This window comes from Heloderma suspectum, chromosome 1 (genome assembly GCF_057233095.1).
Source record: "Heloderma suspectum isolate Gila_16-S chromosome 1, 16-S_ref, whole genome shotgun sequence".
NCBI classification, from domain to species: Eukaryota; Metazoa; Chordata; class Lepidosauria; order Squamata; family Helodermatidae; genus Heloderma; species Heloderma suspectum.
This window is the reverse complement of record NC_139458.1, coordinates 121,362,183-121,474,932: the sequence shown is the minus strand read 5'-3', so window position 1 is coordinate 121,474,932 and position 112,750 is coordinate 121,362,183. Positions and strand designations below refer to the sequence as shown.

Below are 112,750 nucleotides of genomic sequence, written 5' to 3'. Positions count from 1 at the left end.
CTCTGCATTGTTTGGAGTTGTACTTTTTTCTGTCTAAACATGCATAGGATTGCACCCTGAATGTGTTAAGCAAGGACTATTTCTCTGCAACTGCAACTTGTGGACTACAACTCCCATCAGCCCTAACTGTTGGCCATGGTGGCTGAGGCTGATGGGAGTTGTAGTCCAAGTATATCTGGAGGGCTACCAGTTCCCCAGCCCTGCACTAGAGAATTATGATGCTCTGGATACCCAAGGAACAAATATGGAACATAGGAAGTTACCTTTTGCCAGTTCAGATGATTAGTCCATCAAGCCCAGAGTTGTCTACTCTGACTCACAGTGGTTCTCCAGGGCCTCAGGAAGCAGGACTTTCCCATCACCTACTGCCTGATCCTTTGTAACTGGAGATGCCCTGGAAAAAAATGGTTTCTGGGCTCCCCCTTGCTGATCTGGGCATGAAGTCCTTTTAAAGAATGCATGTAACCAAGCAATATGGTCAGGCTCTTTCATGTAATGAGGGTGCAACCCTTGAAATACTTAGAAAGGACACATTACATATAAGTATTTATTCTACAGTAGACAGCTATAAGGCAAAAAGTAGCAAAACACAGGCTTAATTAAGTGGAAGCCTTTCTTCACTGTTTGGCTTGAATAGTGGGGCTCGAGATTGGAAGTAATTTCTGAAAGCCCTGTGTTAAGAGTCCAAGACTTCAAAGAGTCCAAGATGGCACTGGCTGCATGGTTTCTAGACCACCGCAACTTGTTGCAACCCCAGCCAAGTGATGAGTTCCTTATGCAGGCACTGCAAGCAGAATGAACTGCTGGTGCCATAGTTTAAAAGAGAAAAACTTCACATTTAGGGGGAAAGCAACTATCCACTCCTTGTGACATGAACCAAGAATATCGTACATGTTCAGTGAGAAAGCTATCCCTAGGCTGTACTGTTTTTCTAGACTGCAGGTGAAAGCTCACCTGAATGCTCCTCCATCAAAACATTGCCTCACATAGAAAACTAGATACCAGGTTTCTAGCCTAGTCTGTCCCCTGTCATGCTAGTTTTCTGTGTCAGGGGTTTTATTTTTTAAATTATTTTTATGGAGTATCATTTCAATCATGTACTGCCCAGACACTGGATTACCACCATAGTTAGAGCTAGGCCTCAGAGACTGGCCAGAAGCAGGCCTTGAGGACAGCCAATCAGTGAACCTAGTATAAGAGTGGCTTCTCACTGTCCATGCTAATTCAAATTAATGGTTCCAGCAGGGGGAGGAGGGGGAGGATGATGATGATTATTACATTTCTATATTGCCCCATAGCTGAAGCTCTCTGGGCAGTTTTCAAAAATGATAAACTGTTAAAAATACAGCATGCAAAATTCAAAAACGATTTACATAAAAATACACAAAGAGACAGTATACACAGAAACGACATACAGGGTGTTTCAAAAAGATGGACCAGATTAGAAATTGTTATATCTCTGCAACCACGAACCACCCATGAATGAAACTTTTACCACTTGAAAGGGTGGGGCATAGAGTTTCAAATGATTACCGCTAGATGCCTCTCTCAGCGCACAAACAGCCCCTAGCCTCAGTCATTCGCAAGATGGTGACCCCGCAACACAAGGCGTTTTGCGTTCTGTAGTTCAGCAAGACTGAATCCGCAATCGCGGTGCAGCGTGCGTTTCAACGGCGTTTTGGCATTGAGCCGCCAATGCTACAGAGCATTCGTCGTTGGTACTGACAATTTGAGGAAACAGGCTGTTTATGTAAGGGGAAGAGCACAGGGCGACCACGCACTTCAGAGGGTTTGACACTTTGAGAGGCGTTTGGGACAAATTCAACTATCGTCTCGATATTGTCCGTACAGCAGGTGGAGGGCACATAAAGCATTTAGAAAATGGTTAGTAAAACTTGATAACTCAGTAAACCATTTATAACTTTTGGTGTAATTGTAACATGTTGCCATCGTGAAATATACTGCTTTGAAATTGGGTCCTTCATTTTGAAACACCGTGTATATCTAAAATCAACTTTGAAAAATATATCCTAGCCAGGAACTGCACATTTCCCTTATTACGTTTCATGTAAGAATTATTAACCAGGCATCATAAAGAGAGCAGGGAGAAAGAGAAGAGACCAGCATTGTTGCCTGGATGACAGTGGGAAAACCCCACATACCCAGTAAGACAACTAGCTTGGCTGACTCTCAAGGTGACGTTTTGCCCTTTCTAAAAACAGCATAAGAGATCACATTTTGCTGCCTGAAGGAAAGGACCAGCTCTCTTCCCTCTCCCCATTCCACATGCAGAAGTCGACTTCACTGGCAGCTGAGTCTTACTTCCCCACTGGCGATAGCGGAGCGTCGGGGGCGCAGGGCAGGCCAAGCGGCATCCACAGCTCGGTCCTCTCACGTAAGCGCTGCGGTGTAGGAGTGCCAGCATGCCTCATGCAAGGAGCGCACGGGGCTGGCTGTCCCTCTCCGTGCTCGCTTGGGGGACTTTCCTGACAGCACAGCCAGAGGTGCTGGGAGAATGCAACAAACAAGCAGCACTGCAGCTGGCTCACAAGAATGGGGGAGAGAGGGCGCGTCCTCCGCCCTGCTTCCACTGCTGGAGGTGGCTGCCTCTGTCTGATGCAGAGGTGTAGAACCTCAGGAGCCTGGGCCAAATCCGGCCTGTCTGGTGGCCCAGGCTGGGCTTCTGGGGTTCCCGAGATGGCACCAGTCCCTTTCCCCCCAACCACCAATCATCGGGTAGTTTCCTGTTTTTCCCTATTCTAAAAAGTTGAAACGCCTCTTCTGAGGCTGAGTTACTGGCAGGAAGAGCTAGAAGCTACAATATGCTGGGGTTTGGTTAGGGGGTGGTGGTTGTATTTTGGCTCTGCCCCTTTTACCTTCCGCCCCACCCACCACTGGAATGCCCCCCCCTTTCTCTGAAAACGAAGGTAGCCTTCAGGCTGGAAGAGGCTCAGCACGCCTGGACCAATGGAAGGGCCAGCCCTGCCACTCTGCTGCTACCCCTGTTTAGAGAAAGCAGGTCTGGGAGAGACCGTGGCCTACATTTTTAGAAATTAATGTTAGAAAAAAGGAGACTCCATAACCATTGGCGTCTCAAGTTACGTAAGAGCCCGAGTGGCGGGAAAATATAGGCGGAGCAAAAAGGGAATCATACTGACGCACTCATGTCTAACGGCTTGGTAAGCTGATAGTGACTGTTTATTGGATATTAACTTAGTGAGCCGATGTACTAACTGTTTCATTGGTTACTGGTGAGAACAATAGAAGCGATATGATATAAAGGGCTTTTGCACACGTGTCTCGGGGTCCAGACTGCTCTGCACCCGTTTTGCAAAACGTTCAATAAAATAGTGTTGGATCCACTGCTGCCTGCCTGGCATTCTTTTCTTCTAAACCGAAAGCAAGGACTTTTTATCTAACAATTTGGTGCCGTGACTCGGATCCTGCTTCGGGGCGTGTCCCCTTCGCGCTGAGCCGAGGGGCCGCGGAGGAGAAGTGGCCACAGGCGGTTGTTTTATACTGCCTTCTCCTCATGACGGTGGCGGCAGAAGTGCCTGGGGACCAACGCCAGAGGAAGAGGGAGACGTGATCACTCCTTTTAGGCACCGGCAGTGGATCAATAAAGCAGCTGGACGCAGCTGCGGGCGGGACAGAAGAGGCTTTTGGGGTAAGTGAAACAGCTTACATTAGGGGATAAACGCGGGACGGTGGTGTGTTTGTGATTGTGTGAGACGCCTACGGGCGAAGCGAGTGAGGAGCCCCGATCTGCATTTCCTTACCCCGGAGACGGGCTAGGTCAGAGGAGGGCGAAGCGCAAGAATTGCTGACTGAAATTCCCACCGTCATGGGCGGGTCCCAATCTAAGTCTGCGAAGAAGTCCCATATGCCCTTGGAGTGTTGTTTGCGCAATTGGTCACATTTTAAGCAGGATTATGGAACTAAGATGACAAAGGATCGTCTTGTCTTTTTTTGCACCTGGGAATGGCCAATATTAGAACCCAAATGGCCACCCGAGGGGTCTTTTGACCCAACCTTGGTATCTGATGTGTGAACAATAGTAGCACAGAGGGGAAGTTGGGACCAGTTCCCTTATATTGATTCGTGGGCAACTTGTGTGCCCCTTGGCGGCAGGCCTGCTCCGTGGGTTGTTAAATGCATGTCCCTTGCCCTTCCCATGGTGGTCAAAAGGAAACCACCAAAAGAAGGACCACCCAGGGTCGTGGCCACGGCACCGGAGGACCTACTGCTTCCTCCTCCCTACGGGACAGCTGTCGCAGGGCGCTCGTTGCAACCACCACCCTCTCCTGAGGGGCCCGCCCAGCGGTTAGATGCCCCCGAGAAGGACCCCTCTCATGAAATAGTACCGGAGGACCCCACCCCTCTAGTTGAACGCCAGGACACTCTCCAAGATCGTCTATATTCCCTAGAGGAAAGATTGGAGGTCCTACAGAGAGAGGCAAAAGGGGGACCTAACTACAACCTGCGAAAGGACCCCCAACCACCGGTGAAGTTCACCTTCCCCATCAGAGAAGTCCCCGACCCTACCGCCCAACATCCTCAAGGGACGATGTTTGTTTATGTCCCATTCACAACATCTGATTTGTATAATTGGAAACAATTTAACCCCTCCTTTGAAGAGGATCCCGGGCCACTCCTGTCCCTGATGGAGAATGTGAGGCTTACTCACAACCCCACATGGGACGATACACAAATGCTATTGAACACCTGTTTTCTCAGCCAAAAGCCAACCATCCTTGCGGGGGCACGAGCCAAGTATAGGGAGGAAAATCCCCAAGCAACTAAGGAGGAGACGGTGGAGGTTCTGCCCACAGGGCGACCCAATTGGGGGGTGGCCACAGCGGCACATAGACGCTTACATGCTGACTATTTTCGACTCATTTTAGCAGGCATGAAGCAAGCCACGAGAAGGGCCCCCAATTTGCAAAAAGTCCTGACTCTAAAGCAAGACAAAAACGAACCTCCTGCTGTGTTCCTCCAAAGGCTGAGGGAAGCCTTCGCTAAATATACTGACATTGACTTGAATGATCCAAATAATTTAAGGATCCTCACGACTCAGTTCGTGGGAAATAGCTGCCAGGACATCAGAAAGAAGTTGCAAACAGTTGAAGGAGGGTTGGCAGCTGACTTAGGAGTTTTAGTTGAAGTAGCTCAAAAGGTTTATGAGAGGCGAGAAGAAGAAGAAGGAAAAGAAAAAGACAAGAGGCAGGCCAAGCTCCTTGCTGCGGTTCTTAAACCTGACAAGGAGGGAGCTAGGAAGGGGAGGAAAGGGGGAAGGAAAGGATCTCCCCTGGGGAAAGATCAATGTGCCTTTTGTAAGAAAATGGGGCACTGGAAGCGTGACTGTGAGGCTTTGAAGCAGAAGGAGAGAGGGGAAAATACGGGAGAAGCGCAGAGAGTTCTGTATGAACAGGAAAGAGATTAGGACAGACCGGGGCCCGGCCCCCTCTTAGCCGTCTCTGAGGCAAGACGGGACCCCATGGTCAAAATAAAGGTTGGGGGCCGCTCCTACAAAGCCCTTGTGGACACAGGGGCCGCCCTGTCCGTCCTCCCCCTCAGTGAGCCCCCAACGGGAGGTGGGGGGTTCACCACCATAATGGGGGTCGAGGGAAGGGCAACCCAAGTGCCCCTCTCTCGTCCCCTGTTCACCAAGGTTGGGAAAACACACCTAGAACATGCATTTGTCTGTACCCCCTCCTGTCCGGTGGCATTGCTAGGGAGGGACTTATTGACTAAACTCCAAATTGAGATTGCTTTTACTCCTGACGGAAGGATGGAGATACGGCTCCCTAAACAGCAGAGTAGTAACTACCAAATGGCCCTTTTGAAGGTTGCAGAAGAATCCACCCCAGAGGCCACCGAGGACTGGAGCTTAATAGAAAATAGAGTCAACCCTCTAGCTTGGGCCGGGATTGGAGGGGCCTCTCGTGCCAAGTCGGCAGCACCATACAAAATTCCCCTCAAGGAGGGAGCAAGGCCTGTTCATGTGAAACAGTATCCCCTTTCCCACCAAGGAAAGGAGGGCCTACAACCAGTACTAACAAAGCTCCGAGAAGAAGGCCGGGTCATTGAGATAATGTCCCCCTATAACACGCCCATCATCGCTGTGCCAAAAAGGGGAGGGGGGGGCCAGGGCTTTCGCTTAGTGCAAGACCTCCGGCTCATTAATCAGCAGATCGAGGCCCCCCCATCCTGTGGTCCCCAACCCACACACCCTCCTTGTAGGAATTCCGGAAGAGCACGCCTGGTTCACTGTCATAGACCTAAAAGACGCCTTTTTCAGCATCCCCCTCCACCCTGATTCAAGGCCTTTGTTCGCCTTTGAATGGGAAAGCCCAGGGGGGGGGTGTCAAAAGTTCAATTAGCATGGACAGTCATCCCTCAGGGGCTGAATCTCTCACCGGTGGTCTTTGGCCAGCAGCTTCAAAAGGATCTCGAACCCTGGGTCCAGCAGCACTCAGAGGTGCATCTCCTCCAGTACTGTGACGACCTCCTGATTTCAGCCAAGGCCAAGAATGCGTGCCTGAGTGGGACGGTTTCCCTCCTCAACTATCTAGCAGGGGGGGGGGGTATAAAGTGTCAAAAGAAAAAGTACAGTTGGCCCAACCAACTGTAAAATTCCTAGGCTACCACATAACTAAGGGGACTCGGAGCCTAGGGCAAGAAAGAGTTGAAGTCATCCGTGACACTCCTGTCCCTAAGTCCCCCCGCGAATTGAGGGCCTACCTGGGGTTGACCGGATTCTGCCGACTATGGATAGCAAACTATGGGGAGACAGCGCGGCCGCTGTATGAGGCGCTGCAGAAAGATAGACTGGATAAATGGAAATGGACTAAGGAAATGAATAAGTCTTTTCTCAGTCTTAAAGCTGCTCTTGTGTCACCACCTGCTCTAGCCATACCAAATCCCAGCCGGCCATTTAGACTTTATGTGCATGAAAATAAGGGCATAGCTTCGGGAGTGCTTTGCCAGCGAAAAGGGCCCTCTTGGAGACCAGTGGGATATTACTCCAAGGTCCTAGATGTCGTAGCGCGAGGATGGCCAAGTTGCCTGAGGGCAGTAGCGGCAACGGCTCTGGTTTGCGCTGAAGCGGAGAAACTGACAATGGGAGGACCCATTGAAATTTGGGTGCCGCATGGAGTGCCACAAATTTTGGGATCAGGAGGAGGAAGCAAATTTCTCAACCCAGCCCGGCATTCCCGATATGAAATAGGTTTACTAACAAACGAAAACCTCACTTTTAAGGCTTGCTCCAGCTTTAATATCGCCACACTACTGCCAACATTACTGGGCACAAACGGATCAGGACTCCCAGATCATGACTGCCTTGAAGTATTAGACCTGGACACCAAAGGCCGACCGGACCTTGAGGATGAACCAATAGAGGGAGCCAGAGATCTGTTTGTAGATGGATCTAGCTATATGCTGGATGGAAGGCGCTACACAGGCGCGGCTGTCGTTACTCTAGAGGAGAGTGTGCGTGAGGAAAGGCTGCCTCCTCATTTCTCCGCCCAATCCGCTGAACTGGTAGCCCTGACAAGAGCCCTGCAAGCCAGCAAGGGAAAGCGAGTAAATATTTATACCGATAGCAAAAATGCCTTCGCCGTTGTGCATGCTCATGGGCAACTGTGGAAAGAGAGGGGATTCCTTACAGCAAACGGATCTCCAGTGGCTAATGGCGGCCTAATAGTGGATCTTCTGGATGCCCTCCAGCTACCCTCACAAGTAGCTGTTGTCCACGTCCGAGCCCATGGGAAAGAAAAAGAGGAAAAATGGAGACAGGGAAACCAGAAGGCAGATGAGGCCGCAAAAAGAGCAGCCAGAGAGGGAATCCAAGGAACATTCCTCATTCTACCCAAGAGAAAAGAGCGCCCCACATACTCCCCTGCTGAGTTACGGATGGCACAAGAACACGGAATAAGTCCCTGCGATGACGGATGGATCCAGATGACAGATGGAAGACTGCTTCTTCCACAGACCCTGCAGAGGGTTGTTCTAGAGCAAGTTCACCATTCTCTTGGACACCCTGGAGCATCAGCCATGATCGACTATTGCAAGAGGCTGTTTGTCTCCCCTGGCTTAACTGTATGCGCCCACCGACTAGCCGCAACCTGTGAAGTCTGCCAGAAAACCAACCCTCCCAGGGCACCCCCTCCTCCAAAAGGAGGGCGACCATGGGCCTACTATCCTTTCCAGAGGGCGCAGATTGATTTTGCTGAGATGCCACCATGTAGGGGTTACAGGTATTTGCTTGTAATAGTATGTCAAATGACAGGGTGGGTAGAGGCGTTTCCATGTAGGAACTGCCAAGCTAAAACTGTTGTTGCTAAATTGTTACAGGAGGTGGTGCCCCGGTTCTCCCTGCCCGAAGTTATAGAGTCCGATCAGGGCTCACATTTCACCTCAGTTATTACACGGGGGCTGGCACAAGCTCTGGGAGTAGAGTGGCATTTACATTGCCCCTGGAGGCCCCAGGCAAGTGGACAGGTTGAAAGAATCAATCGGAGCCTCAAGGAGACTTTAACCAAACTCCAACGAGGGGTGAAGCTCACTTGGGTTGAGGCTCTGCCAATAGCTTTAACGAAGCTTCGAAGGATGCCAAGAAAGGACATAACATTGTCCCCCTTTGAACTGATGTTTGGGTTCCCGCCTCGGGTACACTGCGGAAGGAGGGAGGAAGTCAAGTGGGAGGTGGGTGATCAGATGCTAAGGGATCAGTTGACTTCTCTACAGTCTGTTCTTTCACAGCTACGAGCTTATTCCGTTCCGTTTCAGAGACTGCCGTTAGATGCACCTATCCATCTCTTCCAGACGGGAGACGAGGTGTTGCTGAAAAAGTGGAATAAAGAAGCTTTAAAGGAAGGGTGGGAGGGGCCTTATTTGGTGGGACCAACCAGCCACTCGTGTGTAAAGCTTGTGGGTTCTAGTAAATGGACACACTGCAGCCGGATAAAGCCATTTAAGCGACCCTCGCTTCCTTCTGTCACTTGGAAAGAACAGGAGGACACAGGCAACGGTCCTTTGCTCCCTGGCACCCCTCTGGAAGCTGCCAAGGACACAGGCGAAGAAGCCATCCAGGAGCCACAATCGCCTGTAATATACAAGTCACAACATCTGGGAAAAGCTCGGGTTCGAATTACAAAAAACTTGTAATATGAAGCAAGTATTGTGGGTGGTGTTGGTAATGTTGGTTAAAGAAATATTAACGTGGATGGTGATACCTCAAGGACTTGGGCTTGACAGCTTTAAGATAAAACCCCGAAATGTCACACCAACACCCCTCAGACCACTTCTGGTACAGATCCCTGAGAAAGAGAGGCGTCCCTGGAGAACCAGGTTAGGGATCCCAATAACAGAGGAAACTGATAATGTGTGGTTAGAGTGGATAAAGTATACAGCCAAGTCTTTAAATAAGTCTGACTGTTTTGTTTGTGCCACAGGGAGATCTGTGGCAAAGGTGCTGCCCTTTCCACTGGGATGGGACACTCCTTCCCTCCTCACCTGCGTGATCCGTTTGTTCCAACACCCTGATGCATGGGGAGAGGAGGAATGCCAAACCCTCAATAAATTATACCCCCCACTCAAATCAAAGGATCGTGTCAGACCTTCCACAGTCTTCCTGCAAAGAAGAAACCATACCGGATGCATACACCGAAACCTTGCAGACACAGAGGGGCGTATAGGGAACCTGACGAGTAAAGTAAGATGTGTTAATTCCACCCGCTTTAGGAATAATTCCCTTTCATTCCCACGAGCTGATCTCTGGTGGTATTGTGGTGGCCTAGAGTTGTATGAGGTATTGCCCTCCAATTGGTCCGGAGCTTGTGGGTTAGTTCAGTTGGCAGTCCCCTTTTCAATTGCATATCATCCAGCAGAGAAGACTGGCCAACCCCGGCAGAAACGATCAGTAACCCCTTTTGATGATCAAATATATATTGACTCCATAGGAGTACCAAGGGGAGTGCCAGATGAGTTCAAAGGAAGAAATCAAATTTCTGCAGGATTTGAATCTACCCTGTTTTGGTGGGTGACCATTAACAAAAATGTAGATTGGATCAATTACGTTTATTATAATCAGCAGAGGTTTATAAACTATACTCGAGATGCTGTAAAAGGATTGGCTGAGCAGCTAGATGCCACCAGCCAAATGGCTTGGGAAAATCGGCGTGTTCTTGATATGATGTTAGCAGAAAAAGGAGGGGTTTGTGTCATGCTAGGTGGACGGTGTTGCACCTTCATCCCTAACAACACTGCCCCAGATGGCACGGTAACAAGGGCTTTGCAGGGTCTCACCGCCTTGTCTGAAGAATTAGCCGAGAATTCAGGGATTAACAACCCCGTGACTGACTGGTTGGAGAGATGGTTTGGAAAATGGAAACACCTAGCAGCCTCAATCCTTATTTCGCTTGTAGTGATGATAGGAGTTTTAGTGTTATTTGGTTGTTGCATTATCCCCTGCGCTAGAGGCTTATCCCAGCGGTTAATTGAAACCGCTCTGTCAAAACAGATGCTCTTGCTTTCTTGTGCTGATAAAGAAACTCCGTTTTAAATGCTTTAAGACGTGAATAAAGACTTAAAGGAGGGAATTGTTAGAAAAAAGGAGACTCCATAACCATTGGCGTCTCAAGTTACGTAAGAGCCCGAGTGGCGGGAAAATATAGGCGGAGCAAAAAGGGAATCATACTGACGCACTCATGACTAACGGCTTGGTAAGCTGATAGTGACTGTTTATTGGATATTAACTTAGTGAGCCGATGTACTAACTGTTTCATTGGTTACTGGTGAGAACAATAGAAGCGACATGATATAAAGGGCTTTTGCACACGTGTCTCGGGGTCCAGACTGCTCTGCACCCGTTTTGCAAAACGTTCAATAAAATAGTGTTGGATCCACTGCTGCCTGCCTGGCATTCTTTTCTTCTAAACCGAAAGCAAGGACTTTTTATCTAACATTAACAATTGCCAGTCAAGCTAGACAGTACTGATATATTAGATGGTCTGCCTGTACAAGGCGCTTTATATGCATGTGGGACAATGAGTGATGTAAAACTGGTGGGGCTGCTCCCTCTCCAGATCAGTGCAAATGTCCTTGCACAGTACAACTGGACCCCCCCCCGCCGCCTTCTGGCAGAAGTTGAGTCAGGCTGTAGCCCACCCCATCAAGCCTGCCTGATCCTCTGCATTCTGGAGACAGAGCACAGAATCCTGAGACAGGGCAGCCAAAATGCAGCTACCCCCTCCGCTGTCACCTCCTCCTCAGACTCTGTGCAGAGATCCCAGCTACAACATCCAGTCAGCCTTTTCCCTGCTCCTATTCCCCCTGCCACCACCAACCTGCCCTTTGAAACATCTTGCCTGATGGAGAAATCTGGAGACCGTAAAGGCTTGCACACTTTTTGCAATCTTTGCGTTGACCTGATAAAGATATTACAGTGTATGGGTTTTCTTATGGCCAACATGGCTGCCTTTGTTTGGTTGGGTTTTTTTTTCTAATGGTGCAAAGTGGACTCACCCTTATTGGTGGCATCTTCTGATGCTCTGATGGTAATGTATATTGAAGAGTAGGCAGTGATGAGCTAAGCATTCATCTCTACAGAGGCATATAACAATGGCAACATAATGCAGATGCCCCCAGATGCCCCCCCCCCAGACATACTATTGCTTTGCCTTGGGTACCTCCTTGTGTCTGGCTCAAAGTAATGGCTTATTAGCAGTGTTTGCTTATGTTGAAGTGGCCTCTCCGCTTAAGCAGGGAGCTGATCATGACATTAATGGGTGGGAAAGCATCAAGGGAGAAAATTACATTAAAGAGTTACCCAGACTGTTCTGAAAAAGGCAGTAATTGGAGCTACTGCAGAAGCAGCCTCATGGAGTAGCAGTGGCTATCAGCCATGAAAGAAAGGGCTCAGATTTGAAAAGTCTGAGAAGATTTATGAGCTGATTTGGGAATGGATACAAAATAAATCAAAAGTATGAGTGATTTGTCATCTCCCTGGCATTATTCCTTTGGCTGTCCTTCTATCAAACTTCATCAAGCTGCAAAAGGATTCTCCTCAGATTCTGAAGTAGTTTCCTGCTGAAATTCAGAAAAGGAAAAACAGCCCCACTGAAGCCAGTTGCCAGTGTGTCCAAGTGCCATAATTTGGGGCTGACTGGCAAAATGCTGAATGCCAGAACGTATTGAGCAAAAGTTACCAGAATAGCTTACTTATCGTATGCTAGAGCCCACAAATGTGCATTCAGGAGCCAGACTGTTAAGCTGACCTCCCCCAGCACATAATTTGAGAAGGGTTAAGAATTTGCAGCTAGTACAGAATGCTGCAGCCAGACTGCTGTCAGAAGCCCATGGAATGGATCCTGTTACCTTTTCCTTTTCTGTGAAGCCTTTGGCACAGCCTCCTAGTTCCCATGCCCTACTGAACTTTAGGTTTTAACTAAATCTAAGCACATGTAACTGAAAAGATCACCTATCGCATACTTTTTGTTTACCTGGATCTCCTCTTTCCTCCCCCTCCTCTGTTGTTTCCCTTTTCAAATTTTAGATTGTTAGTTCCTCGGGGCAGGGACCTGTTCTTTTATAGGCTATAGGGCAACCCGGATAGTGTTGGCTCATTTGTTTCTGAGCGCAGTTCAAAACATGGCTGATGACCTTGAAGCCCTGCATGGTTTTGGACCAGCCAGGGTATCTAAAGGACCACCTTCGGACACATTAGCTTCCCTGCCCATTGAGATCATTGGTGGACTCTGCTTTCTGTCCTACCACCATCAGAGAGGCAAGTGGTGGTGACAGGAGACAGGGTCCTTTTCATAGCTGCATGTAGCTTGTGGAACTCCTCCCCAGGTAATCGATCCCCTTTCATCAGGCAGCACGTAAAATCAAAACTAGGATAAGCCATTCACAGTACTCAGATGCAATCCCATAACAATACTAAGCACCTTCTGAGGCTTTGCTCATTCTTGTGTTCTGTTTCCACCTTAACTAAAGTGCAATTTCGATGCTCTTTGAAAACTGCTTTTTTAATGGAGCCCTTGGTTTTGTAGCAGCCATATCGGGGGCCAGACTAAGTAGCCTCATGCAGTCTCATGCTTCATGTTCTTGCTGAGCTCTTGCTCTCTGAAATATATGTTTGTAAGCTGACGAGACACAGGAATTTCTTATGTCAACAAAGGCTAAGGTCATAGTGATATGTATATCATGTTCTCTGCTGTTCTCTGCTTATCATGGCTACCCTGTAACCCATTTCTTGTATTATAAACAATGGTGCTAGGAGAAGAAATGTTGAGGACTGCAACCCCACACGGGAGGGAGAGCCTCCGTTTCCTATGTGTCACAATATCTATAAAAACAATGTGCTGATGTAAATCGGGGCTTTTGGCTCTTTGGAAGTGATTCCAGCCTTAAGCCCACGCGTTAAATAAAGAAGAACTCTTTTTCCTTCACTCCGTGGTCTCTCTGACTCTGAGTTCTGCAACATAAATGGTGCCGTGACTCGGATTGTGGCAGGCGCTGAGACAGAGAGGTGGCAGTTGCCTGCTCTTAATCGCCGCACCGGGAGGGAGGGCTCAGCGCACGCCTCCCTTTCTTGGCGCCACCGACCTTTTTGTCGGGTGAATGGGAGAAAGCCTGTGCCGGGACCGCCCAAACGGCAGCGAGCAGCAAGAGAACCTTGGGAAGCGGAGGAAGGAACTTGAGCCCTGCCCATACTGCAGCTGCAATTGAGTTGAAACCCACATTGGAAGCCTTCAGGAGAAAGGCAAGTATATGGAATGAAAAGAGGGCCCCGCCTTTAGGAGAAAGGCCACTGGGCGGAAAAAAAGAGGGCCACACCTTATGAAGAAGGCCAGTGTTAAAGAGGGCCCCACCTTTACGAAAAAGGCCACTGGGCAGAAAAAAAGAGGGCCCCGCCTTATGAAGAAGGTCAGTGTTAGTATACGTATACAAAAGGTGACCCACCCGATTGGGGGTGGAGGGGGGACTTGATCACTCCCCGGAGCAGGCACTAATACTCAGCAAGGCGCTGAGGAAACTGCTTCGCTCTAGTAGAAAAGTGGGAAAGTGGGTGGCAGGGACATATGAATGAAGTGGTGAAATTGATGATTGTGTGAGTGGCAACTGCGGTTTCTGTTGCATACCGTTGACCGTCCGGGTGCCCAGGCCAGTAGCAAAGTGCGTGGTGTAAAAATTCCTCTTGTGCCGGGGTCAGTGAGACCCCTTACTCGCTGACCAATCCCCTTCCCTCTTTGTGTCCGTCTTCATCTTAAGTGGGGGGCTATGGGAGGTGGGGGAAGCAAGACTTGCACCCCCTTGAGATGTATGTTAAAAAAAAAAAAGGAAAAAGATTTTTTTAAAAAGAATTCAGAATAGAGAGGAAACAGCAAAAAGCTCAAGGTCGAGCTGAGAGAAAAAAAAGAACAAGATCTGAGGCTGTTAATTAGAGAAATGTTGCAGGACAGCCTGGCTTTTAACGAAGCGTGGGAGTGTGAGGCTGAAGAAGTAGCCGTTAGCCTAGTGCGCTGGGAGGGGGGGCAGGAGAATTGCCCACAACGTTCTGAGTTGTGCAACATCATCACCTCGCCTAATTGAGATGAAATCCCTAAGAAATAGAAACTGAAAATGAAGACCCAGAAGATGAAGGCGCAAAATAGAGAATAAAGGTGAAGAATCAGCCCCCAGGGCACAGGCTAGACCCCTCTTCGAGTAGAAAGTGTGCCATAAGACTGTCCCAAGGCAGAATAAAGCAGAAAGACCACGATGAAGATCTCTGTCGAGGTAGCCGTGTTCAGCTTTGAACTGTCCTAGAATTTCATAGAGCCTGTAGACCATCAGCTATATGATTTCTGAAGTGCGTAACCGTTAAGCTTTTGCCGTGGGATTCCCTGCTACGAAGAAATCTCACTAATTTAAGTGTCCAGTGTTAGACTGCCTGAGTGTGTGTGCTGAAGAGACCGAGAAACCAAACAGCATGTTCCTGGCCAAGCCAAAATCACGCTACTACCATGCATGCTCCTGGAAGCTGCAATAAACTGTGTAAGCTGGGAGACCCAACCTGATTAAGAAGAAAAGAAGATATTGGAGTAACTGTCTTAAAAAACAGTGAAATCTGTGTAGCTGGCTAGCTGACGCTGTCAGTAATGTTACAACTTTAAATTAAGGCTGTTTTCCTGTTTGAGACCCCAGCGAAGAAAGCTGACCCGAGTTATTTGTTGCCCGTGCCAAAGCAAAGATTTGGCTGCCCTGTACCTCATCATGTCCTGTTTTAAGCTTGGGATTTACAAATACAAACAAACTGTGAAGCTTGCCTTTGAAGTCCTGCAAATCACCCCACCGCCTCCCCGAAGAAGATTAATGGCTGCCTGAAAAATGCAAGTATAAGGCGATGCCCATCACCCCCCAGCGTCCTGAGTTTCGGCACTTTGCTTTTGTGTACCAAGTTGAAGGGGAAGAGAAGAAAAGAGGGTGTGTGTGTGTGTGTGTGTGTGTGTGTGTATGTGATATTGTAAATCCCTGGCTAGCTTGTCTAGTGATAGATAGCCCTGAGAGCCCCCCCCCCTTTTCACAGTGCTGTGAGGCTTTCCATAAACTTGAACTCTCATTGCTGTAGACTGTGTGTCTGTGTTGTAGTCAGCTCAGTGCACAACAAGCTAAGTTTGATCTATGACTTTTAGATTTCCTTCTGCTAGAACTCATGCAGCATAGAGTTGCAGATGCAAAAATGGTGACCTAGAACTCTTTGCGTGTGTGAATATGCCCATCCCTTGATTTTAATGAGCCCTGAGCATGCAGCCAGAAGAGCAGTATAATTGCTGGATCTGCTCCATCATGCCTTACCATGCAAAAAGTGTTTTCCATTCATTGTGTTAAATTGCAAAAAAAGTTTGTTGTGTATATTTTATGATTTCTTAGATATCATAAAATATATGTGATATTTGCAGATTAGTGTTAGTTGCAACTCCAAATGATACTGAGTGTGGTTCCCAATGGATGACAAGAGAAAAGACAAAGACAAGTAGAGAAAGACAGAGACAAGTAGAAAAGACAGAGAAATAGAGAAAGTAGCAGACAGATAGAGAAGGGGGGGGAGAAGAAAGAGGAGGCAAAAGGCAAAGAGAAAAAAACATTTGTAAAGAAGACACGTGGCCATAGTTGCCCCCAGGGTGAATTAAAAGCAGCTGATTATGCCTAGAGCTTATTACCTGGGGGTAAAGTAGCCACAATAATGTAATAGTTCTTTAAGATAAAAAAAATGTAACTAGAAGGAGAAGAAGAGCCTATCCCAAATGTGTGTCATTGGGACTAGTGTAAGGCAGAAAGGTTTAAGTAAGTGAGTTTAACTTGAAAAAGACACATGAAGAGACAAGGCTGGTGCATGGAGCAGAAAGTTTTATATAAAAAGTTTGAAACATGATCTGCAATACAGGCAGATCAGCAAGAAAAAGAAAGCAAAAAAGAGAGATTTCTCTTCCCATACTAATGAGTGAAAGTGTTATCAAGCACTTTGCCTGGGAAGCGAAGTTTGTTTACAGGAAGCTGTGCCTGAGAACCAAACACTTCTAGCCTATGCTAAAAATGCTTGCTAGTGTTGTGCTGCCTCATGGGTAACATGTATGGTATAAAACCCATTTAGCCCAATAGCTCGTGGTTCAGAGAAGCTCTCTGATCCAACCATTAGGTACGCCTGTGTGCTGTAAGTTACCCAATAAAGTCTCCTTGTAAGTAACCCCCCCCCCCCGCTGGAAGCCCAAAACACAAGCGGGGCTAGAGCGCCTCACCCAGTATCAAACCCTGCTGTTAGAAGCCATGAAGGCAGGTATGAAGAAGTCAGTTAATATGACCAAGGTGTCTAAAGTGCTGCAAGGTGCCACCGAGGACCCAGAGCGTACTTGGAGCGTCTTTTAGATGCCTATCGCCAGTATACCCCCCTCGACCCAGAGGCCCAAAAAGACGTGGACAAGAAAATAGAAGAAGACCCAGCAGAGGCAGAGGCACAGTGTGCCCAGTGTGGACAAGATGGACATTGGTGGCATGAATGCCCAAATAAAATAAATCAAATACACAAAGGAGAAAACCAAAAGAGCCAGAACGGGCGAGAAAAAAGACAGCTTGAGAGGGGCCGTGACACTGACTGTGAGAGGCCGTGACATTGACTTCATGATTGACACTAGAGCGGCATCAAGAGCAAGCAAACGTTAGCCTTAAACAAGAAGTCCAAACACTGGGCAAAGTTCTTCAAGCCCAGCATCGCTTTGTCTTAGAAAATAAGCCCCAATTCCCATCACAGAAGTTCATCCTTTCCAACCAAGAGATGAAGTTAAAAAGTAGAAAAATGACCCTTTGACTCCCAGATGGAGTGGGCCAAAAACTGTTATACTTTCCACCCCCGCAGCTATGAAAGTAGCTGGAGTTAAACCCTGGATACATTAGACACGAGTCAAGAGAGCGAGAGGGGGGGAATGGACTGTGAACAGAAATCCTGAAAATCCTTTAAAAATTATTCTGAAAAAGCAGTAAGAAGACTCAAGCTAGACCTTACTGTGGGCACACCAGGAGAATGTCCACCCTGCGTACGGTCAGACCTGCAACTGGGGAAAATTGAAAAAAGGGACTAGACCCTACTGCAGCTAGCCAGGTGAATAGCTGCCCAGCGTACGGTCAGATCCCAAAGAAGATCAAATATGCATGTTGTAGTGTTAGTGGTGCTGCATTATAGTTCCTTAATAAGGTGTGAAAAAGGGGGGTCCAGGTATTAAAGGCGATCCTTAAGTTTGGAATGATGTTGGTTTGTTCCATTACTTATGGGCCCCCAACGATGGGTGTGTGTGTATGCCACTGGCTGTCCTTCCTGAATGGTTAGTGCCCCACTTTTGTCAAACCCCTTGAATTACAGCTGAAAGTCTTGACTTCGCTCTCATCTGGGTGTGTTTCCTTTCAACTTCAATGTGGTGGTGTACAGAGGCCAACTGCCAAAACAGTTATCCTTGTTCCAATATTTCTGGCCCTGACTGTATGTGACCTGTGTGCCTGCTCAAGTCTGCTGCCCAGCTGCAAAAGGTTGATGGGCAATAGTTCTTACAATCCTTTATCTTTGTACCAGACTTGGACTGGAGAGCCCCTCAAGACAGAGGATAGTACTCTGGCAGCCCTTCTGATCGAGATCTGTCCTCTGTAGAAGAGGACACATGGCCCCCATCTAGCTCCATTTTGTTTGCTCTGACTGGGAGCAGCTCTGCAGGTCTTGGGCAGAGAGAGATATGAGCATTCTGAATGAGAAGCACCGTGGGGTGCAGGCCTCCTTTCTTTCTGTGGATCTGATGCAGTACACCAAATCTGCTATGTAAGGGTGTCTTTTCACCTTGATTTACACTCAGCTTGTTTATTTGTAAAGAAACCAAATATTACAAAATTGCCCTAAATCTCCAGGTTTCCATTGCCCAAAGGAAACCAAAGCCAGCTACGGCTGCCCATGAAAGTCTTCACTGCTTGGGGAAGCGGAGCTCACATAATGGTAGAGTGGACTTACACAGGGTGCATTAGTGGAAATGGCCTGAAAGCAGCAGCTATAAATGAACCTATACTTCTTCAGCCAGTACTGTGTGTGCTCATTTATATCAAAATATGGGAACACTTTTATGAGGCTCTTCTCCCCCCACCCCAGTTTTTGTTTAAAGAAGAGACACTACAATGTAACAAACAAACTTATAAGTTGGGTGTGGTTCAATCAATGCATGCATTATATTTAGAAGGTGTTTAGCAAAAACTAGGGATGTACGAAACACTTACCTGGTTTCGTCCAGGGACGTCCGCGGTGGGGGGGAGGTGCTCTGTCCTTCCCCCTGAAATCCTCAATGGGGGGGGAGGCGATCCGTCCCCCCCCCTGGAATCCTGCCTGGCTGGCTCCGCTCTGCGGCCAGGCCGCAGAGCCGCTGGCCAGGCCAACCCGCAGCGGGGCCTCCAGCCGCTGCCGGGCTGGTGCAGACGCAAATGGCGTCCTGAGTAGGGGACGCCATTTGCGTCTGCACCAGCCCGGCAGCAGCTGGAGCCACCACTGCCACCGCCGGAGCTGCAGCCAGGTAGGCTCCGTTTCGCGGGGTGGTGGGGCGGGTTGCTCCGTTCCGCCACAGATTCTGGGGGGCCGAATTCACTGGAATTCGGCCCCCCTGGGATCCGTGGCGGAATTCTCTAACATCCCTAGCAAAAACTCTGCATGTCCTGCATATGGAAGGATGCGTAAAGCTGAATTCAGACATTCACATTTAACTGTAGTAGGACAAATACAGACTCAAATGATATTGCATCAGAACTGTCCCTAATGTAAAATTTGGGAGGGCAGAATACAAAAGAAAGGGCAAGTCAGTCACGCTGAATAGCTTTTTATCAAGATAGAGCCCCCAGTCAGCATGTGAATAGTCTTCTTAAATTTTGCTGTTCTGTTTCCTACAAAATCTCTGGTCCCCAGAGATTAACACATCCCAGCACCATAGCCCAGAAGAGTGGCTGTGATAGTCTGCTCTAACAAGGTGGTGGGGAGAGACAAGGGATCTTGCTGGAGGGGGACAGTGTGTGTGTGTGTGTGTGTGTGTGTGTGTGTGCGCCTGCCTCATAATAGGACATTCTCCTCTTTTACTGCAATCTCAGGGAATGTATTTGATTTCCTAATGACATCAGTGGAGGCAAAGAAAACAGAAGGAGTCAGATGAGGTATATGTGTGGTGGCAAACAGCTGTTTCTACCAAAAAGAAAGATTCCATGTCAGGGCCAGGCAGACATGGGCCTAGACATTTTCTCAGGAAGCACCTTAGGTCCCCATTACAGCATACATACTACAGCACATTTCCACAGGCAGTACGTAATATGGAAAGAAACCCTTTGTTACCCTGGTGGGATGCTGGAGAAGAGATCGCTCTTGCCAGAGGTCTGAACTGATCACTTTCAGATCGCTTTTTGACATTAGGTGGAAGGGTGCAAGTTGCCCTACACTCATAGTAAAATGAGATTCTAGAATGGGCTACATCACTTGAGATTGCAAGTGGGGCACTTTTTTAAAAAAGTGCTCCCCAGAGTTAAAAAGCAGAAAACCAGCATTGGAAGCAAATCCAAAATACTAAAAACATTTTACTATATTATTTATTTCAACTTTTTAATACTACCTCTCATCCTTTTTAGGATTTCAGGGCAGTGTACCATCAAAAATACAATAAAAATAAACATAGTCCATAAAGTTAACTTAAAATTAAAAGGAAAGGGTTGCAATGGTGGGGCTAAGTGGGCTTCAAGGAAGGATGGTCCATAGGTGGGGTACCACCACTGCAAAAGCCCTCTCTTTTATTGTTGAATACCATACCTCTGCTCAAGGAGGAACCTGAAGAAGGGTTTCAGCAAAAGATCTCAAGTCATGGGCAAGTTGCTATGGGAAGAGGCACTACTTCAGGTATTGGGTCTCAAGCTGTTTCAGGCTTTACCTTGAATTGAACCTGGAAGCAAACAGGCAGCCAGTGGAGTTCTTTCAAATTCATGTTATACACATAAACCTGGCCATACCAGTCAACGTTCTGCTGAAGCATCCAAGCCATTGTCAACGGCAGCCTCACATATGAGGCATTGCACTGATCCAACATCACAGGCCTACTTATATATCATAGTTATGCTGGCCCACTTTAAGGGTTCTCAACATTAAAACATTTTGAGTTGCAAGTAGACATCAGTTTAATTTAAAAAGTGATAATGCAACGGTCTTCTTCCTGGTCTGTCCTGTCCTGACCAAGGAGCTTTTTGTTCCAAAACATGTTGGGTTCATTAATTAGCAAAAAATCCATTGACACCCTTGAGAATACGTTCTCCTATGCTTTCTGTCCTCTTCCGTTGCTCCTCTTTGGGGGTTGGACTCGATGGCCTTGTAGGCCCCTTCCAACCCTACTATTCTATGATTCTTCTGTTTTGTTTTGTTTTGTTTTCTGCACCAGTGAGCATATTGTTTTAAAGAATTATGCTGTATTCTCAGGTGCTGTTCAAAAGTCTCAGCACATGTGCAACAACAGTAAAGAAAACCATCTCTTTGACAGTGTATGCTGGCGTGACTCCTGTTGGCTAATGGTTTCATTTCTCTCTGCTTTTTTTTAATTTCAAAAAGCATCACCTCCTTGGAACAAATGAATTTGTTTCCATGATAGGAGGAGATTCTGCTTTCCTATTTAGGGTTGTGGGACAGATGACTTTACAGCAGCACAACAGAAAGGCACAGGCTGTTGCAATATTTCATAACTATGTGGAGATAGCATTTGGATACATGAATCTGTGCAAAGCACCAGTGCTTTGCCCAACATGAGTAGCACATTTTGAAAGATGCCTACAAATATTCAATTCAGAAAGAGAGAAGCCAGAGTAGAAATGTAAGAGGTATTGGCCACCACCAAGATAAAATGCTCCATCTCCTCTGGATCTTAAGAGATGCTGGGTTCACAGAGGTAAAGGCACTCCCTAAAGTATGCCAGGTCCGGCTACATATAATTTTATATGTCAAAGCCACCATCATCTGAACTTGGAAGCCAATTCAATTGCCACAGCATTGGTTGACTATACTCTTTCTTCTCTACCCCAACAAGTGGCAGGCAGTAGCATTGTGTAGCAGCTGAATCTTCCAAACAGTATTCAAGGGCTGCCTGTGTAGAACACATTGCAATAGTCCCTCTGAGTCAATATCGAGGCATAGATGGTCACCAGACCACCACAATCCAGAAAAGATCTATGAATCAGATGACGTTTTGTATACTCCTTGCCAGTGCCATCACCTGACCCTTCAACAGAAGCAGCGCTCAGGAACACCCCCAGGTGCTGCACATGCTTCACTAAGAAATCCATCTCCCCTAGTTTAAGGAAAACAACTGAAACCCATGCTGTTCAGTCACAGCGCATTTGCTCTCATCTATGCAACCATAGCTGCCAGCCACTGAGGACAAAGGCTATAGCTCCTGTATCAAATACAAAAAAGCAAACACCCACTTTCAGAGTTGGGCATCAGCAGCATATTGATCAGAAACCAGACTCCAAGCCTCTGGCTGGATAGTCCCAGTGGATTCATGCAAGTAGACAAATCTAGAGAACACAGACTAATGGATATTAGCTGACAGCTAAAAAGAAACTTCATGTTCAGAGGCAGTATACCTCAAAGTACCAAGAGCTAAGATCAAAACAGGAGAGGACCCTTAATATTATGCCCTACTCATTTCTCTTTTATATTTTTAAAAATATACATATATGAATTCATATATATCCATAGCAATGAATACATATCAAATCCATATATACTGTATATATGAAAATACAGCTTTCTAGCAATTATACATAGGCTTCAACAAAAGCAGACCAGATATCCAAATAAGTATCCATTTGAAGGTGGTGTCTCTATGCCAATTCAAAAATTGAAAGCATTGTAAGGTCCTCAATCCTTTTTATTTATTTACTCATTCATTCCATTCCATTCCATTCCAATACCGCCCAATAGCAAAAGCTGTCTGGGCAGTTCACAAAAATTAAAACCAACAAGCACACAGTAAAACAATATAAAATATAAAAACATTAAAACCACAATATAACAATACAACCAGAATAAAACCAGCGTAAAACCTAGCAGCAATGCAAAGATTTAAAATACGGATTTAAAACACCAAAGCTAAAAGTCTAGAAAGCTAAAATGCCTGGGAAAATAAAAAGGTCTTCACCTGGCGCCAGAAGAAATACACTGTAGGTGCCAGGCGAACCTCACTAGGGAGTTCATTCCACAGCCAGGGTGCCACAGCAGAAAAGGCCCTCCTCCTAGCAGCCACTCGCCTCAATTCCTTTGGCAGGGGCTCACGGAGAAGGGCCACTGAGGATGATCTTATGGTCTGGGCAGGCACATATAGGAGGATGCAATCCTTCAGATAACCTGGCTCCAAGCCGTTTAGGGCTTTGAATGTTAATACTAGCACTTTGAATTGGGCCCGGAAATGGACTGGCAGCCAGTGTAGCTGGAAAAGTAGTGACGTAATATGAACTCGTTGGCCAGTCACTGTTAACAATCTTGCTGCCCTATTTTGGGCCAGCTGAAGTTTCCAGACCATTTTCAAAGGCAGTCCCATGTATAACACATTGCAGTAATCCAGACAAGAAGTTATCAGAGCATGGATAACTGTAGCTAGGCTATCTCTGTCCAGATAAGGGCATAGTTGATATACCAGCCTAAGCAAATAAACAGTGCTCCATGCCACTGAGTTCATCTGTGCCTCAAGTGACAGTTCTGGGTCCAAGAGCACCCCCAAACTACGAACCTGATCCTTTAGGGGGAGTGCAACCCCTTCCAAAACAGGTTGAATATCACCTAGCTGGGCAGACGAGCCACCCACTAACAGTACCTCCATCTTGTCTGGATTGAGTTTCAGTTTATTGGCCCTCATCCAGGCCATTACCGTGCCCAGGCACTGATTCAGAACAGCCACTGCCTCACCTGGTTTTGATGAGAAAGAGAGGTAGAGCTGGGTGTCATCTGCATATTGATGGCACCTCAGCCCACACCTCTGGATTACCTCCCCCAATGGTTTCAGGTAGATGTTAAACAGCATAGGGGATAAAATAGAGCCCTGTGGAACCCCATGGCATAATTGCCATGGCACAGAATAATCCCCCACCACCGCCTTCTGGAATTGGCCATCCAAGTAAGAGTGGAACCACTGCAGTGCAGTGCTTCCGACTCCCAACCCAGACATCCTATCCAGAAGGATTCCATGGTTGATGGTATCAAAAGCCGCTGAGAGGTCCAGGAGAATCAACAGGGTCGCACTCCCCCTGTACCTCTCCTGCCAAAGGTCATCCCACAGGGTGACCAAGGTAGTTTCCATTCCAAAACCAGGCCTGAAGCCAGATTGAAATGGATCTAGATAATCTGTTTCATTCAAGAGTGTCTGAAGCTGTCCTGCAACCACCCGCTCAAGCATCTTGCCCAGGAAGGGGATGTTGGCCACTGGCCTATAACTGTTAACATCCTCCAGGTCCAGGCTAGGCTTTTTCAGGAGTGGTCTGATTACTGCCTCTTTTAAAGAGGTCAGCACCACTCCCTCTCTCAAGGAGGAATTTACAACCTCCTGGACCCAGCCCCTTCTTGTTTGATGTAATAAGCCATGAAGGGCAAGGGTCAAGCACACAAGTGGTCCATTAGACTTGGCCAAGCACCTTGTCTGCATCCTCAGGCCTCAATAACTGAAATTCATCCAATAAAACTGGACCGGATGGTGCTCTGAATGCCTCTACCAATGGAACTGCGTTGATTGTGGTATCCAAGTCATGACGAATCTGAGCGACTTTATCTTCACAGTGCTGTGTGAACTTGTCACAGCGTGCAACCGAGGGTTCCAAAGTCTCTCTCCCTGGCCCAGAATGTAACAGGCCACAAACCACTCAGAAAAGCTGCGCTGGATGACACTGAGAAGATGCAATGCTGGTGGAAAAGAACTGTCTTTGCCACCCTCACCTCCTATTATGCAGCAGGCCTCACTGTCACAGAGTAGGCTCGATAATGAGCTCTAACCTGTGTTTGGTCAGACTCAGCAGGAGTTTTCCTCCACCTGTGTTCTAGCTGTCTCCCCTCTTGCTTCATTGCCCTCAGCTTGGGTGTATACCAAGGAGCTGGCTGGTCTCTGCTCAAGAGAGGGCGCTTGGGCACGACTGTGTCAACCGCCTGGGGCATCTCTGCATTCCACAGAGTGACCTGGGCTTCGATAGGAGCACCAGCCATACCAGCAGGAAAATCCCCCAGAGCCCTCTGGAATCCATCAGAATCCATTAGCCTTTGGGGTGGACCATTTTAATAGGTCCCCCACCCTTGCAGAGGGGAAAGGCTGCCAAGAGTCTAAACCTCAGCAGGAAGTGATCTGACCATGGCAAAGGGACAGATATTAACTCCTCCACTTTCAGAACACCATCCTCCTGCCCAGTCAAGAAAACCAGATCAAGTGTGTGTCCTTTTACATGTGTTGGGCCAACGACATGTTGGGACAGCCCCATGGTTGTCATGGCGCCCATGAAGTCCTTAGCCGCCCTGGATACAGCTGCCTCGGCATGGAAGTTGAGATCCCCCAGGACCATCATCCTAGGGGTCCTCAACACCAAGTGAGACCACTTCCGTCAGCCCAGGCAGGGAGTCTGATGGGTAGTGGGGTGGGCGGAATCCCTAATCTGTCCCAGGTACCCAACGCAAGATACAAACACTCAAGATCTGCACTTGAATGAGCAGGAAGCCTAAAAAGAGGGATTGAATTCCTATAGACCACGGCAACCCCCCATCCCTGACCCTCGAGTCAGTGTTGGTGCTGCACAGAGTACCCAGGAGAGCACAGCTGGGAGAGAGTAACCCCTCCCAGGTCTCAGTAATACCTACCAGGTCAGCCCCCTCATCCACAATCAAATCATGGAGGAAAAAAAAATTTTGGACCGACCTGGCATTCAGCAGCAGCACCAGACCTGAGGGCAAGCTGGTAAGGCTGCCAGGAACCATCAGGTTGAGGGAAGAACCAGAAGAGGGGATAACCATAGAGTGTCTAGCCCCTCTTCTCCTCAGCTGGCCTGCTGCATCATAGGAGGTGAGTGTTTATCTTTCCAGTGTTGTAACATCAGACTTTTAGCTGTCAAAAGGGTGTGGAGAATCCATTTATGCTGACCATTTGTTAATTTCTATGAAGCAGGTAAATAAAAATGTGTACATCAGCAAATATTAAAACTGTTCCAGTACAGAACTGATCTATGTAATAACCTCCTCCCCCAAAGAAGCAACTACTTGATATTGCCAAAACTTTTCTGAAATGGAATTTGGCCCTTGGGATGAGAAAGGTTCTATGCCCCTGCACTTTGACAACTAGTCTCAAACCAGATTGGCAACTATATTGGAAAGATGTGTCACCTATGAAATGCCTGGAGTTGCAACAGGACCAGATACACAATAGTTTTCCCAGTGAAAGGGAGAGTTGAGTCCAGGTGGTAATGATCAGGGTTGGCTCCTTCAGGTGCATGGCATTTTTAGATCAGATGCTAAAAAAAAAGTTTCCTCATGAGATGGTACTGTGACCATTGCAGTACCTGGGACAAAAGACCACTGAAAGCTACTATGGTCCTCCTGTGGATGAGGGACACAGCTCACAGACATAGCAATTAAACCAATGAAACAAGTGCTAACTCCATCCGCCAGTTTAACCACTGCCATCAAAAGGCAGTCTGCATGTCTCTCCCCCTGCCCCCATCTTAATTATACTTCCTAAAAATGTGTCTTTCACAAGACTTCCAGAAGGGAGAGTCTCTACATACACCATGACTTACCTACCTACATACCTGCATGACTTACACAAATTGGCCAAGAGTGCCTCAAAATTAATACAAATAAAGAGAACTGCATATTGCACTTAACACAGGGCTAGGGTAACTAGTGGGGTCTTGGATATGTTGGGTCCAGTGTTATAGCTAGGTGATTTAGACCCATAATGATCTTATGAGGCCCCGTGTAGATAGCGGTAGGCATCACTTCAGTTGTGAAGCACACATTTTTCTCCAGCCACATAAATTCCATGATTTACAGCCACTTATACCTTCCCAATATGTTTTTGAACATTGATTGCCAATCCTGATAAAACAAACAGAAAACTCTGAGCATGTACAGTATTGCATTTTTAAACTCACTTAAAATATAGCACTAGTACGGCTACAGCAATAAAAATGGTATTTACATCTGCTGCCCTGATGCGAAACACCTTGGGCAGTATCCCATTGCACCCTTGCATCAGTAGGAATAAATGCTTGCGCAATGGGAATTTTGCAGCTCTGCAGGCAAACTGAAATGAGCAGAAGTTCTGCTGGCTTGTACTGATCCAGAAATGAGCTTCTCCACTCCTTACCGGGGTTATTTTTAGAACAGCAAAATCCCTGTTGGTCGCTTCCACTGGCGCGAAAGGAACAGTGGGAACACAGCTGCAGCATATACTGCCCACTGCCTTGGAAATAAGCACCATTTTGTTACAGAAAAGGATAATTTAGTTTTCAAGTAAAACTAATAAAATGAGCACCTGTAGCCATGTGCATGCCCAGACCAACGGCCCCAACCACAGAACATTTTCAGAAAGGGTGCTGGTGAGTAGCTTCAGCCCCAGCATGCATACACACTGCCCCGGTGTGAAGACTGGGCCTGCTTGCTGCTGTCCCATCTGTCACTTTTTGGGTAGTCATTTGGAGGGCCCATGGGCTACAGAGCCACGGGCTTTGACCCCGAAGTCTGGCCCTAGCTGCAGCACTGGTTGGGACAATCATTTATGCTTCCATAGGCCAAAATTATAAGGTCTCAACAACTTCTGCCTGTCCCAGGTCAATTTCTGCAGCAACTGAAGCTTCAGAACATTGAATCAACCAGTAAATTCAAATCTGATCAAAAGGGATGCAGCCTTTGCAGGAAACGGAGGTGGTAAAAGGTAGATACTGGTGGAACCTAGGCTTCCAGGCACAGCCCCAGATTAATGAGAAGCCCATGAACCTGCAGGACAAAGGGAGGTGACACCCACTCCTCCTCAGGTAACAAGTCCTGCAGACCATAATGATTTCAGTGATATGGTTTCAGCTTCCCCCACACTGGATAAGCACCAGCAGGATAGCTTTAAAGTGCCTCAGAATGTACTTTTCTCATTTTAAATATCTGAAATGCTGCCATAACTATAAAGATGGTTAAAGATTTCCCCCCTGCCACAAGTATTTAATTAGCTCCTATGACTACCAATATACAGGTATTTATAGGTTTTTGCCTGAAGCAGTAACTAGAACTCTGAAAACTACAAGAAATATACTTGCATATACAACAGAAAGCTTTAGCATATTTGCACATTAATATTTGAATTATTATGGATTAGTGTATCAGAAACAAAGGGACTTCTGAAAAAATAAACAGATGTACAAACACCATCAATTTCCTGGTTCTTGACCTTGGGTGTTGGCTCTGAGTTAGAGAAAAGTCACAAAGTAGACACCCTATAGAATCAGAAAAGACTTGACTACAGAATTCAGGTTTTATTCTACAGCTTTTGATCAACGCCAGTGATACAAGCTATGAGTTTCCATTAAATACAAGTTCATCTTCAGATTCCAATGACTGTATGGGTTAATGAAAGACAATTCACAGTTAATGGTTAAGTCACTTATCAGTTTTGGACCATGCTTAAGTACTACTGGGTTCAGTGGAGGTGGGATGGCAAAGATAGGGAAGTGCAATCTAAAGAAGTGTGCATGATAATCACTATTGCCATCTTCTGGTAGGAGAGTCTCGGTTCTTGTTTGTCAAATAATTAAAAAATAACATCCAAAGTGCTTAGCTCTGTTTGGGAATATTTCTGCATCTACAGTTGTTCTTCAAAGCCTACTACATCTATGAAAATGTAAAATACCGGGAAGAAAACAAAGTATTTTGCCAAATGACCACCCAATTACCTGCCTGAATAACAGTTTTGATTAAACCCACCTTTAGAATTCACATCAGCTAATTATTGCTCAAATGTCAGTGCAAATGTATACTTTTGTGTGCCTCCACAGCTATGGGATCAACTAGAATGTGTCAACGCAGCCCTCAAGCCTGACCAAAGCATTTCTCAAACTGAGAATGCGTTGAATGAGTTTTAGTTTGCAGTCAAATACATGCTTTGTTGCAGAGGCTCAAAGATATATATGGGTTAAATCTATCACTGGTACAATGCCAACAAAGCCATCAGAATTCATTACACGTATTTGAGTAGCTTACCCCAAAATACAAGTAATCGCATGCTACCAGAGCCACATTTCAGCAAAATGGAATTCCAACAGCAGCATCAGTTTTATTATTCATGATTAATTCCAGCTCTTCACAAATCACTTCAATCTTCTGGGTCCAATAGCAGAAAAACATTTTTTCCTGTTTTGTAGCAGAATCATGTTGTAGCAGATAGCAACATGCAGCCTTTCTGAAAAGGCAAGCAGCATCAAGTTTAAAAATAATGCCTTAAATCTACTCCATAGTATTTCAGTATAGATACAGTGTTCTGCTTAAAAGTTCTGGTTGTTGCAAAATATCAAATCACTGAAACACACTGTGCGAGCAGGTACATACATACACACTCTCACACAAGGAGAAACTCTTCTGGTTCAAACTGGCAAGTGCTAGAGTGCATCAGCACTCAAGATGGGTTGCAATTCCCCATGCCAATACACTTTAAATCAGTAATACAATTCCAGTTCTCCTAATAATCCTTTCTGGGCGTGAACTCTTCTGAATAAAATATGAGGGAGTTGCTACATTTCAAATGAATTCCAACAACTGCCACTAAAAGCAATGGTTTATAGGGTAACAAACCTCTGGTTTATGAAATTTCAGTACATATCACACGTAATCTAAGCCATGTGCTTGGTCCTAGAATTGACTGTTAATGAGGAAGACATTAAGACAACAGAATATAAGGAGTCCGACTCCATGGACTATATAAAGCACGTCTTCTTTGTTTTAATAAGTCAAGTATTTAATACATGGCAGGTACATCTTAGGTAAGAGTGAATTGCCTCCTGTTTGGGCCAGAATGTGGTACAGACTCCAAATATACCTAAAGATATTGTATATTCACTCTTCAATGATTATCTAGTCGCCAAATGTAGCGCTAACAGTCACCAGGAGAGAACTGAGAAAAGCACATTTAGGATTGTTTTTTCTTAAAGGTATAAAAAGTTATTACTTCTGTAAGTTTCTTAAACTTACTTTAAAAATTAATTTCTCACCTCCAAACAAATGTCATACTTTAAAAAATTGCAAGTCGCACACACTCACACTCAAAGGAAAACATGCAAACAATGGCTACTAAATATCCTGCATAAAATTTTGCGCGCTCTCTGCCAAGTGTGTCTCCTTTGAACACCAAACTTTTCTCAGTGCGTTGGCTGTTGATTTGGAGGGTAACCTGGCAAAAGCATGTCTTCTAGCCTCTAAACGTTTTAGGAATTTGAGGCAAAACAGTATGTTATATTTAAAATGTTAAACCTGTTTCTAGAAGTACAAACAGAATTCAATAAAATGCCAGGATACAGTGAAGAAAGAAATGTTAAGTTCTACCCTGTGCGATACACTTTAAAAAACTAGACAAACAATCTTGGATTTTATTAATACACCCTTTTTAAAGTTTTTATTTCTGAAAGCAGCTCTTTATGAAAATCAAAAGCAGTTCCTGAGTAACTGCAGTAAACAGTGTCTTTTTATATATAGATTTTTTTTTTTTGCCACTTAGCTCTTCTGGTTTGGTTCCTTTTAACACCCTGGTTTTCAAGTTTGACCTCTGTTCCTTTCCAAAAAGTGTTCAAGTTCAGTTAGCATCCTTTTCAAGGAGCCACATGATGCTGACATTCTTTGCAATGTCTGTAAGATCTACACATTGGATAGTTGTGTTCCTACAGCTATTGCAAATTCTTCCCACTCAGAAATTTTGTCAATACTGGGTCTTCACGTTTTCTTCAGCATACGTCGGGACTGCCATGTGTGGAATTTATTGTAGGCTGTTTGTAGCATCTCTTCTATATGACTTATCAGCTGAAAGAGATATGCCTGTTACAACTAGCAAGAAAAAATCAATTACAAAATAGTAGTAAATACAGGCAATATGTAGCTAGCAAGTTAGAAGAGAATTTTAAAGAACTTGCACAAAACAGGAACACCTTTATTCTTATCTTGGACCAGAAGCACCTCTGATTGAGGGGTAATGGGCAGAATACCCGCCGCCCCGGAGAATCAGATGGTTGGAACCAGCTGCTTTTCCTCTAGTGGGAGCACTACCTGAGCAGAATTCTGCTCAGAATGTTCCTGCCAGTGGAAGGGGAGTGGAGAGGCAATCTTTGCCAATTCCCTCTTTGCTCTGCAGCCCCTAGCACCACCTCCCACAACTGTTACAGAGCAGACTTTCAGGGGGATAAGAGATTGCCAGGCTGGTGGGGGTGGTGGGAAATTGATGAAGATTGCCTCCTCCCTGGTTCTAGCAGCAGAAATACCCTGCTGAATCAGAAGCCTTTCTTGGACACAAAGAGCCCTTCTGTTTACGGAAGGAAAACCCTGGATCCAAGCCAGAGTTCACCCAGTGGTAAAACAGCAGTGGACACAATCATGACACAGCTTACAGGCGGGATAGTGACCACAAAAGGTCTTAAGGTAACATAATGTTACATCTCTGCTCTTACGAGTTCACTGAGATGTTGGAGCTGTCCATTCTATGATACGCTAGGAGGCCTGTGAGAAACAGGGAGATAAAGTTGTCCAGATCTCAAAGGACATTTTAAAAGACTGCTTGTTACAGAAAATGCTTCTATGACTCTAATGGTTTATTCTAGAAAATAAATTAAATAAAAGCCTCCAAATCTATAAAGTTAATAATACCTGATCTGTATACAGCCAAGAAGCTCCTTAATTTTGCCAATGGTTCTTTCTAACAATCAGCAAGACCATTTGAAAGATAAGTACCATATAGTATGCTACCCTTACACCGTTATTCTTAAGGTATGTAAGAGAATAGAGAGACTTTCCCCCTCTTACGTTTGTGCTTAAATACTGTCTTCGAATTTTATCTTGGAATGGGCAGAGTTTTGTAACTTGAAATCTTTCCAAATTACTCCTCATTTTCACAACCTGAGAAAGAGAGAGAAAACAGAAAATAACAAACTACTTAATGAAACTCTTTTGCTTTAAGGACTTAGTTTCTTCAAACTTCTAATAGCATAAGTTTAATCAGTTATTGTAAATACTGGATCTTCTGCTTGAGTGGGAAAACACACTACGCTGTTGCTCAGCATGTTAAAAAGGGGTTTAAAAGTTATTCTGTAAACTTCTACAGTGTGTTACTTCCACCTCTTAATTTTCAAGGTTCCTTTTAAAATCAAACTAGGCAATACAACATCTTTTGAAATTATCTGGAAAACTGGTGGATTAGAAGTCTATATCAGCCAGTCCCCTTCATGGATCACTGCCTTGTTGTGGCGAAGGGGCTTGCGTAACTCAGTGAAGCCATAAGCTATGCCGTGCAGGGCCACCCAAGACAGACAGGTCATGGCAGAGAGTTCTGACAAAATGTGGTCCACTGGAGAAGGAAATGGCAACCCACTCCAGTATTCTTGCCAAGAAAACCCCATGGAACATATCACAAGGCTAAAAGAGATGACGCCGGAGGATGAGCCCCTCAGGTCGGAAGGTGTCCAATATACTACTGAGGAACAGCAGAGGGAATTTCCAAGTAGCGCCAGAAAGAGTGAAGCGGCTGGGCCAAAGCCGAAAGGACACTCAGCTGTGGATGTGTCTGGCGGTGAAAAGAAAATCCGATGCTGTAAAGAACAATATTGTTTAGGAACCTGGAATGTCAGATCAATGAATCAAGGTAAGCTGGAGGTGGTCAAACATGAGATGGCAAGATTGAACATCGACATCTTGGGAATCGGCGAACTAAAATGGACAGGCATGGGCGAATTTAATTCAGGTGACCATCATATCTACTACTGTGGGCAAGAATCCCTTAGAAGAAATGGAGTAGCACTCATGGTCAACAAAAGGGTGGGAAAAGCAGTACTGGGGTACAATCTTAAAAACGATAGAATGATCTCAGTACGAATCCAAGGCAAACCATTCAACATCACAGTAATTCAAGTCTATGCCCCAACCACTGAGGCCGAAGAAGCTGAGGTTGATCGGTTCTATGAAGACCTACAACACCTTCTAGAACTAACACCCAAAAAAGATGTCCTCTTCATCATAGGGGATTGGAATGCTAAAGTAGGAAGTCAAGAAATCACCGGGATAACAGGCAGGCATGGCCTTGGTGTACAAAATGAAGCAGGACAAAAGCTAATAGAGTTTTGCCAAGAGAACACGCTGATCATAGCAAACACTCTTTTCCAACAGCACAAGAGACGACTCTACACATCGACATCACCAGATGGTCAATATCGAAATCATATTGATTACGTCCTTTGCAGCCAAAGATGGAGAAGCTCTATACAGTCAGTAAAAACAAGACCTGGAGCTGACTGTGGCTCAGATCATGAGCTTCTTGTTGCAAAATTTCAGCTTAAATTGAAGAACGTAGGGAAAACCACTAAACCATTCAGGTATGACATAAATCATATCCCTTATGAATATACAGTGGAGGTAAGGAATAGATTTAAGGGATTAGACCTGATAGACAGAGTGCCCGAGGAACTATGGACGGAGGTCCGTAACATTGTTCAGAAGGCAGCAACGGAATACATCCCAAAGAAAAAGAAATGCAAGAAAGCCAAGTGGCTGTCTGATGAGGCTTTACAAGTAACTGAGGAAAGAAGGGAAGCAAAAAGCAAGGGAGAAAGGGGAAGATATAACCAACTGAATGCAGAGTTCCAGAGAATTGCAAGGAGAGACAAGAAGGCCTTCTTAAATGAACAATGCAAAGAAATCGAGGAAAACAACAGAATGGGAAAGACTAGAGATCTCTTCAAGAAAACTGGAGATCTCAAGGGAACGTTTTGTGCAAAGACGGGCATGATAAAGGACAAAGAAGGCAGGGACCTAACAGAAGCAGATGAGATTCAGAAGAGGTGGGAAGAATACACAGAAGAACTATACAGGAAAGATCGGAATGTCCCTGATAGCCATGATAGTGCGGTCACTGAACTTGAGCCGGACATCCTCGAGAGTGAAGTCAAGTGGGCCTTAGGAAGCATTAGTAACAACAAAGCTAGTGGAGATGACAGTCTTCCAGCTGAGCGATTTAAAATCCTAAAAGATGATGCTGTTAAAGTGCTGCATTCAATATGCCAACAAATTTGGAACACTCAACAATGGCCACAAGACTGGAAAAGTCAGTTTACATTCCAATTCCAAAGAAGGGCAACGCCAAAGAGTGTTCAAACTACCGCACAATTGCGCTCATTTCACATGCCAGCAAGGTGATGCGCAAAATCCTACAAGCTAGGCTTCAGCAGTATGTGAACCGAGAACTACCAGAAGTACAAGCGGGGTTTCGAAGAGGCAGAGGAACTAGAGATCAAATCGCGAACATTCGCTGGATCATGGAGAAAGCAAAAGAATTCCAGAAAAACGTTTATTTCTGCTTCATTGACTACGCTAAAGCCTTTCATTGTGTGGATCCAACAAACTGTGGCAAATTCTTTAAGTGATGGGAATACCAGACTACCTTACCTGTCTCCTGAGAAACCTGTACGAGGGTCAAGAAGCAACAGTAAGAACCAGACATGGAACAACCGATTGGTTCAAAATTGGGAAAGGAGTACGACAAGGCTGCATATTGTCACCCTGCTTATTTAACTTATATGCAGAGTACATCATGAGAAACACCGGGTTGGATGAATCACAGGTCGGAATTAAGATTGCTGGGAGAATTATCAACAACCTCCGATATGCAGACGATACCACCCTAATGGCAGAAAGCAAAGAGGATCTAAAGAGCCTCTTGTTGAGGGTGAAAGAGGAGAGTGCAAAAGCTGGTTTGAAACTCAACATTAAAAAAACTAAGATCATGGCATCTGGCCCCATCACTTCCTGGCATATAGAAGGGGAAGAAATGGAAGCAGTGACAGATTTTACTTTCCTGGGCTCCAAGATCACCGCAGATGGTGACTGTAGCCATGAAATTAAAAGACGCTTGCTCCTTGGGAGGAAAGCTATGGCAAACCTAGACAGCATAGTAAGAAGCAGAGACATCACCTTGCCGACAAAGGTCCGTCTAATCAAAGCTATGGTTTTCCCAGTAGTAATGTATGGCTGTGAGAGTTGGACTATAAGGAAGGCTGAGCGCCGAAGAATTGATGCTTTCGAACTGTGGTGCTGGAGAAGACTCTTTCGAGTCCCCTGGACTGCAAGGAGGTCAAATCAGTCAATCCTAAAGGAAATCAACCCTGAGTGCTCATTGGAAGGACAGATACTGAAGCTCAAATATTTTGGCCACCTAATGCGAAGAGAAAACTCCCTGGAAAAGACCCTGATGCTGGGAAAGACTGAAGGCAAAAGGAGAAGGGGACGGCAGAGGATGAGATGGCTAGATAGTATCACCGATGCAATGAATATGAACTTGAGCACACTCCGGGAGAGAGCGCAGGACAGGAAGGCCTGGCATGCTATGGTCCATGGGGTCACGAAGAGTCGGACACGACTGAACGACTGAACAACAAACAACAATCAGCCAGTACTAGATTTACTGCAATAGAAAATGTCTTCCTTTTGGCTATTCTTCAAATAGCCATACGTATCAACAGGCTTTCCTTCTGCCCACTAGTAAGAGAAGGTTTGCATGTAACATGCCATTCACTATAGGGAGCATTTGTACCACTAGTCAACAGCTCTCAGTATATGAGGTTCAAACGTATTTCATTACAGAACAGAATGCTGCAGTGTTCATTATGACACTGATAAGCAAAGTCTTACTGCATATAATTCCTACCTTCTCCTCTAGAAATGGTGTGTTAACAGGAAAGCAGGACCAGAAGTGTCGTAACAGCTCCCCTACTGCCACATACAAGTGCTTCAGTTCAGCCTGAACATCATTTGGCACCATTTCTGCAATTGGAAAGAAATGAGGGTAAGTTACATTTATACTGGAATGTGCGGAATTGTGTGCACTCACAAAGGATGGTATTTGGCAATGGATGTGTTGTCTGCAACATAAGGTGGTTCGTTGCCATAGTTAACATGCTGCCCCAGAGCCCTAGAACAGCCCATGGGTTTTGGGTGGCTTTTTAACCAGGGGTTTGCACAACATGGCAAGCTGCACCAGTGAGGATAATTATGCAAATCCAACCCCCTGGCATGTAACCAGCACAAATGGCGGGGGAAATAAGGCATCGCAGTTTACTTCCCCCTTCACGATCATGCGAACTGGATCAATATAAAGGTATCAAAACTACCTCTAATTTTCTATTAATTAATTATTTTAATTTTTATACCTTTAACCAGCACCCCAGTTATGGAACAAACTCCCTAGAGAGATTTGCGATGTGCTTACATTGTATTCTTTCTGGTGCCATGTGAAGACCTTTTTATCTTCCCAGGCATTTTTAGCATTCCAGTTTTTTAGCTCTGCTGTCCTAAATCTGTTATTGTGTTTTAAATATCCGCACTGCTGCTTGGTTTACTCTGGTTGTATCTGTATTCTGTAGTTTTAGGGTGCAATCCTATGGGGATAGTCAGCCACCTCTGAACTCAGAGGCGGTCGACTACCCAATGCAGGGCGGATGGAGCACAGAGGGGATCCTCCCCTCTGTACTCCGGCCATTCTGCATTTTCAGCCGATTTTGGCTGTCTAGCCAGGGCATGTCAGAGCAGGGGTGGGTGGGGAGAGGAGAAAGCCGGACAGTGCATAGGAAACGTTGTAACAGCACTTCCGTGGTCTCCTCCTCTCCCCACCCCCAAGAATGCCCCCCTTTTGCCCGCTCTGTGCTGCTCTTACAAGTGCGGAGCCTGGGATGAACTGCGCTGCCTACGATGGGGCAGGGAGTCAGGTTTCTGGGAGCCAAAAAATCATATGACGCTGTCTAGTGGTTATAGGATTGCACCCTTAACCTACTATATTTTATATTGTATTTTTGTGGTTTTAATTTTGTGAACTGCCCAGAGAGCTTCGGCTATTGGGCAGTATAAAAATGAAATACATATATTCTTTTTATGATATCCTGCCTTTCTTCCATTTAAATATGGGGTTGCTTCAAACCCCTCATGCACAATCTGAGGTAGCACAATTGTTTGGATTAGCACGCACACTTAGAAATTTGAATTTGCTCCCAGTGCCATAGAGTAGGAGAGGGAAGGCCTGTCATTGTAATGCCCTAAGTGAACTGGTCAGAAGAACTACTCTCTCAAAATCTGGATTGTACAACTCGCATCTTAATTCTCTTCAACTCAATTATGGGAACCCACCTACAATGCTTACAGGGCCACATGGGACCATTTTGCATATTTGATAAGGCATGAGCGAGCAAGACACCAAGTACTTACGATTTATGGCTTGCTGTGTTCCACCCTGCATAAGTGCTCCTCCAGGTGACAAGGCTGTGATAGTACTACTTGCAGCACCACTTGAGAGAACCTTGAAAAACATAAGGTACTTTTCGGTCACTTTAATAGCAAAAACAAAACAAAATTTGAAGATGCAGCCTGAATCATAGGGGCTTAGATAAACATGTACAACAGCAATATGCCACGTTATTTTTGCTATATAGCACAAATCATTCCTTAGTGATCTGTAACACTGACAGCTCCTGTTAAACATCCAAGTGGATATTTAGCATAACTAGAGTCCTTGCAGCCATAAATATTATCAAGGCAGTGTACAATACAATCAAATTAAAACACATACACTACTTGTTGTTGTTGTTTATTCATTCAGTTGCTTCTGACTCTTCGTGACTTCATGGACCAGCCCACGCCAGAGCTTCCTGTCGGCCGTCGCCACCCCCAGCTCCCCCAAGGTCGAGTCCGTCACCTCCAGAATATCATCCATCCATCTGGCCCTTGGTCGGCCCCTCTTCCTTTTGCCTTCCACTTTCCCTAGCATCAGCATCTTCTCCAGGGTATCCTGTCTTCTCATGATGTGGCCAAAGTACTTCAGTTTTGCCTTTAAGATCCTTCCCTCAAGTGAGCAGTCTGGCTTTCTTTCCTGGAGTATGGACTGGTTTGATCTTCTTGCAGTCCAAGGCACTCTCAGAATTTTCCTCCAGCACCACAGTTCAAAAGCATCCATCTTCCTTCGCTCAGCCTTCCATATGGTCCAGCTCTCGCAGCCATAGGTTACTACGGGGAATACCATTGCTTTAACTATGCGGACCTTTGTTGTCAGTGTGATGTCTCTGCTCTTCACTATTTTATCAAGATTTGTCATTGCTGTCCTCCCAAGAAGTAAACGTCTTCTGATTTCCTGGCTGCAGTCAGCGTCTGCAGTAATCTTTGCGCCTAGAAAGACAAAGTCTGTCACTGCCTCCACGTTTTCTCCCTCTATTTGCCAGTGATCAATCAAGCTGGTTGCCATAATCTTGGGTTTTTTGAGGTTTAACTGCAACCCAGCTTTTGCCCTTTCTTCTTTCACCTTCATCATGAGGTTCCTCAGCTCCTCCTCGCTTTCAGCCATCAAAGTGGTATCATCTGCATTATCTGAGATTGTTAATGTTTTTTCCAGGGATTTTAACTCCAGCCTTGGATTCATCAAGCCCAGCATGTCGCATGATGTGCTCTGCGTACAGGTTGAATAGGTAGGGTGAGAGTATACAACCCTGCCGTACTCCTTTCCCAGTCTTAAACCAGTCCGTTGTTCCGTGGTCTGTTCTTACCGTTGCTACTGGGTCGTTATACAGATTCCTCAGGAGGCAGACAAGATGACTTGGTATCCCCATCCCACCAAGAACTTGCCACAATTCATTATGATCCACACAGTCAAAGGCTTTAGAATAGTCAATCAAACAGAAATAGATGTTTTTCTGAAACTCCCTGGCTTTCTCCATTATCCAGCGGATATTGGCAATTTGGTCTCTAGTTCCTCTGCCTTTTCGAAACCCAGCTTGTACATCTGGCAATTCTCATTACATGAATTGCTGGAGTCTACCTTGCAAGATCTTGAGCATTAGCTTACTGGCATGTGAAATAAGTGCCACTGTTCGATAGTTTGAACATTCTTTGGTACTTCCCTTTTTTGGTATGGGGATGCAAGTTGAATTTTCCAATCTGTTGGCCATTCTTGTGTTTTCCAAATTTGCTGGCATATGGCATGCATCACCTTGACAGCATCATCTTGCAAGATTTTAAACAGTTCAGCTGGGATACTGTCATCTCCTGCTGCCTTGTTATTAGCAATGCTTCTTAAGGCCCATTCAACCTCACTCTTCAGGATGTCTGGCTCTAGCTCACTGACCACACCGTCAAATCTATCCCCGGTATTATTATCCTTCCTATACAGATCTTCCGTATATTCTTGCCACCTTTTCTTGATCTCTTCTGCTTCTGTTAGGTCCTTGCCATCTTTGTTTTTGATCATACCCATGATCAACACATACACTACTAAAACAATTCAAATCTAACAAAATAAAACCAAAAACTAAATCCAAAATTAGCCTAATGAGAAATAGGATGAGCAAGCAAAGGATCAGAATAAGCCTGAAACAAAAACCCCAAACCACCAGCGAGTACAATTTGCTTACGCACAGTTTGCTTAAGTTTTCATTGCCTGCCTACCTGCTCAGCCTCTTGGGGGAACAGTGGGAGAGGGAGAAAAGTTCCAAAGATCAGGGGCCACCACCACAAAAAGCAAATGAAGGACCAGCAAAGTGCTACAAATTTTGTAATTCAGCAGTTGCAACCTAAATGAAGCAGCTAATTTTCATTGTGTGTATCCATATATCAAGTTGGTCCTTTATAGCTATGAGACTGCCTTCTCCATATGTCCCACCCCATTCTCTGTAACTGACTCAACTTAACCATGTCACTTACACCCTAAAGGCCACCTGACAAAGTTATACATGTATTTTCTGTGGATGTTCCACAACTTTGGACAGAGTTCTGAGTCTATCCTGGAAGCAATGAAATACCTTACTCTTTGAGCTGTTTGGGTTTACAGTGGAGGGCTGGGTTCACACTAACTATATTACATGATAGCACTAGCATTTCCAGGCAAGGCTGAGAAAGACTCTTGTCTGAAACTCTAGGGTCACTGTCAATTACTGTAGACAACAACGACCTAGACGGCCCAGGGGTCTGAGTTGGTATAAGGCAACTTTATTTTTTTCCATGGTAGCCCAAGTATATGAAAATTGCACATTCTTTTCCTATTTATCTCTGTCTCCTCTTCCCCTCCATTTGCTCTATATCAAATTTTACATTGTAATCTTCTTGGGGCAGCGACCTATTCAGTTGTCCTCTATGAAGTACCAAACATACTGATTGCACAAAAGATAAGCAGGAGGTTACACACAGGGCTGTCACAATTTGCAAGACTGCAGTGGTCTAAGCAGTGGCTGTTAGGATTATGCACATCATGAAAACTATTTTTGAAGTTAACATCCATGCTTAATATTCTATGCTTATTAAAAAGATAATTCTGGAACAATTTCACAATATGTAAAGGTGAAGGAATATACAATGCCTTCCACAAGAATATCCAAGTGAAAAGCATCAATATCATATCAAATCCTCAAAGTACATGGACACTCAAGACTCCTTTGAGTATTGTTGTTTTTAATGAAGCAAATACATTTATCCTACCTGAGTTAGTTTCGGTACATAGACTTCCATTTCTTCTCTAATACTATACAAAGAATTTATAATATCTTGGCTAGTTGCATATTGCTGTGACTGAATTGGTGTTGGACCATGGTAATACCTGTTGATCACAGAAGAGTTTATCATTAACATTCTGGGAATAAGAACCCAATTCTCGGGGTTTAAAGAATGCCTTTCAAGGTTTATGGTGGCACTTTTTGTTTTCTTAGAAGAGATGCATATTGGTTTCCAGAAACCACAAACAAAAATAACCCCCCTCCATTGCAAGACATCAGTGAAATTCATTAGAAATTATACATAGTAACCATACCATTTGTACTCCTCTCAAAAAGGAATGCTAGAGCTATTTAATCTTAAGTACAGAGGGTAATAACCAATGCTGCTGCTGGACCTCCACTGAGTATTTTGTGCCAGTGGGACCCAATGGGAAGCTAGTGTTTTCTAGAGCAAACCCAGAAATGAGCTGAAGTGCCCATTTCCAGAATGGGACAGGTCAGTGAAGTTCCCTTCCACTAGCTCTGCTGACCCCTCCCATTCTGGAAATGAGTGCTTCAACTCATTTCTAGTTGCTTTAGGAAACACTAACTTCCTGTTTTGCCAGCACTGGGTCCTGCTAGTGCATGGGCAGCATTGGATACTGCCGAGAGGACACATCCATTTTCACTAGGCCATATTTCAGCTTGAATACTATGACCCTGTTTCACAGACATATGTAGAGATACAGGCCCAAAATGTGTATACCCAGAATCTAGATTTATACTTGAATAGATGAGTCTATTCAAAGGACTACAAGCAGCAACTTTTCAGGCCCTCCAGCCTCTTGTGACACTTCCCACAAGCTCCTCTTGTATGTAGACAACTCCCTGGAGCAGCATCCAACACAGCATAAAGGACAGCCAATAAAAAAAGTCTGCATGTGGAAGTTGTCACCTAGTGGCAGTCATTCCACCAGACTGCTGAGCAGAGAAGGGAAGCAGGGCTATTCCATTGACTCTGCTGAGAGATCAGCTGCCTCTGGCTCTACCTCAACTGTCAATTAGTTGCAGCCATTCTATCAGGCTAGATGGTCCGTTTCTATTCCAGATGGTCATTATAAGAACTGTAACTTAAATAACTAGGTTTGTTAACCTGAGTCTGCTTTTTTCCTCCTCTCTCCCCATAACCTTTTTCTTTTGTGCTGTGCCTTTTACATAGTAAGCTTAATAATTTAATTTAAGCTGCTCTAGGAGCCTTTTTGACTGAAAAGCAGGTAAAAATGCTTTAAATGAAGCTCTTTAGTGTGTGTTCACATGGCTCTCTGGATTCTGGCCACAGTAATTAGCATTCAAGAAAATACCAAAACCCCCCCCACAAAAAATGGTAAAGTGATGAAATGTTACGTGGGTCAATGCAACCACTTAAAATCTATCCAATTATCTTAGCAAGTGAAAAAGATAAGAGTTGTATCCAAAGACTGTTAAGTGGAAGAAAAATAGTTGCTAGTGCTAATCTACAAATTCTTAGAGCATGCATAAGTTTGAACTATTACACTAGTTCTACAGCAGTTCTTGTGCTTTTGCTTACGCAAGCTCTTGAGCAAGCAGAAGAATATATTTGGATTTAGTTTCATTTTTCCTCAAAGAATGCTCCAATGCAAGTGTAAAAAGCCCTTCCAAGAGAGGAAGGAATTTTCTACATCCTGAAGGGCACTTTTGGATCCAACCTAAAGTTATTTCAGCTTCTCTTTCCCTCTCCCTTTCTCTGCATTGTGTCTGTTAAATTGTAAACCTGAAGGCAGGATCCTTATTTCTTTTTAGAAAATGCTTAGCTGAAGGCCCTGTATGTATAAGTATACTTCTTTAAACTGTTAAAGAATTTAAATGCCCCTGAGATGAACAGAAAAAGAGGCCAGTGGGGGAAACGGATTTTGCAAGCAAAACATTTTGGTATTGTTGTGATAGAAGAATCAAAGTATTTTATTTTTCCTATAGAACATACCTATCTGATTTCTTTAAGTTTAGTGCAATAGTTTTAATGCTGTTGTTTTTTTCTAAATCTTCATATTCAATGGACTCTTGCAGCTTTACCTGCAAGATAAGATGTAATTAGGGCTCTGTAAAGGAAGCAGAACTTGCATTCGCCAATAAGGGACAGAATGTGTATGCTGTTCCTTTTGAAGTAACACAGGCAGCCTTACCTTTTTTACTGGTGGCGGAAAGAAATCTGAATCCCTGGAGTTTCCATCCAAACTGCTGATCTCACTGTAAAGATCATTTTGTGCTTCTCTGAAAACCATGAGTTCGACACTATGTTAGCTTCTCTCAAACCATTCAACACAAGTTTAATTAGATCTGCACACTGGATGGAATTCAAGCCTCTCATCCCTGTGCACAAACAGAAAGAACTTCTGCATATGCACTAGCCTGGGGGGGGGGGAGGCAGGAGAAGATACATTTCCTTTTGCTTCTTAAGTCTCCAGGGATGCCATTCTGGAGGGCCCACTAAGCTTGGGAGGCTTTGCTGGGGGTGTCTGAAAAGCCCCTGTGCACACACTGAACACTATGCGCAGTGCTTTGGATCCTGACCATTGGAATGCAGGAAGAAAGCAATGGCAGAGATAACAAAAATAGTTAAATATGGTGCTGTGGCAAGGACATGAACTATGGGCCATTCCCTGGCACAACTCTACAATTAACTTCACAGCTCCCCTCCCACAAGCCTGCATTTCCCATGTAGGCTGCCGTAAATTACATGATGGAAGAAAGGTGGAATATAAATGTACTAAAATAAGCTTATGCTCTACCTTTGTTCCTGAACTGTATCATTTTGAGGTGCAAGAAGGGATTGTGTAATTAGATGGTCCCATATATAAGAGAGATTTGTGAAAGTAGAAATCTAGATCCTGGGAGAAGGAATCTAGTTTAACCTTCTCCCAGTCACACTCATTTTCAATGCGGAGGAATTTATTTTGGGGAAGGAGCATTCAATTATGCCAGGGGTACAGAATCTCAGATCAAATTGGGCCCTCCTGGGGTCCCAATCCAGCATTCCTGTGTTTCCCAGATGGCCACGGCCACTTCCCCATACTACCTATTGTATGGTGGTTTCCCAGATTTTGCAGTTTTTCCCCATTCTAAAAGCTTGAAATGCATCTCCTTAGGCTTGGTAACTGGCAGTCAGAGCTTCAAACTAAAATATGCTTGTATTTTTGGCCTTCAGCCATGCCCACCAATGGAATGTGGCACCTGACAGCTTCTCCAAAATGGAATTCAGCCCTCAGGTTGAAAGAGGTTCAACATCCCTGAATTATGCAGTCCTCCACCCACAATCTGTAATGTATAGTCTAGGACCAGTTTTACCATTTTGTAAGCTCTTTGTCGAGAGACCTTCTAAGATCAGGTTTAGTATTCAGTAAGGATGGGGAGCATCACTTTAAAGAGGGGAGCTGCATAAGTGATGCTGTAGTAATTGTACAGTGGAAAGGTTTTCTAAAGTTCTCTTATTTTTAAATTATTAATGTAAAGCTGGATTATTTGACAGTGTAGATGTGGCTAAATGCCAGTATTTTCTTATGAGAGATAAAGGACTGGAGGTGCTGTTTGTACCCTGTCATAGCAACGAAACAAACCATGGGCTACATTCAACACTGTGCAACTGGACTTCTGCCCATCCAGAACATGGGCAACCAGGACAACTTATTAAATGATCAGAAATGTTTTCAGATGATGGATCCTGCCTGCTTCATACCAAAAATGCTTTTGCAATCATATGACTTAGCAGGTTCCTTAGAGCCCTATAATTCTTATGTCTAATTTAAGATCTGGTCCATGATGAAACTTACTGTTTCCTGAGCCCAGCTGCAAGAACCATGGCACTGTGATGGTTAAAGCGTTTTATAATGGCAGCATTGCTACTCTCCTTTACTGATTTCGTAGAGTTGGAAGTGGAAGGTGCCAAGGCAACACCATAACCCTACAAAGGAAGCAATTGTGAAATGTTTGAACAATACCTTCTATTTCATGGGAGATGGAGAAGGATTTCAAGCCTGAATCACTGATGGATTATCTTTATGATGTGGTCTAGAGCAGGGGCTGTGACAAGTGCACTCAAGTCTCTTCTGGAGATTCATTTCTTTACACCTGACTGACCAGAACTGAAGCTATTTAAGTGGAGATATTTCAGCTGCACAATGTAACAGAATGGTTTATAGCAGCCTTCCCTGACCTGGTGCCCTCCTGATGTGTTGAACTACAATGGGCAATGGCATGCTGGCTGCAGATGATGGGCGTTGTGGCCCAACACATCAGGAGGGTGTGAGGTTGGGAAAGCCTGGTTTAAAGGATGACTACTGAGGAAATTAGATCCCAAACCTTCAACCTTACTCCTTCAGGTGTGCATAATTAAGCCAGGTTTTCTAAGCGAAGTATCATGTTATTAGTGTCCAAATCATGATTCCTCACTTGTAAGTACTCCTTAAATTTAGGAAATCGGTTTTCAGGCGAGAGAACTATCACCAATTTTCAATAAAATGAATGGGAAATGTGAAAACCACTAAATTTGCACACACCCAAAGCACCAGAATAAAACGAAAAGGTGGCGAGTGAAAAGGGGTAGCGATCAGAGCAGGAAGGGGGCCAGGACGAGGACACAAGATATCCTAGGCGCCTTTGCAGCAGAGCATATGTGCTGGAATTGGCTGGAGGACTGAGGTGGAGAGACAGGGAAAACAAGCCAATTGTCTGTCAGGTGTTCAGCGAACAACCAACCCACTGTAGCTTATTCGCAGGGTGGCTTAGCATGACATGTGAAACACACCCACCCCACTCTCTTAGCAGGTCACTGTTCTGTTAAGTGCTCCTAAATATGTGCTGTTGTGAAGAACATATTGTTCTTGGAGGACCAGACCAACACCCACTTTCCCCAGTATTCTTTGCAAGAAATGCAGCACTAGGAGGTTTACCCCAAATTCGCCAGTGGTCTACCAGTAGATTGTGATCCATACAGGTCCACAGTTTTTGACTGGCTTTAGCAGCCAAGCTAAGAACATCATGGTCGCTAGGACTTGGCCCTGACCCATGTTCTTGCACTGGACCTCCATGCAATATCCAGGACAATCCTACGTTAAAAACATTAAGAGCCCTGCTGGATCAGACAAAGGGTCCATCTGGTCCAGCATTCTGTTCACACAGTGGCCAACCAGCTGTCAACAGGAGACTCACGAGGAAGACATGAGTGCAACAGCACCCTCCTGCCCATGTTCCCCAGCAACTGGTGTACATAGGCATACTGCCTCTGATCATGGAGGATATAGCCATCAGCCATTGATAGCCTTCTCCTCCAGGAATCTGTATAACCCACTTTTAAAGCCACCCAAATTGGTGACCATCACCACATCCTGTGGTAGTGAATTCCATAGTTTAACTATGTGCTGTGTAAAAAGTACTTCCTTTTATCTGTTCTGAATCTCTCACCAATCATCTTCATGGGATGACACTGGGTTTTACTACTATGAGGGAGAAAAATGTCTCCCTATCCACATTCTCCACACCATGCATAATTTTGCACACCTCTATCCTGTCTCCCCTTACTTGCCTTTTCCCCGCTTCCCCAGCTTCAAGTTTGGAGCTGGAAAGGGTGGCAAGGGTTTGTCTGTTTGGCCCTGGGTTGCTACAGTGCCAAAGAATCTGCAGCTTCTCTCTCATCTTGGAACTGGGAAAGGGATGAAAATCATCATACAGCTGCAGGGATATTCCTCAGCCGCCACCTCTTGCAGCTCCAAGATTGGAAGGAATGCTGGGGCTTGTCACACTTGCCATGGGAAATGCGCTGCTGCCTTCTGGCAAGCTAAATTATGGAACTCTGGCAATATACATTCTGCTCACTATTACACAGTTTATAGTTTATACATTATACTATTATACATTTTATAGTTTTGAATCACCTGTACTTACTTCATCTAAGGATTTATCTTCCAAGGCTGTTAAATCTAATAAAGGATTTTTCACCCCTTGAGACACCATTGTTTTTAACCCTAGGAGAAGAAAAAAATCTCAAGTTTGCATTTGCAAATCTATATATCATATTGAAATAGGCCCTTCAAACTAACAGTAAAATCCTAAGCTTGGCAAGTAGGACAGAGCAGTCATAAAATCTACATAATATCAAACAACTGATTCTTAAGTCTCCATCAATGACCACTTTTCGAATGAGCTGTAAGAGTGTTGTGCCAGCGCTGAGGCTGCAATAGGCCTTGATGCCTTCCCACGAGCACCGTGTAAATGCCTCTATTACAGCAAGGGGTGATCTCAATACTATCAGGCTGCATGCAACATGTTGGAGCAAATGCTGGGTCTCACAGGCTCCGGAAGGCCCGCTGGCATCCTCCAAACAGTTTAAAAAACATTTTTAGGGCTTGTCACTGAAGGACTGGGTCAGGCAGCTCCAGCTGCCACCATCCACATTACTCTCAATGCCTCTGGGACCCACCCTCAATGTCAAAACTATAAGGTAAGAGAAACTGATAGTTACATATTGTTCCCAATAAATTAGAAATTTCACAGCAGTTCCTCTTAGGTATAATATTTAACAGGTGTGACATCTACATTTTATTTTGTTTTAAGCTTACAAATTAGTTTAGAAGCCCCAAAGTGCTACTGCCCAGAGGAGAAGAAATAATAACATACCCTTTTCGTCCATTTTGGCACATTCTGCAAAAAGGTCTTTTGAACCCGCGTTCAACCTATCCCTATGGAAATAGTGAGACTGGAAGAATCGTGTCCAGAATTCTTTCTCTGTCATATTGTGAGGAACATTTTCTGCGTATTTCACTTTTACTGTAAACATGACAGATATAAAAAGATAGATGCTATAGTGTAATTTCAAACTCAATATTTATTTAAAACATTTTTATACCACTCTGCATATCAGATTTACATAAAACAGATAAAAAGCACACAACATGTCAAGATACAATGAAAAACAATACTGAATAGGAATGAACTAGGGCTGGCCCGAGACATTTTGCTGCCTGAGGTGAAGGACAAAATGACACCCCATGGTTTGAATAGAAATGGGAGTGGTGCAGCAGTTGAATCTTACTTCAACATTGGCAACAGGACAGTGTCCTGAACTGCAACCAAGGGCAGCAGGCTGACTTAAGGGGGACAGGGCAGACCATGTGGCACACACAGTTCTGTCCTACAACACCTTGATGCCGCTCACTCACTGCTCTGTCTGACACCTGCTTGCTACTCACTCAAACTCCAATGTAGTGGTGGCATTAGCATGCATCATTTCAGCAGAGTAATGCATGCATACATGCGATGCCTGCTGGAGTGCGATGCCTGCTGGAGTGCGTGGCCTGGGTTGCCTCTACCTGCTCACTTCATTAAGTACTTTTCCAGTGGTGCTTTCTGTTGGGATAAGGCAACTAGCTAAGACAACCAGCAATAAGTAAGCAGTCCTGGCAGGACACTTGATCAGGAGAATGGGAACTGAACCCTCCCTCCCCTGCAAAACCTGCTGCCTCAGGTTGCCGAAATGGTAGGGCCAGCACTGGAATGAACGTAAGATCATTCAACAGCTTCTAACAGTCCATTAGCAGGACACACCAACAGGAGCTTTGTTCAGAACTTGCCTGATCTCTGACCAGAGAAAGAAATAATTTCAGATTACTCTCTGTGCCACCCTGTATTCTCCATTCAACGTTGGCAAGCTGGTGACACAACTGCAAGGTTGCAAGATTGCAACTGCAAGGTTGCAATTGCAAGAATGCAATTGGTGGACCCCAGTCACCACCCGGGAACCACGAGATTGCACTGCTTATATGATATGTTTGAATGTGCAATTTAAATTGATACTGACCTTGTTTTATAGCTATTTATATAATATTAATTGTTTTGAGGGCTCCACGTATTCCTGGCTGGTGGGGTACACATTTCAAAACATGCAAGTAAAAAGGAATTGGGAATTAAACTGCCAACGTGTCATTAGAATGTATTCTCATGTTAACAGTGGAATAGCCTATAATACTCTCTAGCAATATTGATAAAAATAGTTGCCAAACACCCTTTTACAAGGCCACTTTTAATAGAAGGTGGAGTGCCAAATCTCACCCCTTCTTGTACCCCAAGGAAGTGACCTGAGCCCAAACCTCCCTCCTTCCCAGCTATTTCAGATGGCTAGGGTTTAAGGAGGAGTATGAGTGAACAAGAGATGGAGGAGCCCTCTTTCTATCCTCATTCATTGCCCTGGCTCCTCTAGAGACCCATTTTCCAACTGGAATTCTCCCCATGCACCACTCTGCCACCAACATGTTATCCTCTTGTCTTTCTGAGTCACTTCCAAGCTGGGAAATACAAGAGGTGGAAGAGGTAAAAGCATACAAGGAAGAGAATCCTCTTTTTTGTGCCCCACTAATTTATCTCCCCCTTCCTTTAGAGGTGAGGAAGAGGGGAATATAGCACAGAGACACACTATACCCTTCTGGCACCAAGATGGTTTGCAACCCTTAGCTTGGGAGCATGCATTTCACTTGTAAAACAATTCAGGCACAGTTGCCCAGGCCTCACACTGAGTAGTCTTGGACTAATAGCCCCAAAGAGCCACACATCCATAAGGAAAAATAATTATAGAGTAAATCACTGTGTTGGATCTAGATTTGCGCCCATCAGTGGGAGTGTTCCCTGAGTGGCACTCAGGACACACACCCCGCCCCCGGAGGAAAGGGAAAGGTGGCTTCTGCAGATTCCTCTCCCCACCAGGCGTGTGTGTCCTCTGAAAACCTGCTCCAGAGGGTTGGGGGTCCCTCCAAAGCAGATTTTCAAAGGGCACAAGCAGTTGCAGGGGAAAGGGGGAATTGGCAAACATTGCCCTCCTTCAGCCAGCAGGATCCCGCTGCTAGATCAAACTCCTTCTAGGGGTGGAAGGAACCCTTTCATTTGCAGATCACAAAACCTGGATCTAACCCATTATCATTTAATAGCCAGGGGACTAGATGTGTGACCAAAAACATCAACATGTGATGATTTAAAGGTCTAATGGAAGAGGAAAATACCTTCAAGCCAGTATTGAAAGTGCAGAGGAAAGTCAGAAGTGTATGGTTACCTGAGATGCTACAAATGTGTACATAAAATTCAGTATTAAGTTGGTTATTAACCTGCAGGATAAGTCCTAAATATAGATTCAATGATATCTGAAGTCAAATTATATCTCAGGCCATTGCATCCATCTGTTTGAGGTCGAACATCAGCCTGCAAGAATAAAAATATTATGAACATTTTAAAAAATGTTGTCTGGTCATTGTTACATGAAGCCAACAACCTATGCTGATACCATGGGCCAAAGTGGCCTGTATCATCCCTACAACATACCTAATCTGTATTAAGAAACACATCTTAAACATGTCAGTGCCTAAATGCAGAAGCCCTGGCCCTCATTACAGGTTGTAAGCATTGTGTGGGAGGGTGTACAGGTTCAAGGCTTCTTTCCACATTCCCACCATGTGGGTCACCACTAGATAATGGTGTTTTGATACTTCCGAGATTGCCACCTAAATTACTTTTCTGGGTTCTTCAAAATAAAATTACTTAATTTTATTTTGTGAAGCTCAAACATCACTGTTTTATCTTAAAAGTGTTTTCCCTTCTATTTTTCATTGGAACTAATCTTCTCATCTGGATTTTCCTGGATCAATCTTCCTCAGCTCTCATCTCAGCCCACATGAACCCATCTCCTTTGCTTGGGATAGATCATTTTCTTTTCCATCCCTCCTCCTTTTTCCTTAATCTTCAAGTTAAACTGCCATACAGCCAGGAATACAGTACAATTTAACTAGTCTGGACTGGTGGAAATTTCAGGAGAGATATATATGCTTTATTGGTAGTTGTTTGGTTATTTCTTTTAATTATTATTTTTGTGCAAATTGCTGCTATCTTTATATCCCCATTGCATTGTATTGTCCCTTAGATTAACTTGTTATTGTTTCTGTATTTACATTTCCACATTTTTTCCAGTCAATCAACACATGTATCTACTTTTTAATTTATACACTGCTGTCATATCCCATTACCGACTCTGCATGTTTTTATAATTTCTTATTAAATAAATATCTGGTCTTTTCTGGTTACAACCATTAGTTCATTGGAGCAAGCCAATTAGAACTGAAGTAAAACCTATTTTCAGGGGCCAAATCTATAGCTCAGCCCATGTAGCACCCAGTGCCTTCAAAGGTGCACACCTAAGTAGCGTAACTATGATTCTTTATTTACCCCATTGTAAATCATGCATTAGTATTCATTATTATGAAAGACATAGTATATGGAGCAATACAAGAATCATTCATTATCTTGCCCCAATCACGGTGAAACTAAGACATGAGGGGCAGAATCTAATGGGGTGGTTATGCCCCCGTCAATTCTCTTCTTCCCCACAAGTTCTGTCCATCTGAGTAAGTGCTGATATAGATTTGTAATTTTTTTACATTTGATTCTTTTGAAATTAGTCATGAGTTGCTTGAAACAAATGTTTCATATGGTATCTCCTGTTCTATGTGCGAAATAACTTTCCAAGTTTATTAGCTTTGTAAAAATTAGCAATTAACAAGATGAATGGTTAATTGAATCTAGAACTGAATTATACCCCCTTCTCTTGTGTAACAAAATGGCTAATAAAACCATGTATAATTTTTAAAAACCCAATAAAACAAAGTGACTACAAAATCAATACCGTAGTGGTTGTTCAGTTAAAATACTGGGGGTGAGGGAGTCAAATGCCTGAGAAAACAGGACAAACTTTAACAAGACACCAGGCCAATATGCCTTTAGAAGGACTTTCATAAACTGGGTGTCACCACAGAAAAGGCCCTGGATATTTCCCTAATCTATAGGCAAGGGACATAGAAAAGTGGCTTCAGAGAAGATCGTAACTGATGGTTACGTTTGTGCCAAAGGTGGAAGATCTTCAAATATCCTGGCCCAAGACCATTTAGGGCTTTAAAAGCGAACAGCAGCATTTTAAATTGAGCTTGGAAAAATTTGGGAGCCAGTGAAGAACCACAATGTATTTGCAGTGACCTGTCACTAGTGTGGCCACTGCATTCAGCTGATTTCTCAGATGTTCTTCAAGGGGAACCCCAACACATTAAGTAATCTAGTCTGGATGTTATCAGGGCATGGATAACTGTGGTCAGGTCATCTCTCACCAGGAAGGGATGCAACTGTTACACCAGCCAAAGCTGGTAAAGGACACCGCAAGCTACTAATGCCACAAGTATATGAGACAATACAAAATGCACCAAGAACCTCAAAAACCTATAGTAAGTACATTTCACTTATTAATGGAGGTGAATGACTTATTAGAATATATCATGACATATTAAAAGAAAAGTTAGACGTCTTTATCTGAATGCTTCTTCTTCTTCTTTTTTTTTTTTTTAAGGAATAGGCCATCTGATATTAGTATGGCATCTATCATAATAATGCCCTGGTTCATAAAAGCACTTTCTAGGTCCTGCAGTTCCACTACAAAAGAAAGGATCTCAGACAAGAGACAGATGGTAGAATAATTAGGGATTGCTATAGAAATGTCAATATAATCAAGGAGAGATTGGAAATTGTGGGAAGGAGCTTCTGAATGTCCAGAAATTTTGTGTGTGCTCCATGGCTCTTCCCAAATTTCTTGCTCCAGAAATATAAGGACTTTCTGGAGTGGCCTCCAAGGCAGTATGAGAAACTAGTTAAAGAGAGGTATTAGAAGGGCCTCATTATGCATGCAGAACTGCTTAGACATGTGCCTAGAACTCTTAGAATCCCAGCCACAGTTTTTTCAATTTGGTTAGAGAAAAACAGGCACCCACAGTTCAACATGTGTATTGTGAAAGTGTGCGTGAGTGTGTGGGCACACATGCACACAGGACAGTATGCACATGCTATTAGGCATGAAATATCTATTTCAATATAGCAGAATTCAGGAGAGAAACCAATTTTTGGTTTCACATAGCTCAATGAACATACCAGAAAAGCAGCAGAAATGCCCACATCCTGCTTATTAGATGTTGTAGTATTATCCATGGCATTCATGCATAAGCGGTTGGCCCAGAAGTCTTCAGCACTGATCACCTGACTCACAACAAGGTCTTTATAAAGCTGAAACAAAACAGGATCTTCTTGCAGCATTCTGGTAAGAAATTTTAAAAACAGTTTGAAATGTTAAAGTTATTGGACTCTAGGAACTAGAGTTTTTGTGCAAATTACAAGAAGTCAAGATTCTAGAACTACAGTATTTTGAGAGTCAAAGGAATTGTACAAGTGGTAACTTTTTTTAAAAATACGGGATTATATCCAATGGTGTCATCTGCTAGCACAAAGCTTTTATCGCCTACGGAAACCCCATTTTATCCTTGTGCAAGTGTCAAATTTAATACTTTGATTTCAGTTGCATAAGGTATTGTGCAACCCATTAGACCAGGTGTCGCTTGTACTAGTTGTGCTAGTTCTGATAGTGGCTGCACCACCACTGGGTGGAACAGTAACTTTTGTGATATTTGTGTTAGTGTAACATTGGACATAACCCAAAAAGTGTTCACACAACATCACCAGCCAGATTCAAGGCTGAGTGTGAGTTGTCGTTGAACCATGGGTTGTTGTGTTGTGTGAACCCTTAACCACAAACCCACAGTTCACAATCCAACAACAAACCATAGGTTCTGTTCGTGGGTTGCTCATGGTTAACAAACCATGGCTTGTTAGCACAGCTGTGTTCACACAACAGAACCACCCACAGTTCAACCCATACTTAACCTTGAGTGTGGGTTGTCATGTTGTGTGAACCCAGCCTATGTCTGAAAGAGTAGTCTTAAGAATGAAGGAAACTGCTAACTGTTGCCTCATATCATCCAGGAATCCTAAACATACAGCGCAATCCTAAGCACATCTACTCAGACCTATCTACTGTTGAGTTCAATGGGGCTTGCTCTCTAGCAAACACATTTAAGACTGCAGCCCCGGGTTCTGTAGAACTTAAATATCTGAAAGGATACATATATTGTGTTTCAGACCTATTGGTCTTTTCTCATCTTAACTAGCCACTAACTACAGTAAATTTAATGAATACACTGAGACAAATCCTGCATACTTTCACAAGGTAACTGCTTTCCACCACTTGAAATTCTGGGGCAGCTCTGTTTTTTTAACGAATGGTTAGAATGATTTAACATTCATTCAAAACTTAATTTGCTATGAAATATGTGATTTTTAAATGGCATGAATACATGTATTACAGTAGATGAAAGTTATCTAGAAGGAGGAGTATAATGGGCCTTCTGCTGCATTCAGATGTCACATTTCTGATCTTCCAAACCATAGTTTGGAGGATCAGGAACAAGCAATATTTATTTATTAATTATTTATTTTAAACATTTGTATCCTGCCCTATATCATTAAGATATCAGAGTGGTGAATAGATAAAAATATGCTCATATGTACTTCTTCCCCAACAAACTATGGTTCCATTAAACCAGGAAGTCATTTATTATGCCACTAATGGGAGGGGAAGAGGAAGTGAGCAAGCATACCATGGTTTCAAGGATTTGAAATATGGGGCTATATTCTTCAGCTCCACATAGAAGAAAATACATTCTCATTGTAATACTATACATGTCTACTTAGAAGTCCCAGAGTTCAATGGGACTTACTTCCAGGTTAGTAGGTATGGCATCAGTTTTATCATTTTCCATTGTTACCAAGCAACTTTTGAATATGCAAAGTACTGACCTTATAAGCTGCTAATTAAAATGACAGTTTTCTAAAAATAGATAGCTTGAGTGGAAGAGCCTCGTGTGGCGCAGAGTGGTAGGCGGCAGTACTGCAACCGAAACTCTCCCCACGACCTGAGTTCGATCCCAGCAGAAGCTGGGTCTCAGGTAGCTGTCTCAGGTAGCTGTCTCAGGTCATCTTAGCCTTCCATCCTTTCAAGGTCGGTAAATGAGTACCCAGCTTGCTGGGGGAAAGGTAGTCATGACTGGGGAAGGCAATGCCAAGCCACCCCGCTATAGTCTGCCATGAAAACGCCAGCGTAAGCGGCGTCCCTCTAGGGGTCAATAATGACCTGGTGCTTGCACAGGAGGAACCTTTCCTTTCTTGAGTGGAAGCACTGCAGAAGAATTTCACCTCATAGTTAATGTGATGCTGAAGCCCCAAATACTAAAGATGTGACATTATACCTTTTACTAAACCAATGAAACCTGGTTCAATAAAAGCTAGCGTACTCTATTTTATACCACTACAGAATCACTGGATAGCAATGTGTCTTCAACTACAGAGACAAGTTCCATCTGACAAGTCAGAGACAGATATGTCCTACTCCATTAGCATAGCATCTATGCACCTGGAAAGCACGCTAGGCTTCTGTTAAACTAGACACAGGAGCCACCAATGACCTAGCCATAATACCCCTGGCATTACTGTAGCACCACTCTAACAAATTACTAAGAATAGACTGCATTAGAATTGAAGATGTTATGGACATTCTTTTTAAATAGCTATCTTTACCTGTTTTTTTCCTCAAGTTCTTTATTAGCTTTCCTCTTGAATTTAGGTAACAGCTGCTGAAGAAGATCCTTTACTGCATCCCGCTCTCTCACTGCTGTACTTTCATTAGAGAAATGGAAGTTGGTTGTGTCTCCTGCATGCAGTACCAACTGAAGCTGAATCTTAGCTTTTCCTTCAGGACTGATTTTCTGACCTATATTTAAAGAACATAATTTACGTAACAGAAGTCCCCCCAAAATGACTGATTTGCAACAATAAAGGAACTGCCTTAAAACTGCTTCCTGCTTTTATTGCATTGTTTTATGACTTATATTGTAATAGCTTTTAATTTGTTGGAAGCCACACTAAGCACTTTGATTCCAATAAATAAATATGAAGATCAACAGTTCACATGACCAAAACCCTGAGGGACACTGGATGAATGGTTTTTCTTAGTACTCTATCCAAAATCCCTTTAAAGGACAGTCTGTGGATTATATTCTAGTCCCATATTCATATAAGGGATAGACTCTTATTATTGAGTTAAAGCTTGTCTTCATAGCTGTATGTCATTCCACTAATAATTCAGGAGTCCTATGGTATACTCCACAGTGACTGCCCACCTGCAGCCAGTCCTGCTGATTCTGTTCTGTAAGCACTGCCCACTACTTGCAGAATGGAGATTTGGCAGAAACTGTACTGGGCACCACCACAAAATGGCTGCCATGGGGGCATGGCAAAGGACAAGTAACCTGCCCGGAAGACTGAGGACAAAGCAGAGGTGGAGTCTAAGGTCCAACACACTAAAGCAGGGATTGGCAGAAAATACATCTCCAGAGGGTTTGGATTTCAACTCCCAACATTCCTGTCCACTGGCCATGCTGTCAGGGGCTTCTGGGAGATGAAGTCCAAAACATCTGGAGATTTACCTTCTGCTTACTCCTGCACTAATCAACTCCTTTAAACCAACAGTTCTCAGCACCAACAGAAACTGATCCCAGGTACCAGTAAGAAAATGTTCACTGAAAAAATGGGAGCAGTAGGGCACTTTGGTTGGCACCAAGGAAGGTTTCCAAGAGCACACTGGTGACTGTGGGCACCATATTGCCTATCCCTGAGCTAGACAGGTAAATTCTAAAAGTTTTAATTTTTGAACCTGACCTCCTTAAAATGGTTTGATTCCTCAAACATAATATATAGTGACCCAAAATATTATTTGACACTCCAATCTAATGTTCTCTCTATTCACAGCCATCTATAGACAATCCACTGTAAAATCCAATGGTGTATGTCTACCAGTGGAATAGACACTGTTGGTAGATCAGACTCCCCCCCCCGCCCCACTGCAGCCCCCCAGGAACCTCCACAATATGCTCCAGAGGGTTGGGGCAGAGCAGATCTGGGTCACGTGCAGGGGAGGTGCTGAGGCGAGTAGAGAAAGTGGAAATCCTACTGCGTAACACTGGATGTTGCCCAGTGTAAGCACAAACTTATGCATAAATGTAATTTAATATCTATATGAAGAGGTTGGGACTGGTCATCAGGAGATTTGGGTCAATGTGTCACCAGTATGCTGATGACACCCAGCTCTATTTCTCTGTGACATCTGAATTGGGAGAGGCTGTGCACATTCTGAACTGGTGCCTGGATGTAGTTATGGCTTGGACAAGGGCTAACAAACTGAAAATGAATCCTGATAAGACAGAGACCCTATGGGTTGTCAGTTCTTAGGTCTGGAAATTGGGCTGTTGCCTGCTCTGGATGGGGCTGTACTCCCCTCTGAAGGAGCAGATACATAGTTTGGGGGGAACTCCTGCATCTATCTTTATAACTGGAGGCCCAAGTGACCTTGGTGGCCCAGAGGGCCCATTACCAACTTCGGTTGGTACGCCAACTATGCCTGTTCCTCGATAGGGATAGCGTAGCCATGGTGATTCATGTACTGGTAACCTCACGATTAGACTACTGCAATGTGATCTATGCGGGGCTGCCCTTGTGCATGGTTCAGAAGCTGCAGCTAGTACAGAATGCAGTAGCTTGGGTGCTCACTGGGACACCCAAGTAAGCTCACATGACACTTGTGTTAAAACAACTGTACTAGCTGCCTATTAGCTACTGAACCACATATAAGGTTATGTTATTGTCATACAAAGCCCTGAACGACTTGGGACCAGGAAACCTACCAGACCACCTTCCCTTATACATACCCAGGCAATCACTAAGGTCGTCAGAGGAAGCCTTGCTGGTCATTCCAAAATTAACAGAATGTCTCCATGCAATATCTCGATGGCAGGCCTTCTCGATAGTGACGCACACCCTTAGGAAATCCCTCCCTCGTGAGTTCGGGAGGCAGAAAATGTGGTATCTTTCATTGTGGCCTCATGAAAACAAACTTGTTCACACAGGCTTTCCCTGGGTTGTAATTAAATTAATCATGCTGCTCCATTTTACTACTCCTTGTATTGCTTTTATTGTAATTTGAATTGTTTTAATGCTGTGTTTTTAATATTGTATTTTAAATGTGATTTTAAATTTCATATCTCAACCGCTTTGGGATTTTGTTATATTTAGCAGTATACACATATAATATATAAATAAAGGAGCTCAGAATTTAATAGGGTTTTAATTTCTTTCTTTGATTTGTACCATGCCTTTTGACCAAGAAAATGGCATTCAAAGCAGCTATGTTTCAATGCTCAATGAAAGTTGCATGATGAGATAAGTATTAGTCATTCACTGGAAAGAGCTTTTACTTACATTTTATATCTGCATACATATGGCTGATTGTGAACCGATCTTTGCCCTCAGGTGCCCAGGCTATTCTTTCAGCCATGAGATAAAGAGCCCCATCCTGTTTCTTTTGACGCACCTTCTTTACTATTAGTAACACTTCTTCAGATGATGTCGCCATTATGGCTATGGGATGCTGTATTAAAAAACAAACATATTTTTGTATTATTTGTTTTTTATAGTATTCAGACCTGCTTTATAAATTTAAAAGCTTTAACTGGAAATGTAATTTTCCTTGTGATACTTTCCACTGTTAAGTGGACAGAACTGGCTTGCCACAATGTATCTGGCAATATATTTAAGGAGACTAGGAGCCCATTGCTAAGTTACTAGTATTTTTTAAAATCATTTTAATGACTGTAAGTCAACCATTTAAATAAAAAGAGGCATAACCCTGGGACACCAGCATTGCCCAACTCCTCAGATTTTTATTTTGTCCACCCTTTTTTTTCTTTAGAACACTATCGAATTGAGAAAGCAGACACTACGTTAAAGAGCAAGACAAACATAACCCTTCTTGATATTGAAGTATTTCTTCTCCTGTATGATTTATATCTGAGAAATTCAAAGAAAAGAATGTTAGGAAACACCACTGATGTGCACTTAAACAGATTACATTTTACTGTTATTTGGATCCTGTTTTCTGAGTCATATAAATAATAAAAATAAATGTCTATCCTCCAGACATAAGATAGAAACTGCATTTTAAGATTCTGGATGCAAAAAAATGAGTGTAAGGCTTTCCTATTTTCATTCTCGGTGGAATTCTATACTAACTAAAATATGTATGGTCGCATCCTTCAAATGGGCTTTAAAGACCCATTTGTTTCTAATTTCCCTCTCTATTTCAACAGGTTTTAAAATATTTATTTTAACATTAGCCTGAGCTGCTATTGTTGATAATTATGACATCTGAACACAGCCAGTATTTACTCCATTCGCAAGGATTTTCCTAGGAACACCTTAAGGATGCTAAGCTTTCAGCAGCCAAGAAAGAGTTTTAAAAAAATACTCAAAGATATCTTTACTCAGTTTGATGCATTTAAAGCTATTACCACTGCTCAATAGTACTGTTTGTTTAAGTTCCATGAATATGAAAGTTATTTGCTGGATTTAACCAAATACTTTATTACAAGAGCTCCAACTCTTTTAATTCTAGGAGATGCCTACTGTAATTTTGGATGGCTGTTATGGCAGGATTTCTTATGAACTAAGACACTGAATCTGTTGTGATGGGATTGCAGAAATCTTCCACATTGCCACAGCGCTTGAAATACAAGGAAGAACTAAATCGTTGCCAAGTATACTTTCTGGAAGGGACCATTGGTCAAGCAGTGAGGCACTGCTTCAGGGGGAAGCACTGTTCCATGGGGGGGGTGTTGAGCTGTTCCACCTGCTCACCCCTCCACCTGGAGACTTTAAAAGCAAGGCTGTAGTTTGGGATGCTCTGCTTCATGGGGAGGTGCTGTTCTAACCAAGGCATTTTCCCTTCATCTGCTCTGCCCATCCCCCAGCCTAGGAAAACTTATAAGGAGCCCTAGATTATTCCAGCTCTACTCTGGCATTTTTGCTTTTGGATGTGTAGGAGATGTGTTCGGGCTGCAGGGTTTTTAGTTATTTTAGTTTTAAATAGCTGTTGTGATATTTCTGCTTTAAACTTGTATTTAGTGTATTGTTTGAATATTGTATTTGTATATTTTTGTGAGCCGCTTTGGGGGCTCTTTGGCCCAAAGGCGGCATAGAAATAAAGTATACCGTAACATATCAACAAAAATGTGAATGTTTGTTGGCTAAATGGATAGGGAAGTTTGGGGTGAAAATTGATTCCTTTGCATTTGTGGCTACAATGACACAGCAAGAATGTTTAGCTGTATGTGTGCCTGGCTTTTTAAAATGATCACTATTTTAATGTTTTGTGCTGTTGTCACTTCTGTTAAGTTTATATTCATATTTTTATTTTGTTATATTTTATCTTATTGTAACCTGCTTTGAAAGGGCATTTGGTAAACTGCTTTGAAAGGGCAAACAAAATGAATACAATATAAATAAATGTCTGCAAATATTTTGCTATAATCTACAATTTTATCTGATCTGAACGGTTTTAAAGACAATTAAATAGACTGACCGCAAGCAAAATCCAACTAGCAATTCATCTTCTTAACACTATATTTCTGCTATTGGCTAAAATGTTCTGAGATCTGCATCTGCCAAACTCGAGTAACAAAAAGGGTGTAGGGAAAGCAACATCCACTAATCTTTTAAAATTCATTTTAAAGAGAAGTCCTTGAGTAACACTTTTCCTTAATGAACGCTGATGTTAAAACTTGGCCATTTTGGTTGGTAGTTCCACTGCTTGGTTGGTAGTTCCACTGTACAGGCCACGTATGTATTCCAAACTACTTTGCAATGCGAATTGCAAATATATTGGGTCATATTCAATGGCTGTATGAACAGAAAGCTGCTAGGAACATAGGAAGCTGCCTTACACTGAGTCAGGCAATTGGTCCATCTAGCCCAGTATTGTCAACACTGACTGGGAATGTCTCTCAAGGGTTTCAGGCAGGTGTTTTTCCAGCCCTACTTGGAGAGGGCAGGGATTGAACTTGGGATCTTTTGCATACAAAGCATGTGCTCTACCACTGAGCTACAGCCCCCCCCCCCCCAACAACCAGTGTTGGGGTCAGTCTGCTCAGGCAACCAATATATCCCTTTACCTTGGACACACCCCAGAAACCTATCCCAAGGGTCTGGAGCCCTCCTGAATAGTGTGCACTGCACCACAGCACACCGCAATGGGAAGAAGGAATTACCCAAAATTGGACTAAGGGACTTTCTGTGAACTCCAATGGATATAGGCCACTGAATTTCACTAGATCTTGCATTTCCTACATACCAGCCTTCTAAAAGAAAAATGGACCAGCAGCTCTCCTCTTTGAACAGAGCTGATTAGCTAGTTAACTGCAGATTAGGATCTTCCCTGGGGCCGCAATTACAACAAGACGGCTGTAAAGAGTGGTAGCCCAATGCCAAATTCTGCCCTCCCACTCTGGAATGTGTAGTAAAATTTATACATGTCCTGGTGTCATCATAGCCTGCATTTCTCCATCTCTACCTCATATTATTGGCTGCTCCTGGTGGAGTGGGGGCATGGAAATACACAGCATAATGTCATAAAAACACAGGTAAATTTGATGACACATTATGTAAAGGTGGAGAACTTGACAAGGTGCTGCTGGTTTTAAAGATTGTTTTCTAAAGTCATACAGACATTGGACATTAGTGCCAACATAAATTACATTGGGAAAGACTGAAGGCAAAAGGAGAAGGGGACGGCAGAGGATGAGATGGCTAGATAGCATCACCGATGCAATGAATATGAACTTGAGCACGCTCCGGGAGAGAGCGCAGGACAGGAAGGCCTTGGGTGCTATGGTCCATGGGGTCACGAAGAGTCGGACACGACTGAACGACTGAACAACAACAACAAAGCAACCTCTAGCATAATGCCAATAGTGTTTATTGGCATGATGGATTTCCCTGGAAAACCCATCAAACCAGCAAACACTACAGGCATTGTGCTAGAGATCACTTACACTAGCACAATATAATTTATGTTAGCACTAGTGTTGAGTTGGATACTGGCCTTAGATGCAAGAACATGTGGGAGTAGACTGTTCCTGAAATAACTAGGCCCCAAGCCATTTAGGGCTTGAAAGGCTAGAATCAGCACTTTAAACTGAACCCAGAAACAAATAGGCAGCCAGTGCAGATGACATAATGTCAGAGTAATAAGCTTTAATCTTTGGGCCCCAGATAACAATCTGGCTATTATATTAAGGACCAACTGAAGTTTCCTGACTGACTTTAAAGGAAGTTCCACACAGAGATCACTGCAGATATTCATTCTGCAGTCTATAGCCAAACAACTCCAGAAGCAAATGCAGATAGAATGGTATAGTATCTGCAAAAGCCAGGGAAAGAGACCTCCAAATGGCAGATGAAAACCAGTAGTACAGAATGGAAAGACTACTTTTAATAGCTTTCAGGTTTTCCTTATCTTTTCTTAAACCAACTCTTCAACAAAAGCTTTTCCTAGGTCGTTTTGCCCAAGTTGAATATGCTACACGGATATCATTTTGTGTAGGATTTATGTTTGAGTTTTTTTCTTCTAGAATCCCACAGCCAAGTAACAACTAAACAAACCCAGACTCCAAAGACAGCACAAATTATGCTACCCTGTGAAGTAGTAATGTAACTTTGTTGTTTTATAAGATAAAATAGTCTTTAATATTTTATAACTAAAGAAAACAGTGAAATCAAAATATATACAAATGATAAATGTTGATATTAAACTATGTATATTAGTATTTTTCTTAGAATTTTAGAACCCCGTAAAGTCTCTGAAGATGTTGTTCTAAGCAGTTGCAATTTGAGTATGTAATGATACAGAACTAATACACTACGGGAGGGATCCTACTGGGATAGGCAGCCGCCTCCGAATTCGGAGGCGACCACCTCTCCAATGCAGGGCAGGAGAAACGCAGAGGGGATCACACGGGATGGTTCTCCAGGTTTTGAGAAACCATAGTTTGCCTGATCTGAACACAACAGCAAACTATGATTTGCTCAGACAAGGAAGGAAGGAATCAAAATGTGTGCAGGGAGGGAGAAGGACTGGAAACATTATGTCTGAACTGATCCAATGGAAACTGCAGGGACCCCTCCTTTACACTGTCACCTAGTGAAACAGACTGTGACCATATTTTAGCTTGTTTTGTACACAGAAGTGGTAACTTTGTAGGAAATTATTCCTAGATGACACAACCTCCAGAGGTTGGAGATATGAACTGAAATCATGCTTTGGTTAAGGATTCAAAAAGTTGCCTTGGGCAAGTTATTCTTGCCTAGCCTTCTTCTGCTAATCCATTGAAAGGTAAAAATGTATGCCAACCTAATTAAAAGGGAATGCTGAAATTGTAAGTAACAGTAAATCAGTAATTACCACATACTCAAAAGTTTGTATAGATGGGTAAATATACTGAATTCTATTTTACACAAGTCAGCATTGGGAATAGCAGGTTATAGCTATGACTTCACTCTGCTGTAAGCATTACGGAAATCAACAAAGTTTTGCAACTTCTCAATAAGCTTCATATGGAGTATTGGAAAGAGAGAAAAATGTTCAGTGGTGGAAGCAAAATCTGGATCCAATCCAATATCTACAACTGAGACTTAAAAGCCAATGCCTTCAGGCCAATTACTGTAATATTCTCATGTGTCCCTGTCACCATTTTAGTCTGTCTTGCTCCTTTGTTTCCTCAATTTTGCTATTCTACAAGGAAAGTTTCACAGGAACTCATGTTAGATGCATCATTGAATTAAAGCATTGGACAGGACCATTTGGGCAAATAAGTTTAGTTCTGTGTTGTGCCCTGAAGCAGATATCATTTGCCTCAAGACAAATGTATCAGCAATGCAACAGTCTCAGAGGAAAATATTTCTGAAATTTGCTTTTCACTGGTGTTTGCAGTTCATTAATAAAATAGTAAATAAACATTTTCTAGCTTAATTGAGGAAGAAACACTTTCCTCTATGCTATTTATATAGTAAGACTTTAGTGGAGATTTGTAAAAATCCACTTACCTATTTACCTCTGGCTAATATAAAACTACTTCCACGCAAGAAACTTTACAAAAAATGCTTTTAGGCTACAAACATCTAAAGCAGGGGTAGGTAACCTAAGCCCTCCAAATGTTTTGGACAACAACTCCTATAATCCCTGAACATTGACCATGCTGGCGGGGGCTTATGGGAATTGTAGTCCAATACATCTGGAGGGCCCCAGGTTGCCTACCCCTGATCTAACACTGATGTGTGGGCCAGTGGATTACAAACCTTTTTTGTAATATTTGAAAAGCTGCTTTAATGGTTACTCAAACACCACTGGGGTTCTAAAGTTAGGTGGGTGGTTACAAGAGAGAGCCTACTTGGTTGTGGCAGCCCGCTTATGGAATCTCCCCCCCCCCCCCTGGATCTGCCTGGTGCCCACACTACTTCCTTTTGGCACCAGGCAACTACATTCCTTTTCTCCTTGGCATTTTAGATTTAGATTTTACAGTTTTGATTTGTTTGTACAATACTGGAATAGCTACTTTAATACATTTTCTATATTTTCTGTGCTGATTGTTTTTATTGCATACTATTTTTTACTCTTTTATCATGTAATCCACCCAGATGATCATGGTGTCTCCCCTGCCAGGTGAGTATGTAATCCAATCAGAGAACTTTTGGTTATAGGCAAACTAAAAATATAATACATTTAAAATAAATATTCTTTATATCAAGGTGGAAGGTTTGCAAGACTGAAATGAATTATTCCCCAAGTGAAATACTGAAAAAAATCTGCTATTTCAATTCAAGTCTAATCTCCAGGCCTCTTGAGGGCTATTAAAAAAGAAAATTAAGTGCTCACTCCCCCCCCACATGTAAACTTGGAGGAGAAAGCATAAATTGACTTTTGCAGAGATTGCCATTTAGTTGACTAACACAGCAAAATGGAGAAATTCTAAAATAAACAAAACAATGTGCTACCCTGTGTTCCTGAGCTTCCATATCCATCCCCTAAAATATCCCTCCCCAGCCCACTAAACCTTTCCTCACATAATTGAGGGAATCCAACTGGAGAGCCTATCATATCCCAGTACTTCCTCTCAAGCAGCCCATTGAACATCCTCCCTGACAACGAGTGGCAAACAAAAACACTGACCTCTCCCTAGCCGAATATGCTTTAGGAGACAAGAGAAGGTTGTCATTTTAAGGAAATTTGGGAGAAAACGCACAAGTGTTTTTTTTATTAGTCACTTAGCTAGTATGCACCAAAGAATCTTGTAATACAGCCATTCAAGGAAAACTTTTTAAACTCAAAACACTGGCTCTGATTTTTTAAATTATCCTTTGTACTGTATAGCCAGAAAAGTAAAACACAAATGTATCTGTCACAATCTAAACAATAAGTCCATTCATACCAAAGACTATGCCTTCCACAGTTTCAGGGTCCTAGCCTCTGGAAGAAAACTTCAGCATTCCAAAATCCCACCACTACCATCTCTCACACCACCCTATCAGGTCATTAACCAATCATTTCCTTGTACTCATGCCACAATTTTAGGGCACAGGATTTTACATGTCTCTCAACAAAGGGCCAGAAAAAGGAGAAAGGAGGAAACAAACATGCTGGACAAGAAGCCTTTACTCCCTTGTAAAGATGCACAACAGTATTTCCTAGAACAGGAGGCAGGAGCCCAAGCGAGAAAAAAGAAAAGTAACACTCAAGATATACATAGAGAAAAAGGAAAGAGGCATGAAAGAAAAACGTGCTTCCTCATCTACATTCGTCCTGTATCTCCCGGGTGCCTGTGACACTCGTCCCGTCCAGTCTCATGGAGCACAGGGGTCTGAAATACTAGTCACGAGAAAGGAAAACCCAGGCCAGGATTCAAGACACTCTCCCCCTCGCTTCCCCACCCCAGCAGAAGCCAGCGAGGCGGGCCTCCAGCCCCGGAACCACTGAACCCAGTCACGCTCCCTACCGTGAGGGCAGCCCCGGAGGGCCTGGGCTGTTAGCACCAGCTCCTCCCGTTCCTGCCAGCAGACACAGAAGCGCTCGCTTCAAAGGAAGGAGGACACTGACGCCCAAACGCCACCTCGGTCACAGCGCGAAGAGTTCCCCGCCGCCGCCGCCTCCCCCAGGGCCATGGGGCGGCCAGGCAGCTCGGCGGAGAAGGACCACGTGACCGGAAACAACTATCTCACCCACGGCGGCAAGACTGCGTCACGTGACGGAAGAGGCCAATGCCGCCGCCATGACACTTACCCGCTCACGTGATGAAACCTGTCAGTCGCCACGGCCCTTTCCTCGTCACGTGAAGGCCCGTCTGCATCGCCGCCGCCATGAGCGTGTCCTGGGGGGAAAATGGGGGGAGGGTGACGATACAATAACAACAGGGCTGCTCCTGCCTCGTTCCTTACGAGCCTGCTCCCGGGTCCGGTGAAGCCGGGGACGTCGTTTCTTTCCCCCCCCCACCCGTTCTTCTTTGGGTACGTCAGACGGGCCCGGATCCGTTCTAGGTCATCGTCGGCGCCGCGCGGGGGGCTGGGGGGAGGGGGGTCTCGCCTGCGAAACGGTCCGAAGGAGGGGGGGAGCGCGCGCGCGCGCGCCCGCCCGCCACGTGACGCAAAGCGCGCGAGAAGGGGGCGGCTGCGAGGTGACGTGACGGCGTGTCAATCTCGCGCGCGGGCCTGAGCGCTGTCTTCTAAGGGCGCCGCGGAAAGCGCGAGGGGAGGCTGGCTGGCGGCAGAGTCACGCGCCGCCTGGGTGTGTTTGGGGGCGGGGCTGGGGCCAGTGGAGAGCGAGTCCGGCCGCTGCGGTGAGGACAGAGGTCCTGTGGAGGGCTGAGGCGAATGGGCCGTCGGCGAAGCCGCGCGAGTCGCAGAAGAGAGTGCCGCAAGGCTGCGGTCTGGCTAGGGTGTCTGAGCTGCCGCGTCTTTTCTTTCTTGTGGGGCGATTTAAGAACGGAGGGCCCAACAGCGGTCCCTAACCTATACCCCTCATTGCCTCAACCGTGGGTTGGAAGAGCTCCTCTCAGGATACTGCTGCTTCTGCTGGGCACTGATGTTGGGTATGCACAGAGACTATTTAAACTTACAGGCTTGCTTTTTGCACCTTGTTTGTGCGTAAGACTGAAGCTGTTTCCCACTTCCTCCTCCTGCTTATTTTACCTTATTTTGTTATTTATTATAGAAAGATGTTTTGCGGGGTTTTAATTACCCATTTCACCCGGGCTTTTAGACATCCCCAAATCATGCCATTAGCAGGTGGCCCTACAAAGTCTTCTAGCTGTGTCCGTGTAGTACAAGGCTGTCTTGAGCTTGGACCAAAGTGTGGTTTGGAATACAGAGTCCACGTACGTATCCATCGCATTGCTGGAGTAATCTTTTTGGGAGCGTGTGGTGATTCTGTCAGCTCTGTTATGTATACTTTTAAATGCAGGGTTTTGCCTTTTATCGGATACAACAGAGTGCTTTGGTCCAGATGTACTAGTAGAGACCCCTGTAGGAAATAGGCTCTTCATGCCAGAGATGTCTAATTTGGGGTGTAGATATATTCAAAACCCAGCTGCGCATTCAGCCTCCTCTTGTGCTTTTGAACTGCATAAGGAAGTGATAACTGTCAGTAAGGAACCGAAACCACATTTTTGTCTCTCTGTGAGTTGGATTTGGTTCATATGTGATTGCAAAGGTTCACAAATCTAATTTTTTTATTATGGCAAGATCTCCCACCTTCTCCTCAGCTTGGAGAAAAACAAAGGAATTGATCTGACCTTGTTGGGAAGCAGCAAGATACCTCTGTTTCTGAGACTTGGCATGACTGGGGGAGCAGAGCCCATCCCTATCTAGCTTGGAGCTTGGGAGAAATCTTTATTAAACTTACACTCTGCTTTTCCACATACTAAGTACCTAAGGGAGCAATCCTATGGGGATAGTTGGCCGCCACTGAACTCTGAGGTGACCGTCTATCCAATGCACCAATGTACCAATGCACGGCACGAGGAGTGTGGAGGGGATCATCTCATCTGCGTTCCAGCTGCCCTGCATTCATGGCTAGATGGCTGTTTTTGGTTGTCTACCCGTGGGACATTGGAGTGCAGGGTGGGGAGGCCGGACGACACATAGAAAGTGTTGTACTGGCACTTCCAAATGCCTCGTCCCAGGAATGTCCCTTCCCCACCGCTCCGCGCTACTCTGACGAGCGCAGAGATGATCCGTGCCGCCTATGAGGCGGTGGGAGAGGGGGTGGGGAGGTGGTTCTCCGGGAACAGACCAATCTTATGGCTGTCTAGTCGCTGTCTAGCAGCTATAGGATTGCGCCCTTAGGCCGTTAGCAAGATCAAAAGTGATATACAAATACAGCCAAAATAAATATCACAAGGAAGACAGAGATTTGCCCTTGCAGTTGTGCTGGGCCTTTGAGGTACTCAAAATCCAGTATGATGATACAGTCAAGACCTTATCTCTTGCAGAAGGATATAGATTGGTGGAAATGTGTGGGTCCCTGTGTTAAGGCATGAAGCTGAACTTCTTGCTTCTCAGTTCTTTATTCAACTCAAGATGCAAAAGCAACCTGAATAAGGAACTAGTCTGGATACCTTTTTTCTCCAGCAACATTTACGTTGGGGATATTTGTAGCTGTACTTGTAAGGAAGGAATATAAATGTGTCTCTTTTAGAAAATGAGCTGTTTTCACTTAAACAACTCAAGTAGCCCATCAAACTTGAAAATATTTCTGTGAACTAACAAGGCCTGTATTGAAAACCCACCAGAAACAATATTTGAATGATATATCATCAAAGAGAAAGCTGATCTATTTAAAATATACTGCTTTTCAACAAGAGGGACTACGGTGGCTTAGTGGTTAAGATGCTGAACTGCAGACTGGAAGGTTGGCAGATCAGCAGTTCGAGACTCGAGTGCTGCGTGACGCCCATCTTCAGTCCCAGCTTCTGCCAACCTAGCAGTTCGAAAGCAAGAAATTGCAAGTAGATAAATAAGTACCGCCTCGGCGGGAAAGGTAACAGCGTTCCGTGCACCTCGGTGTTCAGTCATGCCGGCCACATGACCACGGAAGCATCTTCGGACAGCGCTGGCTCTTCGGCTTAGAAACGGGGATGAGCACTGCACCCTAGAGTCGGACACGACTGCTTGGGGACACCTTTACCTTTACCTTTCAACAAGAAGTTCTCAAAGTAGTTTATATAGTAAAAGGTGGCTTACAAACATGTTATAATGTTGTTTACAGTGAGTGGGGGCAGGCTTTTATATGTAGGTTTTCCACCCTTGAATAAAGGAACAGACTGCTCACCCTACACCTGAAAGCACCCGTTCCCGCCCCCTGGCACGCACACACTCACATGACCAAATTTGGACTGGACTATTCTTGCTGCCATCCAGTTCGGATAGATGGCAGTTGGGATCCTCACAGGAGGGAGCTTGATGGAGTTGCCCTCCTCCCTCACTGATGTCAGTGGTGATTCTGCTTGTCTTAGTTTCAGCAAATAGTAACCCGTCTCCAGAAGCACCTGACCCCCAGATTACATCCTGGGGCAAAACCAATTATATTGTCTAGGCATGCAGGACAGGGCTGCCCCTGCTGTCACACTGTTCTTCTCTCAGACAGCTGATAGAACAAAAGGAGGCCTCCTGGATCCTTACCTGCATATAGGTGAGAGTATAGTTGACCTTTCATGGATATATTAGCAATGTTAGATCCTGTGTCTTAAAAGGAGAAATAAATGTTTAGGAAACCAAGTTTTAACTAAACAGTGAAGAAATCACATTTCACATTTCATTTTTATAGGTGGAGCTGGAAAATGAAGCAATAACCAACTTGTAGGAGACCATTATAGCTTTTATACCAATGACATCTGTGCCAATGATACCTGAATCTTACAGCCATGTACTGGCAGAGTTTGAATGCCTCAGTCCACTGCTTTCTGCTCTCAGGCTGGATTCTAGTCGTCTGAAGGTGTGTTTGAGTCATGGTTGGTATTATGATGCTGCTGTACTCCTAACAGCATTTATAAATGCCATATCTTTGTAATTCATGGCAGTTAACATGGAGCACATTGATCTAGGACAGCCTTCCCCAACCTGGTGCCCTCCAGATATTTTGGACCACATCTCCCAACATTCCTGACCATTGGCCACGCTGGCTGGGGCTGATGGGAGTAGAAATCCCAAACACCTGGTGGGCACCAGTTTGGTGAAAGCTCTTCCAGCAGATATTGCGTATTTAATACATTCCAAGGAAGAATCTGTAGTTTTAAGTCCATTAGTGTAAAATCTTACTAGCAGGTTTGTAGCTAAAGCAAGAGCTTCTAGCAAAGAAAACAGTTAAAAAGCAAAAGGAAAATAAGTGATTATGCATTGAGGATTTCAGGGGAGATCTTTACTGCAAACTTTTTATGTGATTATCTTATTTTTGAGGAAAGGATATTGTTTTTATCATGTTCTTTACAAGTGATTTAATAAAGTAGGAGGGAAAATGTGACAGTAGTACTGTTCTGAGTGGGGAATTAGGAGACTGTTTGCTATAGACTGTAACTGTAAGCATATCAGTAGTTTCTATTTATTAAATTTATATCCCACCTTTCCACCAAAAATAGCACTCAAGGCAGCTAAGAATAATAAAATACAGATTAAAAACAGAATCTTAATTAACAGGTAACATAAAAACAAATCAGTTAAAGTTAGTGAGACTGGCTTTTAAGTTTGAAGCACCAAACACACTTAACTTGATCAGTGAACTGGTTCAGACATAACAATAAACCATGGTTAGCATTACAAGAACATACCTCATGGAGCTTTTTGCTTGCATGCTGCACTCTCACCCCTCCAAGGAGTTCAGAAGCTTTTGTTTCTGATTTAGATTAACCACAGCTTTCTGTCTTATCTGGACTGGAACAAAGTGTGGTTAATCTTTGAAACATGTTTTTTATTCGCTCTATTTTAATTTTAAACAACCCAGGAATTGCCGCCATGATGTGTGAACCAGGTCTCTGTATAAAGAATGATTAAAACATAATAAATGAAGCTATTACAATGTGATAATAAAGGCCATGATGAAAAAATACATGAAATATAAACACTAATTGCATTAACTAATCAAGGCATAACAATAAGTAATAGTTGACAAATGGAATATTAGAAAACAATTATCAATAAAGGACATCTAGTCTTAAACAAGGATATCAAATGCTAAACCTTAACTTGGTTTTCTAATACACTCTCCATTCCAGGTAACTTGAGTGTTCTAAATTTGCAACTGTTTTAACTATTTAGCATTTTAGTATAAAATTCCGTACAATTAATAACTAATTTAATTAGCTCTTTTAGAAGTCATTTAAAACTCCCAACTACTCTACCTATGTATGTTTATCCTTAAGGTTGAGAGATTTTCAATAGCTACCACTCCAGTTGAGGGTTCAGGATTCTTAGATGGTTTCCAGGTAAAAGTTCCAAAAGGGGAAATAATCTCTTTTGCTATGATGTTGAAAAAAATATCCATTTGTATTGGAACGTTTTCTAATGCAAATTAGGTTCATTTGCATGGGGTCATTTGTTTAGGAAACAAATTGATTTGCAATGGAAAATGTTCTGATGCCCTAGGGCAGGGATGGGCAACTTGTCGCCCTCCAGAAGTCTTGGCCTACAACTCCCGTCATCCCTCACCTTTGGCTGTGCCAGCTAGAGTTCATGGGAGCCATAGGTCAAAGCATATGAAGGGCCACAAGTTGCCCACCCCTGACCTAGAGAGATCTGATTTAGCATCTTTATTTTACTTGTATTTAGTAAACACAGGCTTTTTGTCCCAGTACACCACAAGTATTTGACCTGAAGCACACTTCGAGCACAATCCTATACATATTTAGACAGAAAAAATCCTACAACTTCCACCTTCCCTTGTAAACATTTTTTCTGTCTAAACATGCATAGGATCTGTCTAAACATGCATAGGATCGTGCCCTGAATGTGATTTAAATGTTATATTATGTAGAAATTTGTACTGGAATACTTGTAAAAATTTAAAGACAATAGTATGTACTCTCTTTAAATTGTTTAAATGTAAGAAAAAAGCAAAGGTACTGAAAACCGTTGACACGCTCATTTTAGCAACTCAGGGAAATGTGCATGATATGCTGACAACCACTTATCTATTTCAACAGAACTGAACTCTCTTCCACTGAGGTTGTTGGGGTGCCTTCAGTTTTGCTGTCATTATTTATTAGTTCCATTTCACTCTGAGATGTATATGTATTTCAATGACATATATGCATTTTCTCATATACTTGCTAAGCTTGCCTAATTGCAATTGGTATACATTCATATTTATTCATGAACTTATGAAATGGAAATTTTTCTGTGGAAAAATAAAAAGCACTTGAAATTTTTCTGGAAAATTTTCTGCCCCACATTGCTGCTGCTGGGCTTCTTCAGCAGAAAACAAAAACATCCAAAGTTCTCTCTCCCTGTCTACAAATAGACAAATGGGGTATGAGAGCTGAGAGTGAAGAGCTGAAAATACAATGTCTTTGTTAAAAATTGCAATCATATAATATATATGTATATAAATAATCTGTTTTCAATTATTATTTTCGTCCAAATTAATATTTAAACTAGTTAACTTGAACTTATCTATTCCAGCTAAACATTTCAGCTCTATGTACTTTATTAGTCTCCAGTAGTATTTCCAGATGGAGGGCTCCTGGTGTTAACAAAGACAAGACATTGTACAGCTATTCCATCTCTTCTTGCTTAAGAGATTTTTTTTTCTGGTAAGAAAAAAAGACAAGCAGTGGGGAAATATAGGAGCTTTGCAAATTGAGGACAACATCATCTGGATCCCCTGTAAAATTCCATGAATGAGGCAGGTTGATTGCACAGTAAAAACTTTCTCTAGAAGCACTCTAGGCCAAAATATGGCTGCACTGGAGGAAGTGGCTTGTCCACTTAACACTAAACCATGGTTAAGCGCTGTAGGCGAACTTGATGATTTGTTTAAAATTGAGAGAGAATGCCATTTTGCTACTGTGCTAAGAATCTCATAGCAAGATGTTTTTGTCCATGTTCTCTTATAATGGCTTGGTAGTAAGAGTGAATAAGGTCTTCATCCCCTGCCGGTTTTTGTCTTCCTTGAAAGTGAAAGCAGTATCAACAATTGCAGTATTTTTATGCAACAACATACTGCCTTGTAACTATGTCCTTTTTTTCTTTTTAAGTGCACATGTGTAGCAGTTTCTCGAAAATGGTTGGCATTAGGTAGTTCAGGTGGAGGCCTAAACTTCATCCAGAAAGAGAGCTGGAAACAGAGGCTTTTTCTCACTCATAAGGTAAGATTGAAGGGAAACTTTCAGAAACCTCAGGCTAAGAACGAAATATAACTTGCAGAAGCTGAGAAACTGTACTTCATTAAAACATTCCAAAATGAATGAGTAAACTTTTCATTTTAAATATCTAATTCTATTCTGTTCAGGGCTATTCCTGTTACAATGCTCAATCTTTTCATCTGCTCTTTCAGTCATTAAATGGCTGAGAAAATTCTTTTAAAATGTGAATAGTAGCTAGTGCAGAAATCGGAACCAGAATTTTAACTCAAGACGCCAATGAGTTATCAAAAGTATGTTAAAAGAAGGGTTGGGGTGGACAGTCAATATGAAAAAATTTGTATAGCAGCTGGAGTCAGGCATGGTTGAGGCAGTGAATATTAACCTGACCAATTTGGCTACTTTGTGTCTTGGCAGGAAGGTGCCATTTTCCGCATTGCATTTTGCTTACACGATGAGGACTATGTTGCGGTAGCTACAAGGTAAGAACATTTTTTAGAATCTATTGTTCTTCAGCTATAGTACTGAGTTATTTTTAGCAGTGGGAAAGATTTCAGTATGCAGAGAAGGCAGTTCATACACATGATGAGAAAGAGAAAGTAATGTAAGCATTTAAGTACTAACCATTTTAATGTACACTTCATGCTTTTTCCTTTCCTTGCTCTTTTGTGTGCAAGGGCAGGATACTAGAAGCTTCCACTTACACCATCCAAACGCAGCAAGTTGTGACTTATGCAACTGCATTTTCAGATCCTGGTTTGGGGACAAATTGTGGTTTGCACAAGCCATCATTTGCTGCAGGGTGAATGCAACAGCAAACTTGTTTGCACCAAACTAGAAGTCGAATCTTGTTCTGAGAAACCATGATTTGTCAATAAGTTGGAACCAGGTCAGTGTCTCTTAAGCTGTACTCCAGGTTAAGAGATGCATTAAGTTGCTGATTTGAAATATAACTGTTCAGAGTTATCAATTTGCCACTTTTTCAAAAATATTTATAAATAGGTTCTATACTTTGTTAAATATATTGGGTTGGATCTAGAGCGTCCTTCCCCTGAATGAAAGGGCTCTTTCTCTTCTCAGGACTGCAGTGCAGCGGAGGCTCCTGCTGGGGGTGGGGGGTGGGAGGCAATTTTTGCTGATTTCCACCTGCAGCCCCCAGCACCACTTCCTCCCACACTGTTCTAGAGGGCCCCTCAACCCTCTGGAGCAGTGGGGTGGGGGCTGCAGGGGGAAGTGGTATCAGATCCCCTACCTCCAGTGGGAGCGTCTTCTGAATATAGTTCCACTCATGGGAACTCTGGATGCAAGCCATTAATGTTTGTGAGAAGCTATATGCATTGTTCTTTTTAAAGTGAGTTTTCTTACCCAAACTTAAAGCTTGGAATTGCTTCATTTTATTGTTAATGTTATGGTTTTTATTGTATACTTGAATGTTTTATCATATATTAGCTGTTCACCACCCTGAAATGTATTGGATGAAGGGTGGCATAAAATGTTAAAATATATAATAATCTAAACCTTCTTTTTACAGTCAAGGCCTTACTGTTGTCTGGGAATTGAATCAGGAACGTCGTGGGAAGCCAGAGAGGATTTATGTTTCTTCTGAGCACAAAGGAAGAAAAATAACAGCTCTTTGTTGGGATACTAGTGCACTTCGTGTTTTTGTTGGTGATCATGTGGGGAAAGTTTCTGCTATCAAGATTAATACATCCAAACAAGGAAAGGTAACATTTTTGAGAGAGATTTTGAACAAAAGAGCAGGCCCACACATTTCAGCTAGTCTCTGGTCACCCATATCCTGCCCCCTTCCTCAGCTCCAAGATCAGGAGGAGGTCTGGGGCTAGTTCATCAGTTGTGCTTCCAAGGAACTTTGAGGTGCGAAGTGAAGCACAACACGGACAAGTCCTAGCCACCCTCCTGAGCTTGGTGGGCATGGCCCTTCTGACGTTCTCCAAAGATACCTGAAGGACAGTGTGGTTCCTTTCCTCTCCTCAGCTTCAAGCTCAGGAAGAGGTCTACAGCTTATGTTTGCTAGAGTGAGGAGGGATGATTGCCATTGTGAGTGTGACTAGTACATAAGTGGACATTTTAACTGTGTGTGTATGTGGTTTTTGTTAGGCTTTATGTACGAACTCACAGTATGAAGCAGTTTGGAATTTAAAAAATAGGTTTGCATGTAGAACTTAGTACTGAGACCTGCTTGTTCTTTATATATGTGGTTAGATGTCTTGGCACTCCTGAGAATTCCACTTTCACTATAAGATCTGACAGAATTAGAATGTTTGCATTATGATATATATACTCTGTTGTAGAAAGAAAAAAAAATGACAAAATTCTAGAAGCTGCCCCACAGTGCATGTTTTTTTGTCTCCAAAGCATGTTTATGTTTAGGCATGTTTTTCCATTGATCCTTAGACATCGATGACAAGTGCAACTCCATCCATGCATTACAAAAATAACATGAATGCAGCCATAAAAAGATGAATTTTCTGTAGTGTATACAGTTCTTTGTGTTTTCAGTGCCAAGTAATCAATTTTGCAACTCTCTTTTTTTCATGAAAGGAGTGCTATCATTGCTGAAATAATCCAGTGTATATTTCTTCTGTTTTTTCCCTATAGGCCACTACTGCATTTGTGATGTTTCCTGTTCAGATTATAACCACTGTTGACTCTCGAGTGGTTCAGCTTGATTATTTAGATGGAAGGTTGCTTATCTCTTCTCTTACTCGCTCTTATTTATGTGACACCGAGAGGTAATTAATACACCATAAAATGTTTGTGGCATAAGTATAATTCCCTGTCAGTCACCCGCAAGACTACTTTTTAATGTTATTTTGCACCTAGAAATAAGTAGTAGTAATTTTGTTATACTTATCTTTGAAGATACAGTTAATTTAATTTTACCTATTATGCTTTTCAGTGATCAGATCCTTCAAAGTTCCTTCCAACATTTTAAAATAGAATTTTTAGTACTACTTGCATCTCCCCCCCCCCCCCGCATTACTTAGGCTTCACAAAAGTGTGATTTTCCTGAGCCCCCATTCATATCTTGTAACTGTCCCTCTCAAGGCTTTTAAATCTTTGTTTTTGCTCTTTGCTTATTTTATTCAATAAATGTTAAAATATTTTTTCCTAAATGTTAAATGTTTTTGGTTAAATAGGGAAAAGTTTTGGAAAATTGGCAATAAAGAAAGAGATGGTGAATATGGGGCTTGTTTCTTCCCAGTTGGAAAGAGTTGTGGGAGCCAGCAGTCACTGATATATTGTGCGCGTCCTGGTTCACGGATGTGGGAGGTAAACTCTGAAGGAGAGGTACTAAGTACACATCAGTTCAAACAGCTCCTATCAACACCACCTCTCCCTGTTATTACTTTAAGGTATTGGTTGTGATAGTAAATCATTGGATCTAACTTTCATTTTGGTTGTGGTTCCTACAGTGATGGTGGGAATGTCTTTTTGGGCTGGATATATATGTAGGTGAGATCATGGGGGTGGACAAAAGGAATTTGGGCTGATGACACTGAGAATTTTCCTGGATTTCTCCACTTATTCCCATTGAGTGTGGTGTTATACTTTTGGGGAGTGGGGGAGAGATCCATAAGAGATGGTGGTGGAAGAGCATATGACTGAATCTGTGCTAAGGAGCCCAGAATCTCAGTCCTTGTGAAAGCCTAGAGCTTGGTGACTGTGGCCCATTTCATGTTTTGCAAGTAGCAAAGCTACTACTTTGTGAGCACCCATCCAACAGTTAGTTCCTTATGACAAATGCCGCATGTATGGTTTGGGCTGCTTTTGATTATGTGGGCATCCTTTTACACAAGTGACTGCACAAACATGGATTGGGTTCCTGAGATTTTTGTTATTTGGGGATTTTAAAGCTCAAGCTGGCATTGGCCTCTCTAAACAAGTAGATGGCACCAACTATGGAGGATGCTTGCAACATTTATTTATAGAGTTTCCCAGGAGATAGATAGTTAGTTTCAGGGAAAGTTGCAGTACTTACACCAGGGGTGGTCAACTTGTGGCCCTCTAGATGTTTTGGCCTGCAACTCCTATAAGACTTAGCCAGTATAGCCAATGGTGAGGGTTCATGGGAGTTGTAGACCAAAACGTCTGGAGGGCCACACAATGCCCACCCTTGCTCTGGGCCAAGCACATGTAAAAGGCTCAGCAAAAGAGTTCTTCTAAATTAAAGCTATACAAAACTTTGTTTTAAACATTTGGTACAGCTCATTCTTGTGATTTTAACATTTTGCATTTTTAACAAATACTGAAGTCGTGTTTCATTCAGATCAGGCTAATGTGTAAAAAATGTTTCTTTTTAAAGGGAGGATCCAGAGTATAACAGTTCTGGCTGCTCCCCTCAGTCTTTGGCTTTCCCTAGGCTGCTTTATTTAAGGTAAATACAAAACAGTTCATTAATTGTTTTAGCTGCAGAACTGCAACAATGCAGATACAGATCAGTAGCTAAATATAATTGACAAGTTATTGATTCATGTTAAATTATCTCCTTCACAACTTGTTATTAATGATTACCTTTATATTCCACCCATTCTCCAAGGAGCTCAAGGTAGCATATATGTTTCTGTCCCCTCTGTTTTCTCCTCCCAAAAACCTTTGAGGTAACTTCAGCTTAGTGGTACTGGGCCAAAATCACCTAGTAAGCTTAGTAAGAGTTGTGATTTGCACCCAGGTCTTCTAGTCTTCAGTTAGTCCAGCTTTTTCACCACCACATGATGTTGACAATCAATTACATCATGTAAACAACTTCTGTTTTTCTGCAGTTTTATAGGAATTGCAGAAAATTGTCCTCCTTTGTTTGTAATAAACATATTCTTGCCTTGGCAACAAGTGTTGTTATATGAGGGCAAACTAACCTATAACGTGGTAAGTCCTTCACTGCCTCTCATAAGGAGCTGGTTCTCATATTACACCTTTTACAGTACAATTCTGTGCGTGTTTACTTGGAAGTAAGAGGGTACAGAATAACAGCCCTAATGTATGACCATGACTATTATTAGTTAGCCTCATTCTGCGTGGAAACCTGAAGAAGGGGGAGATCTTCCTCCCATCAGCCATTTCTAAAGGAAGCCAAGGCTTCCTCTCCAGAATGGCAAGTATCCCCATTTTGTTTGAACACTTAAAGTGAAGGGACAGTTTTGGTGATAACAAATACTCACATCTTCTTTCTGCCCCATCTTTTTCTTTACAGTGATCACTGTGTAATGACATGGACAGAAAGAGGCATTTTTATTTTCATCCCCCAAAATGTCCAGGTTTTGCTCTGGAGTGAAGTGAAAGGTAAATTGTATATTGCGTAGTGAACTTGGTTCTTAAAGGCGGACTTCTATGATTTTGGAATCATGCAAAAAATTTTTTAATATGTCCAACGGTTATCCTGTGTACGTTTCCAAGCGTCAGGTAGTTTGTGACAAATTAAGATGTAATCAAACTTTGAAACTCATCTTAATTGAAAATAAAGTTTTATTATTTATAATCTTGTAAGTTTGTAGCCCAATGAATGTATGCAGGCAAGTTTTGCACTAACCCAGAGTATAGTGATTTGGATTTGCTGTTTGTGGGAGAGTGGTGGTGATTGCCAGTGGAATGACACGAGGTCAGTCTTACCCCATTCTTCTGTTCTGTTTTTATCTGCTCTCCCTATGGTTATGAAATGTATGCCTAAATGTACATTAGACTCATCTTAACGGGCCAGTTTGCATGTCATGGCAGCCAATCATGGGTTAATAAATCGTGGGACGCATCAGTTAATAAATTGTTAATAAATGTAAGCAACCTCTGGCCCAGTTTGACACACTCCACCTGTGGGCCACTTCCAGTTTCTGTAAAAATCTCTGATTGGAGGTTGTTGAGCATGACATGTGAACTTGGACCAATGGGTTGTTTGGGGGCTAAACAACCCAGCGGTTAACCCATGGCTTGTTGTTAGGATAACCTCAGAGTTGTTTAGCCCCTAAACAACCCATTGGTCTGGGTTCGTACATCAACAAACTCCAGTCAGAATTTTTTAGAGAGACTGGAAGCAGCTTGCAGGTGGAGCGCATCCCCACAAATAATGGGTTAAATAACCCACAGTTTGCTGCTGTGATACTAAACCGGGTCATTGGTTCTTTTATCCTGTTTTTTGCTTAGTCTCTCTCAGAAATTTGTGACGAATATGCCAAAGTGACCTTTTGATGACTGGCACAGTTGCACTTCAACTGAGAAGTTTTTGAAGCTCACTTAGATTGGTGACAGAAAAATCAGCCCCTCACCTCACACACAGGAATGCATTCCAGTAACTCAGCATACTTGTCAGAATCAAATTTACACTATTATGTAGTAAAGCATGGGGTAGGTATCTTTTTCCACATGTGCATTTGTTGGGAACTGCTACACACAGTGCCTTCCAAACATGCAAAAACAGATGATACCTATAAGACTTCCACACATAAGTGCATGCTTTATTTCTTAACAGCCATGTAGGGTAAACATGTGAAGCAATCCTCCATGTGTTTTGGAGCCTGAGCCATTATTGGCTATCTCTAAAGAAGGAAGAATCCTATCCTTCATATGTTCGTAAGCAGAAAATCTTGATAGAGGGAAAATATTTTTTGTTGAAATATGAAATATAGTCAGCAACGTTGAGGAGCTGTATTCAGACTGATGTTTCTAATGCTCTCTTTTGTCTAGATATCCATGATATTGCAGTATACAAAAATGAACTCTTCTGCTTACACACCAGTGGAAAAGTCTCTCATCTCTCCCTTCTGCCAGTTGAAAGATGCATAGAACGTTTGCTTAGGAGAAGCTTCTGGAATCTTGCAGCCAGAATCTGCTGTCTGTTCCAGAATTCTGTTATCTTGTCTCGGGTAATCAAAATGAATATGTCACATGATATTTCTTCTGTTAAGATCATTGTCTTTTAAAGGAGGTCTGAGAACTAATAAATCTTGCAATGTATTGCCTTAGATTCTAACTTGAGGAAGTTCACAGAAAGAAAGTTTCCCTTTCCCCTCTGCAGCCACCTGTAATCCCTGAAAAGCCTCCTCAGGTGGTCCAGGGGCCCTCCTGAACAAGGTGGTACAGGGTGCAGGGGATTGCTGGGGAAGGGAGAATCATCCAAGTTCACTTCTTAAGTTTATTTATACCTGGATCCAAGCTATTGTGGTATATTATAGACATAGCCAGTGCTAACTGCTTTCATGTAAGTTAATTTCCCTCTGTTTTTTTAACCAACTAGCAGCTTATTGCAATGCTTAATAAATTTCATTGGTTTAATCAGACTTCCATTCTATGTATTATTAGGCAAGAAAAGCTCTTCCCGTAGATAAGCTAGAACACTTGAAATCGCAGTTGGACCTTTCAACACAAAGTGATATCATTACTCAACTTGAAGAACTGATCTCAAAACTTGAGCCTTTAGATTCTGCATGCAGTAGCAGGAGGAGCAGTATTTCTTCACATGTAAGCATCTTCCTATATGAGCCGTTCGATAAAAGGGGATAAAGAATTAAGTTGGCTGGATTTTCATTGTCCATGGTATCTGTTTAAAACATCCTAATAGCTGTGCTTCATTAAGTTCTTTACCTGTTCAAACATAGTACATATTAGATTTATTTATAATAGGAACTATAACTTGGGCTTTGTTTTCGGTTTCAAGATGCTTCTGGTATGATGAGAACATAGAAGAGCTGTGCTAGATCAGACCAAGGTCCATCTAGTACAGTATTCTCTTCATGCAGTGGCCAACCAGCTGCCCGTGGGAAACTCACAAGCAGGACATGAGTGCAACAGCACCCTTCCACTCAGGTTCCCCAGCAACTGGTGTACGTAGACATACTGCCTCTGATACTGGAGGTAACACATAGCCATCAGGACTAGTAGCCATTCTCCTCCAGGAATTTGTCTTACCCCCTTTTAAAGCCATCCAAATTGGTGGCCATCACTACATCCTGTGGAAGTGAATTCTACAACTATGTGTTGTGTGAAGAAGTATGCCAGATTTGATAGCATACTTTTAGTAGCATACATTTAATAATGTGGTTCAAAGAGTAGAATCATAGAATTGTAGGGTTGGAAGGGGCCTACAAGGCCATTGAGTCCAACCCCCTGCTCAATGCAGGAATCCAAGTCAGAGCATCCCTGACAGATGGCTGTCCAGCCTCGTCTTGAAGGCCTCCAGTGTGGGAGAGCCCACCAACTCCCCAGGTAATTGGTTCCATTGTCGTATTGCTCTGATAGTCAGGAGGTTTTTCCTGATGTTCAGCCGGAATCTGGCTTCCTGTAACTTGAGCCCATTATTTCTTGTCCTGCACTCTGGGATGATCAAGAAGAGATCCTGGCCTTCCTCTCTGTGACAGCCTTTCAAGTACTTGAAGAGCGCTATCCTATCTCCCCTCAGTCTTCTCTTCTCAAGGCTAAACATGCCCAGTTCTTCCAGTCTCTCTTCATAGGGCTTTGTTTCCAGTCCCCTGATCATCTTTGCTGCCCTCCTCTGAAACCTCTCCAGTTTGTCTGCATCCTTCTTCAAGTGTGGTGCCCAGAACTGGACACAGTACTCCAGATGAGGCCTAACCAGTGCTGAGTAGAGGGGAACTAATACTTCCCGGGATTTGGAAGCTATGCTTCTATTAATGTAGCCCAAAAGAGCATTTGCCTTTTTTGCAGCCACATCACATTGTTGGCTCACATTCAGCTTGTGATCGACAGCAATTGCAAGATCCTTCTCGCTTGTAGTGTTGTTGAGCCAACTATCCCCCATCTTGTAACTGTGCATTTGGTTTCTTTTTCCTAGGTGCAGAACTTGGCATTTATCCCTATTAAATGTCATTCTGTTGTTTTCTGCCCAGCGCTCCAGTCTATCCAGATCACTTTGAATTTTGTTTCTGTCTTCCAAAGTATTAGCTATCCCACCCAATTTGGTGTCATCTGCAAATTTGATCAGCATTCCTTGCACCTCCTCCTCCAAGTCATTAATAAAACTGTTGAAGAGCACTGGGCCCAGGACTGAGCCCTGCCGTACATTGTATTTTTAATACAAAGAATATTTGCCTATAATAAAATAGCTTGAAAGTATGAAGCATTTTCTTACTGCAAAATTGATTCTACCTTTTTAAAATACAGTTGAACGTATGGATGCTATTAAAACTGCTTCATTTATTTGGTTACACATGTCCACTGTGTTTTCTCACCGTGCATATATTAGAATATTACTATACTGTTGAGCCCTAGAAATAACTAAGAGCATATTCCATCTCCGACTACATACACAATGTCCATTTATTTAAATTGCAAAGTTTAAATATGAACTCTTTCACATTGAAATCAGTAGGCCTTCAAACAGCCTGGCTTTGTCTAAATCAAAACGTAAGTCTTTCGGTATACACTACAATGTAGACCTTGATATATAAGGACAGGACTTTAAAGCTTACATTATGATTTCTTAATAGGAAAGTTTCAGTGTATTAGATTCTGGAATTTATCGTGTTATTAGTCGAAGAGGCAGTCAGTCTGATGAAGATTCTGGCTCCTTACATAGCCAAACCCTATCAGAAGATGAAAGATTGAAAGAATTTCATATACACCAGGAAGAAGAGCAGCTGGAATTTGGTAATGTAATTGCTTGCTAAATACTTTTATGTGCCAGAAAATAGCTAGGTATTTACTGTAAGCTCTGAAAGCAAAGTTGAAAGCAAAGATAATTCCAGTCATATGGCACCATCAGGGGCTTCCACAAACTTCCATTGCTTCTGAATGCTGGTTTCATATGTTTTTTTCAAAATGTGATACAACATTTTAATTATATCTCTTTATCATTTAAGTAGCAGGTGTCATTTTCTTAGGGGGTCTGGTAATTTGCATGTAAGACATAACTACTCAATACCAGCTATTGTCAATTTTGCCTTTTCATATGAGTGAAGTACCTAACAATATATGAATTCCCTTGTTAATTTGAACCAAAAATCTATCTAGACCAGCAAGCAGACAGACATTTGCCAGCAGTAAACAATAGCTTCCCAGTTTGGTGTGAGGAGGTTTCCAAAAATGGGTTTCCTACACAATCACCAACAGGACATCACCCCCACAAAGCTCAGCCTACAAAAACTGAAATTCTCTCATCCCAGTCAATATCACCAAGTCAGAAATGTTGACAGCGGCTCAACTATTCCTGCAGTAACTATTCCCCTTGAATAGCTAGGTTCATCTAAGAACTTTTCACCTTAGATGTTCAAAGTTCAAACTTAGATGGCAGTAATTAATAATTACTGACTGTTTCTTGTACCAAGAACTCAGATCTAATTCTAGTGGAACAAGGGATTTTGTTAGGGAGCAGTGGATCTTTTTAAGAAAGTAAAGAGAGCTATGCTGTATCAAATCAAAGGCCTATCTAGTCCAGCATACTATTCCCACAGATGTCCATGGTAACCCCACAAGAAGAACATGAACTCAATAGCACCCCTTTGCTTATGTTCCCCAGCAACTGTTATACACAGGCACACTGCCTCTGATTCTCAGGGTGATGTATAGCCACCATGACTAGTAGCCATTGATAGTCTTATCCTCCATGAATTGGTCTAATCTCCTTTTAAAGCTGCTGAAGTTGGTGGCTACGACTACATTTGTGGTAGCGAATTAACTTTGTCCTGTGTGAAGAAGTATGTCCATTTATCCATCCCGAATCTCTCACTATTCAGCTTCATGGGATGACCCCAGGTCCTACTGTTATGAGACAGGGAGAAAAAATTATCCCTATGCACTTCCCCCACACCATGCATAATTTTATACACCTCTGTCATGTTCTCCTTAGTCACTTTTCTAAGCTGAAGAACCCCAAAGGTTGTAAACTTTCCTCATAGGGGAATTGTTCCATCCCTTTGATAATTTTGGATGCTCTTTTCTGCACCTTTTCCAGCCGTACAATATCCTTTTTGAGGTGCATTGACCAGAAGTGTATACAGCATTCAAAGTGTGGTCACATTATAGATTTGTATAAAGGCATTTTTTCCAGTTCCTTTCCTTATGATCCCCAACATGGAATTTGCCTTTTCACAGCAGTTGCATAGTGGATCTACATTTTCATCAAACTACCACAAACAGAAGGTACCTTTCTTAGTCACTTCCAGCTTGGATCCCATCAGCATACATATATGTTATATGTATATGAAGTAACGGGGCCGCGGTGGCTTAGTGGTTAAGATGCTGAACTGCAGACCAGAAGGTCGGCAGGACAGCAGTTCAATACCCGAGTGCTGTGTGACGGAGTGAGCTCCTGTCTTCAGGCCCAGCTCCTGCCAACCTAGCAGTTCGAAAGCAAGAAATTGCAAGTAGATAAATAGGTACTGCTTCGGTGGGAAAGGTAACAGCGTTCCGTGCACCTCAGTGTTCAGTCATGCCGGCCACCTGACCACAGCAGCGTCTTCGGACAGCGCTGGCTCTTTGGCTTAGAAATGGAGATGAGCACCACACCCTAGAGTTGGACACGACTGGTTGGGGACACCTTTACCTATATGGAGTTAGGATTTTTGCCCCAATGTGCATCACTTTAACTTGCTTACATTGAATCACATTTGCAGTTTTAATGCCCATTCCCCCCAGTTTGGAGTGATCCTTTTGGAGCTCTTCACAATCCCTTTTTGTTTTAACCACCCTAAATAATCTGGGGTCATCAGCAAACAAGGCCACCTCCCTGCTCAGTCCTAATTCCAGTTCATTTATGAACAAGTTAAAAAGCACCGGTCCCAATACCGATCCTTGTGACATCCCCACTGTTTACATCCCTCCATTGGGAGAATTGACCATTTATGATGTCAGGGTGGACACTGAGCCCATAGAATCCCAGAGTAGTTCTGATTCTGAGGTAGAGCAGCCGCTCCTGGGAGAGGAGCGCGCTCATTCTTCCCAGGGCCAACAGCTGGCAGAGATTCCTCCCACCGGCATTCCTGGCATAGATAGCAGTCCCGGGAGTGAGAGAGCACGGGAAGACTTGCTGGACGCGTGATGCCGACACAGGGAGCGGCGCCAAATGGAGGGCGCGGAAAGGAGGCATAGTGCCTGGTTGGCGCGCAAACAACGATTGCGCCCAGGGGATCCAAGGAAAAAGGGGAGGGACTCTCCCTAGCCCATAAGTTCAGGGTCTACCAGTGATTCTTCTTCAAATGGGGACCAATTGTTCCAACTTAGGGCATAGGTACTCTGCTGCTCATAGCTAGTTGCTAACAGTAGAGTTGTTAAGTTGTAAAAGAGGAATAAAGCTTTGAAAAGAATCCCTTTGTCTGTGTCTGGACTTGGCTACGGGATTAGACTGAAAGAGGCCGCCAAGGAGGCCTTGACATATTTCTACTTTCTGCTTTCTGTTCTTTAACCAGTTACTGATTCAAAAAAGAACCTCTTCTTTTCCTATGACTGCTAAGTGTTTCTTGGTGCTCATTGCAAAGTAGTGGATGATATTAAAGTGCAAGTTAATATTCATCTGCTTTACCTATGTCAACCATTGTGTTACTATAGTGAATGCAACCTTTCTTCTAACTTCACATTCCATATTGTTTTTTTTAATTTGTGTGTACTAATTTGGTAAAATATTTTGTGCCCTTGTTTGAGGGTTTCCCAAACTAGCTGGTAATTTCAAACTGTACACTTTGCATGCTTCTGTATAAGACTACATATAAGCTTCATTTGGTCCTACTTCATGATAGCATTTGTAATGAATGGTTCCTTCTCTTCTTTGAATAGGCCTTCTTGTTTTCATTAGCATACATAACAGCAATTTAGAAATACTGGCTATTTGCCCTTGAACAAAATACAAAGAGACTCCTCTTTAAAAGGCAGGTCTTTGCCCTAGAGCCATGCAATTTAACTAAATTGCATGCCTCAAGGTTTGTTTGGTAGGAAGAATATAATTCTCTGTGTTTAAGACCAAGAATTAACTGAAGTCATTCAGGTTTGCATTTTTGTGTGTAGTGAGTCAATAGCATAATGCCACAAATGGTTTTCTGTGTGTGTTTCCCATGATCCTGCTGATCTCATGATCCTGCCAATGCCTTGCTATTATCCTTGGACATTTACATTGCATAGACTTCACTGTCTTCTTATCACTTCACTTAATTCATCATTGAAATGGTCTCTTGCTCACCCTAAAATAGCAGTGATACTGAGAATACAGTGAAAGCTGTACCTCTAAATTACTCTTGTTATAATTTATGGATCTCAGCAAACCATACTATGTTGGTTTCTTTTCCCTAGCTCAAGTTGCATTTTGTTATGGGTGCTTTGAAACTAGGCTAAAAGGTTATCCCAAGTAACCTGACGAATCAAATAGCTTTCCTAAAGACACAAAATCACTACGTCATCTAACACTGGAGGTGCAAAGTGCATGGCCAATTCCCATGTTGCTTGGAAAATGTGGCAGTTACGTTTAGATGTTCTCTGGCATTGTTATCAGCCTGAAGGAGGGAAAGGAACATCTGGTGGAGAACATGGCATCCGATCACTCCTGAACATGTGCTGTCAATTCATTTCATTTTATAACTTTTTAAAATTTTAATTTTGTTTATTAGACAACGTATCTCATGCTTCTGTGGTGGTCGACACTGATCGGAATGAGCCTTTTCTTCCATTCAGTATTCCATTATCATTCCGTTCCCCATCTCCTCTCGTCTCTCTTCAAGCTGTCAAGGACAGGTAAAATCATGTGTGAATTCCCTACCCATTACATCACCCTTTTTATTTTGTCAAATCATTAAACATAACTTGTTAATCCATACCTAGTTTTTACAAGCTAGGTAGCAGGGGGCTAAAAGTTTCTTTTCAATCATTAGAAGGGCATAGAAGAACCGTGAGACAAGAAATAGTCTTTTCATTTTGTCCATGAGCCGTCAGCTGGCCACTGGTTTTAAAGTATGGGTAGTGCCTGTGCAAAGAGTGCTAGTGTTTAATTAACCTTCTTTATCTGACTATATCTTATCAGCATAGCACATATAATCCTAGCTGTTGCTAGTTGGGAAAGGTTGAATGCCCGAAGAATTCTAGACAGTCTAAGGGACTTTATAATAAGGATCTATTTTCTGGGCCGTTGACCAAGAAAGTACCCCCAAAGGCAAGTTTTTCAACCAATGGAAGCAAACATTTTGTGCGAGAGCCAAGTAAGCCCCTTCATGATACAGGATATGATGATCAAGCCATTCTTGAGGCATCGATTCAGGATAAGGACAGCAGATTTGAAGTGGGGTTGAAGCCATACATCAGTAGTCAATATAAGTTGAAGGACCCCATCCCAGACAGTGACAAATATTTATTGTTGTTTCAAAGTTCATATCTGAGAGCTTTGGGAACCAAAGTCCCTGTGTCATCTCTGCAGAAGAATGTTTCAGGGACGAGTTGCAACACTAGTCAGAAAAAACATGACTGCATAAGGCCAGAGGAGCCATATAATTTCATGTGGTAGGATCATGTGAGTGTCTGCCTGTTTCAGCATAAGAAAACCAGCCACAGAACTGCCAAATAAAATAATACTGAATTTTAAAAAATGTCGAGAACAGCGAATGGAACTTTGCTCATGCAGTAGGACTTTTCTGACTCCCCCCGCTCCGCCATTGTGCCACCCAAAACCTGCTCCTGAGAGTCAAGGGTCCCCAGAAGTGGTGTGGGATGGGGCATGGAGGACTGCAGTGGGATGGGGAAATTGGAAGAATTTGGTAGGGTTGCCTTGTGCAAGTGGAAGTGCCTTTCCACTCATGCAAGATCCCTTTTGGATCCAAGCCTTTAGGTCCTTCTATTAGGTTGCCAAGAAAGAAGCAATCAACATTGCACAGAAAATGAATCAATCTTATAAAGAAAGCAGATGTGAAACATTGCACTCAATGCCAAATAGGTATGCTGCATTTTAAAATTTTGAAGAATGGGAGCCATCATAATGGAGTTCACTAGTTATTTTCAGGTTTGCTGTGAGGGCAAACAAGCTGGAGTGTTTTTTATGTGTGTTTTAAAAAAATTCTATTTGAAAAGAGTGGTTTCATATAGTCTGAGGAGTACATTTTGAACCTTCTGCATGTGTCTAGATATAGGCGTATCTATCTGTATATCAATTATTGGTTAAGTATGTTTGTATATGTGCAGTCTGTGCCCTTGGGCTCAAGCAGTTCAGTATAATACACCCATAAATGCTCTTTAGTTCCTTTTCTGTTCTGATTGAAAGAGGCTAGGAGAGTAACTGAGACAAAGAAACTGACTGTTCCCCTTTGGAAATATAAATGCTAGCAGTATTGGCTCTGGAGACAGATGGAAATAACTGCTGGCTTCTATATTTTAAAAGGGGAAATAGTCATTGGATCAGTTCGTGTGAACTATAGTGTGAAGCCACTATAGTTTTGAATATTCAAGCTGCGGCTTGTCCCGTCTTCTAAACCTGGGCAGCGTGATTTGTGTGGCCTGTTCTAGGGTTATGTGAGGGTTCTTTACCCTTTGCACAATCCACGCCATCTGGGTTCAGATGACACATCAAGCCATGACTGTGGCTTCAATATTAAAAAAAAGACTGGGACACACCACAGCCCACCGTGGTTTAAACAAGCCATAGTGGGCTGTGGTGACTGTGCAAACCAGGTCAGTGTTTCTTCATTCCAGTAGTCCTTAGTTCAGCCTGAAGTATTTTTTTGCACTTAGTAAATCTAATCTAGTGAAGTCTGCAATAATACCTCAAGCATGTCATTTTAAGACTGTTACAAAATGCAGACTTTGGAGCTTTTTCATCATGTCCAGCCTTTTCTCTCTTATCCTCCCCACTCCAGCATTTAAATTGCTTAACGTTGGACATTAAGAAGCATTCTGGGCATTAGAAAGCTTACTCACTACTTTGGGTAGTATCCAATAGGGGCTTGTGCGCATACGACCAGCCTAGGTCTGTGTGTGGCCATGATGTAGCACTTCAAGGGGCAAGCCCCCACATGAACAAAAAACCTGGTTTCTGGAAGGGGCAGAAATGAGCATTTTTGTTCTCATGGGGGCCTTTCCCTGGAAGGGCTATATCGCGGCCACATGTGGACCAGGGCTGGCGGGGCATGTGTGGACCAGGGCTAGCTGTGCTTGCATGGCTCCTATTGGATACTACCTTGTGTGTCATTTCAGTTGGTACTAATGAAGAAGTTGCCCTACTGCTATTGGAATTTCTTTCCAAACAGACCTACATCTACTGGCAATTTTTGCATGTTTGGGAGAATACAAATGTTATAGTGTGTTTAACTGCCTTTTATTAAACAAAAAATAACACGTTAATATCAAAAATAGTTTGAGCAGTATAGAAGCAATGCTTCAAATCCCGAATGACTGTGCCTGATACCTGATTCTATTTACCTTTGTTCATTCAAACACAGCCTGAAGTCCTGAGATATGAAAAAAACTCAATTGGAATTAATATGATATAATTTCAAATAATGTGTTCAGGACTGGAGTGTTCTCTTCAGCGGTGTTGGTGGGTGGTAAATCATGAAGACCTGGGCTAGTATTTGAATTTTCTATTTTATATCTCAAACATTTATCTAAACACACAGCTTAAACCTAGCAGTTGGCTAATGTGGGCTACTAAACCTTTTAACCATAGAACTTATATATTTTCTCCAGTGTTGCTTTAGCTTAACAATCGAAAATTGGGATTGCTCTTGATGTTTTAAAATCTCTGTTTATGCAGAGCAAAATAATTATGGCTTAATGTAGGTGTTCTTTGTGTATATCTATCACCTTCTTAGTCAGCTTTATATATCTCATGTGAAATCTCATGCCAATAATAAACTGTTGAAGTGCCACACGGTACCTTTTGTCTGTCTTAATCTAGTGATCTGTCCTTGCTGGTGATCATATATTTTTTACATTTGATGTCTAGTGTTTCTAGTTTTGTACGTAAGACCACAGAGAAGATTGAAAGAATTGGTACGCTTCATGTGAATCCTGACAGAATGAGACCGGACATAAAAGTTGAAGAAGAAGAACCACCAGAAGTGAATGGCAGTATTGTAGAACAGCCTCAGGAAGAAGAGTGAGTAAAAGCTAATTTTCGCCTGTGCAAAATCCCTTTCAATAGGATGATGAGGGAGGAAAACTACTGCTTTACCAGTTGACTATGAGGGCTTTTACTTTGGGTTTTATGTTTGTTGTGCTTCTCCTCATGTAAATGCATGCCTAAAGCTTCTATTAACATGCTAAAATGCCATCAAAACCCAACTTGGCTATTGGAAAGGCCACTAGAATCCAGGCTTGCATTGGAATATATGGGGTGGAGCACCAAGCTTAAAAAAGACAGATAAACACTTGGTAACAGAAATATAAGGACACTCATGTTCAGAACTCTCCTGAGAATGCATAATCATCATTTTTAGACAAGACTATAAAATTCTCCGTAGTGCTGAAAACTCAGTAAACAAAGCCGCTGAAGTGAGAGAATTGAAATGCTTTGCCACTCATAATGATTGATTTTATAGATTCTGCAGACGTTTACTAAAACAATGCATGGGGGTGAGGTGTTGGGGAGGGGATTAAAAAAATCCCATTTTTTAAAATCTTGTATCTTTCAAGGGTGGAGCTACAGAGCCAGCCTCCAGAAGAGGACCACCTTAAAGAACTCAGGGCAGCAACTCAAGAGACCCTGTAAGTAAGACATGAAGTGTTCTGAGGATAAAATGGGCTGGGCATTGAGGGGGGAGCCATGTATGCCACCCAAAGCTTCTTTGAGGAAGGACAGGGTAAATGTAATAAATAGATTTTTTGTGGGGGTAGAGGGGCTGCAGGGAAAAGGAGGAATTGGTGAAAATTGTCTCTTCTCTTCCTCACCTCCCTTCCTACAGAAGACGTGTTATGTGAGCTCTCAGTAAGTCTGGATCCAACCAAATGTATACAAATAAAAGATACCTTTTAAAAAGCATACAAGGTAGATAGATGCTATGCAAATATTTCTACATATAATGTAGTATTAATTTTTAGAACAGTGTTTGCTTTTTCATTTAGGATTGATCTGGAAGTTATGGATTCATAGTTACTAACTATGAGGCATCACCATAACTCAGCTAGACGGGGATATGGGAGGTGCACACAGACCTTCCATTCCTCCAAGGAGTCTGTTGTGCTGCCTTTGCAAATGTAGGAAGGTGGGTGGGAAACGCTATCTATAGACTGTATGGCAGGGGTGGACAACTTGTGCCCCCACCCCGAGTGTTTTGGCCTATAACTCCCATCATCCCTCCCCATTAGCTTTGCTTGCTAAGTCTAATGGGAGTTATAGGGCAAAACATCTGGAGTGCCAGAAGCTGCCTACCCCTAATCTATGGGAATCCTCCAGGCGTTGGCATTTTACCAATGGTAGATTGGATTGTGCTCAAAATATTAATAATAGCAGCTGTGGGTTGCAATCTTAAAAACACATGTTAGAAGTTCTATATTAATAAATATGTCAGATTCTTAAATTACATGGAATTACTTGAATATCTGGAAAGCATGCACAGAAAATAGTGTACCTGGATGATAGCTTCTTGGTTGGGGCAAACACTTGTGTTGAACTGCAATGTTAGTTCAGCAGTATACTTTATCTGTAGTTTTGTTCTGGTATTTGTCAAATTATAAGTTTAATATCTTTTGTTGTTTACAGGACCAGACTCCAGGATCCACTGGTCTTGTTACAACCGCAGTGCTTGAGGGTTGCTTTGCTGGACTGGATTCCATTTCTAGAAGAAGCATTTCGATTCAAGGCAGCTGCCATTTTAGATGATAGCTTATCACAGATAAGTAGAGAGATGCCTTTGCAACCTGAGGAACAGGTTTTTGAAGAAAATGTGGAACCAGATCAACATAATGAACTTGTAGATAAGGAACAGAGAACAGACTTGAGAACAAACTGTGAAAATGATGTAAATAAAGAACAGGGAGTCACTTGGGAAGAAAATGCTACGTCAAGTAGCAACAGTCAGGTTGATAAAATACTGTGCAATCAAACGGCTAGGTCAGAGACAGATTTAAACCAGTCTATTCAGATTTATTCTCCATGTTTCATAGCACAAAACATTCACAAGGATCTGGTAGAGCTGACAACTTTATGTTTTGAATCAAACGTATATAAGTGTTCGCAAATAAATGGGGAACAGTATGTGCAACTAGAAGCTTCCTGTGCCTTGGCTTGTAGATTCATAAAGGACTATTTTTTTCTACTGGATTTGGACAGGCTGAAGAAGTGTATTTTAACCTGTCACAGTAGTCACCCCAAAGTTTGGGAAACATACATGGAAGGACTAAAAGGTAAGTCAGTGTCAGGAGTTCCCTAGCGGCCTCTTTCAGTCTACTCCAATAGCCAACTCAAGACACAGACAAAAGGATTCTTTTCAAGGCTTTAATCCCTTTACAACTTAATGACTCTTTCAGATGCTAATCACCAGCGACTAAGCATTGAACAGCTGGGTAGCCTATGCTCCGGGTTAGGCAGTTGGTCCCCGTTTGAAGGAGAATCACTTGCAGACCCTGAACTTAGGGGCTAGGGAGAGTTCCTCCCTCTTTCCTTGGGTCCATGGGACGTGACCGTTGCTTGCGCGCCAAACGGGCGCTATGCCTCCTTTCCACGCCCTCCATCGCTCGTCGCTCCCTGTGTCGAGCGTCTAGCAAGCCCCCCTCCTGCACTCTCTCACTGCCAGCGACACAATCTCAGGAATGCTGGCAGGAGGAATCTCTGCCAGCTGCTGTGCCTGTGAGGGATGAGGGGGCTCCTCTCCCACGGATTGCTGTTCCTCCTCAGAATCAGAACTGCTCTGGGGTTCTGTGGGCTCAGTTTCCACCCTGACAGTCAGTGGATCTTGTGTCTAAATATATTGAACCCTTATATGTTTTATTAATGACAAATCTGCTGCAAATATTTGGAAGCTTTTCCTATAAATCATCTTGGACCATGCTTAAAAATTCTTTAAAAAAACATACCAAAGTGCAACGTAAGAGAGGGAGAAATCCTCTGTCCCCTAGACAGCACCTGGGGGACATAGGATTTTTTTGGTTTCCTGGCTCTGAGCTCAGAGACAGGGCTCTGAACTTGGAGCCAGGAAACTGCACTCCCCACCCCCTCCCCCTCATAGCCATCATGGAGAGAACCGCACTGACTGCCTCTCTGGGCTTGTAAAACCAAGCGTGGAGAAGAGTGAGGGGAGGAGACGGGGCAGCAGCCATAAGACAAATCCTGTGGCCTCCCCAACCTCCTTCCCTCCCCAAAGCCTCCTTAGACAGGCAAAATTGCCCGTCTAGCTAAAATGCAGAGTGGGAGGTGCAAGGCATCTCCTGCTCTGCATTAGAGACTGGTAAGCCCCTGAGTTTGGGGGCTTATGAGTACCCAGCGTGCAATCCATAGGATTGTGCCCTAATGCTGTGTTGTCCTGTAGTATTTCTAAACTCATTGACATGCTAGACTTAAATTGGTTTAAGTCATTCCCTCTTCCCAGGGAATCTTGGGAACTGGAGTTCAGGGAGTGGGGCTAGCAATCTCTTTCAGAGAATTCTGTGCCCCAAACTTGAACAGTAATGTTCAGGATTCCTTGGGGAAAACCATGACCGTTCATGTGGTATAAAACTGATATAATTTTGCAGGGTAGATGTAGTCATAACGGAAGTTAGCTTAACTATGTAATGGCTTGAAACAGGATTGAAATGCAACATGTACATTTCAGGAACATAACATTTGCATTACTATTGCAGCAGAGTAAGTTGGTAGATAAAAATCTAGGAATACTGTACACTTTAAGAAGAAAGAGTGAAGATGCAGACCATAGTGAACTGGGGAAAGCATTCCAAGTATTTGTAGGCATTTGACGCTTTTTGTAGTGCTTGTCTTAGTTATTTATGAACAAAGGTACAGATTTGGGTTTTATTTATTCATTTCATTTCTGTACTGCCCGATAGCTGAAGCTCTCTGGGCGGTTCACAAAACCAACTTAAACCATTTTAAGTTTCTGTCTATAGCTTCAGTTTCAATTATATTTTTATAGACTTCTTACAAAATAATGACTAAGCTATTTTCTGGCACTACATCAGCATCTATATAGAAATATTAGTCTACCACAGGTGAAGATAGCAGCTTACAATGGTTGGCATCAAAGAACCATGGGTTGTGGCAAAAGAAGCAAGTTTTACAAAGAACATATAGCATTAGCTACTATAGCTCTAATCCTATCAAGATGTATTCAGTCTTAATGAATACATTTGCTGTCTTATCTGTTTAGATATAAAATCAGGTTCTTACTCCTAATTATAACGTTAGAGCAGTTAAAACACTTTATCTTATTCCAGTGCATAAAAATAGGTAAAAAATAAATTTAAAATAATTATTTACTGAATCAAATCGGGTTGGATCCGGTGCTTTTATTTCACCAGCAGGAGCATCCCCAAATTGAGTTCTGCTCAGGATGGTCCTGTAGGTGGAAGGGGCATGTGATCTTTGCTGTTTCCTTCCTCTGCAGCCCCCAGTGCTGCCACCTCCACTGTTCCAGAGGGTCCTCCAATGCTCTAGAGCAGATTTCGGTAGGACAGGGACAAAGGAGACTGCAGGGGGGGGGGGGAATCGAAGAGTAGAAAAATTCCACTGAATTAAAGGGTAGGAACCCCCTTCCATCCATGGAAGGCTTTTGCTGGATCCGGCCCATTAACGGAATTTCACTTGTTAATCAGTTGAGGCAGACTGTTTGTCTCAAGTGAATTTCACAGTTTCGCCTTTGTTGCTATTGAACGTTTTTCTTGCTTAATCCTAATTTTAAATACAGTGGTTTGTAATAAGTGCACTTACTTGTTTCAGAATTGACTCTGACTAGTCCAGTCACTAAGGCACTGGAAAATGGAGATATGTTTAAAACAATGAAATTGCTAGTTGATCTGGGCCCCTGGGATGCTCCTGTGTTGCTGGCACATGCCCAAAGGTACACACCTTTTGATTTGTTTGAATGCATCCTATTGAATCCTAGGCCAGTGAAGCAGTTATAGAATGATAGAATAGTATGATTCCACCTGATCGTTGTTTCATCTAGCCCACTTTGAGCTAGTTTGCTCATCAGGATATCATGGGGCACTTTGTCGAAAGCTTTGCTGAAGTCGAGGTATATGATGTCCACAGCATTCCCACAGTCCACAAGGGAAGTGACCTGATCAAAAAATGAGATCAGATTCATTTGGCAGGATTTGTTCTTGACAAATCCATGTTGGCTTCGAGTAATCACTGCATTGTTTTCAAGGTGCTTCCAGATGGATTGCTTTATCATCTGCTCCAGAATTTTCCCAGGGATTGATGTCAGACTGACTGGTCTGTAGTTCCCAGGTTCCTCCTTTTTACCCTTTTTGAAGATAGGAACAACATTAGCTCTCCTCCAGTCATCTAGCATTTCACCCGTCCTCCATGATTTCTCAAAGATAATAGACAGCGGTTCTGAGAGTTCTTCTGCCAGTTCCTTTATTACTCTAGGATGCTGTTCATCTGACCCTGGAGATTTGAACTCATTCAAAGTAATTAGGTGTTCCTTGACCATATGCCTATCAATCTCAAGCTGCAATCCTGCCCCTTCAGCCTGTACTTCGCCTTTGCCAGCGGGGTCATAGACCCTCTTTTGGGAGAAGACTGAGCCAAAGTAGGAATTGAGCACCTCTGCCTTTTCTTTGTCATCTGTTATCATTTTGCCATCCTTATTTAATAGCTGAACCACAATTTCTTTCCTCTGTCTTTTACTATGCATGTAGCTGAAGAAAGCTTTTTTGTTGCTTTTAGCATCCCTCGCTAACCTCAGCTCGTTCTCAGCTTTAGCCTTCCTGACGCCATCCCTGCAATTCTGTGCTACCTGCCTGTACTCTTCTTTTGTTGCTTGGCCTTCTTTCCACTTCCTGTATCTGTACTTTTTTGTTTTCAGGTCATCTCTTAGTTTTTTGTGATGCCACATTGGCTTCTTCTGTTGTCTTCCTCCTTTTTTTTCTTGTTGGAATTGTTTGTAATTGTGCCTTGAGAATTTCCTTTTTTAAAAACTCCCACCCATCTTGGACTCCTTTTCTCATTAGAGTCGCTTGCCATGGGACCTTACTGATCATTGTTCTGAGTTTATTAAAATCAGCTTTCCTAAAATCCAGGGTACGGGTTTGGCTACACTTGGCTTTTGCTTCCTTTAGAACCATGAACTCAAGTATAACTTGGTCGCTTTCCCTCAGAGTTCCTGTAACTGCTACTTTACCCACTAAGGCATCTCTGTAGTTCTGCTGATGGAACTGCTTCTGACAGCAGAACTGGGACAGGGCATGTCTTCCTTCCCCTGCAGCATACTACATACCTTCAAAATCTGTTTTGGAGGCCTGGGAAACCCTCTAGAGCAGATTTTCCGGTTGCATGGGACTGCTGGGGAGAGGAGAGAGGGAGAAAGTCCTGTCATGTGTGTGCGCGCGTGCGTTTGCATACAGAGAAAGAATTGCCCCCACCCTTTCTTTTATTCTTATTATAATTTAGATTCAGGCAAGCCTTACTATTTTTGTGATAACCACAAAATTTATATTAGCAGTATTAGTTTGGTTTAAATGGGTGTATTTATATCATACTACTGAATGAATTATAGTTCTGAGAAGAATTGTGTTTTAAATAATTGTGTATTCTGTGTCATTTCTTGTTCTATATAGGCTTTATGAAAAATTTGGAGAAACTTCTCTGAGGCCTCTGATCAAGTTTTATCCCTCTATTTTGCCATCAGACATCAAACAAATTTGTAAAAGCAATCCTGAGCATTTTCTAGCATATTTAGACAGTCTAATCAAATCAAAGGCTGAAGATGAACGGTACATATTATCTTCTCTTACTCTGGGGAAGGGAGGTAAAGGATGGGATGCAGGGAATTGATAATGAAAATATTTGCTCCTTCTTAATTAATCTTTTTAGAGGAAAAGAAAAGCTTTGAGTTGGGCAATAACTGTTAGCAAAAAAGCTGTATACACAGTTATGGCCTATCTATTTGGCAACTCTTTAATAAAACTATGCTTGGCATATAATGAGTCATTAAGTTTTGTTGCCTCCTAATTATTGGTATAGAATTTCTTTATAGAAAAAGTCAACACTACTTAAACAATATTAGAAATGCTGTATTGTAGTAAAATATAAACTAAAACTAGTACCAGTTAGTTGGATGTTGTAAATACTCCCTTTTTTGCCAATACAGATGCATTTCAAATTTGTAGCAACTGGAATAATTGTTTACTAACAATCTCTTTCTAGGCTTTCTTTCCTTGGATCTCTTCTCCATCCTGAATCATTACGATTAGATTGGTTATGTTTGGCAGTTTCACATGATGCCCCCCAGAAAGCAAGTACAATGGATGCCCAAGGAAATCCACGGTATGAGTTGCAGTTATCCAGGCTTGCTGTTTGTGCATACCTCGTAAAATTGTCTTCTATGATATTTGATTGTCTGGTTCAGATTATCAAATCCTGAGTTAATAAGCCAGGATAAGCATGAGCTTCATGCACTTGATTTTATCTCTACGCTGCCCTGAGATCCTAATGATATAGGGCGGGATATAAATGTTTTAAATAAATAAACTTGTGTGCAGTTCCTGTGGTCCTGATTCATTCCTCCTCTTGCAGTAACAGAAACAAACCAGGAAGCTTCAGTTAACCATGGCTGCTTGCTACATTCAAACCCAGAACTGTGCTTAATAGCTTCCACACAATCCAGATTTGGAAGCCAGTTTTTAACCATGCATGTCCTTATTTAAAATATTTCTATACCCCTATTTATCAGAGTTCTGTAGTGGTTTTCAACAATTAAAATAATAACCGCAATAAAAGATGTAATACAAACCGAAAACTGCAGCAGTCAAAATAAACCAGTGCAGTGGTTAATTCCTAAAAGCCAACTGAAGCAAGTTTTTACTTGTCTGAAGAAAGCAGACTGTTTGAATTTCCCTAGAAAAGGTGTTCCATTAGTACTGGGGTTCCTATAGGAAAGCCCTTCTCCTGATATAGGCTAATAGCCCCCACCCCTTGCATAATTTGGAGAGGGTCTCATCAGCAGATCTTAAATTTGAGGCAAGAGGCTCGTTCTCGAATGCTTGCCACAGGTGTCACAACATGTTAGGTAGCCAGTGGAAGTCCTGCTGCACCTATGATTTGGAAAATCACCACCATGCCACCTGCTGGATCTCTTCCACTACTGACAGTGGCCAAGGCAGACATTGTCTTGGCAACAAGAGACACTCCTTCAGTTCCTCCACTGGTGAATCCTATTTTTCTTGGCATCGCTGGAACACAAAAGACCACAATGCCTACTTCCAGGCCTGATCTGATCACAGGTCCCTTTCTCATGCTGACCAGTCTTCCATGAGCCTCTGATACTTGCATCAGTTTGGAATCTACTTCTTCTTCCTTTCCATCTTGGCAGCAAAGTGTTGTGCTATGGCCCAAACTGGGTGAGGTACAAGGTGCTGTAAATTTGCAATTAGGATTCTATTAACGGTGATCCTGACTCAAACTAGAAATCCATGAGCAGGTACTGTTCTCCTATAGCCAATGAGAGTGGTTAACTTTCGAATCCTGGCTTGTTTGGAAGCCATTGGGTTAGATCCATCTTCTTTGCCCGTGGGAGCATTCCTGCCAGCAGAAAGGCAGGGGGAAATGATTTCTGCTGATTTTCCGTATCCCTCTGGCGCACCCAGCACCACCTCCACCACTGTTCTGGAGAGTTCCTCAAACTTCTGGAGCAGATTGGGGGGGAGGGCATAGGGGACTTGAATTGACAAGTTGCCTCTATTCCACTAGAGGGATTCCTCTACAGCAGCCTCCCATGGACTGAAAGAGCCTTTCCGCCTGTGGGAGGCAGATTCTGGATCAAACGTGTTAATTGTAGTTCCCAGTTTGGACGTAATGGAAAGCTGTGGTTATCTGTGATGTCCTGGTTTGCTTGCTTGTTTGTGTGGAGGAGGAAAGGGGCCCAGTGTGGGTGCACAAAGCTCATGCCTGTTCTGGCTTATTAAACCAGAATGTCATTGTCCGAATGTAGCCATTCAGTCATGAGGTGCCCCAAGGGCAGTTTAGCTTTGTGGATTAATCCTGATATAACTGATCCAGAAGGCATGATGTGTAATTAATTTGGATAGTTTTGCCATGAGTGAGTGTGGGTCGGTGGGAGGATAGTTCTTTATTTGCTTTTTAAATAGCCCCTCAAGCAATGTTTTTGTTTTGAACACTTCCAAACACATTCCCCTTTCCTCCCTTCTTAACTTCTGCTTTTGTCCTTTAATGATTGTTGGCCACTTGATTTAAGACATTACTGAGTAAAATTCCTCTTTATATTGTCAATTTTGGGGGGATTAGAATTGAAACAGGCTTGGATTCTCTAGCAATCCTCCTTTATACTAGGCTTCCAAAAAAAGTCTTATTTCTCTAACTTTTGACTTTAATGTTTTCAGGCCACGTTCGCATTTGTTTACTTGGGGATATAACCAACTGATTTTACTATTGCTTAAACTCCCAGCTGACACTGTAACAAAAGAGAAGATGTCTGACATATGCAAAAGCTATGGGTATTGTAAAAATTCTTAGTAAAATAAATGTTATTCTTGAAACTTTGTTATCATAGAAGTGCATGTTTTTCCTTTTTTCCATTTGTAACAGTCTATTTTGCTCACACAGTCCAGCTTCAGTTATCCAGGATATGTGTTATGCTTGTGCCCAACCATGCTCTTCCTGCATGTTCAAACAGCCAGTTTGAGCGTTCAGGTTTGTTGCCTGTGTGCCTCTGCTGCCACAGCCTGTTACAGTACTGAGCAGCAACAATGAATAATGGAGCTATACTTATGTTTCATTCAAAGCTTACCAGCCTCATCTCCCCCCCCCCCCCCCCCGGCAAACTCTCCATGGACAGTATCTTTATCACAAGTGTAGTATAAAATAGCAATTGCTTGAGTACCAGTCATAGCCCAAGTGGGGGTAGTATAGTAACATGAAGGCCATGAGTTCTGATCAATGCTAAATAGGAGAACAAAGGAGAAGTGATATTGGGAGTATATAATCACCTCCTTTTTTCTGCCTTTGTAAAAAAACAGCACCTTCATAAATTCCAGATGGAGGCTGAGTAGCTGAATAGTTTTGAGGAATAAATAATGTTTACCTATTAGTAGCATAATCCTGAAAATTTTATTTATTTATTACATTTCTATACCACCCAATAGCCAAAGCTCTCCGGGCAGTTCACAGAAATTAAAATCACAAGTACCGCATAAAAACAATACAAAATATCAAAGTATTAAAATGACAGTATAAAAGTACAACCAGCATAAAACCTAGCAGCAATGCAGAGATTTAAAATACAGTAATACATTTAAAACAGCAGAGCTAAAAGACTAGAATGCTAAAATTCCTGGGAAAATAAAAAGGTCTTCACCTGGTACGGGAACGAGTACAATGTAGGCACCAGGCAAACTTCTCTAGGGAGTTCATTCCACAACCAGGGTGCTACAGCAGAAAATGCCTTCTTCCTGGCAGCCACCCATCTCACTTCCTTTGGCAGCGGCTCCTGGAGATGGACCACTAAAGATGAACTTAGGGTCTGGACAGGTACATATGGGAGGAGATAGTCCTTCAGGTAACTTGGCCCCAAGCTGTTTAGGGCTTTAAATGTTAATCCCAGTACTTGGAATTGGGCCCAGACATGGACTGGCAGCCAGTATAGCTGGAAACGTACTGGCCTAATATGATCACATTGGCCAGCCCCCATTAACAATCTTGATGCCCTGTTTTGGACCAGCTGAAGTTTCTGGACCATTTTCAAAGGCAGCCCCACATATAATGCATTGCAATAGTAACAGATGAGAGGTTATCTCTGTTCAGATAAGGGTGTAGTTGGTGTATCAGCCTAAGCTGATAAATAGTGCTCGGTGCCACTGAGTCCACCTGTGCCTCAAGTGACATTTGTGGGTCTAGGAGCACCCCCAAAGTACAAGCCTGATCCTTTAGCAGGGAGTGCAACCCCTGCCAGAACAGGTTGAATATTACCTAGCCAAGCAGATGAACCACCCACTAACGGTACCTCCATCTTGTCTGAATTGAGTCTCAGCAGACAACCATGAAAGTACATAATACATTCACAAGCCACCAAACTATAAGAAGCATGTTTATTGAAGAGTGCATCTAATTGTATTTTATTGTCTTAAGTTTTTTTATTAAGATGCTGGTTAAATAGAGGTATATGTGTTCTATGTTAAGGGAAGAAGAGATTTCTTGCTACTTACTTCTTGGTGTCGGGAGAGGTATGCATTGGGGTTTTTGTCCCCCTGATGATAAAAGTGAAAAATGGATGGGAGACCCTTCACACAATTTAAGGTTTGGCTGCAAGCTATTTGAGAATCAAAAATCAATGATTGCCCCTTCCTCCGCACTTGGCAATATATGCTGTGCTCTGTGACCTAAACTCTGAAACTGTGTACAAACGGGGAAGGCAAGAGGAAGTTATTTGTCTTCTCATGGAAGTTTGTAGTAAATTGGAATACCAGTCAGGTTATAATTACTTATAAGTTTAAGGATTTACTTCGATTTGTGGAACTCTGTATAATATTGTTACAGCTTCTGGCCTGGATATCTTTCTCTCTGTTCGGAGCTGGATAGGAGAGCTGAAACACTTACTGATATTATTTATTTGGATGATATGAACTTGTTGGATAGAGAACATGGTTAGTATAACTGAATTTGATTTTTGAGCGGAATTCCACATTGTTTACTTGTACTTATTAGCTTTGACATTTATTCTTTAATATTTTATTGATATCAGTACAAAATGGTTCAACATAACCAACCCCAACCCCCCCACTATAAATACAAGCATAAGTTAGAGAGCATTTTGATGTACAATAGAAGTCATCAACCAAAATGCATTTCTGGTCGAGAGAAAATAAATAAACAAGAACATAAATAAGCAAGCAACATTTGGGCTTCCTGCCATCTTTGTTTGTAATTGCATGTAAATGTATTGTAGAAACTGAACACAATAAAATGAATAAATGAAAATAAATGCACACAATAAAATGTGATGCTTCTGCTAGGAATTTACCACCATCTATATTGGTTACTTGTGAATTTGGGAAAACCTGATATTCCTGATTTTAGTTCAGTTGCATGAACAGAGCAATCCTAAGGTTGGGGGGAGGTCTATATTGGAAGAACCATCACTTCCTAAGCCCTGCTGACTTGCGCCAACCAGGGCAGAAGGGAAGGTGGTGATTGTTTTTTCTTCCCTTCCCTCCCATTGGAGGGAGTTTACTTCATCAGCTTTCAGGCTGGCATACTTTCCGGCTATGTTTGGAGTGTATGTTGGAACAATGGGCCTAGGATCCTGTGAATCCTCGGCCACCCCCAAACCACCCTATTTTTGGCCTCACTGCTATCAGGACAGCTATGGCAGGAGAAAGATCTGCCATCATTCACAGGTAACCTCCAAATGTGGGCCTCGGCTCTGGTGGGTGGTCCATGGCATCCATTGGCCCCTCTGCAGACCTGCTACAGAGCATAGCATTGCTTTCTTAATAAGATTTTTGTTTCCTCTCTGATGGATTTATGTTGTGTGTTCCAGTATATCTTAGAGCCAGTATTTCTGTGAGCCATTTTTAATATCCCATTCTAAAGTCCAGCAGATAAACCTAATTATAACCATCGTTGGACAAGCATAAAATAAGGTAGGGGTCTATTTTGACATAGAAGACATTTTGACATATTTTGGAAGACAACAAAGAAAAGGAGACAAATGTTAATGGGTGAATGTAAGCAAAATGTTGAATAAATGATGGAAATCTGAAATACATGCAGTGAATATTTATTGTGGTGCTCACTTGCTTTTGTTAACTAGGATGCTCATTATTATTTAAGTAATCACTTAAGAGCTGCATTTCCCTTGAGCTGTAGACTGTTAGCCTTACTGTGCTAAGATATTTCATTTAATAAGTATGAGTAAGAAAGTCACCACATATTGTCGAATGAGTGTTGTAATCCTATTTGTGTAAAACTAAGCTTGTCTAGTAAAAAAAATTACACTATCTTAGAGTCATGTGCACAATTTCATTAGCATTCTAACACCCGAATCCAGGTCTGCACATCTTGTGATGCATGAAGCAGAAGACAGTCCACTAGTGGTTTTGTGATCTGCCAAAGGAGGACAACCCTCCTTTTGCGTAGTCTCTGGCAGGCAACAAAGCCCAGGAGGCTTATGGTTGGCTGCCATACATGGCTGCTCGGCTGTGTTTGGCATGGTGGTTACGAGTTTTGCAGGCCTGCCATAGTGCAACATACAACTTCCACTAAAATGAATAGGATTGGGTAAGTCATAACTTTAAAAAGAGACAGAGAAATGTTAACTAGAGTAATTAAAATAATTTTATCCATGAAATTCTGATGTAATGTATAAGTGTGGTTACCAAGTTACTTTAACGCGCACACACATACAAAGTAATTGATTTTTTTTCCATATATATTTTTTCTTAATTTACTTTTGCATTTAGGGGCAATTCCAGAGACGATGGAAGAATGGACGTTCCTTCTTTGCCTTGTGAAAAGTCATCACAGTAGTGCCCTTCATCCTGCAATGCAAAATGGCAGTGCTGTTACCAATGGTATTGCAGATTGGTCAAATTGTGTTACTGTTGAAAATGTGGGTCTCTTGTTGGCCAGAGTAATTGGCCCAGATCGTGCTTTGCAGCTGTTGCAGGAATGTGGCCTGATGGCTGAATTATCTGAAAGATTTGCCAGGGTCTGTGAGATACTAAGAATTGCTGAAAAAAGGCAAAGGTAAGTCTTGTGAGAATGGTTTCTCATTGGCTGTGTTCAGACATATTAAGTCATGATTTAGTGTTACATGCATGCACAGCCATGAGCCTCAGCCTTGCACACTCCCTCCTCCCCTCGTGTTCTATGATTGGAAGGTTCTAATTACAATTAATTTGCAATTGCAGTTAGATGTAAAATTTCTAGAAATTTGAAGCCATGGGGGGGGGGGGGACAAATTTGGGAGAAATGGAAAAATAAGCAACAGCGCTCTTTACAGATGTAAAATGATTTTGTTGCTTTCCTCAAGCTGGTGCCCTCGAGATACCTCAGTTCCCATGAGCCTCAGGCAGCATTGGCCAATGGTCAGGAATGCTGGGCACTGCAGTAAAAACATCTGGAGAGCATCAGGTTGGGGAGGGCTGCTTTAGGAAAATAAAGCAGCCTTTATGTTCCTAAAATTATATATAACTTGTTTTGCTCATAAAATTGTCATTATACTTTAGAACTTTTAAAAGGAAATTTGTAATTATTGGTTGAATAAACTATACTTATATAAAATGTGATAATTTTATGAGAAAACCAAGATATATATAACATGCTTTAGGTTCTTATTTAATATCTGACAAGAGTGAACATCAGCAAGCAGTTCCTGAAACATTTGAAGCACCTAGAGGCCAGAAGAAGCACTGGAGTATTGCATCAGTTCCTATTTGCAACGAGGTTTGGGCAAATTAATAGAATCATAGAATGCCTATAAGACCATCGAGTCCAACCCCCTGCTCAATGCAGGTATTCAAGTCAAAGCATCCCTGACAGATGGCTGTCCGGCTTCATCTTGAATGCTCCAGTGTGGGAGAGCCCACCACCTCCCTAGGTAATTGGTTCCACTGTCATATTGCTCTAACAGTCAGGAAGATTTTCCTGATGTTCAGCCGGAATCTGGCTTCCTGTAACTTGAGGCCATTATTCCGTGTCCTGCACTCTGGGGTGATCAAGAAGAGATCCTGGCCTTCCTCTCTCTGACAACCTTTCAAGTACTTGAAGAGCGCTATCATATCTCCCCTCAGTCTTCTCTTCTCAAGGCTAAACATGCCCAGTTCTTTCAGTCTCTCCTCATAGGGCTTTGTTTCCAGTCCCCTGATCATCTTCATTGCCCTCCTCTGAACCCCCTCCAGTTTATCTGCATCCTTCTTAAAGTGTGGCACCCAGAACTGGACACAGTACTCCAGATGAGGCCTAACCAGTGCTGAGTAGAGGGGAACTAGTACTTCCGGGGATTTGGAAGCTATACTTCTATTAATACAGCCCAAAATAGCATTTGCCTTTTTTGCAGCCACATCACATTGTTGGCTCATATTCAGCTTGTGATTGACAACAATTCCAAGATCCTTCTCGCTTGTAGTGTTGTTGAGCCACGTATAGCCCATCTTGTAACTGTGCATTTGGTTTCTTTTTCCTAGGTGCAGAACTTGGCATTTATCCCTATTGAATGTCATTCTGTTGTTTTCTGCCCACGCTCCAGTCTATCGAGATCACTTTGAATTCTGTTTCTGTCTTCCAGGGTATTAGCTATCCCACCCAATTTTGTGTCATCTGCAAATTTGATCAGCATTCCCTGCACCTCCTCCTCCAAGTCATTAATAAAAATGTTGAAGAGCACTGGGCCCAGGACTGAGCCCTGCAGTACCCCATTTGTTACCTCTCCCCAGTTTGAGAAGATCCCATTGGTAAACACTCTTTGACTTCTTATCAATGGGATATTCCTAAATTCCTAAACCTGTTACTGTTTGTGGGGTGGAGCTTAGGGAAATCTAATCTGGAAAAGCTATTGAGATTTTATTTAGCTGGGAAAGACTCAGTTTAAGGAATGGTAAGCAACTATATTTAATTTAAGGATCTTTAAGCAATCTTATTTGAAGAATGATGTTTTATTCACTTTTGTAAGTGATGAAGTTACAATGAACATCTTAATGTTAATGAACATCTTATTTTTATTCATTATGAAAAGTGGTCTCTAGTAGTAGTGTCAATCCCATGCCTATACCATAGGAACCAGGCTACTGTGATTCTTTTAGGTAGAAGGGGCTTATTCTAGTGGCAACAGTTAAAAGGTTTTATAGCTGAGGCAGCAGTCCTTAGTTGTGAGGTCTGATTGAGAACTTTATTAAAATGGTGGCAGTGAGTTCTATAGACCCAAGTCTCAAAGTTAGTTTAAAAAAAAAAACATAGGTGGGATAACCCACATGCTGTCCCATTGCATCTGGTAACAGTGGTGGGATAACCTACAGTGTTTTTTTTATGTGTGGGTTTTGGCTTAGAACTACATTAATTGACTGCTACAGCATCTAACCAGAACAAGCCCAGAAATGCAGGTCTGTGTAGAACAAAACCCAAATTGTCAAGAATGCACATTTTCCTCCATATTCTGATATGGTGACTCTACTGATATGTAGAGAAACTGAGCATGACTTGGAGCATCCCTAACTGTCTTATCAGTAAAAGATACAGTAGATCAATAATTTTAATAAAGAATGGAGGAAATAACTATGCTGGGAATCTTACAAAGAGGATTAAAAAACTATTTCTTCCATGGCTTCATTATTTCCAGATGTTTTATATCTCTAGTCTTTCTATAAAAATGTTCTTATTACATAGTTTTAGAAATAAATTTGTGGGGAGTAAAGACTGAGTAACAGTATATAAACACCTTGTCTTAAATTCTAAAAGAAAATAATTCATAATCCAAAGCTGTTCAATTTTTCCAGTTTTTCAGAAAAAAACAAAAACGGTCCTTGGGGAAAAAAACAGGGAAAAACTGTGTTTTTCTATTTTTTCTAGTTTTTTCCCAGGCCTTCACATCTCTAATAGTAGTTAATCTGAACCTGGCAAACTCTGGTTTGCAAAAGCCATAGTTGGTTGAAACCTGGATCCCAAACCAGGATTAAATACATATCTTTGGAAGGATGATAATTGCTTCCCCTTACTCAGTAAGCCTTACTGGCATAGGATATCCTGGTTCTGTAAAAAAAAAGTAGGTGTTGCTTCTAATTCAATGGCATTAAAGGAACAGAGAGGTACAAGTCCTATGAACCAACTCAAAGTTTGAGGTGTGATAATTTGCAATGTAGATAAGCATTTGTCACATTTTATGGGTCAGTCAGCTTGATGAAATACCTTGCTGTTAAAGGTTAACCTTTATTTCTTTGTAATATTTTATTTCGCTATTTACCCCTGCTCCTTTACTTTTGTTGCAGAGCCCTAATTCAGTCCATGCTGGAAAGATGTGACCGATTTTTGTGGTCTCAACAAGCATAGCAAACTGTTCTGGAATATGATGAAGGTAATAAGAAACCTTCCTGTGCTGTACTATTTTCAAGAACTCTTCCTGTCTAGGCAAAGGTGCATTTAGTCACATTTGCACAGAAACATAGCTTCATAGGGTAAAAAAGCTTCATTTTCTACTGGATTTCCATCAGTCAATATTTGAGAGTATATTCCCCATTGCATATTAAAAGTGCCAACTCAGCAGGAATACTTGTACATGGTAAGCACTTATGTTTAGGCATGAAAATGGGATTCTTTATGTAAGAAGAGGTTGTTCACATTCAGAATGTAAATTTTAAATTCTAGTGATACCAAGAACATAAGCAAGTTGTGTCAATTCTCTAGCACATTGCTATTTGGTTTGCAAGAAGCTGCACTTAAATGAATGTGTGTAATTGCACAGACTTTACTTTTATAATTGAAAAGTTACCACGTACCTTTTGAGTTTAATAGATTCTGGTAATTGCTGATTTTGTGCACTGTTAAATTAAACATGAAAGGATATTAAATATCTGACCTTCCAAATATATATAAACATAGCACTGTGAAATTCCACTAGTTTTATTCAGAATGTAAAGTAGTAATCAACAGGATTGAGATGCCAGTACTTAAATATAACTGAAAATAGACACCGCCAGAATTTGCCTGTTAAAAACTTTAATGTGTCAGCTTTTAAAGGGTTGATGTAATTGTATGTTATGGCAAATTGCTCCCCACCCCATTACTCATACATCTACTAAAAAGCATCTAAAGCATTTTTGAAAAAATCTTTTGCACTTTTTCTTGTTTACATCCTTGTAAAATGAAACTTTTATGCATGCTTATTCAGCAGTGAGTTCCACTGTTCAGTGGGACTTAGGTCCAGTTATGCAGAGATAGGATTGCATTGTCAAACTGGAATAGTGATCAAGGTTGGGTTCTTTTTGGCAATTGTAATGCTGTATTGTTTTTGAAACTGTATTTTAAAATCTACTTAATACTCATGTTAATTTGTTCAAAATATATGTGTATGATTTGGTTTTCCATGTGTAAGTTGAGATAATTTAATTTCTGATGCTTTATTTTCGATAATGGCTTGGATCCAAAGTAGTTTAAGGTTTTTTCTGTTCACGCAAAGCGGCTTTTCTGCAGCCCCTTCTGGCAGTAGACCCCCATGTGTCCTGAAAAAGATCCCTAAAAGTTGTGGTTGGGGGAAACCATCCATATTACTTTTTCGGGAATGGAAGGAGCTGTTGTCGGGGTATGTGTGGGTTAAATCGGTTACCCTCTGTATACTATACTTGCGTGGTATGCACTGGGGTGGTTTGGATCCAAATCAATGTAAATTATACTTTAGGGGTATGGCATGTAGAGCTATGGAATTTTTGTACATTACTAGTGATTATTGAAGTCTGGTAATTGGGGATAAGGAAAGTTTATAGAATTATCTTACATTATTAGTCTTGCATTCCAACTGAAGTCTGCTGAAATCTGAAATAGCACAATTACATAATATTGTATCCTCAGGTTTACTGTTCAGCATTGAAGGGGATATATCTCATACTACCACTAATGAGTTCTTGTCTGTAACTTTTCTGCATCACAAAGCGTTACATTATCTTCTTTTGGGGCCTTATTTTTCTAATTTTCACAATCCAAAGTGTCCTGTTTGCCATATTCAAGAGGTTGTTGTCAGGGTCATCTCCTCTGTTCCCTACAGTTGCTTCTTAGATTTTTGCTGCTCCCTTGAGTTTAGGGGCTGACTTCATTGGTACTGTGAAGACTATGTCCAGAAAGAATGGTTCAGAAACCCTGCTGTGTGTGTGTAGAACTCACCATGCAGTTTGTTTTGAATCTGGGCCCTGTTGTGCAACTGAATGTTCACTACCTCACCTTTGTTGATAAATAGGTTCAATTTTAAGAGTATTACCAATGCACAAAGTGAATTCATGAAGTAGTACTTTTCAAAAAGGAAGCAGTGCAGAATTTTGTAAAGAGAACATGATGTGGAACAGCTTAAACGTCTATGAGAAGTTATCTTTTGTACTTGCTACATCATATTGGTTCGTATTTTTAAAATAAATCCTTGACTTCTAAGCATACAACATTATTTTATGGATACTGTTCACATGAATAGCAGTTTTGAAACATTGCTTGTAACCAAACAACCTTGTTCATGGTTTTAGCTAATGTGGAGTTTAATAAAGTTAATATTATTCACCACTTGTTGATTTTTCAATAATATTGAGGGTAAAGTGTGTTGACCATCAAACATTACATCATTATCATTATTGTTTGAATGTATACTTTAGAAGCGGTCTCAAAGCAACTTACACACACAATACAGAAATCCATGATTAATATAATGGGGTGGGATGGGGGAATCAATATAACCATAATCAGCACAAAAATACAAATAAAAAGAAATACCATAAAAACATAATTTTTACGAAGATAATGGTCACCTTGTGTAATGGAAGGTGATCACTGTGGGAGATTCTGCTCAGGTTTTCACGATCCACTTAGGATAGGTATCCCTAGTTATTGCTTCCACATGAGGAGGGCTCCTAGTACTTCGAATTAGAAGGCATTGCACAGTTTTTCAGTCTTTTTATCAATGGGTTATCTGTGGCAAGAAAAGAGACAGAAGAAGTAATGGATATGAGTTGAAGACATCATCTACCCCCCCCCCCCCCAAATTCTGTGAATGAGGCAATGGCACCATAAAAGCCTCATCTGGAGGCACTTCTTTGTCTGAAGTCATGTTCATAGTAGTGAGAGAACTACTGGGAAGTTGATTCCACAGCTAGGTACATGAGGCAGCCATCAGTCAGATCTCTCATTTTTAAATAATTTGGTTTGTGGGCTGGAGGAAAGGAATAAATGGATAATATTTATATAAATCAACATTATCAGTGAAGGAGCCTTCTTTGATTAGTCATTCCATCACAGTATTTTAAATTGATACTATTCTGGACAGACCTCTTGTTTGCTATCCAAGCAAGCAGGAAAATGGAAATTAGCCTGTATGGGGGTGGGGAAAAGAATCCTAACCTCCAGAGTTTGTTTTTCATGTGTGATTCTTAAATAGCTTTATTGCAAAAGTGCATCATGCTTGGGGCATCCGTTTCAGTGGATTTAAGCCTGGGTGAAAGGTTTAGCATTTTCCAAACTCTGGGGATATGACTTCTTACTCCAACACACACAAGAGTTTTGAGGAAATTATTTTTAACATTTTCATCAATTTTTGCATGGTAGCAGGTCTCAATACTACTGAAGATAAAGTAATTTTTCCAAAGAGTTGAAGGTGCATTGAGCAGGGGGTTGGACTTGATGGTCCTGTAGGCCCCTTCCAACCCTATGATTCTATACATCTCCAAAATCATAAAACATTTTTTCCTCAAAAAGAGCAAGATTACCCATTTTTAAGTGAGTGAACACAACCTAGCTCTTGAAAGTACATTTTGCAAAGCTATGAGAGAAAAATTAACTTCTACAAGAGCCTCAAAAAAAAAATCTTCCCCCTGTTACAGGGATTTTCCCCTCCCTCCTGCAGTTACAGTTGCAGAGTGTATTGAGTCTTCTTTCTCATCAACAAAACAAGCTAACTGAACTTGTCCCCCTTGGCCAGCTGTGTATCATCATTCAGGCATTATATTTGCACCCTTCACTGCAATGAATTACAAGAGATGCCTGACCCTTAGAACCCAATTTTACGATATCCTGGTCATATAGAACTTTTGGTAGAGGTTCAGTCAAAGAAGATTTCCTCGTGCTTTGAAATCGTATTTGTAGAATTGTGATTCTCTTTAGCATGGAGTGTCCCAAGACAAATAGATTAGATGAGGGATTTTCCTCAGAACCAAAGCAGGAGAGGAAGGGTTTTAATTCCGATGTGGGGAAACCTGTGGTCCTCCAGATAATGGCCTAAAACTATCATCCCTGAACGCTAGCCATGCTAGCTCATGCTCATGGGAGTTGGAGTCCAGCAACTTCTGGAGGGCCACAGGTTCTCCATCCCTGGCTTAATTCCTTTTCTATGCCAGCTCTGAATCTGATACAAACTAGGGCTGTGCACCCTTTGGCCTGAACTCTGATTGAGTCAAAGTGGGCTGCTTTGTGCTGCTGGCAAGGCGGAGGGGGCATGAAGTGGGTCAGGTCACTCCAAAGCACTTTGGCATGAATCGGAAGCCCAGCCCCGCCTCTGCCCAGCCCCCACCTCCTTCACTCGGTCCTCTGGACTTGTGCCGCAGCCATCTTGTTCTGGGGTTTGGGGGAGCCATTTTTAAAATGGTAACTCCTGGTATTTCTGGAAATAGAGCCTGCAGGATCTATTTTTAAAAATGGCTCCCCCCCACAAACAACAAGATGGCGGGCAGCACGTTCCAAGGCCCACGAAAGGAGCTGGGGCTGGGCAGCATTTTAGGCGGACGAAGCAGGATTCGAATGTCTGAATCCTGCTTTGGCTTCAGAGGCCAAAGTGGGTTGGAGGGCCCCATATCAGCCCAAAGCGAATTGGACCCCCCTTGGAAGCCCTGAAGTGGTCTCCGAGGCAGATCAGGGGGCCCGTGCACAGCCCTAATAAATATCACCCCCATCCTGTTCATTTCATTTCATAGAATCATAGAATAGTAGGGTTGAAAGGGGCCTGTAAAATCACCGAGTCCAACCCCCTGCTCAATGCAGGAATCTAAGTCAAAGCATCCCTGACAGGTGGCTGTCTAGCTTCATCTTGAATGCTCCAGTGTGGGAGAGCCCACCACATCCCTAGGTAATTGGTTCCATTGTTGTATTGCTCTAAAGTCAGGAGGTTTTTCCTGATGTTTAGCTGGAATCTGGCTTCCTGTAACTTGAGCCCGTTATTCCGTGTCCTGCACTCTGGGATGATCGAGAAGAGATCCTGGCCTTCCTCTCTGGGACAACCTTTCAAGTACTTGAAGAGCGCTATCATATCTCCCCTCGGTCTTCTCAAGACTAAACATGCCCAGTTCTTTCAGTCTCTCCTCACAGGGCTTTGTTTCCAGTCCCCTGATCATCTTTGTTGCCCTCCTCTGAACCCTCTCCAGTTTGTCTGCATCCTTCTTAAAGTGTGGTGCCCAGAACTGGACACAGTACTCCAGATGAAGCCTAACCTGTACTGAGTAGAGGGGAACTAGTACTTCCCGGGATTCGGAAGCTATGCTTCTATGAATGCAGTCCAAAAGAGCATTGGCCTTTTTTGCAGCCACAGCACATGGTTGACTCATATTCAGCTTGTGCTCTACAACAATTCCAAGATCCTTCTCGCTTGTAGTGTTGTTGAGCCATGTATCCCCCATCTTGTAACTGTGCATTTGGTTTCTTTTTCCTAGGTGCAGAACTTGGCATTTATCCCTATTAAATGTCATTCTATTGTTTTCTGCCCAGCGCGCCAGTCTGTCAAGATCACTTTGAATTTTGTTTCTATCTTCCAAAGTATTAGCTATCGTGCCCAATTTTGTGTCATCTGCAAATTTGATCAGCATTTCCTGCACCTCCTCCAAGTCATTAATAAAAATGTTGAAGAGCACTGGGCCCAGGACTGAGCCCTGCAGTACCCCACTTGTTACCTCTCCCCAGTTTGTGACGGTCCCATCAATAAGCACTCTTTGAGTCCGATTCTGTAGCCAACTGTGGATCCACCGGATCGTTGTTTCATCTAGCCCACTTTGAGCTAGTTTGCTCATCAGGATATCATAGGTCACGTTGTCGAAAGCTTTGCTGAAGTCAAGGTATATGATGTCTACAGCATTCCCATGGTCCACAAGGGAGGTTACTTGATAAAAAAAAATGAGATCAGATTAGTCTGGCAGGATTTGTTCTTGACAAATCCATGTTGGCTTCGAGTAATCACTGCATTGTTTTCAAGGTGCTTCCAGATGGATTGCTTTATCATCTGCTCCAGAATTTTCCCAGGGATTGATGTCAGACTGACTGGTCTATAGTTCCCAGGTTCCTCCTTTTTACCCTTTTTGAAGATAGGAACAACATTAGCCCTCCTCCAGTCATCTGGCACTTCACCCATCCTCCACGATTTCTCAAAGATAATAGACAGTGGTTCTGAGAGTTCTTCTGCCAGTTCCTTTATTACTCTAGGATGCAGTTCATCTGG

The 112,750-nt window shown here is 42.7% G+C and overlaps 3 protein-coding genes across 27 annotated transcripts; 2 read left to right on the top strand and 1 right to left on the bottom strand.

Annotated features, from left to right (window-relative positions):
• The first annotated feature begins 7,434 nt into the window (after positions 1 to 7,434).
• LOC146357772 (uncharacterized) lies at positions 7,435 to 10,911 on the top strand. The gene is made up of 2 exons (XM_084828520.1): positions 7,435 to 8,261; positions 8,794 to 10,911. Exons 1-2 carry the CDS (start codon positions 7,441 to 7,443, stop codon positions 8,804 to 8,806), a joined length of 834 nt encoding a protein of 277 aa, XP_084684646.1. The 5' UTR covers positions 7,435 to 7,440; the 3' UTR covers positions 8,807 to 10,911.
• A 19,351-nt stretch (positions 10,912 to 30,262) lies between these two features.
• GTF2H1 (general transcription factor IIH subunit 1) lies at positions 30,263 to 65,841 on the bottom strand. Of its 3 annotated transcripts, XM_084855076.1 has the most exons (16): positions 65,780 to 65,841; positions 65,480 to 65,567; positions 57,574 to 57,742; positions 54,838 to 55,030; positions 52,303 to 52,465; positions 49,449 to 49,542; positions 46,975 to 47,124; positions 46,243 to 46,322; positions 44,133 to 44,263; positions 42,489 to 42,576; positions 42,290 to 42,378; positions 40,295 to 40,412; positions 37,043 to 37,133; positions 35,493 to 35,608; positions 31,604 to 31,696; positions 30,263 to 30,610 (listed from the first exon to the last, which is right to left on the bottom strand). In XM_084855076.1, exons 3-16 carry the CDS (start codon positions 57,725 to 57,727, stop codon positions 30,524 to 30,526), a joined length of 1,647 nt encoding a protein of 548 aa, XP_084711202.1. In that variant the 5' UTR covers positions 57,728 to 57,742; positions 65,480 to 65,567; positions 65,780 to 65,841; the 3' UTR covers positions 30,263 to 30,523. The 3 variants fall into 3 exon arrangements, with proteins under 3 accessions (XP_084711202.1, XP_084711201.1, XP_084711203.1); XM_084855075.1 differs by lacking the exons at positions 65,480 to 65,567; positions 65,780 to 65,841 and adding an exon at positions 65,196 to 65,425; XM_084855077.1 differs by lacking the exons at positions 30,263 to 30,610; positions 65,480 to 65,567; positions 65,780 to 65,841 and adding exons at positions 31,247 to 31,300; positions 65,196 to 65,425.
• Positions 65,478 to 108,840, top strand: HPS5 (HPS5 biogenesis of lysosomal organelles complex 2 subunit 2). Of its 23 annotated transcripts, none has more exons than XM_084855066.1 (26): positions 66,038 to 66,284; positions 66,407 to 66,569; positions 69,020 to 69,187; positions 72,441 to 72,551; positions 72,963 to 73,027; positions 74,077 to 74,269; positions 75,165 to 75,298; positions 75,772 to 75,922; positions 76,873 to 76,944; positions 77,758 to 77,846; positions 79,239 to 79,417; positions 79,854 to 80,012; positions 81,998 to 82,157; positions 86,102 to 86,225; positions 89,419 to 89,571; positions 90,108 to 90,179; positions 91,174 to 91,817; positions 94,345 to 94,465; positions 96,195 to 96,350; positions 96,784 to 96,903; positions 98,976 to 99,089; positions 100,771 to 100,887; positions 101,128 to 101,234; positions 103,053 to 103,338; positions 104,879 to 105,044; positions 106,572 to 108,840. In XM_084855066.1, the coding sequence occupies exons 7-26, from the start codon at positions 75,244 to 75,246 to the stop codon at positions 106,602 to 106,604; spliced, it is 3,078 nt and encodes a 1,025-aa protein (XP_084711192.1). In that variant the 5' UTR covers positions 66,038 to 66,284; positions 66,407 to 66,569; positions 69,020 to 69,187; positions 72,441 to 72,551; positions 72,963 to 73,027; positions 74,077 to 74,269; positions 75,165 to 75,243; the 3' UTR covers positions 106,605 to 108,840. The 23 variants fall into 23 exon arrangements, 22 of the variants coding, with proteins under 22 accessions (XP_084711178.1, XP_084711184.1, XP_084711187.1 ...); XM_084855053.1 differs by having other exon boundaries at positions 75,707 to 75,922; XM_084855052.1 differs by lacking the exons at positions 66,038 to 66,284; positions 66,407 to 66,569 and adding an exon at positions 65,478 to 65,703 and having other exon boundaries at positions 75,707 to 75,922.
• The last annotated feature ends 3,910 nt before the right edge of the window (positions 108,841 to 112,750 follow it).

Excerpts from the sequence above, each read along its gene's own strand:
- LOC146357772 (XM_084828520.1), top strand. The coding sequence starts at position 7,441 with ATGCTGGATGGAAGGCGCTACACAGGCGCGGCTGTCGTTACTCTAGAG.
- HPS5 (XM_084855052.1), top strand. The coding sequence starts at position 69,080 with ATGACATCTGTGCCAATGATACCTGAATCTTACAGCCATGTACTGGCA. Across the intron at positions 96,351-96,783 it reads TCAAAGGCTGAAGATGAACG|GCTTTCTTTCCTTGGATCTC; the intron begins GTACATATTATC and ends ATCTCTTTCTAG. Across the intron at positions 105,045-106,571 it reads AGTTTGAGAAGATCCCATTG|AGCCCTAATTCAGTCCATGC; the intron begins GTAAACACTCTT and ends CTTTTGTTGCAG.
- GTF2H1 (XM_084855076.1), bottom strand. The coding sequence starts at position 57,727 with ATGGCGACATCATCTGAAGAAGTGTTACTAATAGTAAAGAAGGTGCGT. Across the intron at positions 52,466-54,837 it reads GAACTTGAGGAAAAAAACAG|AATGCTGCAAGAAGATCCTG; the intron begins GTAAAGATAGCT and ends ATTTCTTACCAG. Across the intron at positions 49,543-52,302 it reads GCATTTCTGCTGCTTTTCTG|GCTGATGTTCGACCTCAAAC; the intron begins GTATGTTCATTG and ends TTATTCTTGCAG.